Raw genomic sequence first — 137,058 nt, forward strand, 5'->3', positions numbered from 1 at the left:
TGAAGGTGGGCTTCGTCGCTAAACCAAACTATGCCAGCGCATACTATTTCCCAGAGTGCCGCGTGGCCAGCAGTTTGAACATCCTAACACAAACCGTAATGACGATTTTATTGCACGTATTTCAGTGATATTGTCTCCCTGTATAAGATAACAGGTATAGCGTCAATCACAAGGATGAACAAATTTACTGTTACAATGAGCGGAGTTACCTACAACCTCTCTCAGTTGGGGAATCAGTGTTAAAGAAGGTCAAGCCTCGCAGTTCTTATGTCGGAAACTAAACCTTCACTTCTGGTCGTCGTTCTTCCTGTGGTTTTCCCATCCTGCGGAAAGACTTCCGCTACGAGAATCCTTATAGTGGGCCCGCAGTGCCTGCGATGCTCACTGCGTGTGATTCCCTCTCGGTCTCAACAACAACTGACAATGCATCCATTGGGGGTAGCTGCTCCGTTGCTGGCTCTGCTGGCGGCGAACGGCACTACGGTGCTCGACTGTGTCTGCCTTAAGATCTACACCACCAACACCCAGGGCTACGGTGCAAACTGGGTACATAGCGCCTACTGTCGAGAGTTCAGTGAGTACTTTCTCGTATAGCACTGATTCACACTACTTTAATCACCGTCCAGTTCTGAAGTACTCAGACTAGGATTTGCTTGCATATATCGTTATCAAACAAGATAAAACATTCACAGTCTGACAGCAAATGACTGTGACACTCACCTCACATCAATCGACTTTGTCCAGCCTTTCGCGTGTGACCATATGGTACGAAGTGCGGTTTGGAAGGCTGAAAATAATCAGTCTACATCTCTTCATTGAGCCCAAGACGTTTTCGAAATGTGTGAGAGTGCGTGTTAGAGGTTGTGGAATGTGATGGGTAGCATGCATTTTTCGATGGTTTCCAACCATTGTTTCGTCCAACGTAATTCATTTTATGTTAACATCGACCACCTTATTCTCTTTTGGTCACCGCGTACTTACATCCTATGAATGCACTCTTATTTGCCCAGTATGTACAAGCTATTACTTTGATTTTGTTAAAGACCTTTTGGTACCATAACTTTGACCTCATAGTCCTACACATAATATACTAGCTTGTGATGCTACACTACTGGACATTAAAATTGCTACACCACGAAGATGAAGTGTTACAGACTCGAAATTTAACCGACAGGAAGAAGATACCGTGATATGCAAATGATTAGCTTTACAGAGCATTCACACAAGGTTGGCGCCGGTGGCGACACCTACAACGTGCTGACATGGCGAAAGTTTCCAACCGATTTCTCATACACAAACAGCAGTTGATCGGCTTTGCCTGGTGAAACGTTGTTGTGATGCCTCGTGTAAGGAGGAGAAATGTGTGCCATCACGTTACCGACTTTGATGAAGGTCGGATTCTACCCTATCGCGATTGCGGCTTATTATATCGCGACATTGCTGCTCGCGTTGGTCGAGATCTAATGGCTGTTAACAGAAAATGGAATCGGTGGGTTCAGGACGCTAATACGGAACGCCGTGATGCTACACTACTGGACATTAAAATTGCTACACCACGAAGATGAAGTGTTACAGACTCGAAATTAAACCGACAGGAAGAAGATACCGTGATATGCAAATGATTAGCTTTACAGAGCATTCACACAAGGTTGGCGCCGGTGGCGACACCTACAACGTGCTGACATGAGGAAAGTTTCCAACCGATTTCTCATACACAAACAGCAGTTGATCGGCTTTGCCTGGTGAAACGTTGTTGTGATGCCTCGTGTAAGTAGGAGAAATGTGTACCATCACGTTACCGACTTTGATGAAGGTCGGATTGTACCCTATCGCGATTGCGGATTATTATATCGCGACATTGCTGCTCGCGTTGGTCGAGATCTAATGGCTGTTAACAGAAAATGGAATCGGTGGGTTCAGGACGCTAATACGGAACGCCGTGATGCTACACTACTGGACATTAAAATTGCTACACCACGAAGATGAAGTGTTACAGACTCGAAATTTAACCGACAGGAAGAAGATACCGTGATATGCAAATGATTAGCTTTACAGAGCATTCACACAAGGTTGGCGCCGGTGGCGACACCTACAACGTGCTGACATGAGGAAAGTTTCCAACCGATTTCTCATACACAAACAGCAGTTGATCGGCTTTGCCTGGTGAAACGTTGTTGTGATGCCTCGTGTAAGGAGGAGAAATGTGTACCATCACGTTACCGACTTTGATGAAGGTCGGATTGTACCCTATCGCGATTGCGGCTTATTATATCGCGACATTGCTGCTCGCGTTGGTCGAGATCTAATGGCTGTTAACAGAAAATGGAATCGGTGGGTTCAGGACGCTAATACGGAACGCCGTGATGCTACACTACTGGACATTAAAATTGCTACACCACGAAGATGAAGTGTTACAGACTCGAAATGTAACCGACAGGAAGAAGATACCGTGATATGCAAATGATTAGCTTTACAGAGCATTCACACAAGGTTGGCGCCGGTGGCGACACCTACAACGTGCTGACATGAGGAAAGTTTCCAACCGATTTCTCATACACAAACAGCAGTTGATCGGCTTTGCCTGGTGAAACGTTGTTGTGATGCCTCGTGTAAGGAGGAGAAATGTGTACCATCACGTTACCGACTTTGATGAAGGTCGGATTGTACCCTATCGCGATTGCGGCTTATTATATCGCGACATTGCTGCTCGCGTTGGTCGAGATCTAATGGCTGTTAACAGAAAATGGAATCGGTGGGTTCAGGACGCTAATATGGAACGCCGTGATGCTACACTACTGGACATTAAAATTGCTACACTACGAAGATGAAGTGTTACAGACTCGAAATTTAACCGACAGGAAGAAGATACCGTGATAGGCAAATGATTAGCTTTACAGAACATTCACACAAGGTTGGCGGCGGTAGCGACACCTACAACGTGCTGACATGGCGAAAGTTTCCAACCGATTTCTCATACACAAACAGCAGTTGATCGGCTTTGCCTGGTGAAACGTTGTTGTGATGCCTCGTGTAAGGAGGAGAAATGTGTGCCATCACGTTACCGACTTTGATGAAGGTCGGATTGTACCCTATCGCGATTGCGGCTTATTATATCGCGACATTGCTGCTCGCGTTGGTCGAGATCTAATGGCTGTTAACAGAAAATGGAATCGGTGGGTTCAGGACGCTAATACGGAACGCCGTGATGCTACACTACTGGACATTAAAATTGCTACACCACGAAGATGAAGTGTTACAGACTCGAAATTTAACCGACAGGAAGAAGATACCGTGATATGCAAATGATTAGCTTTACAGAGCATTCACACAAGGTTGGCGCCGGTGGCGACACCTACAACGTGCTGACATGAGGAAAGTTTCCAACCGATTTCTCATACACAAACAGCAGTTGATCGGCTTTGCCTGGTGAAACGTTGTTGTGATGCCTCGTGTAAGGAGGAGAAATGTGTACCATCACGTTACCGACTTTGATGAAGGTCGGATTGTACCCTATCGCGATTGCGGATTATTATATCGCGACATTGCTGCTCGCGTTGGTCGAGATCTAATGGCTGTTAACAGAAAATGGAATCGGTGGGTTCAGGACGCTAATACGGAACGCCGTGATGCTACACTACTGGACATTAAAATTGCTACACCACGAAGATGAAGTGTTACAGACTCGAAATTTAACCGACAGGAAGAAGATACCGTGATATGCAAATGATTAGCTTTACAGAGCATTCACACAAGGTTGGCGCCGGTGGCGACACCTACAACGTGCTGACATGAGGAAAGTTTCCAACCGATTTCTCATACACAAACAGCAGTTGATCGGCTTTGCCTGGTGAAACGTTGTTGTGATGCCTCGTGTAAGGAGGAGAAATGTGTACCATCACGTTACCGACTTTGATGAAGGTCGGATTGTACCCTATCGCGATTGCGGCTTATTATATCGCGACATTGCTGCTCGCGTTGGTCGAGATCTAATGGCTGTTAACAGAAAATGGAATCGGTGGGTTCAGGACGCTAATACGGAACGCCGTGATGCTACACTACTGGACATTAAAATTGCTACACCACGAAGATGAAGTGTTACAGACTCGAAATTTAACCGACAGGAAGAAGATACCGTTATATGCAAATGATTAGCTTTACAGAGCATTCACACAAGGTTGGCGCCGGTGGCGACACCTACAACGTGCTGACATGAGGAAAGTTTCCAACCGATTTCTCATACACAAACAGCAGTTGATCGGCTTTGCCTGGTGAAACGTTGTTGTGATGCTTCGTGTAAGGAGGAGAAATGTGTACCATCACGTTACCGACTTTGATGAAGGTCGGATTGTACCCTATCGCGATTGCGGCTTATTATATCGCGACATTGCTGCTCGCGTTGGTCGAGATCTAATGGCTGTTAACAGAAAATGGAATCGGTGGGTTCAGGACGCTAATACGGAACGCCGTGATGCTACACTACTGGACATTAAAATTGCTACACCACGAAGATGAAGGGTTACAGACTCGAAATTTAACCGACAGGAAGAAGATACCGTGATATGCAAATGATTAGCTTTACAGAGCTACAAGGTTGGCGCCGGTGGCGACACCTACAACGTGCTGACATGAGGAAAGTTTCCAACCGATATCTCATACACAAACAGCAGTTGATCGGCTTTGCCTGGTGAAACGTTGTTGTGATGCCTCGTGTAAGGAGGAGAAATGTGTACCATCACGTTACCGACTTTGATGAAGGTCGGATTGTACCCTATCGTTTTTTTTTTTTTTTTTTTTTTTCCTTTATTGAATTTCAATTCCCCCCGAAGGGGGCGGGCTGGCAGCAGCTTAGGACGCCGCTCTGCAGCCTACAGGTTTTCTGACAAAGAGCAGGAGAATAAATAATAATAAAAAACAGGCGATAAAATCGGGGACTCATTGAGTAACAAGGTGAAAAGAAAATGGGGAAATGAAAACAAACAACAGAGGGATGATGAAGCGAATAAAAATACATACGGAGCAGACAGGGGAAACAATAGACAATTAAAAAAAAAAAACACGGCGACAGTCTGGATTCTGTTCGCAAAGTATATAAAACGCACACCCAGCGACAGCATGGTTTCTGTTCGCAACACAACACTGAATAGGCACTAGAACACAGCACGAAAAAGTCGGCAAAGGTGACACCACAGTCGAGAGCAGGTGGGGGGAAACTGAACAGGAGATGGGTAAACAAAAAGGGGGGGAAAGGAGAGTAAAAGCGAAGGGGGGGGGGGAACCGGGAAAGGAGCTGATGGAGGATGAGGACCCATAAGAGGGGTGGGGGGCAGACGCGACAGGGAGGGGGTAGGCAGAGGAGGGGAAGACAAAAGGACTGGGGGGGAGAAGGGAGGTAGGGAGAGGTGTAGTGGGGAGGAAACAGGACGGAAGGGGGGGGAAGAGGGAGCCCAGGGAAAGGACAGAGGAAAGGAGGGGGAGGGAGGATCAGAGTTGATAGGAAGGATAAATGGAGGGAGAGAGGGCATCATCCGGGAGGGGGAGTTGACGGAAGCCACCTTGGGAAAGGAGATGGAGGGTGTAGAGATGGAGGGTAGGGGGGACACAACGGTGAAGACGGGGCAGGGGGCGAGGATGGGAGAGGAGAGGAGCAACCAGGGGGTGAGGGGGTTCAAGACGGCGGGAGGTGTAGAGGATGCGGATATGTTCGAGGAAGAGGAGCAGATGGGGGAAAGGAATGAGATCATAGAGGAGCCGCATGGGGGACGGGAGGCGGATACGGAAGGCGAGGCGGAGTGCATGACGCTCAAGGATCTGGAGGGACTGATAGAATTTAGGGGGGGGCAGATATCCAGGCAGGACTGGCATAACAGAGGATGGGACGGATTAAGGATTTGTAGGTGTGGAGGATGGTAGAGGGGTGCAACCCCCATGTCCGGCCAGAGAGGAGTTTGAGGAGGCGGAGGCGGTTGTGGGCTTTGGATTGGATGGATCGGAGATGAGGGATCCAGGTGAGGTGACGGTCAATGGTGAGGCCAAGGTAGGTGAGGGTGGGGGTGAGACGGACAGGACGTGCGCAGACAGTAAGGGAGAAATCCAGGAGCCGGAAGGAGCGAGTGGTACGACCTACGATGATTGCCTGGGTCTTGGAAGGATTGAGTTTCAGGAGCCATTGGTTACACCATGCAGCAAAAAGGTCAAGGTGATTTTGGAGAAGGCGTTGGGACCGTTGGAGGGTAGGAGCGAGGGCGAGGAATGCGGTGTCATCAGCATATTGCAAGAGGTGCAGTGGAGGGGGGGGGTTGGGGCATATCTGCTGTGTACAGGAGGTAGAGGAGAGGGGAGAGGACAGAGCCCTGGGGCACACCGGCAGAGGGGTAGAAGGTGCGGGAATTGGCATGATGGATGGTAACGTAGGAGGGGCGGCGGGAGAGGAAGGAGGCCACCAGACGGATGTAGTTGATAGGAAGGGCGTAGGTTTGGAGTTTAAACAGGAGACCGGGATGCCAGACACGGTCGTAGGCCTTTTCAAGGTCAAGTGAGACAAAAATGGCGGAGCGACGGGAGTTAAGCTGGAGGGAGAGGAGATGAGTGAGGCGGAGGAGTTGGTCATTAGCAGAGAAGGAAGGTCGAAAGCCACATTGGGTGTTTGGGAGGAGGTGGTTTTGGTGGAGGTGGAGATGGATGCGCCGGGAAAGGATGGATTCCAAGAGCTTGCTGAACACTGACGTGAGACAGATAGGACGATAGGAAGAGGCATCAGATGGAGGCTTATTGGGTTTGGAGAACATCAGGATACGGGAGGTTTTCCACAGGTCGGGATAGAAGCCAGTGGCAAGGATGACATTGTAGAGGGCGGCAAGGAGGGAAAGGAAGGAGGGAGGGCAGTGTTTGAGGTGGCGGTAGGTAACGCAGTCGTGGCCGGGAGCAGTGTTGCGTTTAGTGCGGAGTGTGAGGCTGATGTCCTGTGTAGTGATGGGAGTGTTAAGTGCAGATGGTGGGGTGTGGCCCAAGTACTGGAAGCTAGGAGCAAGGGGAGGAACAGAGGTATTCGTACGGTCCATGACATCAGGGAAGAGGGAATAATCAAAGTGGGGATCATCTGGGATGGAAAAAACATCAGAGAGGTGGGAGGCAAAGTGGTTGGCCTTACTGAGGTTGTCAGGAAAGGGACGGCCATTAAGGAGGAGAGGGTACTGGGGGGTGGGGCGGTTTCCAGTAAGGCGGTGGAAAGCAGACCAATACTTGGAAGAGTTGATGGGGAGCGTGGTGTTGAGGTGGGTACATGTCTGGCGCCAGGCTCGGCGTTTCTTCGCAACAAGCAGGTTGCGGATGTGTCGCTGTAATTGCCGGTGGCGGGTAAGTGTATCCCGGTCACGAGTGCGGAGAAAAGAGCGGTAGAGGCGGCGGGACTCCCGAAGGAGAAGGACGGCCTGTGGAGGCAGGGCGGGGCGGTGAGGGTGGATGGCTTTGGTGGGGATATGGGTGGCGACGGCGTCAGACAAGGTCTGGTGCAGGAAGGCAGCAGTGCGAGAGATGTCATCAGGAGACTGGAGGGTAAGGTCGTGGCTGTCAACCTGGGTGTGAATGGAATCCCGGTAGGCATCCCGGTTGGCACGGGAGTAATCATGGACAAGTTTAGGAGGGACGTCAGGGCGAGGAGCGTGGCGGGGATGGCGACCGTTAGAGATAGTGAGGAGGACAGGAGCATGGTCACTGCCAATGAGGTCAAGGACATCCGCGGTGATGCGCCCAAGGAGGTTGGGAGAGGCAAGGACTACATCAGGAGTGGTGTTGGATCCGGGCCGGGTGTGCTGGGGCAGGGGAACCAGGTCTCCCTGGAGAGTGGTGAGAAACTGATGCCACCGCCGGAGGTCGGCAGGATCGCGGCTGTGGATATTGAGGTCGGCGGCAATCACGTAGGTGGAGAAGGTGCGGTCAATGTGGGCCAGGAAATCATACGGGATGGGGGTGCGAGGGCGGACATAAATGGTGGCACAGGTGATGGTAAGGGCGGGGAAGAAGAGGCTGAGGGTGAGATGCTCGGCAGGATTGTTAAGGAGAGGTTGGGGCCGGACAGGGAGGTGCTTGAGGTGGCCTATAGCAACTCCGCCACGTGCCAGAGGGTACGGGTTATCGGTACGATGTAGGGTGTAAGGGGCAGTGGAGACGGAGATACGGGGCTGAAGGAAGGTTTCATTGAGGACGAAGGCATCCACGCGGTGCTGACGTAGGGTGTGGAGGAAGAGGAGTTTGTGGGTGGGCAGGGAGCGAATGTTGTGGTACAGGATACGGTACGGTTGTTGTACCATGGGAGTGGAGAGTTAGACGAGGGTGGTGAGGGGGGTGAAGGTGAAGTGGGCCTGGTTGTGGGAGTAAGTGGCATAGGTGGTAAGATGGAAGATGGAACGGGCAGCGAGGGCGATTTGGGAAAGAGTGTGGGAGCGCTGGAAGGGGTGGATGTTGTGGAGCACAATGGTGGTGAAACGGATGATGTCCTCAGCAGTAGGGGGAGGGTACCCTATCGCGATTGCGGCTTATTATATCGCGACATTGTTGCTCGCGTTGGTCGAGATCTAATGGCTGTTAACAGAAAATGGAATCAGTGGGTTCAGGACGCTAATACGGAACGCCGTGATGCTACACTACTGGACATTAAAATTGCTACACCACGAAGATGAAGTGTTACAGACTCGAAATTTAACCGACAGGAAGAAGATACCGTGATATGCAAATGATTAGCTTTACAGAGCATTCACACAAGGTTGGCGCCGGTGGCGACACCTACAACGTGCTGACATAAGAAAAGTTTCCAACCGATTTCTCATACACAAACAGCAGTTGATCGGCTTTGCCTGGTGAAACGTTGTTGTGATGCCTCGTGTAAGGAGGAGAAATGTGTACCATCACGTTACCGACTTTGATGAAGGTCGGATTGTACCCTATCGCGATTGCGGATTATTATATCGCGACATTGCTGCTCGCGTTGGTCGAGATCTAATGGCTGTTAACAGAAAATGGAATCGGTGGGTTCAGGACGCTAATACGGAACGCCGTGATGCTACACTACTGGACATTAAAATTGCTACACCACGAAGATGAAGTGTTACAGACTCGAAATTTAACCGACAGGAAGAAGATACCGTGATATGCAAATGATTAGCTTTACAGAGCATTCACACAAGGTTGGCGCCGGTGGCGACACCTACAACGTGCTGACATGAGGAAAGGTTCCAACCGATTTCTCATACACAAACAGCAGTTGATCGGCTTTGCCTGGTGAAACGTTGTTGTGATGCCTCGTGTAAGGAGGAGAAATGTGTGCCATCACGTTACCGACTTTGATGAAGGTCGGATTGTACCCTATCGCGATTGCGGCTTATTATATCGCGACATTGCTGCTCGCGTTGGTCGAGATCTAATGGCTGTTAACAGAAAATGGAATCGGTGGGTTCAGGACGCTAATACGGAACGCCGTGATGCTACACTACTGGACATTAAAATTGCTACACCACGAAGATGAAGTGTTACAGACTCGAAATTTAACCGACAGGAAGAAGATACCGTGATATGCAAATGATTAGCTTTACAGAGCATTCACACAAGGTTGGCGCCGGTGGCGACACCTACAACGTGCTGACATGAGGAAAGTTTCCAACCGATTTCTCATACACAAACAGCAGTTGATCGGCTTTGCCTGGTGAAACGTTGTTGTGATGCCTCGTGTAAGGAGGAGAAATGTGTACCATCACGTTACCGACTTTGATGAAGGTCGGATTGTACCCTATCGCGATTGCGGCTTATTATATCGCGACATTGCTGCTCGCGTTGGTCGAGATCTAATGGCTGTTAACAGAAAATGGAATCGGTGGGTTCAGGACGCTAATACGGAACGCCGTGCTGGATCCCAACGGCCTAGTATCACTAACAGTCGAGATGACAGGCATCTTATCCGCATGGCTGTAACGGATCGTGCAGTCACGTCTCAATCCTTGAGTCAACAGACGGGGACGATTGCAAGACAACACGTATCTGCACGAACAGTTCGACGGCGTTTGAAGCAGCTTGGACTATCAGCTCGGAGACCATGGCTGCGGTTACTCTTGACGCAGCGTCACAGGCAGGAGCGCCTGCGATGGTGTACTCAACGACGAACCTGGGTGCACGAATGACAAAACGTCATTTTTTCGGATGAATCCAGGTTCTGTTTACAACATCACCCATGTTTGGCGACATCGCGGTGAACGCACATTGGAAGCGTGTATTCGTCATCGCCATACTGGCGTATCACCCAGCGTGATGGTATGGGGTGCCACTGGTTACACGTCTCGGTCACCTCTTGTGCGCATTGACGGCACTTTGAACAGTTGACATTTGAGATGTGTTACGACCCGTGGCTCCACCCTTCATTCGATCCCCGCGAGACCCTACATTTCAGCAGGATAATGCACGACCGCGTGTTGCAGGTCCTGTACGGGCCTTTCTGGATACAGAAAATGTTCGATTGCTGCCCTGGCCATCACATTCTCCAGATCTCTCACCAATTGAAAACATCTGGTCAATGGTCGCCGTGCAACTGGCTCGTTACAATACGCCAGTCAGTACTCTTGATGAACTGTGTTATCGTGTTGAAGCTGCATGGGCAGCTGTACCTGTGCACAGCATCCAATCTCTGCTTGACTCAATGCCTAGGCGTATCAAGGCCGTTATTACGGCCAGAGGTGGTTGTTCTGGGTACTGATTTCTCAGGATCTATGCACCCAAATTGCGTGAAAGTGTAATGACATGTCAGTTCTAGTATAATATATTTGTCTAGTGAATACCCGTTTATCAACTGCATTTCTTCTTGGTTAGCAATTTTAATGGCCAGTAGTGTACTGTCATAGTCCTGTTACATACAAGTTAAGTTTCCAAATCACTATATGCAACTTGGATATAGATGACTTTTGCCATACAAATGGTCATTGTTATACCATTCAGTGAATGATTAGTTTACGTGTAACAGTTAAGAAAGGCACGTAGCTAAAGTATCACACTAACTTTCGTGCCTTGTCACTGCATATCCATTCCTGATACTTCGACGCTTAAGACCGCGACATTTAGTGACGTTCAGTACTATGGTTTAATTAATATTCCATACGGTATATATAGTTCTCGTTCCAACATAACTGACAATATGGTAGACAAGCATACCAACGGTGCTGGCACACATTGCCCTTTCTTTCTACCTATAGGCATTAAAACTTATGCCCGCCATTAATTCAAGCTGGCCGATCCTATTTCATGAGATCTTGACATCAATTTAAGCTAACTTTAATGTTTATGGAATACAGTTTAAAGTATTCTTCCCTAGGCAGGTAACTTTGACCTTGTTGCTCTAAAGAATCTTTTTTATGAGAACTATAGCGTTGCCCGCTTAGTCACGCTGTATACAGTGTAACCTTTGAGATATTATTCCTATCAAAGGTTAGTTTGCAGACAATATTCTGTAAATGCTTGACCTATGTCGGTCAACAGCACGTAAGCGTGATGATGGGGGCGTTGTAGGCCCAGTCACACCCTACTTTAAATACTAGGTTCTGATTTATGCTATTAACATACGTGAGACATTTACACTTTGCTCGCTATTAGACCATATCCGTAATTTATGTTCCCGTTCAATAGGGACGAATACAGCTTATGTTCATATCATTAGCTTGACCTTTATCGGTCAATAGTACATAAGTGTGTTGGCAGTTGCGTTGTACGTTCTGACACAACCTATGAAACTTCCTGGCAGATTAAAACTGTGTGCCGGACCGAGACTCGAACTCGGTATCTTTGCCTTTCGCGGACAAGTGCTCTCCTGCGCAGGAGAGCTTCTGTAAAGTTTGGAAGGTAGGAGACGAGGTACTGGCAGAAGTGAAGCTGTGAAGAGGGTGCGTGAGGCGAGCTTGGGTAGCTCAGTTGGTCCGAGAAAGGCAGAGGTCCCGAATTCGAGTCTCGGCCCGGCACACAGTTTTAATCTGTCAGGAAGTTTCATATCAGCGCACACTGCGCTGCAGAGTGAAAAGCTCATTCTGATACACCCTACTTTAAATATTAGATCCTTATTTCTTGGTAGTCTATGCGAGAATTCCAGGACGCTCACAATAATCCTCATCCTAAATAGTTAATAGCCTTGTAGGCAACATCCTAAATAGGTAATATCTGATACACTAGAGTGTGTATTTCGACAATTAGCGTGGCATAACCTATTTGAATACATAGGGTCTTGAACCCACTGCTAACTAATAATCAATCATTTCCCTTAAGACTTTTGTTCCCTTGTGACTACATACAGTGGACGCTCGTACATATTATATTTATAGTTAGTGTATGTTTGGTTAAGTTATTACAGATTTCCTAAACACAGCGTTGACCACCTGTGTATAAAGCCATAAATGATGCCCTAAGCTTTACACACCCAGTCAGCCATAAATGCGTAGTAATGTAGTGCCATAAGATAACTACCTTAGTCAAATTTCGCGTTAACAAAGTGACGTTTTACTCCATGTATAATGGAAATTATTTTATTTGCACCTTCTCCTAACCCTGAGAAGTTCTCGCGTTACTGACATATAACCTTGTTCATCCCCCGCTTGAGATCGTGCGGAATCATACCAACATAGCGGTGATCATATGTGGTTTTTAATCTAACAAGCTGAACGTAACGTCTAAGTAAATTTCGTATCAGTTAATAAGGTCTCGGTTTACAGTTAACGCTCATCGCGATTCTATCTACTTAGTGCCTTGTTCCCTCACAAATTTCTACATATACATCTACTTCTACGTGAAGACTATGCTATGATAATAAATTGCCTGCCACAGGGTTCAGTGAACCACCTTCAAGCTGTCTCTCTACCGTTCCACTCTCCAACGGCACGCAGGAAAAACGAGCACTTAAATTTTTCTGTGCGAGCCCTTATTTCTCGTATTTTATCGTGTTGATCATTTCTCCCTATGCAGGTGGGTGGCAACAGAATGTTTTCGCAATCGGAGGAGAAAACTGGTGATTCAAATTTCATGAGAAGATCCCGTCGCAACGAAAAACACCTTAGTTTTAATGATTGCCACTCCAAATCACGTGTCTTGTCTATGGCACTATCTCCCCTATTTCACGATAATACAAAACGAGCTGCCCTTCTTTGTACTTTTTCGATGTCATCAGTCAGTCCCACCTGATGCCGATCCCACACCGCACAGCAGTACTCCAGAATAGGGCGGACAAGCGTGGTGTAAGCAGTCTCTTTAGTAGACCTGTTGCACCTTCTAAGTGTTCTGCCAATGAATCGCAGTCTTTGGTTTGCTCTACCCATAATATTATCTATGTGATCGTTCCAATTTAGGTATCTGTAATTGTAGTCCCAAAGTATTTAGCTGAATTTACAGCGTTCAGATTTGTGTGACTTACCCCGTAATCGAAATTTAGCTGATTTGTTCTAGTACTCATGTGAATAACTTGACACTTTTCTTTATTCAGGGTCAATTGCCACTTTTCGCACCATACAAATATTTTATGTAAATAATTTTGCAAGTTATTTTGATCATCTGATGACTTTACAAGACGGTAAATGACAGCATCATCGGGAAACAATCTAAGACGTCTACTCAGATTGTCTCCTATGTCGTTAATAGAGATCAGGAACAATAGATCGCCTGTAACACTTCCCTTGGGGAACGCCGGATATCACTTCTGTTTTACTCGATGACTTTCCTTCTATGACTACGAACTGTGACCTTTCTGACAGGAAATCACGAATCCAGTCGCACAACTGGGGCGATATTCCATAGATAGTTGCGTTACAAGACGCTTGTGAGGAACAGTGTCGAAAACGTTCTGGAAATCTAACAATGTGGAATCAATTTGATAGCCCGTGTCGATAGCACCCATCAGTTCATGATTACGAAAAAAGCGGTCCAACTAAAACATTCATATTTCTTTATATACTACACGAATATGTAATAAAAATGGGGGTTCCTGTTATAAAAAAACGCAGTTGATATCCGTTTGAGTTATGGCAGCGCCATCTAGCGGGCCAAACATAGCGCCATCTGGTTTCCCCCTTCAAGCTAGAGAAGTTTCGTTCTTTGTAGTTTTTTCGTTTGTCGCTTATTTCGTGAGATATTTGGCCCGGTCACTGTCAATGGACCACCCTGTATATGCATATCGCCATCACCGCTGTGTAGTACTAGCTAATAAAATCTTGCCTGAATTGTGTACATGCATGAAGATAAGTGAAAACATTGAAACATCTCTGTGAAGTCGTTTCATAAGTCGCTTGTCGAATTCTGTGCAACCTATTCATTTTACTACCTGATTTTAGCTCAATTCATGAACTCTTCCAGAAAGACTGAGCACTCAAACAAGGCCTATTGATTATTATATGTGCGTTTTAATGTGGGTTTCGGTTTTGTTTTGTGGGAATCGCTGAGATGGTCATCGGCTGCTGGGAGCAGACGATGTTGTTTCTCGTTCAAAGTAGAGCACTGGATGACCAACGTAGGTCTCCAATTCCTGAACAGAGAGGTTTCCCCTTCTTAGTCGACGGCTGTGTCGAAAGCTGTATTTGTGTGTGAGGTTGGAGGGCTACCCCTCTGCCAGCTTCCACTGCACGAGGAGCTAGGTAAGAGAAAGGGGCACCCTTCGGTGAACGCTTGGTGACCACGGATCGTAGCTGTTAAGGGGGGTTTCAAGTGATAGGAATCAGGTTGAGTTAGGACTTCGTTATGTTTAACTGACGAAATACTTAAGAACTTTAGCTAAACTGAAGCGTGTGAAGCGAGTTATTTTTTAAAATGATTTTTAGTCTTATATATTGTTGAAATTGCTTTTGTCTGTGTGTGCCGATTTTGTGCCACGTGTTTGGCAATCAATGACCCTTCTGGTTCACCACGACACCACAATAGGCTTTGTTTTAACAGTTTGCTTGTTTAATGAGCTATAATTTCTACAAGAATATCTGTTCTTTCGTGCGCTTTTTACAAAGCAGCACAACAGTTTGAGTCAGAATGCACCACGTGCTCTAGTTCGGCCGTTTGCAAGCAGCAGACCCCGTTAGTATGTTAAATAATGATCGCACAGCCTTGTGTATTGGTTAAACCTCTGTCCAGAATAGAGCATGCGTATAATCGTAATGCAAATCTCACTTAGATATTTTTATGGTATTAATGCAAAGGAGATGATAGTATAATTGTCTCCCACCCCCGTCTGCTGTGTTTCTTCTTGCTGTAGTTAAATTATGCTCTGTTTCAGTCTCACGTATTTCTTACTTAAATATTTCGAGTCAGGCACGAGTTATGTGTAGTTAGGATGTGCAACCAAATATTTAGTTACAATAAATAATCTACGTTAAAGATAAATTCTTACCCCCTTACTCTGATTTCCAATCCTGTATTAATAAAGTTGCTTCATGAAACTTCCTGGCAGATTAAAACTGTGTGCCTGACCGAGACTCGAACTCGGGACCTTTGCCTTTCGCGGGCAAGCGCTCTACCATCTTTTTTTTTAATTGAGCAAACGGAGAGTACATATATATATATATATACACAAAGCAACAGTTCTTCAAGGTACCAGTTAAACATATATAAATGAGTGTTAGGTAAACAAATTATTAGAATAACATTAAATACAACAAAATATAACACATCCTGTTTTCTTTGTTTTTTTTTTAATAATTTGTATTGAACAAACTAAAAGTGCATATATATTCACTATGCAAGAGTTCTTCAAGGTACCATTTAAAAAATGCAAATGACTGTTAGTTAAACAAAAAAAATATTAAAAAGAAAAACATTAAATACAACAAAATATAACATTCTGTCTCCTTCCTTTTTTTTCTTTTTTTTTTGGTCGATGCATGAGAACGTGGATAATGGTGTTGTGACAGGTAGGCATAGTACACCCCAACTTTCGAGGGGGGTCAAGGAAGACGCTGCGGAGATAACCGGCAAAAGTTTGTCGGTAAGATGGTTTTCGGGTGAGGGTGCTATGCGCGGTCACAACTTTGTATCAGAAGTCAAGGACTGTATGTGGACCACTCTAAAAGAGGTATTCTAAAGCCTGTCCTCGAAACCAGATGAGGGCATGGTGCTTAGCAAGAGGGTAGTGAAATGTCTGGGGCAACAACAGGAAATCCGGGGTTACCGACGTTGGCGGGTCACGGAGGTAAAAGCCCACGATTCGTTGGATGAGGAGCCATACGTTTTGTTTCAGGGGGCACGTAAGACGGTGCTCGTCGGTGTCTTCGAGCTGACAGTCAGGGCAGAGTGGGGAGGTGGCCAGTCCTATGCGATAAAGTCGACTATTAGTCGGGAATTTTCCATAGACTAAAATATACCAGAGTGCAGACACAGACGACGGTAAAAAGGGTGCATGCACACACCCTCAAACCGTGCGCCAGTGAATGTCAGGATGCTGTAGCACCATGGGCTCGTAAGGGGTGGACAGCTTAAAAAAACGATAATAATCTTTTGTACGGGGAGGACGGGTGACTGGAAGATCGGCTCGAACGTAGCTGAGTTCTATGAAACAATTGGCGACGTGGTACAATAATGGAGAAATAGGTGCCACATTGATCGGTGGGTCAAGAGAAGCTGTTCGGAGGATATCTAAGAGACTGCGTGTTAAGGACGGGACCGGCCCCTGCCAGTGTCGCAACAGAGTGTGGACAAAGTGTGCAGAAGATCGTGCCCGCACGTTGACCAGTCCGACGCCACCTTTTGCAGGAGGCAGTGTTAGAGTGTTGTAGAGGACTTTGAAAAGTGCCCCTGCTGACACGAAATATCCAAAGGCTGATTGGATGCGGCGGCCAAGGAGTAACGGCATTGGGAGGATCTGGGCGACGTGTACCAGTTTAGGGGCGACATACATGTTGACATAGGACACACGTTGGAGTTGGTTTAAGTTACGGTGCACTTGACCGCGGACATGGTGCCGAATCGACTGCAAAAGCCGCCGGTAATCCAGGGCGAATGTGCGGTGTGTGGAGCTCGTAAATTCGATACCCAAGTAACAAAGGATGGCACTGACTGGGAGTGGGGTCGGCACCATAGCCGGGAGGCCGCGCCCATTGTGCATCATAGTCGATTTACGGACATTAAGAATGATACCAGAAAGACGTGCATACTGGTGGATCCATTGGATGGCGTCATTGAGTTCCGTGGGGGAACGGGTGAGAAAGAGGAGATCGTCCGCATAAGCCCTACAGTGAAAGGTGTAGTCACGCAAAGTGAGGCCCTGCAGTCTAGAGGTAAGTCCAGTGATGAGGGGCTCAAGTGCAATGGCATATAGTAAAGTAGACATAGGGCATCCTTAACGCACAGAGCGGCGTATAGGAATCGGTCCTACAAGCCTCCCATTGACTTGTACCATCGAGACCGCGGGAAGGAGTAACCGGCGAATGGCATCGACAAAAAGCAATGGGAACCCCATACGTGTCGCCACCATGAGGAGGAATGGGTGTCGAACGCGATCAAAGGCACTCGTGAAATCGACGGATACCAGTGCTGCACGAAGGCGACAAACCGACGCCAGTGTAATGAGGTCACGGCATTCTCCTAGCGCTGTTTGTAAGGTGGCCCCACAACCACGTGCAGTCTGCTCAGGTGAAAGAACCGTAGGTAAGACGGTGCGTATGCGCGCTGCTAAGAGGCGTGCATAGATTTTATAGTCTGCATTCAGTAGTGTAAGGGGGCGATATGCAGAGACATGAGACCCTCCCTTCGGTTTAGGCACAGGTAGAAGAATGCCAGTGACGAATTCAGGTGGAATTGGGAAGGACGGAGTAAAGAGTCCCTGAATCATTTCCGTCCAGCGAGGAAGCATTAACGTGGTGAACGCCCGGTAAAACTCCACCGGGAGACCACCTGGTCCGGGTGATTTGTTCTTGGCCCCCTTGCTGATCGCATCTACCACCTCTTCTGCGGTGACTGCAGACATCATGGACGTTGACTCCGCTACAGTGAGGGTCCGATCAGGGGAAGGACGGAGATCATCAGAAATGGGCGTCGCCATCGGTTCATCATCATAAAATTGGCGATAATGTTCAGCAAAGGCAACACCACTGCCGCCTGTGTTGTGTGGTGAACACCATCAGAGGTCGTGATGTTGGGGACGAACAGTCGACGTCGACGACTATGGTCGGATGCGGCATGGATTGTGGATGGGGTTTCGTCGTGGAGGAGGTCTTGTCGTCGGGAACGCACCACGACACCATGCAGTCGCGCACGTTGAAGAGAGAGGAGACGAGCTTTAGTACGTTGACGTTCCCTATGGGTGTCAGGTGATGGAGTGCATCGAGCTCACGGAGGACGGCGTAGTGAAAATTTGTGGTGACTGACTGAGGTGGCAGAGCCAGGGAACAAATGACGGCGCAGTGATCCGAAAATGAAGGGGCCATCGTTCAGCTTGGGCGACTTCATTGCCAAGGTGGGCAGAGACATAAAACCGGTCCAGTCTGCTCGCAGAATGTGCTGTATAATGGGTAAAACCGGGGGTATTGTCATGAATTTTCTCCCAAACGTCCACTAGATGAAAATCTTCGATTAAGGTGAGCAGCGCCGGGCATGGCGAATAACCAGGCATTATTTGGTCCTGCGGATGGAGGACACGGTTGAAATCGCCTCCCATGATACGGCGATCATAGCGTCCAGAAAACAGGGGCGCCACGTCATGTCCGAAGAAAGTGGACCGCTGCCGACGGTTCGTGGAGCCAGACGGAGCGTAGATATTGATGACGCGCGTGTTGAAGATGGTAACAGCCATGCCTCTTCCACAGGGAAGGATTGTCGTGTCCTTGAGTGGGATTCCTTCGCGTATGTAGAAAGCCACTCCACACCCTGACTGATCACATGTGGACGTGTATGAGTCGTAGCCGTAGACTGGTGGTAGTGTGGCGACGCGTACTTCCTGAAGAAGGGCGACGTCGACGTCAGAGGCCCGAAGCATGTCACATAGGAGTTGCAGCTTGAGTGCAGTGCCGATCATGTTGATGTTCAGTGTGGCAAACCGGTACGTAGGTTTCAGTGGTGGTGGACGCGCATCTACCATCACCAAGGGAAGTAAGAGGAGGGCACCGACAGGAAGTCCCGTCCCATCAGCTGCAGTGCCTCGCTTTTGATGTTAACAGGCAGCCTTGTCCGGCGGAGGCAACTCATCCGGAGGAGGGGGCGTATCTTCGTCAATGTCATCGGCCCATGCTCCTGTGCCGTGGGTCTGTCCAATGTCCATGGGAATTGCGTCGTAGTGAGAGAGATCTGGAGTTGTCGGCGGGGAGACAGGCGTCTCAACCGGCGCACCGATCGTTACATTGTGCGTGGCGACCTCCATGGTGGTCCCGTCCTGCGAAACGTCTTGTTCATCGTGAAAGTTGTCCGCCGACCTCTGTGTGGAAATGTCGGCTGGTTGGGTGTCGTCTTCGTCGTCGCGGGTGGCGACGCTTTGAGAGCCCGTGGGCGAACTGCGACGGCGTTTGCGCCTACGTGGCGAGTGTTGTTTGCGCACGTGTTTCTCAGTGTCGGACGACGGCAAGGAGGAGCGTCGCCCTGGTTCGAAGGCGTCGGTGGGTACAATGAAATGGTCAAACAGGTGAAAAAGTACTGTTCTCCTCAGCGTCCGGTGCGGGAGCCTGTTCGGCGGCATTGTTGTCAGGTGGGACGTCCGCACAGGGACCGTTGGACGTGCCGATCGGAAGGACCGGGCGACGGACTGGACGAAACTGTAGACGTGGCGAAAGCCGGTGCGTAAGTGACCGGCAGGGCGGTCATCGTGGGTGTGACGGACGCTTCCGACAGCGGGAGCTGCGCGACACGTCGTGGAATGCATTCAGACCGTAGGTGACCTTTCCCGCAACCGGAACAGGTCCGAGGTTGGCAGTCGTACATTATAATGGCACGGCAGCCTCCGATACGTAGATAGGAAGGCACGTGTTTCTGCAACTCGATACGGACCTGTGTAACACCGTTTAAAACTGGATAGGTTTGAAATTGTACCCATCGTTCGGCAACATGTTCCAGAACGTTGCCATAGGGTCGGAGCGCCTCGATGACGACGTCTGCAGGTAGTTCGAACGGCAGTTCGAAGATCCTTATCGTCCGTGTGCCGAGACCTGCGTGATCGACGGTAACGGGTCCGACGTTGCCGTCGGAATGACAGAAGCGCAGTCCACGTTTTGCCTCTCGAAGCACCTTGTCGCACGCCGCATCGTTGATCATTTTGACGTAGACGGTACTGCTAACTATGGACAAGTGAATACTAATTAGATCCGTTGGTGGTATTTTAACTTGATCGCGAATAAATCGTTCTACATCCGGGGCCTCGGGTCGGGCGAAGTCGGAACAAAAGTTGAAACGTAGTGTCTTCTTCCGATAGTTGTGCGCCATGGTGGTCTAGAAGGGAGAACGGCACTGACAGCGGCCGAAGTAAACACAAACACACCGTGCGCGCCTCGCCCGCAGCGCTCTGGCGCGTGACCGCCTCGCAGCACTGCCGGCGGCAGACTATCCACGTGAGCTACCGAAGCACGACTCACGCCCGGTCCTCACAGCTTTACTTCTGCCAGTACCTCGTCTCCTGCCTTCCAAACTTTACAGCAGCTCTCCTGCGAATCTTGCAGAACCAGCACTCCTGAAAGAAAGGATACTGCGGAGACATGGCTTAGCCACAGCCTGGGGGATGTTTCCAGAATGAGATTTTCACTCTGCAGCGGAGTGTGCGCCGATATAAAATTTCCTGGCAGGTTAAAATTGTGAGTTCGAGTCTCGGTCGGGCACACAGTTTCAAGCTGCCAGGAAGTTTCATATCAGCGCACAATCCGCTGCAGAGTGAAAATCTCATTCTGGAAGTTGCTTCATGCACGACACGGAGTGCTATTTATCTGGCTGCTTGAAGAAATTTGCGTACTTGTAATTAAATTATTTAAGTAATTAAACTAATATTTTCCAGGTCCGTTTTATTTTGTAAATGGTTAGGAAGGGCTTGGGCTGGTGGCGACCCTGAATTTCTGATTTTTTATCATTATTTGTGTGAGAAAAGCAGCTAGAAATGCAAGTAACGCATATGGATCGACGAGAAACGTCGTAAAGATAGTAATACGTTACAACGTTTTGCAGCAGGCACTGACGTGTTGATAGCCACCAAGACCCTCCAGTATCGGTCCATCGCGTTGGGTGTGATGCTTCCTCTGATAACGAGCTGGACGCTGCAACCCTGGAGGCTCGGCTACGAGGGCTGTGACGCCGGCCTGGCTGCTCTCGCCGGCCTCACTGACGCCACGGCCAACGACCAGCTCGCTATGGACCTCGCGTGCTTCGTCGCTGCCGACTGCATCGACTCCTGCTCTGCGTCGGGGAACGTACGCCACTGAAAGCCCCAACCACCAATCTTACATCTACTACTCTTGCACTATTCTTACATTCGTTCTTACACTGCCATTCACTTTTCCTATACCTCGAGACAACATTCCATTAGAACTACCGACGGCCTTGGGAGAGCCAGTCATGACAAAACTCTGCCATCTGGTGAGCAAGATGTATGAGACAGGTGAAATACCCTACGACTTCAATAAGAATATAATAATTTCAATCCCAAAGAACGCAGGTGTTAACAGATGTGAAAATTACCGAACTATCAGTTTAATAAGTCACAGCTGCAAAATGCTAACGCGAATTCTTTACAGACGAATGGAAAAACTGGTAGAAGTCGACCTCGGGGAAGATCAGTTTGGATTCCGTAGAAATGTTGGAATACGTGAGGCAATACTGACCTCACGACTTATCTTAGAAGAAAGATTAAGGACAGGCAAACCTACGTTTCTAGCATTTCGACACTTAGAGAAAGCTTTTGATAATGTTGACTGGAATACTCTCATTCAAATTCTAAAGGTGGCAAGGGTAAAATACAGGGAGCGAAAGGCTATTTACAATTTGTACAGAAACCAGATGGCAATTATAAGAGTCGAGGGACATGAAAGGGAAACAGTGGTTGGGAAGGGAGTGAGACAGGCATGTAGCCTCTCCCCGATGTTATTCAATCTGTATATTGAGCAAGCAGTAAAGGAAACAAAAGAAAAGTTCGGAGTAGGCATTAAAATCCACGGAGAAGAAATAAAAACATTGAGGTTCGCCGATAACATTGAAATTCTGTCAGAGACAGCAAAGGACTTGGAAGAGCAGTTGAATGGAATGGACAGTGTCTTGAAAGGAGGATATAGGATGAACATCAACAAAAGCAAAACGAGGATAGTGGAATGTTGTCGAATTAAGTCGGGTCGGCGTCAGAGGCCACCACGCAAGAAAAATTGCCGTTGGTTGAACTTAACAAATTGTAAGAGGTTGAACGCAGTAAATAGTAATAAGAAGTCGAGGAAAGCTAATGAGATCCGCCTTCCCCAAGCACTCCACTCGTTGCCCTTCGTCTCGCCGACGCTAAAAGCAGCAACACGAATCCAAGTCACTGGAGAATCGCGAGATGTCAGAATGGTGGAGGTTTCTCTACTTGGAATGAAATGCACTGATCTTAAAGCTTGCTCGATCCGGTTTACGACGAAGTCGTGCACTGTGGTGACCACAACCCTTCCATCCGGCAGTCTACATCTACATCTACATTTATACTCCACAAACCACCCAACTATGTGTGGCGGAGGGCACTTTACGTGCCACTGTCATTACCTCCCTTTCCTATTCCAGTCGCGTATGGTTCGCAGGAAGAACGACTGCCGGAAAGCCTCCGTGCGCGCTCGAATCTCTCTAATTTTACATTCGTGATCTCCTCGGCAGGTATAAGTAGGGGGAAGCAATATATTCGATACCTCATCCAGAACCGCACCCTCTCGAAACCTGGACAGCAAGCTACACCGCAATGCAGAGCGCCTCTCTTGCAGAGTCTGCCACTTGAGTTTGCTAAACATCTCCGTAACGCTATCACGCTCACCAAATAACCCTGTGACGAAACGCGCCGCTCTTCTTTGGATCTTGTCTATCTCCACTGTCAACCCGACCTGGTACGGATCCCACACTGATGAGCAATTCTCAAGTATAGGTCGAACGAGTGTTTTGTAAGCTTCCTCCTTTGTTGATGGACTACATTTTTTAAGCACTCGCCCAATGAATCTCAACCTGGAACCCGCCTTACCAACAATTAATTTTATATGATCATACCACTTCAAATCGTTCCGTACGCACGCTCCCAGATATTTTACAGAAGTAACTGCTACCAGCGTTTGTTCCGCTATCATATAATCATAAAATAAAGGATCCTTCTTTCTATGTATTCGCAATACATTACATTTGTCTATGTTAAGGGTCAGTTGCCACTCCCTGCACCAAGTGCCTATCCGCTGCAGATCTTCCTGCATTTCGCTGCAATTTTCTAATGCTGCAACTTGTCTGTATACTACAGCATCATCCGCGAAAAGCCGCATGGAACTTCCGACACTATCTACTAGGTCATTTATATATATTGTGAAATGTCCACGCGTGCCGCCAGCGTGTTCTGGCACTGCACGGACCTGGCTCCTCCTGAGTACCAAACTCGCCCAATCACACGACCCGGGAAAACAACGACGTCGCCCCAAAGATAGGGCTCAGTAATAAAACAGAGATAATCAAGAACAGGTGTTTATTCGGACCACAGTAGAGAAATTTAATAACAAAGGAAAAATTCTCTTCAACAAAAAACTATTACAACTTCTGATACAGGCCTGGAACATTGCATAAACGTATAGAGGCATGAAGACTGTGCCACTGATAGTCGCTAAAGACAGAGCTGAGCGTTCGGCATTGTTGGCCGACAGGTACGTCTCGCGGTGTCGATGGAAAGTCGTTGGTCCCACTGTGACGGCTTCCGACCGGGCTCTGACTGATGGGCTGCTAAGAACCGGCGCAGTAACTGGCCCAGAGCTCCGGTGCAGCTGACTGCCGACTTGTTGGCTTGCGCCGGGCTATATACCCGGGACACGGAAGATCCAGTTCCGCACACGTCACATGGCCGAGGAAATAGGTCCCTGGCTCGGAGGACCTCTGGCGACGATTTTCTTGCCGCCTGTCGTCCTTGTTCGACGCTGGCCGGGGAGGCTACGCCATGCACGTATGCAACCCCGTAATGCTTCAGTGTCTAAGGGGTTGTCGGTCTCTTTAGGCGAACGTAGGGTACATGGCAGCATATTCGTCATTAACATGTAGGAGGTACAACGCCTTCCGTAGAATGTGTAAGTAGCGTGAAGCGCACTTTGAATGTATCCCGATGGCTGAAAGAGCCACACGCACTTTTAATAAAAAAATGCTATCAGACACTGAAATCAGCGTAAAAGATTTGGTCGCCACCAACGCTAGTCACACAACAAATAAGAGGTTGCGCTGAGTTGGATAATTATTTAATTTATTCATAAGAAAACTCACAAAAGAACATTCATTGTAAAGTAAGTGATAAAAATGGAATGTAATTATTAATATGATCCACGCATTGTACTGGTCAATCAAATATTGAATAAAGTAAAGAGTGCGTGAATACTGTGCATAAGGCAGCTTGCAGCAACATTGCTGAAAACTTGATCTATTCCAGAGCATTTGTTTTAAATAAGAATAGGTTACTAATTATTGGACCTGTGCACATGGAAACGCTATGGATGGGCTAACAAGGAAAACAACTCGGTAAATGGCGTAGTTAACTGAGACGCAGCATCGGTACACTGGATAAGATTGGAGGCAAAATTATTTATTCCTTAAAACATTGATGTAATGCATCTATAGACTGCTGTTGCCTGGTAACTTAAGTACAATTGCTTGTGAAACGCTATACGTTTCACAACAGACTCGTGTGCCCACGTGGTTCGTGGAGACACAATTTCTACGTACTGTCGCCATATTTTAGTAACATCAAACCACGCAGTCACAAACAATTAATATCTTACAGACGACACATTTGAATAGACACAGCATAATGGCAGAGGGCCAAAGAAGTCTAATTGTAACCCATGTGGATGGTTTCCACTGCGCATAAAGTAATGAGACAAAGAAAATTCACAAAGAAGGAAAAATTGCCAAGATTCGGAAAAGATTAAAATACGTACATATGGAGTTCCAGGCACACAACCAAGAGCTCTTCAACGTATGCAACATCTTTGTACTATGTTCTTCTTACAATCAACGTCAAGTTGGCGTTAGGAATCAAACTGAAAGTCTGCAAAAGCATTGCATTCCTTGCTGCGACCCAGCAAATAAATCTTTATAAGATGAAATGCGAGACCAAATTCTAAAAGCTCTCCTCTTGCTATGAGACAGCGCACCACGCGGTTAAGTCAACTCACCCTTCTTCGAAGAGACTTCGGCTGCAAACCCTCGGCGAGCTGGAAACAGACTGATCGTCTCACACACTCCAACGTCTCACACGCGATCCCATGGCCAGGAAAACCCAAAGATGAGGCTTCCGCCACCAACCTAACACCGGTAATTTTACCACAAGGGGGGGGGGGGGGGGGGTCGGCAAACCTCTTTGCCTACCTGAAAACTACAGGGGTTGGCCACTTTGTACGACTACCGCTGTTTCTCTGCAGCAGACTAAACTACCGTATAGCAAGATCAAACACTCCTCCGTTCATTCACTCGCGCGCATGCCATAGAGTTCTGTATCAGTGGAAAGCAAATAAAATGATAATGAAAGGGGACCACAGGACCCTTTCATATGCTTTCCTCCTCTCCGAATTCCCGGTTCGTTTGATGTGGAGGCGTTATTCTAATAAAGTTCCAGAGCCTCTGTAATGCTGTTTGAGTTTGGAGGGGAATACCAAGTGGGCTGAGGCGTAACTGGGAATTTTGAATAATGAAGGAAGCGTATTAGGATAGTCTGAGCAGTTTTCCAAATCCATAGTGTCAAAGTGGCGCAGTGGTTGGAGGAGATCTGGGGTTCGAATCCCGGCCTGGGAATAAATTTTCATTCTCGCTTCAGTCTGCAAATATACACTACTGGCCATTAAAATTGCTATACCACGAAGATGACGTGCTACAGACACAAAATTTAACCGACAGAAAGAAGATGTTGTGATATGCAAATTAATAGCTTTTCAGAGCATTCACACAAGGTTGGCGCCGGTGGAGACACATACAAAGTGCTGACATGAGGAAAGTTTCCAACAGATTTCTCATACACAAACAGCAGTTGACCGACGTTGCCTCGTGAAACGTTGTTCTGATGCCTCGTGTAAGGAGCAGAAATTCGTACCATCACGATTCCGACTTTGATAAAGGCCGAATTGTAGCCTATCGCGATTATGGTTTATCGTATCGCGACATTGCTGCTCGCGTTGGTCGAGATCCAATGACTGTTAGCAGAGTATCGAATCGGTGGGTTCAGGAGGGTAATACGGAACGCCGTGCTGGATTCCAACGGCCTCGTATCACTAGCAGTCGAAATGGCAAGCATCTTATCGGCATGGCTGTGACGGATGGTGCAGCCACGTCTCGATCACTGAGTCAACAGATGGGGACGTTTGCAAGACAGCAACCATCTGCACGAACAGTTCGACGACGTTTGCAGCAGCATGGACTATCAGCTCGGAGACCATGGCTGCGGTTACCCTTGACTCTGCATAGAGACAGGAGCGCCTGCGATGGTGTACTCGACGACGAACCTCGATGTACGAATGGCAAAAAGTCATTTTTTCGGATGAACCCAGGTTCTGTTTACAGCATCATGATGGTCGCATCCGTGTTTTGCGACATCGTGGTGAACGCACAATGGAAGCGTGTATTCGTCATCGCCATACTGGCGTATCACCCGGCGTGATGGTATGGGGTATCATTGGTTACACGTCTCGGTCACCTCTTGTTCACATTGACGGCACTTTGAAGAGTGGACTTTACATTTCAGATGTGTTACGACCCGTGGCTCTACCCTTCATTCGATCCCTGCGAAACCCTACATTTCAGCAGGATAATGCACGACCGCATGTTGCAGGTCCTGTACGGGCCTTTCTGGAAACAGAAAACTTTCGACTGCTGCCCTGGCCAGCACATTCTCCAGATCTCTCACCAATTGAAAACGTCTGGTCAGAGGTGGCCGAGCAACTGGCTTGTCACAATACGCCAGTCACTACTCTTGATGAACTGTGGTATCGTGTTGAAGCTGCATGGACATCTGTACCTGTACACGCTATCTAAGCTGTGTTTGACCCAATGCCCAGGTGTTTGAAGGCCGTTATTATGGCCAGAATAGCTAGTTCTGGGTACCGATTTCTCAGGTTCTATGCACCCAAATTGCGTAAAAATGCAATCACGTGTCAGTTCTGGTATAATATATTTGTCCCATGAATACCCGTTTATCATCTTCTTGGTGTAGCAATTTTAATGGCCAGTACTGTACATCATAGGTTCTTGGGAACTGAAAAAATGTTCGGAACCATATGGTTTCATTTATTTAAAGCATTTACGCTCCAGATCCGGGCAGGATCCCCAGTTCCGCTAGATGCGGAGATGCACTTCTAACACAGTTGCGGAGCATCTGCAATGCTGTCCTAGTGAGTGAATGCCAAGTGGACTGAGGCATGAATGGGAATTAGGACTGAGGAGGGAGGTGCGCTAAGGTAGTCTGAGCGGTTATCCAAAGTCACTATGCCAGGGTGGCGCAGTGGTCAGCGCATCTGCCTAGTCGGCAGGAGACCCCGGTTTGAATTCCAGGCTCAGTACAAGTGCTTATTGGCCGCTTCGGACTGCACGACTATATAAGCATCAAGAACAAAAATGTTTCATTGTACATACCTTTGTTATACCGTAACAGAGTTTCGACCACACCACATTCAACAGTCGAGTAGTAGGGAGTGACGAGGAGAGAAGAACGCTGATTGTTGTGATGGCGTGGATGGTGTTTTTGTGGATAAACAAACAAATAAAACAGTTCGGTCACTATGTTCTTCGTATCGTTTGAACCGCAGAGAGGCTGTGATTAATACTGAGTAAACTACGAACTGCTCGTTCTTATTTTAGCGTGACAAAACTAGGGTAGATTCTCGTGTGTGCAATGGACGACAATCGGTGCGTCACTGGTGAAAGAATGCTTGTGCGCTATATGAGGTTCGAACATTTAGAGGACTGTGCTTAGATGGGAGTAACTACTGAAAAGTATCGTATCACTCATTGAACTTAAACTATTGCCGATAAAGATGCTGACTGTATAATAGGACCCCTAGTTAAGGCTCTCGTAAAAATAGCAGAGGCAAGGTTAGACTAGTGACGGCTCGCATAGACGAGAATGAAACATGAGAACAGCCCAGTACGTGGTAGTGGGACAAGTACCCTCTGCCATTTACTTATCAGTGGTTTGCAGAGTATGGACGAACAAGTAGATTTACATGTCATTAAAAGTTTCATAAGTGGCCTCAAAGATATACACCCTTATTCTCGCGCAACGAAATTATTACTTCAGTTTCTCTAGTATTTGCACCCATCAGCTTTATGTTCTGTTACTCCCTTCAAGTAATAGTACAAGATGAGCCTGAAAAGGTCGGTGCATGGTCTCCGAAAATTAAGGAAACGTTAGTTACGAACAGAATACCTTCAGAGTAGTCATCATTAGGTGCAACTCACCTCTGACATCGTTTGTGAAGCTGTTGAAAATTGTCAGTAAACGCTTCTTATGGAATCTCCCGAAGTAGCGTGGTCACGCCTTGTTGTATACCCGAAATGCCTGTGAAGCGTAAGCCATTCAGCATTAAGTTAAAGCGAGGAAACAAAAAGAAGTTATATGTAAGTCAGCAGGCTTAATGTAAGTCTGCAGGCTTTCGTGGACGTTGTCACCGAAGTTAAAATGTTCTGGGTTATTACGCCGCGTCATACTTCTTCTAAAAGGATCAATGTTTCGACCCTTCTGCTGGGATCTTCATTGGGATCTTCCAGTGTCCACTACTGCTAGGAAGAAGTCATATGGCGCCCAATCTGGATAATAAGACGGTGTTCAAGAACTGCTTGCGTTGAGCGAGAAAGTTGAGCCTGCGGATATCCAACAATACGTGACCATGGTGCTTCGATAGATTCCACAAGAAGTGTTTTTCTGACAGTTTTCAAGAGCTCTACAGCCGTTGTCAGAAGTGTATTGTAGCCAGTGCTGCTTCCTATGAAGACCCGTAAACGTATTTTATTTCTAACTCTTGTTTCCTTTGTTTTTTGAGACCCCTAACCGAACTTTTCAGACACACCTAGTATTATGAGAAATCTGAATAGTTGACGTTGTGCAAGAGATTAAATTTGTCTACCACGAACAGTAATTTATTATTCAAACTTTTTCATGTCTCGTTAATATTAACAACGTCTTCATCCTACCATATGAGTGAACTGCCTGCTTCCCTGAGACCGTCCTCATTATATTCCAAGGTGTTTTGATGTTGCTCTGAGATTTATATGTTGTACTCCCATAGTTGATACTCTAAACTTCTCTAATAATATTTCTTATGATATTAAAAAAATGTTATACCCTGTTACTAATGGATCTTAAACGTACTGCAATCTTTGATAATATTTCTGATTTCATTGCATGTTATTGTGATGCGTTGTGTCCTGCCTGTTTGTCGCTAGTTTTTGTTAATCTTGCTTGTTGTATTAATTTGTAGTATGCATTTTACATGCTTACGTTTTCTGAATGGATTGTAAAACATTTTATAATTTTACATTCATCTGTTAATTTACATTTTATTTTATTGGCGTTTTTATGTAATCTCAATCCAGTTTTATTAGCCTATTGTCACATAATTATTTAATGGAAACTTGTTAGGTTTTATCAAGACTGTAATCTTTGACCTATAATTTCTTTGATTTATTTTGCTGTACTTGTGTCAATGTGCCATCATATTTTTATCATGTTACAATTTTTGATTTTATATTATCTTGGCAATTATGGTTTCCTGTGGAAACTTCTGTTAAAGCATGTATGGAATATGGTACATCTGCGACAATTTTCGTGAGTATTTTGATCAATTTTAGGTTTTTTCTGTTTTTCGTCTTTCGTTTGGCATTTTCACAGTGTCCACTTTTGTACGTTGTACAGCTGCCTTGCCTTTGATGATGGCTCAAAACCGAAACCGGTAGAAAAATAAATTAACATTATTACAAACAGCAGGGCGTTATGCATTTTTCAAAATTAGTTTTAGTACCTTAGTGGACATTAGTTTCTTTAAAAATACAAAACAAACAAAATACTTCTTTATGATAGATTATTATTTATTCAGGTTTTTGTTAGCGTTGCGTGCTATTTCTTGGTAGTGAGTAATTTCCAATTTAAACGTTCATTCTCAAACCACTACATTTCAGGTGTTCTTTAAAGCACAATTCCAATGATATACTTATTTGACATCAACGCAATAAGGTTGCATATGAAAAAGGCGTACAATCATAATACAGAACTTGTACATTCAGCAGAGTGTTCAAATGTATGTGAATTCCTAAGGGACCAAACTGCTGACGTCATCGGTCACTAGACTAACACACTACTTAAACTAACTTATGCTAAGAACAACACACTCACCCATGCCCGAGGGAGGACTCGAACCGCCGGCGGGAGGGGTCGCGCAGTCCGTGACATGGCGCCCTAAACCGCGCGGCCACTCCGCGCGGTCAGCAGAGTGTAATCTAGCCTGCTGAATGTACTTCCGTGCTATGGTCATACCACATTTTTATATACATCTGTATTATGTAGATGTCATGCAAGCACACTGACGGAAAAAACGCAAAAACCAGAAGAGCGGTGCGTTGTACACGAAAGATGGTAGAAGTGTTTGTACACCTGAAAGACCACGTCTATCCAAATTCCGCGCCAGTCGCATAAGAGTGGTCCCACTAGCGCCATTTTGAGGATGCACATCAGTTTACTTTAGGTACACACTGTCGTCAGCGTGTAATATTATTGGGATTTCCGTCGTGTGGAAGCTGTGAGTACCCTTGGAAAGGCATTCACCTATCTGTATATTAAATTATCAACTTAAGAGGTGAGACCTATTCTTTGAAAGACGTTTTATATAATTTACGTAACTGTAAAGATGCGCATCTAGCGCGGACGCTAATAAATCGTTTGCGCAGTCAAAGAAACATTTTAACAGAAGCTGAACTGAACGTTCCGCTTTGATCTAAATAAAAGATGACAGTAAAAACCTTTGTAAATCTTCAGATTTTATCGTACTTCTGCTTGTAATGTGAAAGCGTAAAGAAGGTCGTCTTTAAGCCATAAAAGTGAGCGGTCTTGCCAGCGTGCAGACAACATTATTAATTAATAAAATTAGAGTAATTTATGTTCGATACTGTAAACCGGCAAGTTATTGTTATGAAGGGGTTGATTGGTGCAAGAATTGTCTCGAAGGAAGGAGAAAAGTAATGACTGTAATTTGTGACAAAACAACGATAACCAAGAAGCTAACGCAGGACAGGCTGAAATCTGATCACACCATACAGTTGGAAAATTACTTATGTAAGTTACACTGTTTATAAATAAGCCCTAATTGCTTGTGAGGATTATTTTAATATATTTAGTGTTTACCAGATTTCTTATTCTATTCTTTTCCTTTACTTTTTTCTACCTCCACATCATGTTATTTTTATAAATGTCAAACAGCCTTTACTACAGCAGAGAATACTGCGGCATCCTGGTCGTAGACACAAGGCCGCTCCTTGTCTCCTATACAACTCATAGCTGCCCCATTTATTAATGATTTCATTTGCAAATGCAAATTTTTTTATTATTCATTGTTAAAGGTCCCTTAGGTAATTATAAAATTCATACTGATTGTTGGGTTGGCAGGAGAGCCAACACCGTGTTACTACAGGAGGCCGAAATGCACGCCGATTTAACTCACGCAGGCGGGCGTGAGGAGGGAAGAACTATACTGATGTGAGGTCTGGAACATGACAAGGAATGAGAATTCAGAAAGCGGACGTAATTAGTTTCATACTTAACTTTACTCCATTAATGATGAACGTCGCTCTTGAGGGTGCATGAGTCACAATATTATCTGTTCAGATTATAGTAACTGAATATGGCGCCTTGCTAGGTCGTAGCAAATGACGTAACTGAAGGCTATGCTAAACTGTCGTCTCTGTAAATGAGAGCGGATGTAAACAGTGAACCATCGCTAACAAAGTCGGCTGTACAACTCGGGCGAGCGCTAGGGACTCTCTCTACACTAGACCTGCCGTGTGGCGGCGCTCGGTCTGCAATCACTGATAGTGGCGACAGGCGTGTCCGACGTATACTAACGGACCGCGGCCGATTTAAAGGCTACCACCTAGCAAGTGTGGTGTCTGGCGGTGACACCACGCTGATTACGTAAGTAAATCCGGCTTGTCCTTTTCCGAATAATAGAGGCGTTTGCGTAATCGAAAACTAGCCTCCTTCTGACAACGATCACTAGTCGACCAGATGACGGACGTCTTCGACAGCTTTCGTGTTTCCTGTGGCAAAGCTGTGCCAAACTGGGAACACGACATTCTAGTATGAAACACAATATATACATAATTATCAGACTAAAACTGAAAAAAATTGAAATATATTTAACTTATTTCTTTTTATTTTGTCATACTAGAAGCGTTAGTTACCTCTGAGACACGTCATGGTGAGTTGACGTTAGTGAATCCTGCCTTTGGGGTGACAAAGGTACCGTTATCAACACCTCACTGAGTTTGAACGAGGTATATATATACAGGGTCAGTCACCTAACATTACCGCTAGATATATTTCGTAAACCACATCAAATGCAGGCGAATCGATTCCACAGACCGAACGTGAGGAGAGGGGCTAGTGTAATTGTTTAATACAAACCATAAAAAAATGCACGGAAGTATGTTTTTTAACACAAATCTACGTTTTTTTTAATGGAATCCCGTTTGTTTTGCTAGCACATCTGAACATATAAACAAATACGTAATCAGTGCCGTTTGTTGCATTGTAAAATGTTAATTACATTCGGAGATATTGTAACCTAAAGTTGACGCTTGAGTACCACACCTCCGCTGTTCGATTGTGTGTATCGGAGAGCACCGGATTACGTAGGGATCCAAAGGGAACGGTGATGGACCTTAGGTACAGAAGAGACTGGAACAGCACATTACGTCCACATGCTAACACCTTTTTATTGGTCTTTTTCACTGACGCACATGTACATTACCATGAGGGGTGAGGTACACGTACACACGTGGTTTCCGTTTTCAGTTACGGAGGGGAATAGAGTGTGTCCCGACATGTCAGGCCAATAGATGTTCAATGTGGTGGCCATCAATTGCTGCACACAATTGCTAATCTCTGGCGTAATGAATGTCGTACACGCCGCAGTACATCTGGTGTAATGTCGCCGCAGGCTGCCACAATAAGTTGTTTCATATCTTCTGGGGTTGTAGGCACATCATGGTACACATTCTCCATTAACGTACCCCACAGAAAGATGTCCTGACGTGTAAGATCAGGAGAACGGGCTGGCCAATTTATGCGTCCTCCACGTCCTATGAAACGCCCGTCGAACATCCTGTCAAGGGTCAGCCTAGTGTTAATTGCGGAATGTGCAGGTGCACCATCATGCTGATACCACATACATCGACGCGTTTCCAGTGGGACATTTTCGAGCAACGTTGGCAGATCATTCTGTAGAAACGCGATGTATGTTGCAGCTGTTTGGGCCCCTGCAATGAAGTGAGGACCAATGAGGTGGTCGCCAATGATTCCGCACCATTCATTTACAGTCCACGGTCGCTGTCGCTCTACCTGTCTGAGCCGGCGAGGATTGTCCCCGGACCAGTAACGCATGTTCCGTAGATTCACTGCCCCGTGGTTTGTGAAACCCGCTTCATCGGTAAACAGGTAGGACTGCACTGCATTCTCTGTTAATGCCCATTGACAGAATTGCACTCGATGATTAAAGTCATCACCATGTAATTGCTGATGTAGCGACACATGAAACGGGTGAAAGCGGTGACGATGCAGTATGCGCATGACACTACTTTGACTCAGTCCACCGGCTCTCGCAATGTCCCGCGTACTCGTGTGGTTTCATGGCAACAGCAGCTAACACACCAACTGCACACGCTTCTCCTGTGACGGGCCTGTTACGGACCCGTTTGCGTGCTACGACATACCTGTTGCATACAGTTGGCGGTAGATGTTTTGCAATGTGCGGCACGTTGGATGCTCTCTGTCCGGGTACCGTTCTGCATACACCCTGCAGGCTTCAGCTGCATTTCGTCGACACTCGCCATAGATGAGTATCATCTCAGCCTTTTCAGAGTTCGAATACACCATGGTCACAGTTCCCACAACACTATTACAGACGTCTGGTAACACGGTGTACTACAGTTGGTCTGCGTGCGGAGACGAATGCAGAATAACAATAGCAGCAAGCGCTACATGCGGACACTGCGACAACTAGACCAAACCACAACAGTGCACTACAGCCACACTCGTAAACACGGTCGTCATCGTAAACATGTCCCTTCAGATGCTGCTCGCCGACCGTGTCCCCTGTTTGTTACAACACGCAACTGAACGTCGGAGGTTTCAAGCGTCAACTTTAGGTTACAATATCTCCGTATGTAATTAACATTTTACAATGCAACAAACGGCACTGATTACGTATTTGTTTATATGTTCAGATCTACTAACAAAACTAACTTGGTTCCATTTAAAAAAACGTAGGTTTTTGTTAAAAAACACACTTCCGTGCATTTTTGTATGGTTTGTATTAAACAATTACACTAGCCCCTCTCCTCACGTTCGGTCTGTGGAATCGGTTCGTCAGTATTTGATGTGGTTTACGAAATATATCCAGCGGTAACGTTAGGTGACTCACCCTGTATATATATATACCTATATATATATATATATATAAACCTATTTTACTGCCTGCCCCATCGATCTTATCCCGATGGGCATGCCCCTGACACTACGCAGGCTAGGATGTTATTCGCTGCAGGTTCCTAATACTAATTTCCTAATCTAATTCCTACTAACTAGTTATAACCTAAGTCAATTCCGGTGCTTCGTCTACTCCGTGATATTATTCCCCACTCCCCCTAGTCCCGCACGTGGCGGATCCCGGACTACTAAGGTCGGCCTATCCACTCGCAGGCGGTATAGGAGTAGGGCGCGTGTTTGGTGTTAGAATATCTTCAGTTTTACTTTAATTTATGTTAATTTATTTCTCTCAGGTATTCCTTTAACACTTTTCGTGATACCTCGTCTACTAGTTTGTTAAGAGTTTGAAAAGTGTCTTGTTGTCTTATTAGGTGGTATGCGTCATGGTCAGGTAATTGGTCACGTAGTGTGGAAGCAAAAGGGGACACTCGTAAATCCCGTGATCGGGAGTACCCTCCAGTTCACCACATTCACACGCGGGTGTGGCCCTTTTCCCGAACCAACGTAAGTATGTCGAGTAAGGCCCATCTGCAGTGAGAAAATGGATCAGCCCTCTGGTGGGTTCAAAGTATTTCATTTTTAATCGTTCCCTAGTGTTCGGAATAAGTTCATATGTCCTAAGTCCTGTTTCAACCGTCTCCCATAGTTCTTGCCACAGTTGTTCAACCCTTTGCCGAATCTCACCCTTGTCCCTTGCCCCAGTGCCTAAAATTTCCTCTATCTTCGTAACATTTCCTTTCTTGACCCAGAACCACGCAGCCTGCTCTCTAATTTTGATGTCCAAGGGGCAGAGCCCCATTCTGACCATAAAGCTCCCCCTGGTGATGACCTGTAAGTCCCCACAGACTGTCACACCTCAACAGCCATGCATCTCACCAGCATGCAGCACACCTCGAGATATAGGCTTTTTTTTGGAGGCTTGTACCATCCTCGCGATCCGGGGAAATTAAACCAAGATCCCCATTCCCTGTGACACACAACGTTCAACCACCACTGCCATGGTGGTCGCTGAAGCATTCCCCGGAGCCTACGGTGACAGGGGACTGCCGGCGCTTACCAGTCCCCAGCTCAGAAAACCCGGGATCGCCAACCCATACCCAGCAAACGAATGTGGAGCCCCTGAAGGCCCTCACAATTCTATTATTAATCCCAGAATCACGGCTGCCAACAAGCAAATTACTGAGAAGACACAATCTCATAATAAGTCATTTCTAAACAGCGCTTTCCAAAATCCACAATATGGCGATAATGATCCTCATGTACTAGGGCATGTTCTTGTCCTGTCTCATTCTTTGGAGCACAGGCATTGTCGTGCAGGGTGTCCGAAAAGTCTTTCCCTGATTACATAAATTGATAACTCAGACTAGAAGTAAGATACAAATACAAAACTGGTGTCTAATTGTTTGTAAACTATCAAAGGTTTTTACACATCAGTAAATTTCCACATGAGCGCCCTTGGTAGCACGTATCACATATAGGCGATATTCAATTTCCGTCCAGACATTAGCCAACATCACTGGAGGGATCGATTCAACGACTGTAGTTATGCATTGCCGCAGGGTTTCAAGATCTGGTACACGTGTTCGATAGACCTCGTCCTTGACATAACCCTATAAAATGAAGTTTAATGGGGTTATGTTAGGAGAGCGTGGAGGCCAAACCGTTGGCCCATCAGGATCAATTCATCGCCCAGGAAAGGTCATATCGAGATAGGCACGGACGTCCAAACCCCAATGAGGCGGTGCACCGTCTTGCTCAAACAAATCGGGGTGATACTGAAGCAGCTGAGGAACAACATACAGTTGCAACATGTCCAGATACACTGCAGATCTGATGGTAGCCTCAGCGAAGAAGAATGGCCCAATAATTCGATCGTGCAATAGCGCGCACCAAACATTCACCTTTGGACCGCCTCTGGTGCACTCCATGCCCTCGCCAGGGGGTTGTGAACCTCAAATGCGCACATTATGGCGATTCACTACTCCACTGACAAAAAAGGTCGCTTCGTCGGAAAAGGTAATTCGTCTGAGATAAGCATCATCGTCCTCAATACGTGATAGCATATCGACCGCAAAGTCATATCGACGTGTACTGTCATTGGGCAACAAGGCCTGAACGATTTGCACTTTGTATGCACGAAACTATAAACGTTTGTGTAAAATGTCACGGAGAGAGCTTTCTGGCATCTGTAATTCACGTGAGGTCCTGCGCACCGATTTCTTCGGACTTCGCAGAAAAGACTGCCTTACAGCTTCGACCCTGTCTGCTGAGGTTCTTGGTCGAGCAGACCTCGGAAGGTCAGCAACCGAACCTGTGTTCTTAAACCTCTCATACCAGGCTTTAATGCTCTTGACATCAGGTGGATTCCTTCCACAAGTTTTCTGGTACCACAGGACACACTGTGCTTTCTCCTGATTGGTTAACATGGCTTCTTGGGCACTTCCCCTCATACACTACCTACGAGCTGCGATCCTAAAACTTTGATAGTTCTAAACAATTCGTCACAAGTTTGATATTTGTTTCTTACTTCTAGCCTGAATTTATGTAATCAGGGAAAGACTTTTCGGACATCCTGTATTTCAACAGAGACCAGTCAGTTTTCGAAAATGTGTCAGTAGAACCGCATACCACCCTTAATTTACGCTGGAGGATGATGGTTCAGATGGCTCTGAGCACTATGGGACTTAATTGCTCTGGTCATCAGTCCCCTAGAACAGGACTACTTTAACCTAACTAACCTAAGGACATCACACACATCCATGCCCGAGGCAGGATTCGAACCTGCAACCGTAGTGGTCGCGTGGTTCCAGACTGTAGCGCGTAGAACCTCTCGGCCACTCTGGTCGGCTACGCTGGAGGAGCTCACTCTCAGTCATCTCTTATGACCTGGGCACCTGTAAAAGGAAAACATTAAAATTTGTGAAAGGACAAGTTGGGTTTAGCTTTAACAATTCTGTTCCACAAAATACTGGGATGTGCTGAAAAATAGTGTCTCCGAATTTTTTATGTGAAAATTCTTATAGCTTTTTGAATAAAAGAAAATTTAGTAACATTCTACATCTTTATTCTTCATGTCCGTATATTTCTTTCTCTACTTACTCGCCTTGGCAATGGCCTTGCCGCAGTGGCTACACCGGTTCCCGTGAGATCCCCGAAGTTAAGCGCTGTCAGGAGTGGTCGGCACTTGGATGGGTGACCATCCAGGCTGCCATGCGCTGTTGCCATATTTCGGGGTGCACTCAGCCTCGTGATGCCAACTGAGGAGCTACTCGACCGAAGAGTAGCGGCTTCGGTCAAGAATACCACCGTAACGACCGGGAGAGCAGTGTGCTGACCGCACGTTCCTCCTATCCGCACCTTTCACTGAGGATGACATGGCGGACGGATGGTCCCGGTAGGCCACTCGTGGCCTGAAGACGGAGTGCTTTTTTTTATGTACTCGCCTCGGGAACGACCACATTTCTCTCCACGAGAGACCAGTTTGGTGTTACCGTCGCGAAAGTGTTCTTCAACTTTTTGAAATAGATGAATATACGAGGCGTGTTTTTTAAGTAAGCACCGTTTTGAAATTAAAAAAAAAGACGTGCTAAGATATCTCGATAATTTTATTTTTACGTCAAAGCCTGTACCTTAATCTACGCACTGACGCCATTACAGTCTGATTCTTCCTTGTTTACGTTGTGCACTGAGTGTTTAAGATGCCTCCGATAATCGCGAGTCCCGCCGACTGTGAAGTACGGGCTGTTATAAGATTTCTTAGTGCTAAAGGCCTAAAAGCGATCGATATTCATCGTGAGATCTGTGCAGTTAACAGAGAAAATATTATGGGTGATGGAATGGTAAGAAAGTGGGTGATAGCATTTAAAGATGGCGGCACAAATGTGCATGATGAAGAACGGAGTGGGCGTCCTTCGGTCGTTAATGAAAGTTTAGTGCAGGAAGTGGACTATAAGGTGAGAGAAAACAGGTGCTTTAGGCCTACGATTTCGTCGTTGCGGGATGACTTTCCTAATGTTTCTCGTAGTGTTTCGTATAGCACTCAGACCGAGCACTTGAATTGCCGAAAATTGTACGCACGTTGCGCACCAAAAATGTTGACGGATGTGCACAAAACCAAACGTTTAGACAGTGCATTGACTTTCCTCGAGCGGTACCACAACGACGGTGATGATTTCTTAAGTCAAATTGTTACGGGCGATGGAACGTGGGTGGCCTACGTCACACCAGAATCAAAGCAACAGTCCATGGAAGTTGAGCAAGGGCATCGTTTTGCTGCAAGACAATGCCCGTCCGCACCTGGCGAATCAGACCAAAGATCACATCTTTTCGATGGGAAACTCTAGATAATCCTCCGTACAGCCCCGATCTTGCGCCCAGTGACTACCATCTGTTCCTGCACTTGAAGAAACACCTGGGCTGTCAGCGTCTTCAAGACGATGACGAAGTCAAAACAGTGGTGATGCAGTGCTTAACAAGTCGGGGGGAGACTTCTATGAGGAGGGTATTCAAAAACTGGTACAACGTTATGAGAAGTCCCTCAATATTAACGGAACTTATGTAGAAAAGTAGATTAAGGTACAGGCTTTCATGTAGAAATAAAATTATTGAGATATCTTAACACGTCTTCTTTAAATTTCAAAACGGTACTTACTTACAAAACACGCCTCGTAGGACGGCGCAAAGTCCGGACTGTATGGAGGATGATGGACGAGAGCGAACTCGAGGCGCTGGATCGCTTCAGCGTTCATGTGTGGTCTGTCGGGAGAGGGTGCCCTGTGTCTGGACGATCTCTTAGAATTCGAAACACGATTACAGCACTCTGTTTCTCACGCACTGATAAAGTTACGTCACACACCGCCGTCTTACACACTACAGTTGTGAGCCCTCTAGCGTCAGAGGGCTGCAAATATCCGGACGAGAAGCGAAAAGATGAAGAATGTTTTATTTTCAAAGCGTTGAGAGTTTCACACTAACAATCCGGAGGCATCACTTTTAAGCATGCTGCAACGTCGTGTTTACGTGCAAACCGGTGCCAAGTGAAATAATAAGTACAGAGGGCTTGCAAGATATTACTGATCAACAGTTTAACCCAAAGGGCACAGTACTTACACAAAAATTTTGTACAAGTGTATCATATACACAAGTCAGAAAACACATTACACAATACCTTTCTAATTGAATTAGGTGCAAACTAGAACTTCTTATAACTTCTCTACTAACTGTAAGCACTTCAATAATAAAAGGTAAAATCAGTTTCATTTAACGAGGACACTTGAAAAATAAAGGTGAAATAAGTTTCTTTTGAACAGGATACACAAGTAAAAAAAATATATATTACACAAATCCTTTCTGATTGAATTACTTGCAAACAAGAGCTTCTTATAACTTCTATACTAACTGTAACAACTTCAATAATAAAAGGTAAACTCAGTTTCATTTGACAAAGGGTACTTGAATAATAAAGGTGAAGTAAGTTTCTTTTAAATAGGTCACCTGGGCAATCGCAATAGGACAATTCACATAATTTCCGATTTCCGCTTCCCATCAAGTATTTCTCTTTAACATGTACATAGGTTCAACTCCCGATGCACATAAGGTATAATTCAGGACACTAGTCTCCTTCCTTTATGATTTTGAAGGTAAATGCACTACTGGCCCTTAAAATTGCTACACCAAGAAGAAATGCAGATGATAAACGGGCATTCATTGGACAAATATATTATACTAGAACTGACATGTGATTACATTTTCACGCAATTTGGGTGCATAGATCCTGAGAAATCAGTACCCAGAACAACCACCTCTGGCCGTAATAACGGCCTTGATACGTCTGGACATTGAGTCAAACAGAGTTTGGATGGCGTGTACAGGTACAGCTGCCCATGCAGTTTCAACACGGTACCACAGTTCATCAAGAGTAGTGACTTACGTTTTCTGACGAGCCAGTTGCTAGGCCTCCATTGACCAACCGTTTTCAATTGGTGAGAGATCTGGAGAATGTGCTGGCCAGGGCAGCAGTCGCACATTTTCTGTATCCAGAAAGGCCCTTACAGGACATGCAACATGCGGTCGTGCATTATCCTGCTGAAATGTAGGGTTTCACAGGATCGAATGAAGGGTAGAGCCACGGGTCGTAACACATCTGAAATGTTACGTCCACTGTTCAAAGTGCCGTCAATGCGAATAAGAGGTGAGCGAGACGTGTAACCAATGGCACCCTATACCATCACGCCGGGTGATACGCCAGTATGGCGATGACGAATACACGCTTCCAATGTGCGTTCACCGCGATGTCGCCAAACACGGATGCGACCATCATGATGTTGTAAACAGAACCTGGATTCATGCGAAAAAATGACGTTTTGCCATTCGTGCACCCAGGTTCGTCGTTGAGTACACCATCGCAGGCGCTCCTGTCTGTGATGCAGCGTCCAGGGTAGCCGCAGCAATGGACTCCGAGCTGATAGTCCAGGCTGCTGCAAACATCGTCGAACTTTCGTGAAGATGGTCGTTTTCTTGCCAACGTCCCCATCTGTTGACTCAGGGATCGAGACGTGGCTGCACGATTCGTTACAGCAATGCGGATAAGATGCCCGTCATTTCGGCTGCTAGTGATACGAGGCCGTTGGGATCCAGTACGGCGTTCCGTATTACCCTCCTGAACCCACCGATTCCATATTTTGCTAACAGTCATTCGATCTCGACCAACGCGAGCAGCAATGTCGCGATATGATAAATCGCAATCGTGATATGCTACAATCAGACCTTTATCAAAGTCGGAAACGTGATGGTACGCATTTCTCCTCCTTACACGAGACATCACTACAACGTTTCACCAGGCAACGCTGGTTAACTTCTGTTTGTGTATGAGAAGTCGGTTGGAAACTTTTCTCATGGCAGCACGTTATAGGTGTCGCCACCGGCACCAACCTTGTGTGAATACTCTGAAAAGATAATCATTTGCATATCACAGCATCTTCTCCTGCCGGTTAAATTTCGCGTCTGTAGCACGTCATCTTCGTGGTGTAGCAATTTTAATGGCTAGTAGTGTATATAAGGAGTATAGAAAACGGAACAGGCGCCTTGGCGTCCCAATGCAGAGGAAACTTAACTGAATGCAAGATCCCCACTCACTGCAACCCGAAGAACTCAGTGGCCGCCGTATCGGTTGCCATTTTCCCCGCGGCCAAAAGAACCTCCCGTTCCCTCTGGTATTGGTCGGCCAAGGCGTCGTACTCCGGACATCGATATAGACATGGACTAGGTGGCCGCTGCAGTGCTGTAACAGAATAGCACAAACACACAGCCACAGTGAAAAGAAACAATGTTAACAGCCCCTAGAATATATTAAGATAAAATTCTGGAATGAGAGATCACATCAAGACAAAAGCAAATTAAAAATGGTTAAGAGCATTATCTGTAGACTTCAAATTTCAAAATACGTAGAACTGCCCCAGCACAAACAGGCTAGTTTTAAAAGGGCAACGATGAGACAAAGCATAATATTATTACACCAGTACGTCGCAGTTCCAATACAATATTGACACTCATAAGAAAGAAGCTAGTGAAAACACGGGTAAGTCTGATTGTAAAACTAGAAAGCTTGAATGTCTACTTCTTCAATAGAAAGCTGCGTGGTACATAATTCAACCTCAATAGCCAAAATGAATAGCACATTGCTCAGCGTCCTGTGTAGAAGACCATGACCCAGTCACGCCTCAAGAACTTGCAATAACAGGCCCGCTTCCGCATTCCGAGCCACATACACCGGTCAAATCCAGCTAACTCCACGCAAACACTAGTTTCACTCTCTGAGCAGCGACACGTACCGGCCGTTCCGAAGGCAAAACCCAGTCTGCCCGCCACCCCACCAGCACCACCACCGGACAAAAAGGCAAAGATCCGGGTGAATCGAACGGAGAAAGCAACTGGCTCCAGCGTATCACATCCCTTCTTACAATCAAATTTCAGGATTTCATTTGTTACACCAGCTGATTGCGTTTTGTTTTTAAAGGTCTAACATCACGGAGTGGAACGTGGAAAGGCTGACCTCAGACGATCAGAGGGGTCCTGTCCTCTCCAAATTATTGCGCACCCTTCGGCACATCACAAAAGCCATACGCCTAGGCAGAATATGCGCCGGGCGCCAAAAATGGAATTTTCTCCAGCAGCACTTGAACAAAACAGGTGAGATACATGCGATTGCAGTCTTTCTCGGCGTATTCCACTGATGAATTATTCTCGGGTTATGGGAGGGAGTTGACACACTTCGCCAGAAGGTGATGGGTACGAAACTCATTGAAACGTTGCCACAAGACGACGCCACCACTCGGCTGAAAACACGAGGAGAATTCATCAGCAAAACAGGCGAGTCTTTATTTGTAAGTAAGTTCTTTGGGAATACAGGTTTTCTCGGTGAATTTCAGTGTCGAAACTTTTCGAGGAATCAACCGAATCGCGGCGCCTTCGCTGGAAGATGACGAGTTAGAAATTCGCAATGTGCGAAAATTTTATACAATATGGTATCCATGGCCCGCCCGGTTGGCCGTGCGGTATAACGCACGACTTTCTGGGCAGGAAGGAGCGCCTGGTCCCGGCACGAATCCGCCCGGAGGATTTGTGTTGAAGTCCGGTGAACCGGCCAGTCTGTGGATAGTTTTTAGGCGGTTTTCCATCTGCCTCGGAGAATGCGGGCTGGTTCCCCTTATTCCGCGATTGCTGCGCAAACAAGTTCTCCGCGTACGTTTACACCACCATTACTCTACCACGGAAACATAGGGGTTACACTCGTCTGGTGTGAGACGTTCCCTGGGGGATACACCGGTGGCCGAATCGCAGAATAATTCTGGGTTCGGTGTGGGGCGACGGAGGGGGGAAGTGGACTGCGGTAGTCGTCGTGGGGTTGTGGACCAATGCGATTGCGGCGGGGACGGAGCCTCTCCGTCATTTCTAGGTCCCCGGTTAACATACAATACAATACATACAATGGTATCCATACATATTATAAAAAACTATGTGCAACTGTACGCATGTACACTGATCAGGCAGAACATTATGACCATATACGTAATAGCCAGTGTGTCCACATTGGCACGGATAAAAGCCGCAACGTGTCGTGACATGGAAGCAATGAGGCCTTGGTAGGTCTATGGAGGGAGTTGACACACATCTGCACACACCTAATTCCCGTAATTTTCGGGAAAATGGGGGGGGGGGGGGGGGTGCGATGAAATCTGACGCCACGTTCAGTCATATCCCAGATGTGTTCCATTGGGTTGAGATCTGGCGAGCTGGGGGGACAGCACATCAATTATAACTCGCCACTGTATTCCTCAAACCACTCCATCACACTCCTCGTCTTGTGACATGGCGCATTGTCTTGTGAAAAATGTCACTGGCGTCATGAAGGGGTGTACATGGTATTTGTTGTATTCTCCAACAGTTTATTGAACGTAACTTCTTCTACAATACAATAGCTGGCTGTACAATAGATGTAGGCGTGGGTCCGTCGATCTAGCCGGAGATGTGATTCCTCTCGGTCGGCTGGTACTTCGATCGGCGGTGCAGTGCAGCGGCTTCGGTGATATCTTCATGGAGACTCCGCTATAGCGGTTGCCATTAGCAGCGGACGAAGACTGGTCTGCCTTCGACCGGCCGGGCCTATATAGTGAGCTGGAGCCAATAGAAACCCAGTTTAGAAATCCGTGGCCGGATATGTCGCTGCGACCTCTGCAACTAAAGGTTCCTATTAATCGACTGGAATCTTCGGCGTGTTTCCTGATGTCTTCGCCTGTTTGGCTATTGGTTTGTTTCCCTCATAGCGTGGCTGTTATGCAGTGCTGCCTGCCATATAGGGGAACCCGATGGCAGACAGTACAGTATTGAACCAGTTTACGATACTTCTTGGCCACCATGGTGCCTTGCACGAGCACCATTGGAATCATGGATGCCCATGTCAATGTTCCCGAGAGCATAATGGAATGGCCACCAACTTGCCTCTGCCCAGCAGTACAGGTGTCAGGGAGCTGTTCCCCTGGAAGACGACGAATTCGCGCCCTCCTGTCGACATGATGAAGGAGGTATGCCGGCCGGAGTGGCCGTGCGGTTCTAGGCGCTACAGTCTGAAACCGAGCGACCGCTACTGTCGCAGGTTCGAATCCTGCCTCGGGCATGGATGTGTGTGATGTCCTTAGGTTAGTTAGGTTTAATTAGTTCGAAGTTCTAGGTGACTGATGACCTCAGAAGTTAAGTCGCATAGTGCTCCTTGAACCATTTGAAGGAGGTATCGGTGTTCATCAGCCCATGCAAAGCTCTGCCGCTGTGCTAACGAACAGTGCCGATGGTCACGAGCCCATTTCAGTCGTAGTTGTCTACGTTGTGTTGTTAACATTGGCACATGCATGGGTCGCCGTCTGCGGACGGCCATCGATGGAAGTGGTCGCTGCACTGTACTCTGCCCAGCATGAAAGTCTGATGTTAGTTCCATCACAGTTCGCCGACTGTTCTGTTTTACCAGTCCGCCCAGCCTACGACAGCCGACATCTGTAATGAGGGGTGGCAGCCCAACCCGACGACGTCTGGACGTGGTTTCATCTTGGTTTCGACACGTATTGAAGACACTCCCCACAGAACTGCTCGTAAAGCATACAAGTCGTGCAATTTACGAAATGCTCCTACAGAGACTCCTGCACATCACCATGTGGCCTCGGTCAAACTGAAATAGGTCGGGCACCTTCCCCATTCAACACACAGACAGCAGACTCACTGATACTACATGCACCAAGCGTGTGTCTAACTAGCAGTCATTCCTCGTCAGGTGTCACTGATACATTACCGGCCATTAAAATTGCTATACCAAGAAAAAATGCAGATGATAAACGGGTATTCATTGCACAAATATATTATACAAGAACGGACATGTGATTACATTTTCACGCAATTTGGGTGCATAGATCCTGAGAAGTCAGTACCCAGAACAACCACCTCTGGCCGTAATAACGGCCTTGATACGCCTGGGCATTGAGTCAAACAGAGCTTGGATGGCGTGTACAGACAGGTACAGCTGCCCATGCAGATTCAAGACGATACCACAGTTCATCAAGAGTAGTGACTGGCGTATTGTGACGAGCCAGTTGCTCGGCCACAGCCGGTCAACTGCTGTTTGTGTATGAGAGATCGGTTGGAAACTTTCCTCATGTCAGTACGTTGTAAGTGTCGCCACCGGCGCCAACCTTGTGTGAATACTCTGAGTGGCTAATCATTTGCATATCACAGTATCTTCTTCCTGTCAGTTAAATTTCGCTTCTGTAGCACGTCATCTTCGTGGTGTAGCAATTTTAATGGTCAGTAGTGTATATTATTGAAGGGAATGGCGGACCCATTTTCGAACAGGCGATGAATTCGTTTGAGCCAAGGGTAATTCCTTTCTTATACTGTGGTTGCGTTCTTTATTCTTGTTAGGGTTTGAGATTTTTACCTTATATTAATTTTAGTTCCCGTTCTTTTGGCTGTGAGGTGGAATTTGGGTCCATACTGAGGAAAAAACCTCCCTAAAAACTTCAGTATGGTAATTTGTATGTTAAACTAATCTATATTAATCCTCTTACAAATTTTGATCCTGTAATTCCTGCGGCATAACTTGTACTTGCTGGGTTCTGTCATGGTTGTTTAGTAGCACTTGGTGGGAACGAGTATTTATGTTTTGGAAAATTAAGCTGGATCGGTGGTTGTTTTAACGAGAGCGTTGTTTTTGATTCTGTTGTTAATCTAGATTCTCCGTATTTTGCTGTCACTTATATCAGTCTCTGCTCTAGTAGCTGTACATGTGCTACATGGTATGGATATCTTCTATTGGCTCTTGGACTAGTATTTATCGCTGTTCGTATCATTATGTTAAATATTTTTGGTGTGTGAACGTTTGTAAAAAAAAGGGCTCCAAGCACTATGGGACTTAACATCTGAGGTCATCAGCCCCTAGAACTTAGAACTACTTAAACCTAACTAACCTAAGGACATCACACAGATCCATGCCCGAGGCAGCATTCGAACCTGCGACAGCAGCAGCAGTGCGTGCCTATAACCGCTCGGCCACAGCGGCCGGTTTGAACGTTTCATATCATCCATATTGGTGCAGCATGTTCCATGGTTGGTATTATAAAACCGGATTTTAAGTGCATATTTGACACGTACATGAGAGGTAACTATGAACCTCAGTATCTTGTAAACGGGTAAAGAAATCAGTAAAATTTTTGGAGATCGGGATCTTGGGAATACATCGTAAGAATTTCAGCCATTTACTTGGAATCCGCGGCTCGGTTTTGGTACGAAGGGGTGGTATAGGAAAAGGTTTATTTCGGGGGTTGGGGGTGGCTCCTAAGGGAACGCCCATGAAGTAATTGTGTTTCCAAAAGGCACTTAAGACTCACCGTAGGCATCAAATGCAAAAAGACAACTGAATCGCTCCGATTGCCTAAGCAGGAGGAAATTTGTAACATTGATCTTTGGCCCCATACTGTTGGATAGCGACACTAAGAAGAGCCTTCTGTGGGGTATACAAATGGTCCCCAGCCCAAGGACTATCCAAAACACTTGACCTTACATTTCTGTCAGCAATCGAACCCGAGGTATAAGCCCCGGAAGAATCCGAAACTGGCCCCATACTGTTGGATAGCCACACTAAGAAGAGCCTTCTGTGGGGTATACAAATGGTCCCCAGCCCAAGGACTATCCAAAACACTTGATCCTACATTTCTGTCAGCAATAGAACCCGAGGTATAAGCTCCGGAAGAATCCCGTTTTATGTGCGACGTTTTTTAATATATCAGGTAGCGCATGCTTCCCGCACGCATTCCGATATGGGCGACGGCGTTGCTGCAGCGCGTACGCAACGTAGCGAGACTCCTATGCAGGTATATAAGCACCGACATGTAGGCAAGGGATTAGTATGGCATTCGCGTCTTCCCTCCGTGCGTGTACTATGGAGACGTTATTACCAACTGTGTCCAAGCAGTACCAACGTGCTGTTATTCTTCTCTTGGATGCCGAAGGACGAATACTGGGAGGCATCCATTGGAGAATTAAGAATGTGTGCGGTTAAGGCGAAACGGCCGAGGAAACTTCGACAGAGAATCCTACTGCTTCATGACAGCGCACGTCCCCATATCGCGAATGTCGTAGCGCCAGCTCAAGTGGCGTCGGTGGAATGACAGCCTCATTGCTCACGGCGATTTTCCTGACTGGCATACCGATTCTGGACAATACGGCCGTCCGACTGTCCCCCCCCCCCCCCCCTCCTTATATCAGGACAATATTAACTGGTCACTGCTACGTTAGCAAGTTTGAGTAGAGGAACTGTAATTTATCGTTAAGGATCCTGTGAGTGGTGTTTTTGACAGACAGATTTCAAGTAACGTTAGTTTTATACCTTTACTCGCTCTATAGAGGAGATCACTTTTATTGTGTCTCACTGTTTAGAGGCACAAAACGCGCGGGTGTTTTCAGCTCGTTACTAAATGCAAATAAGTAGGAGGCCGAGTTGATAGGAGCTGAAGGAGTCCAGGTTGCAATACTATGCGGTTCGGCACACTGTTAGAGAAAAGGATTACTATTCAGGAAACACGTAGTACAATGAAATTACTTTTCTTCAGTAGTTTGTAGGACTGCAGCTGCGGCTATGAACTGACAGTCTTATAACATGGAATACCATGAACTAATACAACATATTCTCATGGACTAAGCCTGATAGGCCCTCCTCACAGAATCAATGCAAACATTGCAGAACTGGCTGAGGGCCGATTATGAAAGTGCGTCTGCCTAGGCTGAAGTCTAGCTAAGAAGTGCACGAGGCACACTCCAGCTCCGCCGAGCTGCACAGCCCGCCAGAGTGCGCTGTGCTCGGCAGACGAGGGGCTGCCGACCTTGCGTTGGCGCGGCGTTGCAGTAGTATCTGTGGCAAAGATACTACAACTTTCAATATCACCAGAACGATATTCGTTCAGAGCCTGTTCACCAAAGTTGGAATCTCTCTTTTTCAGTCTCCATATGTTTTCGTGTTAAGTCAGTCTAGCAGTTCTATCCTTTTCTGATTGGTCTTCATATACATTGTCACAAAAAAAGTAACATGAAGCAGTATACATTCCACTTTTTTCTAAAGATTGAATCTCGTCTTTAATTCTTGGATGTCAGGTCCGTCAGTTGTGCAAAACACCGTTTTTTCTCAGTATCCACTGTGCCATCATCAGTGGCTTTTCGTTTTTATTTATTCTGCAATGTGAACATTTTTGTTAAATGATTATAAAATTATGTCCATCTTTAGTTCAAACAACATATCGTTTCTTTTTGTAAATACCTTTACGTTTGGTGTGCATGAATTTTCTGGATCAATTGTGTGTTAATTACTAGAGGTAGCTTGCCATCTGCAACCAAACGATGTTGATGAGAAAGTTTTCTGCTGGAAGTTAACCTATCTTCTAGAACGTAATTTAGTTTGTCGCAATGTTTCCGCGCCTATATTCGTTTTTACTTACGTTTTCGTGTGCCAAGCACTTACATTCTCCGCATCATGCTGAGGTGTTGTGATGCACATGTAACTGTAACAAGTATTTTCCCCAAATAACGTAGTAAAACACTCTTCACTTCAGCAAAACACAGTGTGATTGTGGTTTGTTGTGTGTCCCAGTGCAGTCACTGTTCATTTGTTCACCAGAGAGTTCGGAGCCAAATTTGAATTTTGTTTGCATTTTATCTTTGTATGTGTGCGTGTGCGTCTGTGTGTGTGTGTGTGTGTTTTCTGTGCGCTTCTTAGCTGTGTGTGTTCTCTTTTATATGGTATTCATTTTGTGTGTAAATGGTGCGTCTTTGCAGATTTTAGTGTATCATTTTTTAGCGCGCGCGCGCGCGCGCGCGCGCGCGTGTGTGTGTGTGTGTAGATGTGTGCCTGTGTGCGTGTGTGTGCGTGTGTGCGCGTGTGAGTATTTACAAAAAGAAACTATCTATTGTTTGAACTAAGATGCACATAATTTTATAATCATTTAACAGAAATGTTCACATTGAAGAATTAAAAAAACGAAAACCCACTGATGGTGGCACAGGGGTCCCGTAACATGTTTGGGTACTGAGAGAAAATGGTGTTTTGCATAACTGAAGGACCTCACTTCCAACAATTTCAACTGCTAATACGGCCAACAATGCTGAAAGGAGTACAATGGGTCGCACTTGTATGTGGCACCAGAATAAGATAAGAATATCAATAAATTAAAATGAAACTAGTATATTATAAACGACAAATGTCTCTGATAGGCTCGATAATGTGTATTGCTGACTGTGCGCGACCGTAGAGCCAGAGACACTGTTTCTGGTCTGAGAATGCAGTGTTGGAGAGAGCTGGGCGCACATTTGTAGGCAGCTGTGTGTGAGGGAAAGACGGTGGGGTGGGCGGCTTCTGTGGTGTGCTGTGTGAAGTCACCAAGAGTTAGATCAATGCAGGTATGTCGATATTGTTGAACACAGAAGCAGAAGTCTTCATGTATGCGAGGTAAAAATTCTCAATAATTACGATTTCTGTTTTTGCCAGAGCGTTAGTATAGGTGAGTTGGCTGACAATTTGTTATTGTTGAGTAACCCCACGATGTACGTAAACGGTTTTCACAGAAGGTCTAGTTAGGTATTTCATTTTTGTAATGCTTTTAAGATTTGTTAACAGAGCTATGTGTAATTTGATGGTTTGCTTTTACGTTGGATTAATGAAGTTAGATAATACTAGCTGTTTAAATCTCATTGTTTGTGAATCAATTGCGAGTGATGTAACTTCAACTGTCAGATGTTTTTGAAAAGACAAACTTAATTTGCAATATAATTTTGCTATATGCAGTGGGTGCTAGTAATCCATCATAATAAGCAACGCCTCCCGGTCCAGGGCATATATTTTTCAAAGAATTTGGAATTTCTTAAATGTTCTCGTTTATCAGCCAAATGAATTTCATGTGCATTTCAAGTATTATGGCCACCATTGAACACTGATGAGCCTGTAGTTAGTATATTTATATTTTTTTATGAGAGACCAGAATATACACGTTCCACCGTTGCTGCTTTAGACGTAAGACCATTTAATTTACTTGTTACGTGTACAGGGAACAAACTTTTTGATTTTTTAACAGGGCTTTGGCATTCAGTGGTAAAGGGGGTGAATGTATTTTGCAGTGACTGTTTCTTTATTGGTATTGAGAGTTGCATTACCCAATCGATTCGTGTTAAGTTTTGCTAACAATTACACACACTAAGAACACTACTTGCACTTACAACACGCCACACGACAATTCGAGTTCAGTAGTCATTCCACAGATCAGACATTCATTCAACTTAATCGTCAAGTCTGTTATATCACCTTTTAAGGAACGTTACAATGTGGACATCTACATCTACACCTGCGTGATTATTCTGCTACTCACAATAAAGTGCCTGGAAGAGGGTTGAGTGAACCACCTTCAAACTGTCTCTCTACCGTTCCACTCTCCAACGGCGCGCGGGATAAACGAGCACTTCAGTTTTTCTGTGCGAGCCCTGATTTCTCTTATTTTATCATGTTTTATCATGTTAATCATTTCTCTCTATGTAGGTGGGTGGCAACAGAATGTTTTCGCAACCGGAGGAGAAAACTGGTGATTGAAATTTTATGAGAAGATCCCGATCGCAACGAAAAACACGTTTGTTTTAATTATTGCCACTCCAATCATGTCTGTTGCACTATCTACCCTATTTCGCGATAATACTGCCCTTCTTTGTACTTTTTCGATGTCATCCGTCAGTCCCACCTGATTCGGATCCCACACTGCACAGCAATACTCCAGAATAGGGCGGACAAGCGTGGTGTAAGCAGTCTCTTTAGTACACCTGCAGCACCTTCTAAGTGTTCTGCCAAAGAATCGCAGTCTTTGGTTTTTTCTATCAACAACATTATCTATGTGATCGTTCCAATTTATTTTATTTGTAATTGTAACCCCTAAGTATTAAGTCGAATTTACAGCCCTTATTTGTGTCACATCGCGTAATCGAAATTTAGGTGATTTCTTTTATCACTCATGTGAATAACTTCAGGTTCAATTGCCACTTTTCGCACCATGTAGATTTCTTATCTAAATAATTTTGCAATTCGTTTTGGTCTTCTGATGACTTTACAAGACGGTAAATGACAGCATCACCTGCAAACAATCTAAGACGGCTACTCAGATTGTCTCCTATATCGTTGATCTAGATCAGGGACAATAGAGGGCCTATAACACTTCCTTGTGGAACGCCGGATATTACTTCTGTTTTTCTTCTAGAACTACGAACCGTGACCTATCTGACAGGAAATCACGAATCCAGTCGCACAACTAAGGCGATACTCCGTAGGCACGCAGTTTGGTTAGAAGACGCTTGTGAGGAACGGTATCGAAAGCCTTCTGGAAATCTAAAAATATGGAATCAGTCTGATCCCCTGTCGATAGCACTCATTACTTCATGGGTATAAAGAGCTAGTTGTGTATCACAAGAACAATATTTTCTGAATCCGTTCTATGTGTCAATAAATCGTTTTCTTCGAGGTAATTCATAATGTTCGAATACAGTGTACGTTCCAAAACCCTACTGCAAATCGACATTAGTGATATGGGCCTGTAATTCAGCCGATTACTCCTACTTCCCTTTTTGGGTATTGGTGTGACTTGAGAAATTTTTCAGTCTTTAGGTACGGATCTTTCTGTGAGCGAGTGGTTGTATATAATTGCTAAATATGGAGCTATAGTATTCTAAGTTTTTTTTAATAAATTTGGTGTATATTTCCTGGATTTTGCTTTGCTGACAAGTACCACTGCAGTCTTGCCTACATGTAGCATATTAACAGGTGAAGCCAGGAAGTGAAAGCTGTGTTTCTGACAGAAATCTGGTCAGCTGTGTAGTTCATTAGAATGTCGTCTGGCTTGTCCAGAACTGGAGGCCGAGGTGCCCGTCTACCTGGAACACGTCTCCAGCTACACACGGAATGTTGCCCAGTTGCTCTCACGTGGTGTGAGGCATATATCAGCAGCTTTGGTTCCGTTCGCATTCGACAACCTGGTAAGTGACGTTTCCCTTACTCAGTTTGTTACACGTAAGATGGGTAAGAAAATGGCACACGCAGCCATGCTTTAAGTGGTCAGTTCTGAGAGTCTGCTTCCTATGTCTGATTCACACTGTCGTTATCTTTGCGTGTCCGATTGTGACGTTAATCATCTGTAAGAGTTCTGACTCTCCCATACGTCTACGATACTTGTAGCGTTGTTAGAGAGAGAGAATGCAAGCTGAAAACGGATAAGGACGGTGAAAAAATTCGACACTTTCGTCTTCCTCGTAATGTGTTATCAGTCTGCTGAGTCAGAAATTGAATTACTAGTGCAGACTTCAAGAAGAATATAATAATTCCAATTCCAAAGAAAGCAGGTGTTGACAGATGTGAAAATTACCGAACTATCAGTTTAATAAGCAACGGTTGCAAAATCCTAACACGAATTTATTACTGGCGAACGGAAAAACTGGTAGAAGCCGGCCTCGGGGAAGATCATTTTGGATTCCATAGAAATGTTGGAACACGTGAGGCTATAGTGACCCTACGACTCATCTTAGAAAATAGATTAAGCAAAGGCAAACATACGTTTCTAGCATTTGTAGACTTAGAGAAGGCTTTTGACCGTGTTCACTGGAATACACTCTTTCAAATTGTGAATGTGGCAGGGGTAAAATACAGGGAACGAAAGGCTGTTTACATTTTGTACAGATGGCAGATGACAGTTATAAGAGTCGAGGGGCATGAAAGGGAAGCAGGGGTTTGGAGGGGAGTGAAACAGGGTTGTAGATTATCCCCGATGTTATTCAATCTGTTTATTGAGCAAGCAGAAAAGGAAACAAAAGAAAAATTCAGAGCAGGAATTAAAATCCATGGAGAAGAAATAAAAACTTTGAGGTTCACCGATGACATTGTAATTCTGTCAGACACAGCAAAGGACCCGGAGGAGCAGCTGAACGGAGTGGACAGTGTCTTGAAAGGAGGATATAAGATGAACATCAACAAAAGCAAAACGAGGATAATGGAATGTAGTCGAATTAAATCGGGTGGTGCTACGGGAATTAGATTAGAAAATGAGACGCTTAATGTAGTAAATGAGTTTTGCTATTTTTGGAGCAAAATAACTGATGATGTTCGAAGTAGAGAGGATATAAAATGTAGATAGCAATGGCATGGAAAGCGTTTCTGAAGAATAGAAATTTGTTAACATCGAGTATAGATTTAAGTGTCAGGAAGTCTTTTCTGAAAGTATTTGTATGGAGTGTAGCCTTGTATGGAAGTGAAACGTGGACGATAAACAGTTCGGACAAGAAGAGAAGAGAAGCTTTCGAAATGAGGTGCTACAGAAGAATGCTGAAGATTAGATGCGTAGATCCCATAACAGACGACGAGGCATTGAATAGAATTGGAGAGAAGAGAAATTTGTGGCACAACTTGACGAGAAGAAGGGATCGGTTGGTAGGGCATATTCTGAGGTATCAAGGGATCACCAATTTAGTATTGGAGGGCAGTGTGGGGAGGGTAAAAATCGTAGAGGGAGACCAAGAGATGAATACACTAAACAGATTCAGAAGGATGTAGGGTGCAGTAGGAACTGGGAGATGAAGAAACTTGGACAGGTTAGAGTAGCATGGAGAGCTGCATCAAACCAGGCTCTGGACTGAAGACCACACACACACATATATAAAAAATAAAGAAGCCAAAGATAGGCCCGAAGCCTAATGTCTCTGTTCTTTCTAAAACACAGTAAATAATTCACCAGTTTCTTTATGAATAGCATATGTCGGATATTAACAAAGACATAGATGAATAAATATATTTATAAGCGCGCTGCAACCATTTTTTCGTGTAACTGTGGAGTACTTATGGTCTGACGCCATCGATAGTAATCAGCCACTTTGACCTCCAATAACTCATGTACTATTTACGTTACATGCCTGTAATTCGTACCAATTTAGGTTTACACTAATAGCTTTCTAAAGACATGGCGATCGAGAATTTTTTTTTTTTTTTTACTTTAGTGTTATTTTAAAACCTGTACAACTCAGGTAGGCTGGCAGCGGCACACTACGCCGCTCTTCAGCCATAGCGTTTTACAAGAGTATAAAAACATGGTGAATGACAATGAACAAAGTGACGGGCAAAAGAGAGAGGTCACAGAGACAGAAAAACACGGAGTCGTTCACATGTAACGATAACAACACTGAAAACACGTTGGCACGGCGCACAAAACACTGATGAGTCCGACGACACAAGTGAACGTAGGAGTGGGACGGCGGACACCAAAAACACTATATGACGTCACACACACGAGACACAAAAGGCGACGATCTCCGGCGCGCGAATGTTCACTATACGTGTGCGAGTCCGGGGACCTGCCAAGAGAGGAGGAGGAGGAAGGGGAGTGGGAGAGCGAGGGGGGAGAGCAGAGATGCCACGGGCAGGGGAGATAGGGGGAGGGAGGAAGGGGGAGAGGAAGCCCGGGGGAAGAGGGGGAAGGGAGGGGACAGGGAGATGGAAAAAGAAGGGAAGAGAAGAGAAGGGAGGGAGGGTGCCGAAAGGAAAGGACACGGGAAGTGGGGGGCGGGGCAGGGTCAAAGTTGATAGGAGGGGTAGATGGAGGGGGCGAGGACATCATCAGGGAGAGGGAGATGGCGGAAGCCACCTTGGGAGAGGGTATGGAGGGTGGAGAGATGGAGACCGGGTGGGACATGGGAGTACAGGCGCGGCAGCGGGCGGGGGTGGGAGAGGATCGGGGAGACGAGCGGGTGAGGAGGATCGAGTTTACGGGAGGTGTATAGGATTCGTATCCTTTCGAGGAAGAGGAGGAGGTGGGGGAAGGGGATAAGGTCATACAGGATCCGCGTGGGGGAAGGGAGACGGATGCGATAGGCAAGGCGGAGAGCATGGCGTTCAAGGATTTGGAGGGATTTATAAAAGGAAGGGGGGGCGGAGATCCAGGCTGGATGGGCGTAACAGAGGATAGGGCGGATGAGGGACTTATAGGTGTGGAGGATGGTGGAGGGGTCCAGACCCCACGTTCGGCCGGAAAGGAGCTTGAGGAGACGGAGTCGGGAACGTGCCTTGGCTTGGATTGTCTGGAGATGGGGAGTCCAGGAGAGGCGACGGTCGAGGGTGACGCCAAGGTACTTAAGGGTGGGGGTGAGAGCGATGGGACGGCCATAAACGGTGAGATAGAAATCAAGGAGGCGGAAGGAGGGAGTGGTTTTGCCTACAATGATCGCCTGGGTTTTGGAAGGATTGACCTTGAGCAACCACTGGTTGCACCAAGCGGTGAACTGGTCAAGATGGGATTGGAGAAGGTGTTGGGAGCGTTGCAGGGTGGGGGCAAGGGCAAGGAAGGCGGTGTCATCGGCAAACTGGAGAAGGTGGACGGGGGGTGACGACGGCGGCATGTCCGCCGTGTACAACAAGTACAGAAGGGGGGAGAGGACGGAGCCTTGGGGCACACCGGCAGAGGGGAAAAAGGTGTAGGAATCGGTGTTATGGATGGTGACATGGGAAGGACGGCGGGAGAGAAAGGAACCGATCAGACGAACGTAGTTAATGGGAAGGGCGAAGGTTTGGAGCTTGAAGAGGAGACCGGAATGCCACACGCGGTCATATGCGCGTTCGAGGTCAAGAGAGAGGAAGATTGCGGAGCGACGGGAATTGAGCTGTTCGGAAAGGAGATGAGTGAGGTGAAGGAGAAGATCGTCGGAAGAGAAGGACGGCCGAAAGCCACACTGGGTAACGGGGAGGAGGCGGTGCTGGCGGAGATGCTGGTGGATGCGGCGGGTGAGGATAGATTCCAGGACCTTGCTGAAGACCGAGGTAAGGCTGATGGGACGGTAGGAGGAGACGGCGGACGGCGGTTTGCCAGGTTTGAGGAACATGAGGATACGGGAGGTTTTCCACAGGTCGGGGTAGTAACCGGTGGACAGGACTACATTGTAGAGCCTGGCCAGGGTGGAGAGAAAAGAGACAGGAGCTTCACGAAGGTGACGGTAGGTGACACGATCGTGACCAGGAGCGGTGTTGCGTTTGGTGCGGATTGTAGTGATGAGATCCTGTGTGGTGATGGGGGCATTAAGGTCCGTGTGTGGAATGTTGTCCAAGTACTGGAAACCAGGAGCGAGGGGAGGGACAGAGGTGTCAATTCGATCGCGGATATCTGGGAAGAGGGAGTAATCGAACTGGGGATCATCAGGGATGGAAAACACATCGGACAGGTAGGAGGCAAAGTGATTGGCCTTACTAAGGGCGTCAGGGAAGGGGTGATCATCGTGGAGACGAGGATAGTAGGGGGAGGGTTTAGTTCCGGTAAGGCGACGGAAGGCGGTCCAGAACTTGGACGAGTTTATAGGGAGGGTAGCATTTAAATGGGTGCATGTCTGTCGCCAGTCCCGGCATTTCTTAGCCGCGAGCAAATTTCGAATGTGTCGCTGGAGTTGCCGGTGGCGTCGTAGGGTGTCCGGGTCACGCGTGCGGAGGAAGGCACGGTAGAGACGACGGGATTCACGGAGGAGGAGGACAGCCTGTGGTGGTAAGGTACGACAGTGGGGGTGGATGGCAACAGTAGGGACGTGGGCCTCCACGGCCTCAGACAAGGTCTGCTGGAGAAAGGAGGCGGCATGGGTGACATCATCGGGACGGCGGTAGGCGAGAGGGTGGCTATCGACCTGAGTGGAGAGGGTATCCCGGTAGGCATTCCAGTTGGCACGGGAATAGTCATGGATGTACTTAGGGGGAGGGTCATGACGAGGGTCGGGGCGGGGGCGACGGCCGTCTGAAACGGTGAGGAGGACAGGGAGATGGTCGCTACCAATAGGCTCCAGGACATCCACCGTAATGCGACCAAGGAGGTTGGGGGAGGAGAGAATAACATCGGGAGTGGAGTTGGATTCGGGACGGGTGTGCTGGGGGATGGGGATGAGGTCGCCTTGAAGGGAGGAGAGGAACCGATGCCACCGCCGTAACTGGGCAGCGGAGCGACTATGGATGTTGAGGTCGGCGGCGATCACATAGGAGGAGAAGGTACGGTCGATGTGGGAGAGGAAGTCGAAAGGAAGAGGGGCGTTGGGGCGGACATAGATGGTGGCACAGGTAATGGTAAGGCCGGGGAAGAAGAGACTAAGGATCAGGTGTTCGGTGGGGTCGGGAAGGAGAGGTTGGAGCCGAACGGGGATCTGGCGGTGGTGGCCAATGGCAACTCCGCCACGCGCAACTGGGAGGGGATTATCGGAGCGGTGGAGGAGATAGGGGGAGGTGTGGATGGAGTGGTGGGGTTGGAGGAAGGTTTCATTGAGGAGGAAGGCATCCAAACGGTGGGTAGCAAGGGTGTGCAGGAAGAGGTTCTTGTTGGCGGGAAGGGAGCGGATATTGTTGAAAAGGATACGATGCTGTCGCGCCATGATAAGGACTTATACGAGGGTGTCAAGGCGGGAGAAGGTGAAATGGGCCTGGTTATTGGAAAAGGTGGCGTACATTTTAAGGTGGAATATGGAACGGGCGGCGAGGGAGATCTGTTGTAAGGTGTGGGGGCACTGAAAGGGATGGACATTTTGGAGGACAATGGTGAGGAACCTGATGATGTCCTCAGCAGTGGGGGGGGGGGGGCGGACGAAGGGAATTGCCAGGAGGGGTGGGGGCGTCCAGGGGACGGACAGGTATGGTGAGTTCAGGAGTGGTGGGAGGGGGTCGGGCTTTACACTTTTGGGAGTAGGTGGGGTGGGGGAGGCTGCAGGTATTACAGGAGGGAGGGGATTGGAGGTTGGGGCACTGCCGGAGGAAGTGCGCTTGACGACAATGCGGGCAGGTTGGGGCCTCGCGGCACTCTGCTGTTGGATGTGCATTGTAGCGCAGACATCTCTGGCAGCGCAGGGATTGAGGGGGGGAACGGGAGGGGTCGACCTTGTACCGCTGATTGAAGAGGAGGGCACCCTCCTTCAGGAGACGGTCAATGGAGGGGGCGTCCTCAGAGAAAACCCGCATAAGGCGGGTGGGGCCGGTCGCGTTGAAAATGCGGCGGACTGCCCGCACCTCCAGGGTGGGATGGGCCTTCAGCTCCGCCAGCACCTCCTCCTCCGTGATCGACGGGCTAAGCCGAGTGATCATGGCGGTGAGGGTCGGCGGGCGACGCGGGGGTTGGGTTGGCGGGTAGGAGATGGGGAGGGAGCAGGGGTGAGGGAGGCGTGAGGACCAAAACGGGTGATGGGGAGGCGGGAGGGTTGGGCTGGGGGAGGAGATAAGAACAGAATCCCGTCTGGGAGTAAGGAGAGAGATGGGGGCGCCAGGGAAATGTTGGCGGAGGAGGAGGGAGAGATTCCGGGCCTCGAGGAAGGAAGGATCGGGACGGGACAGGAGATATTTGTAGAGACCGGGTGGGGAGGAGGAGGAGGAGGGAGTGGGGCCTGGTGGGGAGACGTCCATGGCATTTTGGGGTGGGGATGGGGGGCGGGGTGGAGCCTTTTTAGGAGCAGAGGAAGTGGAGGCGCCACTAGTGCGTTTGACAGCGGCAGATGGGCGGGTGGTGATATGGGGGACGGGAACGATGGGGAGGTGATGGGAAGGGACAGATCCCGGCACGGATGCAGCAGTCGGCGCCGGAGATAGTGACTGTGACGGTGCAGGCGAATGAGTCAGCGATGGTGATGGCGACGATGATGACGGTGGTGGCGGTGGCGGCGGTGATGGCGATGGCGACGGGGAGAGCTGGGCGTGGGCAGTGGCCCGACGGGCCACCACCCTAGCCGGAGCTGCAGTGACAGGCTGGGGGAGTGGGGGGAAAGGATCAGAACGAGAGGAAGAGGCGGGAGATGGGGAGACAAAGAGCGAGGGCGAAGGGATAGAGAGGAGGGGAGGGATGGAAGGAGGGGGGTGGGACTGGGCACACCAAGTGATAAAGGTGGAGGCGGCGGAAGGGGACGTATACACGATGGCGGTGGTGGTAGTAGTGACGGTGGTGGTGGGGGCGGACATGACGACAAGAAGAAGAAAGAAAAAACACAGCACTAAAAGGACAGGACACACACTGGGAGACGACGGACGGCGACGGACGGCGACGGCGACGGCGACGGCGACGGCGACGGCGACGGCGACGGCGACGGCGACGGCGACGGCGACGGCGACGGCGACGGCGACGGCGACGGCGAGAGGCAGGGACGCTGCTGCCGCGGACGGGGCCGGGGCGGCGGCGGCGGCGGCGGCTGCTGCTGCTGCTGCTGCTGCTGGCTGGACTGTTGCTGGCTGGACTGCTGCTGCCACCGGAGGGCTGGCTGGCTGGCTGGCTGGCTGGCTGCGGGACCACTGCTGCAGGCCGGGACCGGGAACTGCTGCTGCTGCTGGCTGCTGCTGGCTGCTGGCTGGCTGCTGGCTCCTGGAACCCCTAGCACTTCGATGAGCGCGAAAATTGCACTATCGAAGGGCGGTAACCTTCCGGTGTACCGCCGGAGAACGCGGCGATCGAGAAAATCGGATGAAGCTTTTATACTTTGGAAATTCGTTGCTGGGTGTTACTTGTATAATTGAGCGTCAGATACTAAACTTTAAACTAACAAAGATAATGAAAAACTGATTACAACATCAGAATCTTAGCGCTAGTAATGGTAATCTACATGTTTCTTTCTGAGAAATCATAGTTCATCTGGCTACTATTAATTTCTGTACGACCTGTGAAATGTCTGCCATTAAGGTTTCACAAAGTCCGCCATCTTTGGCACTCGAGGTCGCCACAACTCGCCCGTTACCTCACTACTTCTCGAGCTTGGACCGTTCACACTTTCTATTTTGCTTTTTATTTCACTGTACAGTACACCTTCTTCCTGTTTTCGTGCTTGATCTATGTTCAGCTTTTCGCAGTCTGTACACTGGGCCCCCTTACCACTAGATCTGAGGGGGATGCGATGGGGAGTTTCCCATGTAAGAAGCAACGCGAACCATATGATAATTAGTCGCTCTTCCGCGGTGCACGTAATACTGAGGGAAACAACTGTTTCACACCGACCACGGCACGCAGTACACCCTCATTCCCGTGGCACGACAAACACACTCTCGTTCTCAGTCCAGACTCTTCGTTGATGTTTTTTCTCTGTCGATCTATCGGTATGTTTCTACAGCTCAACATATCTCGCTTAAAATTACACTTTCAAAACTTTACGAATACATCGATTTATATTGTAACACAAAATTGCAATCTCACATTATTCTGTTCAAGGGAAAATTTTTAAATAACGTGTTAATAAACGTGCGAGTACACAGCACCAGAAAAAATGAAAATAGGAATTACATTCACGACGACTACATCTCGACCCAATGTTTGAAAACATGTATCCAGCCTCGCTTATCCGCAGGACAAACAGGTTATATTCAAGGAAAAGGAACTCGTGAACAGTTTCTCAACGTACGACAAGGAATTGCGAATCCTTGGGTTCTTGTCTTGTCTGCTTCCGTGACTATAGGAAAGTCTTTGACTGCATTGTCTGGGAAGAGTTGTGACAGGTACTTCAGAGTTTGGTGTCTCACCGCACTTGACAGTACTTGTAACACTTCCGTCCTGTCGGACGTGCGTTAGCTCTATAAAGCCTGTACTGTAATAAGTTCACGGGCTTCACCTTAAAAACAAGGATTTTAGTACATAATTTGACCGCATGTACCTAATGGAAGCAAGATCGAACCTATACTCAGTTAGTAACTACAGTGATGCGCCAGGCAAATGTAAAGTATAATTACGCGTTCGCATGGACAAGAATTTCACACAGTAAATATTGCCAATGATTAATAATTCGGTCGCCAGCCTAATTAGGCATTGAGTGAGTTTTCCCTGTACAAGTGGGTGCAAGTACAAGCATTATGACACGTAGTAATGTTGCGTTTTATAGCAAAATTTGGAACCAGAAAGAATCTACTGAACTAAAGTTTTCTTCTTTTGTACTGATTTGGACAAACTAAATCTACACAACACCACACAGCAATGATTACTACGAACTGCATTTGTATATTGATCAGGCTGAAATCAGGCATAGATTACCCTAGAATTAGCAATTTTGAAAGCATACATACAATGTCACTATTAAAATCGGTAAAAACACTAATACACTTAGGTTTATTATAGAAATTAACTTTACTGTTCAAATCTAATCAGTACACTTCAAGATGTGAAAGAATGGGCAAGAGAAGAGGGGGGGGGGGGGGGACCCTGAAACTGTTATGGTCGTTATACTGAAACTATTAAGTCCTGAAGGTAAATTAACACTCAAAATTATCAATCTGTGGATAACTACTCTTTTGTCTCGCTTCTGGATTAATTAATTGTCATTATTTCTGTCACACATTAATTAAATAACATCGCTAGCTCAATTCAAAATTTATCTTTCAATTTAATCACACTGTTGTTCTTTACGAACATTTGCATTAACACACCTAAATTTAAACGTCTTTATAGCATAGATTGGTTTGCAGATAATTTAATACTAACTGTAAACTTTCAATTCGGGATACTCGGGTTGCACAATACGTGGTAAGGACCCTATCTAGGTCAGTGATAAGGATAAGTAACGGCTAAGGCAATTCTGGTAAAAGTCACGTTATTATTGAACAGTTAAAACAGTTTCGACACTGGTCCACACAGATACACTTCTAAAGATGAAATAAATGTTTGACCTGTGCACGTCGGTGCGGCGGATGGCGGGCAGCGAGATAGCGGGCAGCACAGCACACATACAAGCACGGCTAAGGCTCTCACTGCATCGGCACTTTCTTTCTTCTTAGCGTCGTAATCTTTCCAATTTTGTGCCTAAGGATATAGCCATGCCAAGTAGTCGTCGGAATCGGCCCATCCGAGGCTCAATGGAATCCACTTTTCCTAGATAGCCTCCTCGGTACAGTACATGTTCCTCTGACCGATGCCCAACTCCGACTGTTACACTGAGCCCGTTGTGCCGAACCGCGCCAGTGTGCGTTTTCCCGCGCTCGCCTGCATCCACCTTTTCCCGCTCCCCTACAGGTAGGGTATTCACCACAGGTTTTCTACTACACATATTCTAATGCATTACCTACGTATGGACCAAGTGTATAAATTACAATTTTCACATCATACAATAGTTTTAACATTAAATACACTTTCCTTTGGTTATCAAATTGCTTGAAATCTAACATAAATAATAACATTCATTTCAAAAGTTGTTTACAGTTTCTTTAACACGACACGAAAAGAAAAAGAAATTCAAAACATTACTTATATTACTCTACATAAATTCAGAAAGAAAAATTTATCTAAATTCACAAAGAAAAAAATTATTATAGGTACAGTTGTTATTGTTACATACTGATCCGAAGTTCACACAATAATCACCTCGCAGATTCGAAGACAAGTGCTGGTACATCTGATTTCTTCAGCGTATCAAAAAGAGTCAGAGAGGGTTGAGTTTTATGCCCCCAACTGTAGAATATTTATAAAGAAAATTTTATATGGAATGGTGGTGATGGTTGGACTAAAGCCATCTCAATTGCTGGTAGAATTTTTAACAAGCTCCGATTTTCTGTGGACACCGTACCTGTACACAGCAGCGAAAATGAAGTTGCTGAGCTGTTAACAACAGTAAAGGACATTAGTCTATCATATGGGTTGGACCTCAATCTCAACAAGACGAAATTCATAATAATTGGAAGAGGAGTATAGGCCCAGCTCACAGGTCGATTAAAGGAACTGGAAGTCTTTCATATATCTTGTGTCAAACATCTGTGACACGGCAAGGTGTGAAGATGAGATAAGAAGACGGATCACGCTAGAGCGAGTGAATATGAAGGAAATCACCGTGATTTCGCAGAACAGATCAATAACGAATATCTCAAACTTGCGACTTGTTGGAAGACTCGTGTTTTCCCTTTAGTTTTATGGTTGCGAGTAGGGTTGTTGGCAGAATATTGATAAGCCCAAATATAGATATACCTCCCAAAATGTTTCGATATATATCGGTGACATATCTTTCCCAGCTGTATCGATATCGCTATGACAATATGGAGTGGTGATATTTTTATCTATACACTACTGGCCATTAAAATGGCTACACGAAGAAGAAATGCAGATGATAAACGGGTATTCATTGGACAAATATATGATACTAAAAACGACATGTGATTACATTTTCACGCAGTTTGGGTGCATAGATCCTGAGAAATCACTACCCAGAACAACCACCTCTGGCCGTAAAAACGGCCTTGATACGTCTGGGCATTGAGTCAATCAGAGCTTGAATGGCGTGTATAGGTACAGCTGCCCATGCAGCTTCAACACGATACCACAGTTTATCAAGAGTAGTGACTGGTGTATTATGACGACACAGTAGCACGGCCAACATTGACCAGACGTTTTCAATTGGTGAGACATCAGGAGAATGTGCTGGCCAGGGCAGCAGTCGAACATTTTCTGTATCCAGAAAGACTCGTACAGGACCTGCAACTTGCGGTCGTGCATTATCCTGCTCAAATGTAGGGTTTCGCAGGGATCGAATGAGGGGTAGCGCCACGGGTCGTAACATTATCTGAAATGTAACGCCCACTGTTCAAAGAGCCGTCAATACGAACAAGTGGTCACCGAGACGTGTAACCAATGGAACTCCATACCATCACGCTGGGTGATACGCAAGTATGGCGATGACGAATACACGCTTCCAATGTGCGTTCACCGCAATGTCGCCAAACACGGATGCGACCATCGTGATGCTGTAAACAGAACCTGGATTCATCCGAAAAAATGACGTTTTACCATTCGTGCACCCAGATTCGTCGCTGAGTACACCATCACAGGCGCTCCTGTCTATGATACAGCGTCAAGGGTAACCGCAGCCATGGTCTCCAAGCTGATAGTCTATGCTGCTGCAGACGTCGTCGAACTGTTCGTGCAGATGGTTGTTGTCTTGCAAACGTCCCCATCTGTTGACTGAGGGGTCGGGACGTGGCTGCACGATCCGTTACAGCCATGCGGATAAGGTGCCTGTCATCCCGACTGTTAGTGATACTAGGCCGTTGGGATGCAGCACGGCGTTCCGTATTACCCTCCTGAACCTACCAATTCCATATTGGATCTCGACCAACGCGAGCAGCAATGTTGCGATACGATAAACCGCAATAGCGATTGTCTACAATCCGACCTTTATGACAGTCGGAAACGTGATGGTACGCATTTCTCCTCCTTACACGAGGCATCACAACAACGTTTCACCAGGCAACGCCGGTCATCTGCTGTTTGTGTATGAGAAATCGGTTTTCTCATGGCAGCACGTTGTAGGTGTCGCCAGCGCTGCCAACCTTGTGCGAATGGTCTGAAAAGCTAATAATTTGCATATCACAGCATCTTCTTCCTGTCGGTTAAATTTCGCGTGCGTACCACGTCATCTTCGTGGTGTAGCAATTTTAATGGCCAGTAGTGTATGTTGCTGTTGTTTCCAAATTGTAGTAAAACATAATTTTACTTTCACTGTGTGAAGGAGTCTTACTACTTTTTGAGCTCCCATCACCTGCAGTATTTCTCCCTTCACCGAAGTATAGGAGGCACAAAGAGGAAGTCCGAATGCACTAGCTGATGGTTGGGTCAATTAAACAACAAGATTTCCGATGTTGAGAGATAGCACACCAGCTGTGTGCTATTTCTTCACATCGGCATTATTAAAAAGAATTTGAAATAGATGACCACAATGTAAATGACGCGATTGGGCGGAGACGTGTGTGTGGGGGGGGGGGGGGGGGGGGGATGGGTATGCTGACGTAATCGGCGCTACCAGCAGAAACTGCAACGTTTAACTTCATCACGCAAATTTGACACTGCAGCTGCTAGGGCGCTGGCGTTTGCAGAAATGGGAAAAAACAGGGAAGTCGACAAGGAGTGTTCTGGGCAAATCAGATATGCGACGAAACCCAGCGACGGACCCGTCGGTCACCTTATATTGTGCCTCTTACATACAGTTAGCAAAGTGGTTATCACCAAGCGGGAACGCGCATCGTTTTCTTTTTAATTCTCGCTATAAGGGTGATAAGCTGGTAGCTAGCTTGTTGATGTACAGAGTATCAAATTATAAATCAATACTTAAATATATAGATCTAAAACCGGCTGTATTTTTACAATACTCACCCGATATATTTATAGGCCCGTACGTATCCACGTTTTCCGTCGATATATCGACACATTTTTCGATAAGTCGGTGGCCTCTAACGATATGCTTTTAATATCAATATATCGGCTTTCCGATATTTTTGAAAATATCAACACTCCTAGTTGCGAGACACGCACTCTTAAAGCGAGAGACTAACAGCGCATCGAACCGTGTGAGCTTTGGTGTTGGCGCACGATGCTGCACGTAAAACAGACCGAAAGAAGAACAACCAATAAATTCTGCAGTTCTATGGCCAAATTGTGAGAAGAGATGGAGAAAGTCTCGAAAAAATAATCATGAAAGGTCTAAAGCACAAGACCGGAGGGAGGAGCAACGACCGGTTGCAGAGATCAAATCAAGGACATCTCTGGTCTGCCTCCCCAGAAGGTTCTGAGAGAAGCTGGTTACTGGCCAGGGTGGAGACATATGGGTAATAGAGTCACGATGCTCAGCAATCAGCACAACGATTTGTGATGGTGATGACATGAGGCAAACAGGAACATAGCTGTAGGAAAAAATAAATTTACAGTACTCATCCTGAAATAACTTTTTCGATTTATAAAGAAAGTAAAGTGGAAAACAAGGAAAAAGAAAGCACAGCAAAAAGGGAAAAAAATCTAGATCGTGTTATCTTCACATACTGTTGCTACCTAGAAATAATTGGAACTCTCTTATCTGTTGTTATAGGTTGAAAATTGTCTGTATTTAATAAGACATCACTAGACACTTATTTTGGATTCATGTTGCAATGGCTGTAGAAAACTGAGTGTTAATCCATATGCCGGCCACAATTTCAATGTTACGTGATAGCGCTACCTATAAGTGTAAGTTAAGACTGGCTGCTGGTTGCGAATATTATGCCAGTAATCTGAATTTTTCTCTGTGTTTCTCAGGATACGCACCCGAATGATGAGGTACTCAGTACCTGGATTAATCACGTGGAGCATATGAGGGACATGCTGCACGTGAAATTAAGGGGTTGGGTACAGGATATGCAATACGTCAGCGAGCAGACAGCGAATTACAAGGTGGAAGAAGACAAGGAGTCGCCTGGGAAGTATATAGTAAGGTATAAACCAGTGTACATTGCAACCTATGTTAGACTCAATGTTGTGTTGTGCCGGCCGGGGTGGCCGAGCGGTTCTAGGCGCTACAATCTGGAACCGCGCGACCGCTACGGTCGCAGGTTCGAATCCTGCCTCGGGCATGGATGTGTGTGATGTCCTTAGGTTAGTTAGGTTTAAGTACTTGTAAGTTCTAGGGGACTGACATCCTCAGATGTTAAGTCCCATAGTGCTCAGATCCATTTTTGATCCAGTTGTTCTCAATCTATCATACACACGTGTAGGGTGAGTACGTTGGGGATATCTTTCAGCGAATAACTCTCTAGATCTCACTGAATTTAGTTGGCAGTCTCTGTAAATGAGAAGCATATCGACGTATTCTTCGAAGGAATACGTCTTTCACATTCGCTTGATTCGACGATACTAGTCATGTCGTTCCCATTAGTGATGTATTGTGAAACCGTCGAATGGTGTTTACATATCGATGCCACGTTAGATGGATGCGCCGTATTCGGCGAATATTTACTATTTGCATGATATACGAGAGAGAATTGTCAGAGCATGAGCTGCGATAAGTGCCGAAGTGATAAGGAATATCACTCAGTACATGATAAGAAGATTGCAGCACTGCATAGTTACCAATGATCATCACTTCGAATATCTTCTGTAAATGGTCGCTTATACCACATAGACGTGAGGCAATACTGACCCTACGACTTATCTTAGAAGAAAGATTAAGGAAAGGCAAACCTACATTTCTAGCATTTTTAGACTTAGAGAAAGCTTTTGACAATGTTGACTGGAATACTCTCTTTCAAATTGTGAACGTGGCAGGGTTAAAATACAGGGAGCGAAAGGCTATTTACAATTTGTACAGAAACCAGATGGCAGTTATAGGAGTCGAGGGACATGAAAGGGAAGCAGTGGTTGAGAAGGGAGTAAGACAGGGTTGTAGCCTCTCCCCGATGTTATTCAATCTGTATACTGAGCAAGCAGTAAAGGAAACAAAAGAAAAGTTCGGAGTAGGTATTAAAATCCATGGAGAAGAAATAAAAACTTTGAGGTTCGCCGATGACATTGTAATTCTGCCAGAGACAGCAAAGGACTTGGAAGAGCAGTTGAACGGAATGGACAGTATCTTGAAAGGAGGATATAAGATGAACATCAACAAAAGCAAAACGAGGATCATGGAATGTAGTCGAATTAAATCGGGTGATGCTGACGTAATTAGATTAGGAAATGAGACTCTTAAAGTAGTAAAGGAGTTTTGCTATTTGTGGAGCAAAATAATGGATGATGGACGAAGTAGAGAGGATATAAAATGTAGACTGGCAATGGCACGGAAAGCGTTTCTGAAGAAGAGAAATTTGTTAACATCGAGTATTGATTTAAGTGTCAGGAAGTCGTTTCTGAAAGTATTTGTATGGAGTGTAGCCATGTATGGAAGTGAAACATGGGCGATAAATAGTTTAGACATGCAGAGAATAGAAGCTTTCGAAATGTGGTGCTACAGAAGAATGATGAAGATTAGATGGGTAGATCACATTTCTAATGAGGAGGTATTGAATAGAATTGGGGATAAGAGGAGTTTGTGTCACAACTTGACAAGAAGAAGGGACCGGTTTGGAGGACATGTTCTGAGGCATCAAGGGATCACCAATCAATTTAGTACTGGAGGGCAGCGGGGAGGGTAAAAATCTTAGAGGGAGACCAAGAGATGAATACACTAAGCAGATTCAGAAGGATGTAGGCTGCACTAGGCACTGGGAGATGAAGAAGTTTGCGCAGGATAGAGTAGCATTGAGAGCTGCATCAAACCAGTCTCATGACTGAAGACCACAACAACAAAAAACACATTTTTGATCTTCGTTGACCTTCAAAGACCTTACTGTTACACATCATTGGATTCGTCTCGATAGCCACCGTCAAAAACAAGTGCCAAACTATAGCATCCCATTTAAAAAACGAAGGTGAGCTTCATATCTCTAAAGCGACCCCACCGAGCAACAAAAAACCAACGTCATATTGTGACCCCTGTTTCCCCATGCAACATATGTCCCAAAAACGTTTCAGCTACTATCATACTTTCGGTTTTATTCTACCAGGCACCCTGTACACAGGGTGGTCAGGAAAAGTCTGAAAAGCGTCTAAGGGTGTTACAGGGCAGGTTGCACTCAGAAATAAACGTCACAAAGAAAATTAGACACATTGCGCTGTTTCTGAGTTAATTAGCACTGAAGTTATCCAGTCAAGTTACTGAGTGTGCAGCATCAAGAAACGGGGTTGCCGATCGTGTTCTTGGTTTGCTTTCCCGAAAACCAAAAAAATGATATAAAAATGGGACATGTGATGGTGGTAAGCATCGAACCGACTCAAAGGTTGAGCAGTTTCGTGTGCTGCCATCGACGCTGACATCAACTGACGATAATTATATCTGGTGGCGACTGTCTGACTGTCTGACTGTTTAAATTCAGTGCTATTATCTCGGAAACGGCGCTAGGTATCGAATTATTTTTTAAAGAATTATTTCTCACGACAATATACCTTGCAACTCCATCACAAACTTTTCAGACTAAGTCTCACCACCCTGTGTAATAAAACAGAAGGAATAGATATAATTTACATAATGGCGGGTAATAAAACAGTAGCCACATAAATACAAAACCACGGAGCCGTTCACACTCGACGATAATCCACACTACAAACTGTTGACACGACGCACTAACACTGATGATGTCGGTGGCACATGTGAACGATGGAGTGTGACGGTGGTCACTAAACACAAAACACGGCGGCACACACGAGAAACGGATGGCGATGATCTCCGGCGCGCGAATGTTCACGTAACGTGTGCGAGTCCGGGGACCTGCCAAGAGGGTGAGAAGGGTGAGGGGGAGGGAGATGGGAGAACAAAGATGCCAATGGCAGAGGAGATGGGACGAGGAGTAGAGGAACGGGGGTAGGGGAAGCCCGGGGGAGGAGTGGGGAGAAAGAGAGGAGGGAGGGAAGGAGGAGACAAGGGAAGGTGGGTGCCCAAAGGAACAAACACAGGAAGAGGGGGGAAGGATCAAATTTGGTAGGAGGGGGAGCTGGCGGAAGCCACCTTGGGAGAGGGTAAGGAGGGTGGAGAGATGAGCAGGTGGGACGTGGGAATACAGGCGCAGCAGCGGACAGGGGTGGTAAAGGATAGGTGAGACAAGCGGGTGGGGAGGATCGAGTTTACGGGAGGTGTAGAGGATCCGTATCTGTTCGAGGAAAAGTAGGAGGTGGGGGAACGGAATTAGGTCGTACAGGATCCGCGTGGGGGAGGGGAGACGGATGCGATAGGCGAGGCGGAGGGCATGGCTTTCAAGGATCTGAAAGTAGGGGGGGCGGAGATCCAGGCCGGATGGGTGTAACAGAGGATAGGGCGGATGAGGGATTTATAGGTGTGGAGTATGGTGGAGGGGTCCAGACCTCACATACTGCCGGAAAGGAGCTTGAGGAGACGGAGACAGGAGCGTGCCTTGACTTGGATTGTCCGGAGATGGGTGGAATAACACAGAACATAGACATTCGTGTACGTCTTCTGCGGATGAAAAATGTATGCTGCTATTGTCGTTCGTTAAAGATCCATGCTTTATGTAGATAAATAGCAGAACCTGTTGGCAAAGATAAAAAATTACATCAACATTTGTTTAACGTTATACAGGGTGCTCCATTGATAATAACTGGGCCAAATATCTCACGAAATAAGAGTCAAACGAAAAAACTACAAAGAGCGAAACTTGTCGCTTGAAGGGGGAAAGCCGGCCGGAGTGGCTGAGTGGTTCTAGGCGCTACAGTCTGGAACCGCGCGACCTCTACGGCGCAGGTTCGAATCCTGCCTCGGGCGTGGATGTGTGTGATGTGTTTAGGTTAGTTAGGTTTAACTAGTTCTAAGTTCTAGGGGACTGATGACCTGAGAAGTTAAGTCCCATAGTGCTCAGAACCATTTGAACCACTTTTTTGAAGGGGGAAACAAGATGGCGCTATGGTTGGCCCGCTAGATGGCGCTGCCATAGGTCCATCGGATATCAACTGCATTTCTTAAAACAGGAACCCCCATTTATTATTACATATTCGTGTAGTACGTAAAGAAATATGAATGTTTTAGTTGGACCACTTTTTTCGCTTTGTGATAGATGGCGCTGTAATAGTCACAAACGTATAAGTACGTGGTATCACGTAACATTCCGCCAGTGCGGAAGGCATTTGCTTCGTGATACATTACCTGTGTTAAAATGGACCGTTTACCAACTGCGGAAAAGGGGCTATTGTAATCAAAATGCCCAACGGGCGTGTGCTATGTATGCTGCTCGGTACCCTGGACGGCATCATCTAAGTGTCTGGATAGTTACGTTATTTGAGGAAACAGGAAGCGTTCAGTCACATGTGAAGCGTCAACCACGGCCTGTAACAAATGATGATGCCCAAGTAGGTGTTAAAGCTGCAGTCGCGGCTAATCCGCACATCAGTAGCAGTCAAACTGCGCGAGAATCGGGAATCAAAACGTCGGTGTTGAGAATGCAACATCAACATTGATTGCACCCGGACCATATTTCTATGCACCAGGATTTGCATGGCGACGACTTTGAACACCGTATACAATTCTGCCACTGGGGACAAGAGAAATTACGGGACCATTACAGATTTTTTGCACGCGTTCTATTTAGCGACGAAGCATCATTAACCAACAGCGGTAACGTAAACAGGCATAATATGCACTATTGGGCAACCGAAAAATCCACGATGGCTCCGACAAGTGAAATATCAGGGACCTTGGTGGGTTAATGTATGGTGCGGCATTATGGGAGCAAGGATGATTGGCCCCCATTTTATCGATGGCAATCTAAATGGCGCAATGTATGCTGATTTCCTACGTAATGTTCTACCGATGTTGCTACAAGATGTTTCACTGCATGAGAGAATCCCGATGTACTTCCAACATGATGGATGTCCAGCACATAGCTCGCGTGTGGTTGTAGCGGTATTGAATAGCATATTTCATAAGAGGTGGATTGGCCGTCGAAGCACCATACCATGGCCCGCACGTTCACCGGATCTGACGTCCCCGGATTTCTTTCTGTGGGGAAAGTTGAAGGATATTTGCTATCGTGATCCACCGACAACGCCTGACAACATGCCTCAGCGCATTGACAATATATGTGCGAACATTACGGAAGGCTAACTACTTGCTGCTGAGAGGAATGTCGTTACACGTATTGCCAAATGCATTGAGGTTGACGGACATCATTTTGAGCATTGATTGCATTAATGTGGTATTTACAGGTAATCACGTTGTAACAGCATGCGTTCTCAGAAATGATAAGTTCACAAAGGTACATGTATCACATTGGAACAACCGAAATAAAATGTTCAAACGTACCTACGTTCTGTAGTTTAATTTAAAAAACCGAACTGTTAGCAACTGTTCGTCTAAAATTGTGAGCCATATGCTTGTGACTATTACAGCGCCATCTACCACAAACCGAAAAGAGTGGTCCATCTAAAACATTCATATTTCTTTACGTACTACGCGAATATGTAATAAGAAATGGGGGTTGCTACTTTAAAAAACGCAGCTGATATCCGTTTGACGTATGGCAGCGCGATCTAGCGGGCCAACCTTAGCGCCATCTGGTTTCCCCCTTCAATCTAGACAAATTTCGTTCTTTGTAGTTTTTTTCGTTTGACGCTTATTTCGTGAGATATTTGGTCCGGTCACGATGAATGGACGATCATGTTTATCACTGTAGCTCATCACAAGGAAATACCTTTACTTAAAAAAAAAAAAAAATACACGACGGTTCTAGGCGCAGTCCAGTAAGCAGTTTTAATCTGCCAGGGAGTTTCAAATAAGCGCACACATTCCGCTGCAGAGCGAAAATTCCATCATGCACATTTTTACGTTCTTGCTTGCACTGTACATGATTTGGCGTGTTTGTTTTATTTGCTTTTAACGTTCAACCTCGCTGCTTGTGCGTCAACAGGCTGCCGCTGTTGAGTGATCGCCTGCTGTCGTATCACGCGCCGTACATCGCCTTTCGCGACGACTTCAGCGCGCAGTGTGAGAAACAACAGCCAGAGGCGTCGTCAATGTTCGCTCTCGCCGACGTGCTCTACAGCTTCTACTACCACCTCTGGTTAAGCGAAGCTCGAAGTTTCCTGCCGCTTTACGAAGTTCATTACCGTTTGACCCGCATGCCTGAAGTACCAAATGAACGTCCTATCTACATCAAAGGTAAGTTTGATTCTGGGATACACGCGCTTCACGTTTATGCACCGAAGGCTGTTGACTCTACTGTCATTCGAGGAATCAGGTACAAAAAACACCTGTAGATATTCACTTTTAGATCTTCCGCGATTTTCTACACCACGTAAGATGATTGCGATAGTTGCTCGTGTACTTTCCATCTTCCATCTTTCGACTGGCTGGCAGCTCTCCATCTCTGTTTGTCTCTAGCTTACACTTCATTTCCACGTGACGTAGGTTAGAAAATTTAAAAAGGGAAATGGATAGGTTAAAGTTGAATATAGTGGGAATTAGTGAAGTTCGGTGGCAGGAGGAACAAGACTTTTGGTCAGGTGAATACAGGGTTATAAATACAGAATGAAATAGGGGTAAAGCAGGAGTAGGTGTAATAATGAATAAAAAAATAGGAGTGCGGGTAAGCTACTACAAACAGCACAGTGAACGCATTATTGTGCCAAGATAGATATGAAGCTAACGCCTACTGCAGTAGTACAAGTTTATATGCCAACTATCTCTGCAGATGATGAAGAAATTGATGAAAAGTATGATGAGAGAAAAGAAATTATTCAGGTAGTGAAGGGAGACGAAAATTTAATAGTCATGGGTGACTGTAATTCGAGAGTAGGAAAAGGAAGAGAAAGAAACGTAGTAGGTGAATATGGATTGGGGGTAAGAAATGAAAGAGGTAGCCGTCTGGTAGAATTTTGCACAGAGCATAACATAATCATAGTTAACACTTGGTTCAAGAATCATAAAAGCGGGTTAAATACATGGAAGAATCCTGGAGATACTAGAAGGTATCAGATAGATTATATAATGGTAAGACAGAGATTTAGGAACCAGGTTTTCAACTGTAAGACATTTCCAGGGGCAGATGTGGACTCTGATCACAATCTATTGGTTATGAACTATAGATTAAAACTGAAGAAGCTGCAAAAAGGTGGGAATTTAAGGAGATGGGACCTGGATTAACTGACTAAACCAGAGGTTTAACATTAACAGTAGAAATCCATTATTCTTTCGGAAAATATCATGTAAGTGTAAAAAAGTTGTCGAATGTTTCCAAAGAGATAGTGTCGACAGCATTTGAGATATATATACCACATAAATTAATAAGTGATGGTACCGACCCCCCACGGTACACAAAACGGGTCAGATCGTTGTTGCAGTAGCAACGAATAAAGCATGCCGAATTTAAAAGAACGCAAAACCCCCAAGATTGGCCAAGTTCCACAGAAGTTCGACATGCATCGCCTATTTCAATGCGAGATGCTTTTAATAATTTCCACAACGAAATTCTGTCTCGAAATCTTGCAGAAAACCCAAAGAGATTCTGGTCAAATGTAAAGCACACCAGTGGCAAGACGCAGTCAATACCTTCACTGCTCGATAACAACGGTGAAGCCATTGATGACAGTGCCACCAAAGCAGAGTTATTAACACGGTTTTCCGAAACTCTTTCACCAAAGAAGGCGAAGTAAATATTCCTGAATTCCAATCAAGAACAACTACCAAGATGAGAAACATAGAAGTAGATATCCTCGGTGTAACAAAGCAGCTTAAATCACTCAATAAAGGCAAGGCCTCCCGTCCAGATAGTATACCAGTCAGGTTCGTCTCAGAGTATGCTGATAAAATAGCTCCATATTTAGCAATTATGTACGACCACTCGCTCACAGAAAGATCCGTACCTAAAGACGGGAAAATTGCTCAAGTCACACCAATACCCAAAAAGGGAAGTAGGAGTAATCCGCTCAATTACAGGCCTATATCACTTACGTCGATTTTCAGCAGGGTTTTGGAACATATACTGTATACGAACATTATGAAGTACCGCGAAGAAAACGATTTATTGACATATAGTCAACACGGATTCAGAAAATATCGTTCTTGTGAAACACAACTAGCTCTTTGTACTCATGAAGTAATAACTGCTATCGACAGGGGATGTCAAATTGATTCCATATTTTTAGATTTCCAGTAGGCTTTCGACACCGTTTCTCACAAGCGTCTTCTAATCAAACTGCGTGCCTATGGAGTATCGCCTCAGTTGTGCGACTGGATTCGTGATTTCCTGTCAGAATGGTCACAGTTCGTAGTAATGGACGGAAAGTCATCGAGTAAAACAGAAGAAATATCCGGCGTTCCCCAAGGAAGTGTTATAGGCCCTCTATTGTTCCTGATCTCTATTAACGACATAGGAGACAATCTGAGTAGCCGTCTTAGATTGTTTGCAGATGATGCTGTCATTTGCCGTCTTGTTAAGTCATCATATGATCAAAACGACTTGCAAAATGATTTAGATAAGATATCTGTATGGTTCGAAAAGTGGCAATTGACCCTGACTAAAGAAAAGTGCGAAGTTATTCACATGAGTACTAAAAGAAATCTGCTAAATTTCGATAACGCGATAAGTCGCACAAATCTGAGGGCTGTAAGTTCAACTAAATACTTAGGGATTATAATTACAAATAACCTAAATTGGAACGATCACATAGATAATATTGTGGTAGAACAAACCAAAGACTGCGATTCATTGGCAGAACACTTAGAAGGTGCAACAGGTCTACTCAAGAGCCTGCTTACACTACGCTTGTCCGCCCTATTCTGAAGTATTGCTGTGCGGTGTGGGATCCGCATCAGGTGTGACTGACGGATGACACCGAAAGAGTACAAAGAAGGGCAGCTCGTTTTGTATTATCGTGGAATAGGGGAGATAGTGCAACAGACATGATACGTGAATGGGAGTGGCAATCATTAAAACAAAGGCGTTTTTCGTTGCGACGGGATCTTCTCATGAAATTTCAATCACCAGTTTTCTCCTCCGATTGCGAAAACATTGTGTTTGCACCCACCTATATAGGGAGAAATGGTCATCACGGTAAAATAAGAGAAATCAGGGCTCGCACAGAAAAAATTCAGTGCTCGTCTTTCCCGCGTGCCGTTGGAGAGTGGAACGGTAGAGAGACAGCTTGAAGGTGGTTCACTGAACCCTCTGCCAGGCACTTTATTGTGAATAGCAGAGTAATCAGACGTAGATGTAGAAGTACGGGGCGTCCCACTCAAATCTCCCTGGTTTCAAAGACCCAGGAAGAGAAGACACAGTAGATACAATGTAAAATGCACATTGTAGAGCATCTCAAATAATTTATTTGTTCATCGTGAATACACCTCTACATATGAACCACTTGTAGCACGAAGAATATAGAGTCTACATTCAATTTCTTGCCGAGTTCTTTGTAACATTTCCTCTGTTACTGCTGCAATCGCATTTGTGATACGATGTCGCAAAGCAGGAATGTCGTCCACTTTGGTCGCATACACTCGGTCCTTCACGAATCCCCACATGAACAAATCAAGTGGCATAATGTCGGGTGAACGTGGTGGCCAGGCAATGGGTCCTCCATGTCCGATCGAACGATTGGGAAATTTATTGTCCAGGAACTTGTGAACATCCGTTGACCAATGCGGCAGAGCTCCATCTTGTTGAAAAATGATGTTGGGTTCCAAGTCTTGTATCAGAGGGTACACAAACTGCTCCAGCATGTCCATATACAGTGACTCATTCAGTGTTTGTTCCGCAAAGAACAACGGTCCAACAATTCTGTCGTGCATTGGCCAGCACCAGACGTTTAGTTTGGGCCTTTAAGGCTATCACGAACATGTTCAATGACAATGTGCGAATTTGCAAACCCCAAATCAGAACATTATGCCTATTAACACTTCCTGATAGATGGAAGTTGCCTGATCTGAGAATAAACATTTTCCAGGAAGCTGGCATCCATATCAATAAGCTGCAGTATATCCACAGCAAATTGTTATCGGCGTGATTTGTCGTTCGGCGTCAGATGTTGCAGAATTTGCACTCAGTAAGCACACATACGAATACGCTGGTGAACTACACGATGCAATGTTGATCGAGGTACATCAAGTTGCCTAAATGCTTGACGAATTGACTTACATGGGCATCTGAGTAACGTTTGCCTGATGTCCTCCACTGTCTCTTCTGAAACTCCGTAACGTGCACCGCCAGAATGTTTCCGAACACTTGCTGTCTCCAGAAACTTCCTATACCATACCTTAACTGTTTTCACATCAGGTGGATCACATTCATACGCAAGACGATAATTTCTTTGCACAGTAATCGGCGATTTTGTTTCTGCAAACCACACTACTGCTTCCGCGCGCTGCTGTGGAGTCGCCATTTTCACTTCATGCGATCATGCTGCACTCTGGCGACGATAGTTTACACTTCTGACGCGGGAATGTAAATTCTTTGTTATGCTCTACAATGTGGTGCATTTTTCATGTCGTATCTACTGTGGTTTTTCTCTCCTGGGTCCTTGAAATCAGGGAGGTTTGAGTAGGACACCCTGTGCATCAAATCAATTAGCAAAAATTTAAATTACAGATTCTGTAACAGGACACAAAATTCCATTTGTCTTTTAACTAAAACAAAACGAATTCTTTGAACTCTGTAAGCATTATAAATCACCCCAGAGGCCCTTACTGGATTCGACAATAGTTTTGGTTACTTTGAAATCGGTATTACAATAAGAATAGCACTTCAAGCGTCAAAAGTCTCTCTATGTACACTGAGGCGATGAAAGTCATGTGGTGCCTCCTAATACCTTGGTGCAGCAACTCGATGCGCCATGAACACAACAAGTCGTTGGGAGTCCCCTGCAGAAATATTGATCCATTCTGCCTCTGTAGCCGTCCATAATTGCTAAATTATGTGCAGAATTTGCAGAATTTTGTGAAATAACTGATCTCAAGGTTACACCCCACAAATGTTCGATGTGATTCATGCTGGGTAATCTGGGTGCCCATATATGCACTTGAATTGTCTTGAAAGTTGTTTAAACCAAGGGCCAACAGTTGCCGTCTGGCGACATGGCACATTGTCATCCATAAAAACTGCATCTTTGTTTGGGAACATGATGTCCATAAGCAGCTGCAAATGGTCTCCAACTAGCTGAGCATAACCAGGACCCAGTGCATTCCATGTAAACACAGCCCATACAATTATGTAGCCACCACCAGATTTCACAGTGCTTTCATCTATTTCATCTACATCTACATCCATACTCCGCAAGCCACCTGACGGTGTGTGGCGGAGGATACCCTGAGTACCTCTATCGGTTCTCCCTTCTATTCCAGTCTCGTATTGTTCGTGGAAAGAAGGATTGTCGGCATGCCTCTGTGTGGGCTGTAATCTCTCTGATTTTATCCTCATGGTCTCTTCGCGAGATATACGTAGGAGGGAGCAATATACTGCTTGACTCCTCGGTGAAGGTTTGTTCTCGAAACTTCAACAAAAGCCAGTAGCTTGCTACTGAGCGTCTCTCGTGCAGAGTCTTCCACTGGAGTTTATCTATCATCTCCGTAACACTTTCGCGATTTCTAAATGATCCGGTAACGAAGCGCGCTGCTCTCCGTTGGATCTTCTCTATCTCTTCTATCGACGCTATCTGGTACGGATCCCACACCGGTAGCTTTGTAAGTAACATATCGGATTGCCGCAGCGGTAACACCGGTTCCCGTCAGATTACCGAAGTTAAGCGCTGTCGGGCTGGGCGAACACGTGGACGGGTGACCAACCGGTCTGCGAGTGGGGTGCACTCAGCCCTTGTGAGGCTAACTGAGGAGCTACTTGATTGAGGAGTAGCGGCTCCGGTCTCGTAAACTGACATACGGCCGGGAGAGCGGTGTGCTGACCAGATGCCCCTCCATATGCGCATCCAGTGACGCCTGTGAGCTGAGGACGACACGGCAGCCGGTCGGTACCGTTGGGCCTTCCCAGGCCTGTTCTGACGGAGTTTAATTTAGTTTTTTTAGTTTGTTGGCAACATGTGTCCACGGCATTGTTTGGTCAGCGTCAGCCTCGAACTCCAGCTCTTATCTACTGAAACCGGCACTCATCTGACCAAGTCACGAGTTTTACAGTCGACTAGGATCGAACCTATATGGTCAAAAGACCAGGAGAGGAGCTGAAAGCGATGTCGTGCCCTTAGAAAAAGTACTCTCGCGACGGTCGTCTGCTGCCATAGCCCATTACTGCCATATTTCGCCGCACTGCTCTAACGGACCCTTCGTCGTAAGTCCCACAATGATTTCTGTGTGTTGCTTGTCTGTCAGCACTAACAACTCTACGAAAACGCCGCTGCTCTCGGTCGTTAAGTGAAGGTAGTCTGCCACTGCGTTGTCTGTGGTGTAGGGCAATGTCTGAAATTCAGTGTTAACTGATAATGACAAATATTAAAGATGCGCAAACCTAGAAAATACACACACCATTTACGCAAATCTCTCACAAACGGAAATACACAAAATTCTGTCCCAATTATTACTCAGCAATGTTCTTATTACTGGAAAAAAGAAGATTAGGTTTTAATGCCTCGTCGTCATCGAGATAATTAGAACCAGAGTACGAGGTTGGGTAGTGTCAAGATGTGGAGACAAATCTGCCGTGCCCTTTCAAGGGAACCAACCCGGCAGTTGCCTGGAGTGATTTGGAGAACCTAGGCCGGGATGTTCGTATGTGGATTTGAATGAGAGTATAATTTGCGCCGACCGGTGAGGCCGTGTGGTTCTAGGCGCTTCAGTCTGGAACCGCGCGACCGCTATGGTCGCAGGATCGAATCCTGCCTCGGACATGGATGTGTGTGATGTCCTTAGGTTAGTTGGGTTTAAGTAGTTCCAAGTTCTAGGGGACTGATGACCTCAGATGTTAAGTCCCATAGTGCTCAGATCCATATATATAGTACAATGTGCCAACCACTATACTGCCTGGCCAACTTCGTATTACTGCGATGCTGATCAACTTAAAGGGTTTCGACAAATAGCAAGCAGCAGTATAAACTAGGCTATCTTATGGAGAGAGCGTTAAGGGAACTCAATAGCAAAACTGAAATGGTTCAAACGGCTCTAAGCACTGTGAGACTTAACATCTGAAGTAGTCAGTCCCCTGGACTTAGAACTACGTAAACCTAACTAACCTAAGGACATCTTACACATCATGCCCGAGGCGGGATTCGAACCTGCTACCGTAGCAGCAGCGCGGTTCCAGACTGAAGCGCCTAGAGCCGCTCGGTCACAATGGCCAGCTCAATAGCAAAACACAGGGGTTTTCACGAACCGTGGTGGACACTTTGGTAACGCTCTCAAGAAATAACGCCCCGTTTATTTTTGCCACGACCCCCAACCGAGGTAGCAGGAAACAGGCCTAGCCAAACTCCATAGTGTTTGGGAAGTGGCGACTCTCCAGTAACTGCAGACACGCTTTCCAAAGTAAACATCCGCCATCCGTATGTGGCGAACAGACCTCCACAGCTGTAGCTGAGACAGTGTAAGAGAACAGCTGGCAGCTCTAGCGCCCGTTGCCAGCTTTCAGCTGCGAAGCGCCATTGGCTGCTTGAGAAAACAGAAGACGTCTACACAGCTGTGTCAACAGTGAGGCGTTCCCATAGAGACGTTTACAAAATTGCATTACGTTATTGGCTGACGCCAGGCAGCAAAGTTGTCGCACACAGCCCACTCATGCTGACAGGGATCGATTCATGGCGACTCCACGATAGCGAGCTCAGGCTCAGATCCAGAGAGTCTGCGTCCCAGACAGGCAACCCCCAGAAAAACACGTGCGTCAGCTGCACACGCAGATAAATCCCCGGTCGTGGCAAACTGAGCGTGCCACCTACCGACAGGCCAGGAAAAAAAAATTGTAGCTTTATGTCGTTGTTGTTGTGGTCTTCAGTCCAGAGACCGGTTTGATGCAGCTCGCTATGCTACTCTATCCTGCGTAAGTTTCTTCATCTCCCAGTACCTACTGTATAAGGAAACCCAAAGGCGTTCTGCAAGCAGAGGTATTAATATGAGCATATTCACAACTCACAAAATTTTAGTGTCTTTATATTAGCAAAGAAACACTTTTACTATGTGACAAAAATGTCACAGTTGCACCGTTTGACGGCTAGGGGTCCATGAAGGTTTTACTAACGACTGTCTAACATACTCAGAACAACCACATGCTCCATGCATAATGGTTGTAGCCTCAGCCAAACTAGTAACCATCTCTTCTGGAGTGCCTATTCCAGTCTTGTATTCCAAATGCTTTATCTACCCCTACCAAGACAAATCCATAGGAGTTCGGCAGCATCTATAAAACTATTTTCATCACACAGCAGTATGAACACCATCTGTGAACATCATTAGTGCTTCAGTGGTTGTCAACCCGATCTCCACTGGCCACGACCGAGTGTACCAGGTTTCATGGTGGGCGGTAGCCAGTAAGGATTTTAAAAATATTTTAATTAACTTTTGGTGCGACCGGTAGTCGCGTGGTCTAGGGCGTCTTGTCATGATCCGCGAGGCTCCCCCCGTCGGAGGTTCGAGTCCTCCCTCGGGCATGGGTGTGTGTGTCGTCCTCAGCATAAGTTATTTTAAGTTCGATTAAGTAGTGTGTAAGCTTAGGGACCGATGACCTTAGCAGTTTGGTCCCATAAGACCTTAACACAACTTTAAAAAAAAAAGGAAAAGAAATAAATTTAACTTTTCATAAAACTTTGACATGAAGTACATTGTGTGATCAAAAGAATCCGGACATCCCCAAAAACATAAATTTATCATATTAGGTGCATTGTGCTGCCACCTACTGTCTGGTACTCCATATCAGCGACTTCAGTAATCATCAGACATCGTGAGAGAGCAGAACGGGGCGCTCCGCAGAACTCACGGACTTTGAACTTGGTCAGGTGATTGGGTGTCACTTGTGTCATACGTCTGTACGCGAGATTTCCACACTCCTAAACATCCCTAGGTCCGCTGTTCCCGATATGATAGTGAAGTGGAAAGCGTATAGGCCGACCTCGTCTATTGACTGACAGAGACTGCCGACAGTTGAAGAGGGTCGTAACGTGTAATAGGCAGACATCTATCCAGACCATCACATACAAATTCCAAACTGCATCAGGGCCCACTGCAAGTACTATGACCGTTAGGTGGGAGGTGAATTGGTTCAAATGGCTCTGAGCACTATGGGACTGAACATCTTAGGTAATCAGTCCCCTAGAACTTAGAACTGCTTAAACCTAACTAACCTAAGGACATCACACATATCTATGCCCGAGGCAGGATTCGAACCTGCGACCGTAGCGGTCGCGCGGTTCCAGACTGAAGCGCCTGGAACAGCTCGGCCGCACCGGCCGGCGCCGACGTCGTGCCAGGCCTCCCCGACGGACATCGATACCCCTCCTCAGTGTAGCATTCCGTGAAGAATGGTTGTCATTCCCCAAGAAACCTTGCGGCACCTGATTGAACGTACGCCTGCGAGAGCGGAAGCTATCATTAAGACTAAGGGTGGGCCAACACCATATTGAATTCTAGCATCACCGATGGAGGGCATCACGAACTTGTAAGTCATTTTCAGCCTGGTGCCCGGATACTTTTGATCGCATTGTGTATTTGGTAATTAGTTATTTTATATGTTTTAAGTTCCTGTAACTATGCCTTATAAATTTTACGAAGTAGAGTTATTTTCCTAATTCATATGTAATCGTTACTATGGAACAGGTGGGTGGCTAGAAAATGTTACTGGTAACAGAGATACGAAAGTGGCCAGTAGGTGAAAATGTTGGCTACCCCTGGCATAAATCTTCATGGACAGCTATCAAGCAAATGGTCCACCTGTGACATTTATGTCATACAAGGAAGTGTTTCTATCTCTTCTAAGCGCATTAAAATTTTGTGTAGATATTTTTTGTGCCCTATATACAAACGGCTTCTTCTAATTAGTGTTGTTTTGTAAATTTCTCATACATGAACTATATATAATATATCCCATAGATTCCATTTTTATTTAATGAATAAAATTTCGATCTCTAATTTAACAGTTAATTAATAATGTTTCGACATTTCGGCCCCTAATTGAATAGTTTGTAGAACCGGCGCTTGCAACTGACTGCGCAACGATCCCACTGCCGTCAGCATACATTTCGCGTAGGGACCACGGAGACAAGATATGAGAAATTAGGCCTGATACGGAGGCACATACATAGTCGTTTTTTCCTCGTTCTTTTTGCGAGTAGAACGACTAGCTGCGGTAAAGCGTCCTTACGCATCGCACCGTACTGTGGCTTGCGGAGTAAGCATGTAGATGTAGACAGCTAATTGCACAAGACAACTTGCCAATATTTTTGATATAAATGTCATTACTCTGAACTACAGTAAATCTGAGAAATATCTGTGTGGATGTGTGTTAACAAGTGCGGAACGTTCTCAACGACTCTCATGTGACTGCATGGAGTTGAGAAAGAGGGCTCTGTCCACCGAAACACAGTGTACTAGGCTGCCTCAGTAATCAGTCACGATTTATGACGTACTACATTTAGCCCTGTGCAACTAGGTACTAGAAAATACATAGAAGAGCTAAAGTACTGGTCTAGGCATGTGTATTCAATTACAGAGATATGTAAACAGGCAGAGTACGGTGCTGCGGTTGGCAACGCCTATAAAAGACAACAAGTGTCTGGCGCAGTTGTTAGAGCGGTGGTAGGTTATCAAAATTTAAGTGAGTCTGAACGTAGTGTTATAGTCGGCGCAAGAGCGACAGCACACGTCATCTCCGAGGTAGCGACGAACTGTGGATTTTCTAGTATGACCATTTCACGAGTGTGACATGTGTGGTGTCACCGCCAGACACCACACTTGCTAGGTGGTAGCCTTTAAATCGGCCGCGGTCCGTTAGTACACGTCGGACCCGCGTGTCGCCACTATCAGTGATTGCAGACCGAGCGCCGCCACACGGCAGGTTTAGTCTAGAGAGACTCCCTAGCACTCGCCCCAGTTGTACAGCCGACTTTGCTAGCGATGGTTCACTGTATACAGACGCTCTCATTTGCAGAGACGACAGTTTACCATAGCCTTCAGCTACGTCATTTGCTACGACCTAGCGAGGCGCCACATTCAGTTACTATGTCTTCTGAACAGGTAATATTGTGACTCATGTACCGTCAAGAGCGACGTTCATCATTAATGGATTAAGGTTAAGTATCAAACTAATTACGTCCGCTTTCTGAATTCTAATTCCTCGTCATGTTCCAGACCTCACGTTAGTATAGTTCTTCCCTCCTCACGCCAGCCTGCGTGAGCTAAAACGCGTGCATTTCGGCCTCCACTACTAACACGGTGTTGGCTCTTCTGCCAGCACAACAACTTGAATATCAGAAATCCGGTAAGACATCAAATCTCTGACTTCGCTGCGGCCGGAAAAAGATCCTCCAAGGACGGGACCAACGACGACTGAAGAGAATCGTTCAACGTGACAGAAGTGCAACCCTTTCGCAAATTGCTGCAAATTTCGATGCTGCACCATCAACAAGTGTCAATGTGTGAACCATTCAACTAATCATCATCGATATGGACTTTAGGAGCCGAAGGCCCACTCGTGTACCCTTGATGGATACACGACACAAAGCTTTACTCCTAGCCTGGGACCGTCAACAACGATATTGGACTGCTGATGAGTGTAAACATGTTGCCTGGTCGGGCGAGTCTCGTTTCAAATTGTATCGAGCGGATGCACGTGTACAGGCATGGAGACAACCTCATGAATTCAAGCTGGTGTAGGCTTTGTAGTGGTGTGGGGCGTGTGCAGTTGGAGTGATATGGGACACCTCATACGTTTAGATTCGACTCTGACAGGTGACACGTACATAAGCATCCTGTCTGATCACCTGCATCCATTCATGTCCATTGTGCATTCCGACAGACTTGGGCAATTCCAGCAGGACACTGCGACACCCCACATAACCCGAATTGCTACACAATGACTCCAAGAACACTTCTGAGTTTGAACACTTCCGCTGGCCACCAAATTCCCCACACGTGAACATTATTCAGCATTTCTGGGAAGCTGATAAGAAGAGATCTCCACCCCCTCGTACTCTTACGCATTCAGGGACAGCCCTGCAGGATTCATGGTGTCAGGTATTTCGAGCACTACTTCAGACATTACTCGAGTCCATGCAAATTCGTGCTGCGGCACTTCTTTGTTCTCGTGGTTGTGCTACCCAATATTAGGCAGGTGCACCAGTTTATTTGGCTCTTCAGTGTAGCTTCTAACTGAAATAACATACGTATAACCACTGTTAATGTTGACGCATCTGACTGTCTTGCTATCATAAGGGATTCCCTAATTCATAAGTAATTCTCATATGAATGCGTGAATTTCAAAGTATGGGAAAATGTATACGGAAGCGCTCGCGTTAGAGAAACGTGTGGGTAACATGAAATCTAGCTGGTTGGAATTAATTGCACTGATATACAAAACTTATAACCATTTAAAGCTGATTGCACTGTGAATTATCTATCGTATCCTTTCATAAATAAATCGTGCTGTCTACATAGGCTAATTTCCTTTAAATTTAATAATGGATTCTATACCGAAAATAAAACTTTTCGCTCTACGGTCGTGTGTCAGTTCCAATAGTAAATTTACTTAAGTAAACCCTTTTCGTAAAGAAAGTTAGATCCAGCGAAAACTACTATCTTCTGTTGTATCTGTTTGATACTGTATCACGATTACGTTACAACTAAGACCACCGATGTAATTCACCACCTTTACTGGCTTTCTTCTATTTTTCTGTTGCGATCAAAAAAAGTAACTTTTTACACTTTTGTGTATCTTCCCGTTTAAGAGAACTTTTTGTAATAAACGAATTATTCGAATAGAACATCCGAAGTATGCTTCTCATTTAGTTTCAATTAAGAATAACAGTTTTCCTCTTGACAACTAGACAGTCGTAACTTCATTAATCTCTTTATGACAACTTCATCGCAGTTACAATTATATAGAAAATGTTGATTATCTTTGCCTTCCTTAGGACGACTTTTTCCAACTAACGCCTTTCCTCTTTGTTTCAAATATAAGCCGTAGAACCGAAATCGGAGTAGCGTACGAGTACAAGCAAAAAATTTACAATACCACTGACGGACAGCACTAAAAAACAAAACAAAAAAGAAGGAAAAAAGGAACTAGGTGCCACCATCACTTTTAACCACACAATTTTACATTTGTTCAAAGTTCACACGTTCTGCAGGTTTTGACATTAGCCGTCCCATTACAGTCCCTAGGTTGAGTGGTCACTCGACACGACCAACAACAATACGTGAGAGCTATGTGGTACATTCAGTGTTCGTGGTCTATATCTAAAAAACGCTAGGGCGTATTATCGCTGTAGGAACAAGCAAATCTTCCGTGGATATACACTAGGATCTAACACAATAAAGTAACACTCTTGGGTTACTACGTTCAAGACCCAAAACACGAATTCTCCATCAACAAAACAGCCACAACAACAGGCCCCTCCAACCATCTCGGAATTTTGACGATCTAACGCGCCAATCAGACAAAATTTGCCACGATATCCCTCAGGAGCAGTCCAACAACTCTAACAGTCAGTGCAGTGCCAAGACGAATAAATGCTTACATAAGGAGCAAAGATTGTAATTGATTTGCTCAATTTCGGAAGCTATTGCTCTTGAATAAATACCCCAATTTTCCTGATCTTTACATGTATATCACATCTACCAATTTCTGTCCCATTCGGATAATTCCTTCGTGGTGCGTGTTTTTTTTTTCTCATACGTGTAATCGTTTAATGTATTGTAGCAGTTACCTTATATGGCTATTAAAAATTATTTTGGCAATACAGAATCAGTCAAAGTCCATGTGTTGATAGTTCCTTGGACTCAGAAATCCCTTCTACTGCATTTCCAACGTCATATCAAAGTTCATCTTCTGCAGCAGGTCACTTCCAGCTCATATTGGACTTACCCAATACATTTACTTGCGATGTGTTTTTCTCGATACTTGTAACCACACCGAGGTATAGTTCACCGTAGTTGATAAATAATCATCCCTATTAACAATTTTTAGATCACACGCCTTTGTTTCTTTAGCCAACCTGGTCGATAGCGAGTTGCTGACGACACAATATTGACTCTGGTTTCGTCATCGAGTACCATTTTTAAACCGACATTGCTAAGGTATAATTCATCGTAGTTGACAAATAATCACCCCATTAACATTTGTTTAGATCATGAACTTTTGTTTCTGTGCCAGCCTGATGGACTTCCAGTCCCTGACGACACAATACTGACTTTGGTTTCGTCACCTAGTACTATTTTAATATCGACATCGCTATGTGATGTCACTTCTGGGTTGTTAATTGCTCTGACCTCTTTTCAAATGGTTCAAACGGCTCCGAGCACTATGGGACTTAACATCTGAGGTCATCAGTCCCCTAGAATTTAGAACTACTTAAACCTAACTAACCTAAGGACACCACACACATCCATGCCCGAGGCAAGATTCGAACCTGCGACCGTAGCGGTAGCGCGGTTCCAGACTGAAGCGCCTAGAACCGCTCTGATCTCTTTTGCCAGTTTCATTTGTTACTTCTGTTTCTGCCGTCTCTCTTGATGGTCATTTATTTTCTCAGTCGAAGTTTTCCGGCTTTAATTGAAAGTTTTGTCTTTCTGTCACGATCCCTTGCCGTAGAAGTAATTACCTCAATTCTCAGGTTACCTTCCATTCGGAAAGTGGATGCACTCAGCGACTGTATGTGAGTTATAAAGTCTCTCTCACTCATACACACACACACGGTATAAAGATCGTAAATAGAAGTTACTCTCGAACATATACTTCGTTAGGTTGGCAACAAATAGGTAATCATACCAAAGAAGATGAAACACGTAATGGAGTCGCAATATTTACGTTGTGAAAAACAGTGGACGACGAAGTAGTTGTATAGAGTGGCAAAAGAACAATATTCCACCACGAAAAAGAGAGAGAAACATGGTGAACAGGTTGTGGAAGGCGAGAACACAAAGATGTGATTATACGGCAGTGATAAAAGTGGTAGTGCGACCTTCAGACCAGATGTGAGGAAACGCAGATCAGCAAATCTCCAGTAATTACTTTTTTTTACAATAAATCACGAAGTGATCTGTTTAATAATCTAAAACTTACAAAACTGTGTCGTCATAGATACCACTGAAGACGCCTTAGAACAGGAGAAGGCGAAACGCGCATGGGATAAATTAAGTAACTAGCAGCAGGAAAAGGCAGTTTTATTTACAAAATAAGTATTTATATGCTTTCTACGCAGGGTGTACACACAAACAAACTTGTTAAATATTTCAAAGCTTTACGGTCCTTCAGAGTAGTCACCAGAATTGTGTGTAACCAGTTGTCAGTGATGTGGAACTTGTAGGATAGTTTTAGCAGCGCCAGTTGTGTTGATAGATCGAGAGGAGCGGTCTATTTCCCGAATCTCTGTAACAGGTCTGAAACGATTGCCAAGTAGTGCTTCCTTCATGTTAGGAATCAAGTTGAAATCACAAGGGCTTAAGTCCTGGGACTGTGGTGGCTTGCAGGCTGTGTCTCAAAAATGAACAGCTTAGACAAAGAAGTGGCTACACTTTCTGCACAGATCCGCCCATCATTTTGCAGGAGGATGTCCGGTCTCGTGTGGCACAGCTTGCGACTGATTTGGTCGATCGATGGGGCTTGATTCCTGAGATGAAGGAACCTCTTTATGGCATTCGTTTCAGAACTGTCACAGAGATTCGTCAGGAAGTAGACCGCTCCACTCGGTGTATCAACACATCTGGCGCTGCTGCATGTGCCCTACGACTTCCACATTGCTGGCAAGGGGTTATACACAAGGACAGGAAAACTTGCAAACATGTGTCTGCTTTGTGTAAGTTGTAAATAAATATTTGCCTCTATTAAAGTTCCAACCCTCGTAGTTCTTAAGAATGGACCTCAAATCATATATCGATAGGAAATGCGAAATGGCTGACAACTTCAGTGTGGTGTAAAAACGCAAGCTCATCTTGTACTGAGGACACTGTAGGGCGACCATACTTTGTCGTGTGCAGCGCTTTTACGAATAATTTATAATTTAACCTGTGCCCTATTAGACCACTCTGTGCATTTACAATTCCCTATGGGATTCTGGAGTAACAGAACTCTACCATTTATTGAAGAAGATGTATGAGACAGGCGAAATACCCTCAGACTTCACGAAGAATATAATAATTCCAATCGCAAAGAAAGCAGGTGTTGACAGATGTGAAAATTACCAAACTATCAGTTTAATAAGCCACAGCTGCAATATACTAACACGAAGTCTTTACAGTTGAATGGAAAAACTGGTAGAAGTCGACCTCGGGGAAGATCAGTTTGGATTCCGTAGAAATGTTGGAACACGTGAGGCAATACTGACCATACGACTTATCGTAGAAAATAGATTAGGAAAAGGCAAACCTACGTTTCTAGCATTTGTAGACTAAGAGAAAGCTTTTGACAATGTTGACTGGAATACTCTCTTCCAAATCTGAATATGTCAGGGGTCAAATACATTGAGCGAAAGGCTATTTACAATTTGTACAGAAATCAGATGGCAGTTAAAAGGGTCGAGGGGCATGAAAGGGAATCAGTGGTTAGAAAGGGGGGGAGACAGGGTTGTAGCCTATCCCCGACTTTATTCAATCTGTATATTGAGCAAGCAGTAAAGGAAACAGAAGAAAAATTCGGAGTAGGAATTAAAATCCATGGAGAAGAAATAAAAACATTGAGGTTGGCCGATGACATTGTAATTCTGTCAGAGAAAGCAAAGGACCTGGAAGAGCAGTTGAACTGAACAATGTCTTGAAAGGAGGATATAAGATGAACATCAACAAAAGGAAAACGAGGATAATGGAATGTAGTCAAATTAAATCGGGTGATGCTGAGGGAATTACATTAGGAAATGAGACACTTAAAGGAGTAAATGAGTTTTGCTATTTGGGGAGCAAAATAACTGATGATGGTCGAAATAGGGAGAATATAAAATGTAGACTGGCAATGGCAAGGAAAGCGTTTCTGAAGAAGAGAAATTTGTTAACATCGAGTATAGATTTAAGTGTCAGGAAGCCTTTTCTGAATATATTTGTATTTAGTGTAGCCATGTATGGAAGTGAAACGTGGACGATAAATAGTTTAGACAATAAGAGAATAGAAGCTTTCAAAATGTGGTGCTACAGAGGAATGCTGAAAGTTCGATGGGTGGATCACATAACCAATGAGGAGGTACTGAATAGAATTGGAGAGAAGAGGAGATTGTGGCACAACATGACTAGAAGAAGGGATCGGTTGGTAGGACATATTCTGAGACATCAAGGGATGACTAATTTAGTATTGGAGGGAAGTGTGGAGGGTAAAAATCGTAGAGGGAGACCAAGAGATGAATACACTAAACAGATTCAGAAGGATGTAAGTTGCAGTAGGTACTGGGAGATGAAGAAGCTTGCACAGGACAGAGTAGCATGGAGAGCTGCATCAAACCAGTCTCTGGACTGAAGAGCACAACAACAACAACACGTGATTTCGACAGCCCTTATCAGTTCAAGAGTTTCTGCAAGCTTTTCTGTGATAGTATTTGAATATGAACGTGCACCAATTGTGCTTGTAATTTTCTTATCAGGTACAGTTTTTGAGGCGATTTACGTAACAACAGATGTTGCTTATTACTACAAAACATGAATAATTAATTATGATTTATTCCAAACATTAAATGACATGTTAACAAATATTAATATTGAAAGAGTACGAATTAATAAGTCCTGTAAAGTTTAGAAGAGGACTGCAGCGTAATTAGAATTGATTGTTGAAACTAGCAGTTGCAGCTGTGAAGAATAGAGCAAAAATGGCGGTACAAAATTATAGCTCATAGTATGTGGACGATGAGTTTCCTTCTTTCTAGTGATTGAATGATTACCCTTCATTATTTTAAGCAAGTTGATTCTTTAGTCTACATTTATACACCCATACCGTAATTAAAATTAATTTAATACTGGTCACCTTTTCACTGTCAGCATAGAAAGTTTCAGGATAGTAACATAATACGACAAACAACAACTTCAACCTAAGTGAAATGACAAATAAATCGAAACCCTTAGCTGCCGACGGGTGTTGTTGATATACATCAATGAGGAGAGCTGAAAATGTGTGGCCCGACCAGCATTCGAACCCGTGATCTCCGGCTTACATGGAAGACGCTCTGTCCATCTGAGCCACCGAGGGCACAGGCGATAGTGCGACTGCAGGGACTTATCCCTTGCACGCTTCCTGTGAGACCCACAGTCCCAATAGTTCACAACCTACATGCGTAGTGTTCCTAATAGGTATTTGCCCATTCACTCATTACTCGCGCCAGCCTAAGCTGACGAGTCAAGTAAGAGTTCGGGCAAAGTGTGCGCATTCGCACAGAAGGAGGTAAATGGCCAGGTAGCCTTTAACTGTATGAAGATGGTATCTGTTCCCGAAAGAACAGATACCACTGGATGGGCAAATATCTACGAGGGTCACTCCAAAAGAAATGCACACTATTTTTGTAAAAATACAGTTTTCATTCTGCATGTGTGAAAGTTTTACAGTGTGTAGATACATCCTTCCCGCTTGTTTTCAAACTTGGTTCAACCTGTTCCCGTGAGTGGCGCCGTCACAGCATGTCTTCAAGATGGCTGCTACACTTGACGTTCGTCAGAAGCAATGTGCTGTCATTGAATTCCTGTGCTGTGAAAACGAGACAGTGGGAAACATCCACAAAAGGTTGAAAAAGGTGTACGGAGATGCTGCTGTCGATCGCAGTACAGTTAGTCGGTGGGCAAGCAGGTTAGGTGATGAAAGCCGGCGCGGCAACATTGAGGATTGTCCTCGCAGCGGCAGGCCTCGTACTGCACACGCTCCAGACAATGTGCAGAGAGTTAACGAATTGGTGACTGTTGACAGACGCATCACAGTGAACGAATTGTCACGCTACGTTGGGATAAGGGAAGGAAGTGTTTGCACAATACTGAAAGTGTTGCCGTTAAAAAAGATTTGTGCCACGTGGGTTCCCAGGATGTTGACAGTGGCTCACAAAGAAACAAGAAAAACGCTATGCAGCGAACTTTTGGAACAGTACGAGAGTGGTGGAGATGAATTTCTTGGAAGAATTGTGACAGGTGATGAAAAATGGCTCCCTCATTTTTCACCAGAGACCAAGAGGCAATCATTGGAGTGGCATGATGTAAATTCACCCATGAAAAATAAATTTAAAACGACACCTTCTTCTAGAAAATTTTGGCTACGGTGCTTTTCGATTCCGAAGGACTCTTGCTTGTGGACATGATGCAAAGAGGAACCACCATAAATTCTGATGCATGTGACGACACAGCAGAAACTGCAAGCTCGACTGAGTCGTGTTCGACCACATCTGCAAAAGCAGTATGTTTTGCTGTTACACGACAATGCACGGCCACATATCAGTCGAAAAACCATGGAAGCGATCACAAACCTCGGGTGGACAACACTGAAACACCCGCCCTACAGTCCTGACCTGGCTCCATGTGACTATCATCTCTTTGGGAAACTGAAAGACTCTCTTCGTAGAACAAGGTTTGAAGATGATGACTCCCTTGTGCACGCTGTCAAACAATGGCTCCAACAGGTTGGTCCAGAATTTTACCGTGCAGGTATATAGGCGCTGGTTCCAAGATGACGTAAGGCAGTTGAGAGGGATGTAAATTATGTAGAGAAATGAAAATATTGTTCCTAAAGAATGTATCTACACACTGTGAAACTTTCAGACATGTAGAATAAAAGATGGATTTAAACAAAGTAGTGTGCATTTCTTTTGGAGTGACCCTCATATTAGGAACACTACGAATGTAGGTTGTGGACAGTTGGGAATATGGGTCTCACGGGAAGCGTGCAAGGGATACGTCCCTGCATTCGCACTATCCTCTGTGCCCTCGGTGGCTCAAACGGATAGAGCATCTGCAATGTAAGCAGGACATCCCGGGTTTGACTCCTGGTCAGAGCACATATCTTCAGGTGTCCCCATTGATGTATATCAACAACACCTATTGACAGCTAAGGGTTTAGATTTAATTATCAATTTATTCTAGAGAAGCTGCACGGTGATCAGTGGTAAATGTTCTTTCGGGAACAGATGCCAGCTTCATATAATCATCGTAAGTGTCTCAGAATACTGAAGAACACTTATTCAATTCACACCAGCTGGCAGTGTAAGAATGACGTGCTTTGTTGAGATACTCATATATGGGATTGTTTGGTAGCGACATGCATAATACGATAACCGTTTATGGTGGAAAGTTGCCCGCATTTGTGGCACATTCAGCATACGACGACAACCACCACCCAACTGCTGTCATTGATCTTGCAGGCGAGGAGTGGCAGCTGGAGGACAAAAGCAACGCTACGCTGTCCGTGGACACTGGCTGGATGCAGCTGTTGGCCAACGCCCTGGACCACCCCACGTGCCCACTGGAAGACCTGCCTCCGGAAACCACTAAGCGGCGCAAGCAGTGCCGTGTGCAGCTGTGGCACGACCTGTCACAGGGGTCGCCCCACATACCCGTCACCAGCTACCTGGCCTACACGCAGAGGGCCAACGTCAACCTCTGCCTCTTCGCCTGGATGACTGTCAACTCGGTCAGCATTTGCCAGGATGTCCCCTTTAGTATGATTCATTCTGTGCGCGATGCCCGCTGCGTTTTCGGTGGTCCTGACGACCAACCCTGTCCGCAACTCAATGCAACCGACGCCGTCTGCTCTGTTTGCAGGGCTATTCTCCTGCTGAAGTGTCGCGATTTTGCTTCCACAACTTATCTCGAGGCATGTCGTTCCCTAATGGACCACCGTGGATTTTACTCACCATATTGTGTATATAATATACAGAACAAAGACAAGCCGACAAACAGAATACTGAGCTACAAAGACAGTCTAAACAGTGGCACCTTGAAGTACAGGGATTTTAAAATCGACGGCTTAGAACCTTTAGAAATAACATTTGTAGCAGTGAATATTCTGTTCCGATTTTTGACTGCCGCAGTGTACGTGTACCTTCCCAATTTACGTAACTTGCCCGGAAAGATATTCTTGTCCTTTCAGATAACAGGTATGGTCCAGATCTTGTTTTCTGAGGTCTTGTATCGTATGGCAGGTGTACCTGACTTATCAGCGACGGTGCAGATTGATAGCGCACTAACTCTTCTGAACTGTATCTGGCTCAACTCATTCTGCTATCAAATGTACGCATGCGTTCGTCACCTCAGGCTTCCTAGCGACCTAGATCGTGCTGAAGCGAGGAAGGTATTCCGCCGTCAGCTGTTGTGTTCGCTAATACCCTGGAGCGTAGTACTGGTGGCAACCATTGCTTTGGAAAGAACGAGCGAATATTACCTGTTGCACAGTCGTATAATATTCATCGTCGCAATTTCTCTGTCAGTAACTTACAATATAGTTTGTCTTGGACTGGTGGGATACATGTACCGACGTACTCGTAATTCCATGCGGCAGCTCAAAATTTATAGTAAAGAGGCGTTTGGCTCAAAGACACTAATTCTTTACATGTCAGCTAAGACTGTCGCTTTAAGTGGCATAGGCACGACTGTTAGAATTGGCTTCCACCAGGCACAAGGCATAGCACAGTACGTGTACTATGTCCATATGGCTACGATGGTACAGGGTCCACTGCTTTTCGTTTTATTCGTTTGCAACAATGCAACTCTCCCTCTGCTCAGGGAGAGACTATTAGCATGGTGGAACCCCGATGTCATTGGTCCAGGACAAGAATTGTGTTCATCTGCCGAGAGAAATCTCGCAAAACAGAGTCAATGTACAGGCCGCGGCTGCGGAATCCACATTGTAATCTCCACGAGTATGTTTTTTCCAAGGATTGTCTTCGTTGTGCTAAACCCTGTCATAAGTTATCAATGTAGATGCTAGCTGGTTTGACAAAATTACTGTGATTCATGTAAAACTGCTTCCCTATTTTCTAATATGATCTTCATTTCTGCAATGACTTTAAATAATTAATAAATAAAATTATATCTATATGAAAATAAGATGTAAGTCTCTATTTCTTCTACCCAACAGGTTAAAGATTTACACATATATACCTTATTAACGTGCACTTCACAAATTAAACAAGATAAATTTTGTGATATTAGACTATGTCAAAGACGAAGATAGTACAAGAACTTAATGTTAACCGCGAATTACTTTAAGTGCCGTTCTATAAAGTGAAGGCAACAGAATCTACTCTTAGTATACACTTACAAGAACTTCGTCCTTTCTGCAGATTCTTGCGAAGCTTTTAACGCACGCCTATTTTTATCTTATGTTTAAAATTACATTGAGGCTTTGTAAATAACTGATTGCCCAGTCATGGCTCATCTGATTTCTCTCACGGTATATGGAGAAACCTGAGATTCTGTCTTCGACTGTCTAGAAATTACCCTTTTCTGTCAGTTTCTTATAAATGTTGTGTGACATGAAAATCCAACTTGAAACGAAATTATTCTTTGCGTGCCTGCTTACACTGATGTGAAAAAAAATCATGGGATACCTTCTAACACCGTATCGGACCTCCTTTTGCTCGATATAATGCAGCCAAACGACCTGGCATGGACTCAACAAGTCGTTTGAAGTCCCTGCAGGAATACTGAGCCATACCGCCATAAGTCTGCCGATGACATTGTAATTCTGTTGGAGAGAGCAAAGGACCTGGAAGAGCAGTTGAACTGAACAGTGTCTTGATTGGAGGATATAAGATGAACATCAACAAAAGCAAATCGAGGATAATGGAATGTAGTTGAATTAAATCAGGCGATGCTGAGGGAATGACATTAGGAAATGGGACACTTAAAGGAATAAATGAGTTTTGCTATTTGGGAAGCAAAATAACCGCTGATGATGGTCGACGTTGAGAGAATATAAAATGTTGACTGGCAATGACTAGGAAAGCGTTCCTGAAGAAAAGAAGTTTCTTAACATCGAGTACAGTTTTACGTGTGAAGAAGTCTTTTCTGGTAGTATCTGTATGGAGTGCTGCCATGAAAATGAAGCATGGATGATAAATAGTTTAGACAAGAAGAGAATAGAAGCTTTCCAAATGTGGTGCTATAGAAGAATGTTGAAGATTAAAGGGGTAGATCACGTAACTAATGAGGAAGTACTGAACGGAATTGCGGAGAGGAATTTGTGGCACAACTTGACTAGATGAAAGGATTGGTAGGTAGGACATGCTCTGAGGCATCAAGGGATCACCAGTTAGTATTGGACGGCAGCGTGGAGGGAGACCAAGAGATGAATACACCAAGCAGATTCATAAGAATGATGGGAGATGGTTGCACAGAACAGAGTAGCATGGAGAGCTGAATCAAACCAGTTTCTGGACTGAAGACCAAAACAACAACAACTGTCTCTATAACAGTCCATATTTGCGAGAGTATTACCGCTGCAGGATTTTGTACACGCACTGACCTTTCAATAATGTCCAACAAATGTTCAATGGGATTCGTGTCGGGCGATCTAGGTGGCCAAATCATAGGCTCGAATTGTCCAGAATATTCTTCAATCCAATCGCGAACAGTTGTGGCCCAGTGACATTGTGCATCATTGTTTGGGGACATGAGGTCCAAGTACGGTTGTAAGTGGTCTCCAAGTAGCCGAACATGACCATTTCCAGTTAATGATGGGTTCAGTTGGACTAGAGGACCCAGTTCATTCCATGCAAACATAGCTCACACCATTTTGGGGGCACCACCAGCTTGTCTAATGCCTTGTTGACAACGTGTGTTCATGGGTTCGTGCGAATTGCGCCACATTGTAATCCCACCATCAGCTCTTACCAACTGAAATTGGGACTCATCTGGCCAGGCCACAGTTTTCTAGTCGCCTAGGATCCAACCGATATACCCAAAAGCCCAGGAGAAGCGTGCTTTTACCAAAGGCACGTGGGTCGGCCGTCTGCTGCCATAGCCCATTAACAATTTTGGCCACGCTATCGTAATGGATCCATTCGTCGTAAATCTCACATTGATTTCTGAGGTTATGTCACGCAGTCCTCGTTGTGAGTTAACAGTGACAACTATATGCAATTGCCGCTGCTCTAGGTCGATAAGTGAAGATATTCGGCTTTCAGAGTCTGTTAATAACCGTCGCGCACCCTAATCACGTCGGAAACCATACGAATCGCCTGAGTACAAATGATAGCTCCCCAGTACACTGTCCTTTTATACCTCGTGAACGCGATACTACAGCCAAATGTATATGTGCATATTTCTACCACATGACGTTTGTCACCTTAGTGTACTTACGTATTTTTTAAATTTAATATACTGATGTTATCTGAAAGGAGCAACGGCCTTGCAGCAGCGGATACACTGGTTCCCGTGAGATCACCGAAGTTAAGCGCTGTTGGGCGTGGACGGCACTTGGATGGGCCACCCGTGGTCAGAAGGGGGAGTGTTTTTTCTTTTTATCTGCAAGAGGTGCATTTTACACATGTCTGAAGAAGTTGTACCTGTGGATGTTTTTCATTTTAAATGCTGAGTCCAGAGAAATTAATATCATCGCAAAATGAGAGGTACAGGGAAGCGGAGACAATTAGTCAGTAGTGTGTTGAGGAAAGTGTAAAAGCTTGACCTGCTTGAGCTGGTTAATGGTTCGATTCGAAAAGCAGACGCACTTCGTCCCTTCCTCTCTCATTTAAAAAGAAATTGTGTGAAACCTTTTACTTTTTTATGTTGTGTACGACATTCCAATAACTTGGCAAGCGCCATTCTTACCTTTTAAAGAATCAAGGTACGTCGGATGTAATAAAGAAAAAGAATCTGCTGCTAATTTCCAAGTCAGTGCTTGAAATAACCTAGGAACAACCTTAAGATAAGAATGACAAACAGGATTTTAAATAAAACGGAAGCTACGTTGATAATTTTAAGTCAGTGTTTGAGATACGATAACTTGATGGAAAAAACTGTTTTATACAATTCCGTTTAAAGTGGTATATCTAAAATATAGCATCCTAGCATCAAAATGGTTTTCTAAGAACGAGCGGGATACTTACCGTGCACTCTCAACACACACTGGGTCATCATACGCACTGACACATCACAGGCACTTAAGGGATTATGATGACAGAAGGTGCCACCAATTATGGATATGGAGAATGGCGTTAGGTGGACCATTGAATGATTTACAGGAGATGACATGTCAGTAGCATGCAAACAGGGAGACCAAGAGATGAATACACTAAGCAGATTCAGGAGGATGTAGGTTGAAGTAGTAACTTAGAGATGAATCGAATCGTATGACAGTCCGTCAGCCAACTACTTAAAGTTAGATGGATGCGAATGTGCCAATGGCATAGGAGTCTCTGTTCTTAGCTGATGTCTTGTTTTGACAGTTCCAGGCTGTTCATCACAAGGGTGTAACTGGTTCATCTCTGACTCCTAAATGGCTGGGATGTCACTAGAGAGGCAACTTGTTGTCCAGACTAGGCTGTGCATAGTGCCATAGACTGAAGACATGTAACTCTATGAAGTCAAGTTCCAGTAACACAGCTTGATGATCGCCTGGGAGTGGACTTGTATCTAGACTCGCCATCAGGCAATCTACCTGTTATCACTCTTATACCTGGAATGGAGCTTCGCTAAGGAATACCTGTCCATCAGCTATTTACTGTTCTCAGTTTGTTGTCGTCAACGTACCTTCTGGTTGTGCGTTTGTTCGTTCTCATTTCTTCATTTCCCTTTGTTCTCCTCTTCCACATATCATGCAACAAAGAAACAGAACGTATTAAGAGCAATTACTCAGTTCTAGTAATAATAATGTTGTCCCAATAATTCACACTAGCATATTTTAATAAATGTTCAATAGAAATAAAGCAAAATACAAGTGAAGGTAGGACTGTGCCTGGCACTATCACTGAACGTGCACGTGCCAACTGTCTCACAAGTTTCACTGTAATGATTCGTTCCTGTTGTACCCAAATAAAAACTGGAAGGTAATAACAGCTTAAATACACTCCTGGAAATGGAAAAAAGAACACATTGACACCGGTGTGTCAGACCCACCATACTTGCTCCGGACACTGCGAGAGGGCTGTACAAGCAATGATCACACGCACGGCACAGCGGACACACCAGGAACCGCGGTGTTGGCCGTCGAATGGCGCTAGCTGCGCAGCATTTGTGCACCGCCGCCGTCAGTGTCAGCCAGTTTGCCGTGGCATACGGAGCTCCATCGCAGTCTACAACACTGGTAGCATGCCGCGACAGCGTGGACGTGAACCGTATGTGCAGTTGACGGACTTTGAGCGAGGGCGTATAGTGGGCATGCGGGAGGCCGGGTGGACGTACCGCCGAATTGCTCAACACGTGGGGCGTGAGGTCTCCACAGTACATCGATGTTGTCGCCAGTGGTCGGCGGAAGGTGCACGTGCCCGTCGACCTGGGACCGGACCGCAGCGACGCACGGATGCACGCCAAGACCGTAGGATCCTACGCAGTGCCGTAGGGGACCGCACCGCCACTTCCCAGCAAATTAGGGACACTGTTGCTCCTGGGGTATCGGCGAGGACCATTCGCAACCGTCTCCATGAAGCTGGGCTACGGTCCCGCACACCGTTAGGCCGTCTTCCGCTCACGCCCCAACATCGTGCAGCCCGCCTCCAGTGGTGTCGCGACAGGCGTGAATGGAGGGACGAATGGAGACGTGTCGTCTTCAGCGATGAGAGTCGCTTCTGCCTTGGTGCCAATGATGGTCGTATGCGTGTTTGGCGCCGTGCAGGTGAGCGCCACAATCAGGACTGCATACGACCGAGGCACACAGGGCCAACACCCGGCATCATGGTGTGGGGAGCGATCTCCTACACTGGCCGTACACCACTGGTGATCGTCGAGGGGACACTGAATAGTGCACGGTACATCCAAACCGTCATCGAACCCATCGTTCTACCATTCCTAGACCGGCAAGGGAACTTGCTGTTCCAACAGGACAATGCACGTCCGCATGTATCCCGTGCCACCCAACGTGCTCTAGAAGGTGTAAGTCAACTACCTTGGCCAGCAAGATCTCCGGATCTGTCCCCCATTGAGCATGTTTGGGACTGGATGAGGCGTCGTCTCACGTGGTCTGCACGTCCAGCACGAACGCTGGTCCAACTGAGGCGCCAGGTGGAATTGGCACGGCAAGCCGTTCCACAGGACTACATCCAGCATCTCTACGATCGTCTCCATGGGAGAATAGCAGCCTGCATTGCTGCGAAAGGTGGATATACACTGTACTAGTGCCGACATTGTGCATGCTCTGTTGCCTGTGTCTATGTGCCTGTGGTTCTGTCAGTGTGATCATGTGATGTATCTGACCCCAGGAATGTGTCAATAAAGTTTCCCCTTCCTGAGACAATGAATTCACGGTGTTCTTATTTCAAAAATTTCCAGGAGTGTATTACACGTGGAACGAGCATTACGTGCCACTTATTGTAAACATGCTTACAACACAGCTAACAAGAGGCCATTACCCAGAGAAATCTGAGGTGATTCAACATATTCAAACTAGCGAATGATGGAGCACAGCTAACTACATAATTATTTACACAAAACAATTTCAGTATCATTGTTCACCCTTCTAACACCCATTGTTACTCACTGTAGCCACTAGAACGATCAGGGCCTGTAAAGAAAAATCTGTATCTGGTATAGTAAAGTAGAACAAATTAAACGAGTCATTCCTCGACCTGTCGGGAAGAAAACAATCATTGAGCACATAGTATACATAAAAAATGTCACCACCTATCTATGACTCTTAGTCGTAATAAGAGTGTGTCAAGTGATATCAGAGTACCATAGTACTCGCTGGGTATGTCAACAAAATGTGTTCTTAAAAACAAAATAATTTACATAACACCATACATAGGTGACACATGTATCATCTATATTTTGATAGCCATAGAAAACAAACTACACTGCTAAAAAAATTATTACTTACACATAAACCTACAAAATTGTAGCATTATCATTTCAGTACACCCGATTATTATATAGCTGGTAAATGGAGGAACGCAATTTGACATCACTGTGAAGATAAGTGTCAGGAATCTAATGAAGATCTGTAAAATATCTATCATCACCTTTGATTTCAAATCATTAATTAAACACTCGAAATTTCAGTAAACTAGGTCATATTCAACGAAGAAGCAAACTTAGTCCAAGCAATTTACCACAATACTGCACTCATCAAAACATTGCATACCTTCACTTGTCTTCTATCCACATGTTGGTACTTTAGAGTGGTGGCTCACAGTGGGTGATCACTTATCTAACTCACAGAGGAAGGAATCTTTATAATTTATACATTTTCTCAGTGCTCCAGCTTCTGCCTTTTGCTTGTCTTCAAACACAATACTGATCACTAAATTCTCGCTAGCCTCGCTTCATCTCAACTAATTCATGTGCCTTACGACTTCAAAACAATCAATGTATATTGCAGCTCCTAACATTTTGAATGTAAAATAATATGTTTCCACTCATACTGGGTTACATGATGTAAATATCTCATCATGACCAGTATTAGGGAATGTATTTTGTTTATCATTATTAGGCTATCAGTGTCTTTCCTTTTACTGATCCCAATTAACCAAATGTGGGCCCACTCTCACCCATCATCAAATCACAATACCTCATCTAATGGCTCGGTGATCTTCTTCTAGAAACTGGAAAATCGCAATGTCCTCATAACCATCGTCAATGACTTCATTTCAGTGATATCCATATAAACAGGTCCTCAGGTAACATGGTGCTCCCTCACATCAAACAATCCCATACTATTCGAAGAAGGATGTTATTTCCACCACTAGTTTCACGCACTGCCAATTCTCAACTGCATCTAAAAATATAACAACACACCATACTAAGGTAAGAGAGCTACATGAACGTACTACAACGACATCAGATGTAGTCTTAAACAAACACAGTAGTTAACTAAGTTACAGACGTGGATACATCATCATCGCTGCATTAAGAGATCGCATGCTATGCATATTTGTGCACAGCACCGTCTTCAGTGGTCATTATCTCTAACATAAGGTACTTGACATGAAAGTGATTTCGAGTGCAACAGCGCTACTGCGTTATTAAAATGTCACATACGGACGAAACACCAAAGAAACGAACCTTGTAATGTTGAAGAAGAATGCCTTGCTAATCAGAATAAATTTAAGTGTTGGTTAACCTTTTCTTTGACAAATGCCCCACTTCATCAATTACAACCATAACAAGAAAATTACTCTGCAACAGCAGCCATCTGAAGGCAACCAAAGTATCAGAGAGCTCACTTCTAAACAGTTTACAAGTAATTACACACTACAGCCTGGAGAATTCAACCATGATGAGTAAACATAAGAACTTCAAAGAATCTGTGTGACAATACATTGCTTCCATGATATTCATTAACGTGAATCACCCATTATAGTTCATAACCAATCTTCATATCGTTTAACCATTTAACCAAGCACTGATAGTAGAATGGCTGTAGCAAAGCTGTTCAACAGTTCAAGCAACCACCAATAGCCAATAGCGAAATCGCCAAAAAAATATGAGATGGTAGTAGTAGGAAATTCAAAAATATTAAGTGGCATTATGGGAAATTTAATAAAATTGCAATACGGCATGGCAGGTAATTAAAAAACAGATAATGGTGAGATGGGAAATTCAAAAAATTGCAATATGGCAGAATCCATAGATTTCGTGTTTGTTTTGAATACAGTCAGCCATAGTGCCAGTGGTGCTAGTGTTTGTCTTCAATACAGTCCAGAGACAGGTAGTGCTATTTTCATTGTTTTCTACAAGAAGTGGCTAGCAACCACAGTTTAGTGAATAAACAGCCGCCTTTAGTGAATTAGCAGTCTAGTTAAAGGTTGATTAACTCTCTTCAGTAAATTGATTCCTTAGGATGGATTGGATGTGTGACTGCTGTGTACGGATGCAGGAGGAGCAAGCCACTGTTCGCGAACCGCTGAGCGTGTTGACGGCCGCTGTCAGCCGTCTTCAGGCTGCTGCCTCGGAGTGTAGCGGCAGTGGGGAGTCTGGTGCGTCGCAAGGTACACCCCAGGTGTTACATGCTTCACCCACTGTCCCTGCTGTCGAGACATCTTCGCGGGTACCGGGCGCGGTTGGGTCACCCTCTCCCCAAGGGGAGTGGTGGGTTCAGCGGCGTTCGCGGCGCACGAGGCGGAGGGTCCATGTGGAGGCTGGCCGTGTGGCATCGCCCGCTCTGCCTGTGAGTGAACATGTGGCTGCTCCTTCAGCAAGGTCCGAGCAGGCACACGGGGGGAGGGGTTTATTAGTTATTGGGAGCTCCAATGTTAGGCGAGTGATGGAGCCCCTTAGGGAAATAGCGGGAAGATCGGGGAAGAATGCCAGTCTTCACTCTGTCTGCTTGCCGGGGGTTCTCATCCGAGATGTGGAGGAGGCCCTGCCGGCGGCAATAGAGAGCACTGGGTGCACCCGACTGAAAATTGTTGCTCATGTCGGCACCAATGACTCCTGCCGTCTGGGTTCAGAGGTCATCCTCAGTTCGTACAGGCGGTTGGCAAAATTGGTGAAGGCGGAAAGCCTCGCTCGCGGGGTGGAATCAGAGCTAACTATTTGTAGTATCGTTCCCAGAACCGATCGCGGTCCTCTGGTTTGGAGCCGAGTGGAAGGCTTAAACCAGAGGCTCAGACAATTCTGCGGAGATCTGGGGTGCAAATTTCTCGACCTCCGCTATCGGGTGGAGAAATGTAGGGTCCCCCTGAATAGGTCAGGCGTGCACTACACGCCGGAAGCGGCTACAAGGGTAGCGGAGTACGTGTGGAGTGCACATGGGAGTTTTTTAGGTTAGAGAATCCCCTCCCTAGGCCCGACAAGACGCCTCCTGAGACGCGGCAAGATAGGAGTAGGCAAAATGCAACAGGGAATAACAATATTAATGTGCTAATAGTAAACTGCAGGAGCGTCTACAGAAAGGTCCCAGAACTGCTCTCATTAATAAACGGTCACAACGCCCATATAGTACTAGGGACAGAAAGTTGGCTGAAACCAGACGTAAACAGTAATGAAATCCTAAACTCAGATTGGAATGTATACCGCAGCGACAGGCTGAACAGTGAAGGGGGAGGCGTGTTTATAGCGATAAGAAGTGCAATAGTATCGAAGGAAATTGACGGAGATCCGAAAAGTGAAATAATTTGGGTGAAGGTCACGGTTAAAGCAGGCTCAGACATGGTAATTGGATGTCTCTATAGGCCCCCTGGCTCAGCAGCTGTTGTGGCTGAGCACCTGAAGGATAATTTGGAAAATATTTCGAGTAGATTTCCCCACCACGTTGTAGTTCTGGGTGGAGATTTTAATTTGCCGGATACAGACTGGGAGACTCAAACGTTCATAACAGGTGGCAGGGACAAAGAATCCAGTGAAATTTTTTAAGAGCTTTATCTGAAAACTACCTTGAGCAGTTAAACAGAGAACCGACTCGTGGCGATAACATATTAGACCTTCTGGTGACAAACAGACCCGAACTATTTGAAAAAGTTAACGCAGAACAGGGAATCAGCGATCATAAAGCGGTTACGGCATCGATGATTTCAGCCGTAAATAGGAATATTAAAAAGGGTAGGAAGATTTTTCTGTTTAGAAAAAGTGACAAAAAGCAGATTTCAGAGTACCTGTTGGCTCAACACAAAAGTTTTGTCTCAAGTACAGATAGTGTTGAGGATCAGTGGACAAAGTTCAAAATCGTCGTACATTATGCGTCAGATGAGTATGTGCCAAGCGAGATCGTAAGAGATGGAAAAGAGCCACCGTGGTACAACAACCGAGTTAAAAAACTGCTGCGGAAGCAAAGGGAACTTCACAGCAAACATAAACATAGCCAAAGCCTTGCAATAAACAAAAATTACGCAAAGCGAAATGTGGTGTGAGGAAGGCTATGCGAGAGGCGTTCAATGAATTCGAAAGTTCTATGTACTGACTTGGCAGATAATCCTAAGACATTTTGGTCTTATGTCAAAGCAGTAGGTGGATCAAAACAAAATATCCAGACACTATGTGACCAAAATGGTACTGAAACAGAGCATGACAGACTAAAGGCCGAAATACTAAATGTCTTTTTCCAAAGTTGTTTTACAGAGGAAGATTGCACTGTAGTTCCTTCTCTAGATTGTCGCACGGATGACAAAATGGTAGATATCGAAATAGACGACAGATGGATAGAGAAACAATTAAAATAGCTCAAAAGAGGAAAGGCCTCTGGACCTGATGGGATACCAGTTCAATTTTACACAGAGTACTCGAAGGAACTTGCCCCCCTTCTTGCAGCGGTGTACCGTAGGTCTCTAGAAGAGCGTAGCGTTCCAAAGGATTGGAAAAGGGCACAGGTCATCCCCGTTTTCAAGAAGGGACGTCGAACAGATGTGCAGAACTATAGACCTATATCTCTAACGTCGATCAGTTGTAGAATTTTGGAACACGTATTGTGTTCGAGTATAATGACTTTTCAAAAATGGCTCTGAGCACTATGGGACTCAACATCTTAGGTCATAAGTCCCATGAACTTAGAACTACTTAAACCTAACTAACCTAAGGACATCACACACACCCATGCCCGAGGCAGGATTCGAACCTGCGACCGTAGCAGTCCCGCGGTTCCGGACTGCAGCGCCAGAACCGCTAGACCACCGCGGCCGGCAATGACTTTTCTGGAGACTAGAAATCTACTCTGTAGGAATCAGCATGGGTTTCGAAAAAGACGGTCATGTGAAACCCAGCTCGCGCTATTCGTCCACGAGACTCAGAGGGCCATAGATACGGGTTCACAGGTAGATGCCGTGTTTCTTGACTTCCGCAAGGCGTTCGATACAGTTCCCCACAGTCGTTTAATGAACAAAGTAAGAGCATATGGACTATCAGACCAATTGTTTGATTGGATTGAGGAGTTCCTAGATAACAGGACGCAGCATGTTATTCTCAATGGAGAGAAGTCTTCCGAAGTAAGAGTGATTTCAGGTGTGCCGCAGGGGAGTGTCATAGGACCGTTGCTATTCACAATATACATAAATGAACTGGTGGATGACATCGGAAGTTCACTGAGGCTTTTTGGAGATGATGCTGTGGTGTATCGAGAGGTTGTAACAATGGAAAATTGCACTGAAATGCAGGAGGATCTGCAGCGAATTGACGCATGGTGCAGGGAATGGCAATTGAATCTCAATGTAGACAAGTGTAATGTGCTGCGAATATACAGCAAGATAGATCCTTTATCATTTAGCTACAAAATAGCAGGTCAGCAACTGGAAGCAGTTAATACCATAAATTATCTGGGAGTACGCATTAGGAGTGATTTAAAATGGAATGATCATATAATGTTGATCGTCGGTAAAGCTGATGCCAGACTGAGATTCATTGGAAGAATCCTAAGGAAATGCAATCCGAAAACAAAGGAAGTAGGTTACAGTACGATTGTTCGCCCACTGCTTGAATACTGCTCAGCAGTGTGGGATCCGTACCAGATAGGGTTGATACAAGACATAGAGAAGATCCAACGGGTAGCAGCGCGCTTCGTTACAGGATCATTTAGTAATCGCGAAAGCGTTACGGAGATGATAGATAAACTCCAGTGGAAGACTCTGCAGGAGAGACACTCAGTAGCTCGGTACGGGCTTTTGTCAAAGTTTCGAGAACATACCTTCACCGAACAGTCAAGCACTATATTGCTCCCTCCTACGTATATCTCGCGAAGAGACCATGAGGATAAAATAAGAGAGATTAGAGCCCACACAGAGGCATACGGACAATCCTTCTTTCCACAAACAGTACGAGACTGGAATAGAAGGGATAACCGATAGAGGTATTGCAGGTACCCTCCGCCACACACCGTCAGGTGGCTTGCGGAGTATGGATGTAGATGTAGATGTAGATGTAGAATTAGCTCAATTGTGTTTGTGGGAAATTAAAAAAATCTAAGGTGGTGAAAACAACAACTTGTCTGCCAGTCATTATGATTACATGCTCAAAAGTATATAAACGATCTGAATTATTTACTAAAAATATGTAAAGGGTGTTACTGAATAATATTTCATCCAAATTATGCATCTAAAATATGTAAATTACATCTGAATTGTGTACAATGGTGTCATGCTGAAAAATATTGGAACAGCTTTTAGTGCAATGATTAAAAGTATCCAAACAAGTGGCATTTTGTCCATTGTTCAAAAGCATTCGATTAATTATCAGAAACATTGTAAAGATATTGACAATACATCTGCATTTTGGCGCTAGTGATCTAACTTTAAAGTTAAGCACCACCTGTCAACAAGCTTATTTCAATCCTTTGTACCACACTTGATGTAAGGTGTAATGGAGCCCTCAAATTAAATATATTCATATCAAATTGTCACTATTATTTATCAAAAATATGTAAGTGCACGCACAAACACAAACACACACACACACACACACACACACACACACACACACACACATGTACACAGTGTTGTCAAGAGTTACAATTTTCATTCCACATCTAGAGTGTATGTCAAAGTATATGACAGCAACACACATAAGCAGTGTATGCATCAGTCAGGTCTCACAATGTTTTTTCCACATCTAAAATACATAAAGGGCGTAACTTACAATAATTCCACGTGGAAGACATATGTGAAGAATCCATCAGCAACACAATATTTATGTCAAGGACACAATGTGTAACTTTTATGTCTAAAATATCTCTGATAACATGTAGTGTCTAACTTACATTATTTCCACCTGTGCATGTATGTACAACTGTACAAAACCCATGTGTTTTACTTAAATATGATACTACACACACAGCTGATGTTTCATCATATGCCTAAATGGCACTACGCACAAAAGTAAACATGATCATAAATAATTTTAGTAGTAAAGAAGATAAAAACACACACAATGCCTATGTCAAGCGTCAAAGTGTTATTTTCACATTTAAAATGTCCATCAAAATTGTAAACAGTGTAACTACCAGTATTTCCAGCCTAAAACATGTATAAGAAACTACATTAATAGCACACACAATGTTTATGTCAAGTTCCAGTGAGCAATATCACAGTAACTTTTATGATGTGGAATGTGCCAAGTGCATAAGACATGCACACATGAATCAAGTTTCTTTTTTTTTTAAGCTTAAAACTTTTATTACCTACCCCATTCTGTTAAATGGCACAAAATGCGTATATTATACCTATAGATTTATTTATTCCTGTTCAAGAATTCATCTATGGAATAGGAGGAGTTGTCAAAGAGACAAGATTTTTGAAACTATTACTGCTGTCTGTCAGATATTTTATTGCATCTTGTAATTTATGGAAAAGTTTTACAGCAGCATATTTTTACCTTTTTCGTGTCAAAGATAGGTTAAGTAGAGGACAGTGTAAATCTTCTTTCTTCTGGTATTATAATCATGAATGTCACTGTCGTTTTTAAACTGGTTCATGTTATTGAGAACAAATTATATTACTGAGTAAATGTACTATGAGTCTATTGTAATAATTCCTAATCTTTTAAACAGATGCCTACAAGATGTGCGACTATGAGCCCCAAACATTATTCAAAGCGCTTTCTTTTGAGCAGTGAATACTTTTTGCCTAAGTGTTGAGTTGCTCCAAAATATTATTCCATTTGATATCACAGAGTGAAAGTATGCAAATTATCTTAGCTTACTAATTTCTATGCCCTTAAAATTAGCAATTTTGCTGATTGCAAAAGTTGCTGAAAATAATCGCATTAGGAGACCCAAAATATTAATTTCCCATTTAAGGCTCTCGTCTATATGTACACCAAAAAACTTAGTATGCTCTACCCTGGCTACTGACTTCTGTTGATGTGTTATATTTACTGAATAAACTGTACTCCTCGCAGAAGAAAATTGGATGTGCTGTGTTTTTCGATGTTGAGAGCAAGCCCATTCACAGAAAACCATTTCACAACTTTTCCGAAGATATTATGTGTATCATTTCCTTGTGGAGTTTCTTTTACTCGATTAATAATGATGCTTGAATCATCAGCAAACAGTGACAGTTTAGTTTTTAGCTTCTTGTTTCAGATAAGAAGGGAGGCCATTCACATATATCAAGAACAGGTGGGGACCCATGATCGAACTGTGTGGCACAGCTACTGTAATTTCACCCCAATTAGATGAAATGGGAAACTTCTTTAAAGCACTTAAGCCATATAAAGAAACTTTTTGGTTCCTGCTCTGTGGATATGACTTAAAACACTCATTTGCTGTTCCATTTATACCATAGAATCGTAATTTCTGTAACATAATCTCATGGTTCTCATAACCAAATGCTTTGGATAATTAACAGAAAATTCCTATTGCTGACATTTAATTATTTAAAAACTCTGCTATGTGGGCAGTGAAATTGTATATATCTGTTTCAGTAGAACAGCATTTTTGAAATCCGAATTGTGATTTACTAAATATCCGGTTTCTGTTGAGATGGCTAACCACGCTTGAGTACATTACTTTCTCAACGATTTTTTAAAATTCTGTAAGCAAGGATATGGGCCAGTAGTTACTGACATCTGTGGTGTCCCCTTTTTTGGAGAGAGGCTTCAGTTAGTGTCTAAAATATGTGTCCCAGTATGTAAAATGTGCTGGCATTTCGATCATTGGCTTACTTGAGACTATGTTTTACTGCATGTACATTGATCAAACTATCGTCACCTGATATTCTTAGAAGTTTTTCAGTGATGTTTCACCTTACCAAGTACTATTTTATGGGGGAAGAAGAAAATAGATCATGTTCTACTATAGGAAAACATACTAACTGGATAATATAGGTTCTTTAATTATGTTTTGATCTTCAACACAATTGTGCTTACATACAAAATGTGCTCTGTACACCGACGTCACATTTTAAAACACTTTATAACAATAACCCAAAATAAAAAAGCTGTTTTGGTGTAATGTTTAATGGATTGTGTCACTTAAACTACATATTTTCATAATAAGCAAGGATAACTTCATAATACATGAAACATGATTGTAAACGCAACAGAATATGGCCAAAGACAATGATGGAACAAGCTTCCTCACAGATAGAAACGTTGTATATGTTGAATATATTATCTTCGCACCAAAATAGAACTATTTATCAAAATTCATAAAGATTTGAAGTACAAAACACATATAGGTTGTGTATTGTAGTACATAGCTGTAATTACAGAGTTCTTATTATAAATGAAACTTGTATCTTTACACCAAAATAATATTACTTATCACAAATTAATTATCAAAATATGCATAGATTACGAATATAGAACACACATGACACACATTCACTACAGCTGTAAGTTACTGTTCTGTAGCACTAAAAGTATATAAGGCAAGGATAGAGGCATAGTAACACTGTTGATCTAAATAAGGGCTTAAGTAGCACGTGAACATATCGATGAGCTAGTTTGTTCTTTGTACCACACCTTAAAGAAACCAAAGTTGTTTGTATTATTCATCAAAATATGTAATGGCTTGTTCTATAACACTACAAAATACATGTAGCACTATTGTTAACTTAACTTACACTTAGACTTATCAATAAGAAAAGTTTTATCTTTGTGCCAAAGTAAACAATGTTATTCTCAGGTCTAAACTGTATGTATTATTGGTCAAAAACTCGTCTTATGTTGCCTATAACTGATGCCATAGTCCCCTAAACTTTATAGTGACCCTATCTTGGGATACTGACATTACCTTGCAGTACACAATGTTTCATCTTCTGCTGATAATGAAGTGTAGACTACATGTACGTCACCATCTCACAGCAAAATTCTAAACAAGGCTCCATACATCGAAATGTTACAGCCAAACCATAACAAATCATCTCATACAACACCATGTCCCAGAAAAATTGTAAAAAACTGGTCCATACATCACCATGTTAAAGCAAAATGCGAGGGTTGGAACATAAACAGTGGCAACTACTTTTTCACAACGGATGCAAAAGAGATACATGTTTGCTCCTGTTAGTGTCCTCCAAAGTAGTCCCCAGCGTTGTGTAGAACCCGTTGCCAGTGATGTGGAAGGCGTAGTACACCGTTAGCAGAGCCTATTCTGTTGACGGTGCAAACGGTGTGGTCTACAGCCTGTTGAATATCTGGAACAGTTCTGAAGCGAATACCACGAAGTGGTTACTTCATCTTCGGAATCAAATCAAAGTCACAAGGACTTAAGTCCGGATGGTAGAGTACTTCCCAGTTCTATCGACCGAACAGAGAAGCCACAGCTTGCGCTGTATGCGCCGCGCATTGTGGTGCAAAATGATGGGAGGGTGGCGCAGAACGTGTCCCTGTAAAAATCGTCGGATAGTTCTAGACCAAATGAGGGAGCATTATGGTATGCAGAATGTTATCTTGGAATTCCCTGGGTGATGTCGTCATTCTGGAAGGCACGCTGGATCAACATAGGTATGCGTGTGTCCTTATGTCCACCCCTATATGCAGTTTGTTTCTTCCTCACCTCGATGCCAGCTACAAGCAGGACAACGCAATGTGAAAGTTCGCTTGCAGTGCACATGCGTGGTTCTACACACAGGATAGGTTTACTCCCCTACACATCGAACTGCCGAACTTAAACCCAATCGAGAATCTAGGCCCCCGGTTAACATACAACATACATACAAAAATCCACTCTGAAGTGTTGCAGTAATCCACACTGACAATTACGAAATCCAAAGTATTATAACTTCTTGGTTGAAGATATACGATGCCAAATCAGAAGATTTCTGATGCAGAAACTGATAGGTGGATTTATGACGGAATACAGCTTGTACAGGAATGTGGAGCAATGTGCAAGCTGATAACCTGGCAAACAGAACAGCCAAATCGTGGAAAACAATAAGATGCAACAAAATACCTCACATGGAATAAAGGAAATCTGACAGAAGGGTTCAGCATCAAATAGGAGATTTAGTGGAAAAGGAGGGAAATACGAAACCGTGTTTTCCTAGGATCCTCCGACGTTTAACGATTAAGCTACCACTATCAGCGAACTTTGGAGTCATCTAATGGGTAATGGAAAACTAAAACTCTATTGTAAATGGTGCTACATAATTGATGACGCACTGTGCGCCTGTACTGGAGGAAACAACCAAAATATTGACCACATGCTTTTAGACTGCAGTAATTTTATGACAGACAGGACACTATCAGAAAGAAAATAACGGAAAAGCGTGAACGACGGCCGATCAATAAATCAGACTTAGTTAGTAAATTCATAAGATACATTTACAACTTTTGTAATTCAATAAGATTCTCACTTATATTGATCCTCTTTGGTATCAATTGTAATTTTATACATATCTTTAAACACCCGAATGTATGCTAGATGGCTAACAGATTGCGAGTCATAAGTCAAGATGAAGATCTGTACAAGCAAATATAATTTGACATTTCAGTAAACTGTTAAGTCTTGATGTAATCTTATTTTGTATTTGCATGAGCTGAGTTGTCTTATTTTTGTTAATCTAAAATTCACAGATTTGATATTACAATGTAATGGAACATGTGAAATAAATAAATAAGATTGTAAGATGAAAAGATAAGCATTTCAGAGCACATACTTTCCTCAAGGTGGTGGGATCGCGAACTCAGTGCGAGGTATTGTGTTATACTGCTGGAATATGCCATGCAATTCAAAAGGCGTTGTGGTGTGGACTGCAGTGTGGGCTATTATGTTATACTGCTGGAATTTTCAACACATTCTACAAGGTGGTATGGTGCGAACTGCATTGTGGGTAACTGCATTATATTGCTGGATTATGCCACACATTCCATGAGGCGGCGTGGTGCGAACCGCAGTTTGGGCTATTGCGTTATAGTGCTGGAATATTCCCTATATTCCACAAGGCAGTGTGGCACGAACCGCAGTGTTACTCCATTATACTGCTGGATTCTGCTGTATATTCAACAAGTCGGTGTGGTGCCAACTGCAGTGTACATTACTGCGATATACTGCTATAATGAGCCATACATTCGTCGAGGTGCTGTGGTGGAAACTAAAGTTTGAAGTAATGCATTGTACTGCTGGAATATGCCATACATTCCTCAAGGAGTTATGAAGTGAACTGCAGTATGGAATATCGTGTTATACATTACTCAAGACGTTGCAGTGCGAACTGCTGTGCGAAGTGTGTATCAGTCATGGATTTGGAAATAAAATTCATCGTTTATAGAGACTGTAGTCCTAGAAAAGAAAAGAAGTGGAATATGCGTAATGTTAACATAGTTTTTCTTGTTGCATTGTGAATGCAATTCAGCCATATTTCATCTTGCACAATGTCTAATGAGTTTTACGTCACAAGTTCACCTCTGATATAATTATAGCTACATGACTGCTCTGCAAATCGCACTTGCTTGCAGGTGTGCGAATTATATCTATACCATTCCAGTGTCGAAAAGGGTGCGGCATTAGTGAATACCTAAATCATTCCGTGTGAACCCTGATTTCTCTTATTACGCTATTATCGTCCTTCCATGCTGCATAAGTGTTTAGTGGAAAAATATTTTGACATTGGGAAAAGAAAGTCGTTGACTGAAATTTGGTACAAAGATTTATAGGCAAAGAAACACGCCTTCACTTTTATGACTACCATGCCAGTACACTTACTATATCCGTGACTCTCTCTTCCCTATGTAGCGATAACACAAAAGTACCAAATTATGCAATAAATTGGAGAGGGCCTTCGAAGTTGCAGTATTCATTTAATTCATTACCTGGTGACTAGTTTCGAACCTAAGCTCATTAGCAAATCCTCCACTAAGCTACGCAATAACAAACATTACAACAGAAACATGACTCATCATTCCTGTTATACATATTTTTTAAAGTAGTGCAAGAAAGAACTTCATTCACCCCATACGTTTTTTCGCAGCACTGACTGAAAACGTGATTTCTTGTCAGTAGGGTCACACTATGTATTAACAAATGAAATCTCATCAAGCGGAATTTAATATTTGACATTCCCCAATGACATATGACTGACCCTTTCCTATTTTTGATGTTTATAAATAATTTAGAAACATCTGAGCAACGCTCTCAGATTTCTTACATTTAACTCCTTCTTTCAAAATTTGTTGAAGTCCACACAAGATCAAAAAACGAACTGCAAAATAATTGACAGTACATCCAAACGTCTGAAAAAACAAGGACTCTAAAATGCATACCCTAAGAGCTATGAACACTTGTTCAGTTGAAGATGAACGACATAGCTCCTCAGGTATATATTTCAGAGCCCCTGTTTAACAAACTTATTTTCATGATTTGGTCCAGCACTGAAAAGTGTCTACCCTACAAACTCCCCCCAAAAAGTCATGATACACAAATGCGGACTTTATTTATATATTATTCAAACCGGTTTCGTCCATAAACCATGTTCATGGTCCTGTATCAAATACGAAGCAAAAATCATGTCAATTGCAGAAAGGAAATGACCTACAAGGATACAACATTATTTCGAATGTAACAACAGAAAAATTAGTTACATCGAAAAATTAATCTGCAGCAAACATTACACGTAAAAACTAAAAGTATCGTTCATTTCCAACATTACAAGTATGATATCAGTGTGAAGAGCAACAAACTGAAGAGAACCAAAACGAGACAGTACAGGGCCAAAACTTATAGTAAACAACACGAAGATTAAGGACTACAAAGATAATACATTTGTAGCCAGGATGAAGATAACACGAATCATACATCTCGCAACAAAACTGTATCCAGACAAACATTTTCAACAAAACAAAGTAATAAAAATTTAAATTATATTACATAAGTGTTTTTTTTACACACGATAACAACATTCTTTACCGTAAAGACTGAAGGGTCACATCTTTACAACATAATATAAACTTATCAGAATTGGGTAAATAACATACTGCAAATATCCAATTCGTGCTGACATATATATCTAAAAGGTATTACTTCAGTTTACATATTTTTATGGAAAAAAGTACCATCTAGCAACACAGAAGTTACTAAACCCAATATCTGATACATCTACAGCAAAGGTAATCAGATACTGGCATAGTCAAATTCATGAGAAACGATCAGAACAGATGAGACCCGTTAGTGGGCTATCCCGTGGCATAATTAGGATCAAATCCTTCAGAAGTGATATACTAACAGCATACCAAATCAACAGAGAATATACGTTCACAAAATCATAAGTGACAACTTTCAAGGATACAAAGAATTGTCATAATGTTTCTGTCAAGAGTGCCTTACTAACAATGCCTTTTTCGCAAAAAAAGTGTACGAAAATGAAGCACAAATACACTCCTGGAAATGGAAAAAAGAACACATTGACACCGGTGTGTCAGACCCACCATACTTGCTCCGGACACTGCGAGAGGGCTGTACAAGCAATGATCACACGCACAGCACAGCGGACACACCAGGAACCGCGGTGTTGGCCGTCGAATGGCGCTAGCTGCGCAGCATTTGTGCACCGCCGCCGTCAGTGTCAGCCAGTTTGCCGTGGCATACGGAGCTCCATCGCAGTCTACAACACTGGTAGCATGCCGCGACAGCGTGGACGTGAACCGTATGTGCAGTTGACGGACTTTGAACGAGGGCGTATAGTGGGCATGCGGGAGGCCGGGTGGACGTACCGCCGAATTGCTCAACACGTGGGGCGTGAGGTCTCCACAGTACATCGATGTTGTCGCCAGTGGTCGGCGGAAGGTGCACGTGCCCGTCGACCTGGGACCGGACCGCAGCGACGCACGGATGCACGCCAAGACCGTAGGATCCTACGCAGTGCCGTAGGGGACCGCACCGCCACTTCCCAGCAAATTAGGGACACTGTTGCGCCTGGGGTATCGGCGAGGACCATTCGCAACCGTCTTCATGAAGCTGGGCTGCGGTCCCGCACACCGTTAGGCCGTCTTCCGCTCACGCCCTAACATCGTGCAGCCCGCCTCCAGTGGTGTCGCGACAGACGTGAATGGAGGGACGAATGGAGACGTGTCGTCTTCAGCGATGAGAGTCGCTTCTGCCTTGGTGCCAATGATGGTCGTATGCGTGTTTGGCGCCGTGCAGGTGAGCGCCACAATCAGCACTGCATACGATCGAGGCACACAGGGCCAACACGCGGCATCATGGTGTGGGGAGCGATCTCCTACACTGGCCGTACACCACTGGTGATCGTCGAGGGGACACTGAATAGTGCACGGTACATCCAAACCGTCATCGAACCCATCGTTCTACCACTCCTAGACCGGCAAGGGAACTTGCTGTTCCAACAGGACAATGCACGTCCGCATGTATCCCGTGCCACCCAACGTGCTCTAGAAGGTGTAAGTCAACTACCTTGGCCAGCAAGATCTCCGGATCTGTCCCCCATTGAGCATGTTTGGGACTGGATGAGGCGTCGTCTCACGTGGTCTGCACGTCCAGCACGAACGCTGGTCCAACTGAGGCGCCAGGTGGAATTGGCACGGCAAGCCGTTCCACAGGACTACATCCAGCATCTCTACGATCGTCTCCATGGGAGAATAGCAGCCTGCATTGCTGCGAAAGGTGGATATACACTGTACTAGTGCCGACATTGTGCATGCTCTGTTGCCTGTGTCTATGTGCCTGTGGTTCTGTCAGTGTGATCATGTGATGTATCTGACCCCAGGAATGTGTCAATAAAGTTTCCCCTTCCTGGGACAATGAATTCACGGTGTTCTGATTTCAATTTCCAGGAGTGTACAATTTGCTAAGTGTAAAGTATAAAAATACTAGCTTAGGATAACATAGAGTGTAATTAATTAATTCATGCTGACATGCAAAGCTAGAAATTAGCAGACCTACACATAGAGCAATAAAATTTAAGTACCTTCAATAAACGTATTTGTCACTTAAACAAAAAATCAAATACCTACAGCTAAGGCAATCAGAGAATATCACATGAGGATCAATAGCAAAGTATGACCATTCGAAATAATCTTGTGACCTCTTGGCCATTTCGTCTTTCAATTGACACGATTTTTGTTTTGTTTCATACGGTGCTGTGAACACAGTTTATGTCAGAAACCTGTCAGAGTAAAATATAAATAAAACCAGAATTGGTGTGTCATGAATTTTATAAACGATTTACGAGCCGATAAGTACCTTAACAAGATATTTACCCTAAAATCTTTGTTATAATAGTAGAAGTATATGTATTCCACTGTCAGAGGTACCAGAACGATTTTCACTTATAACGCTTGACCCAATCGTTTTGGGACCAGGGTCTTTTACCTCAAAGACTGAAACATGTCCTCTTCTCCATCATTCCTGGAAGTCACTAAAATCATCACACAACGTCCTTGAATACTATGTTTTCGACAAACAAGTGGTGGCAACACCTCGTGATATTAAGGCAGTTTCACAGGATCTTAACACGGTCACTCTTTGCGAACTGCCATGTCTTTATAGAAATGTTGCTCGATTCTGTAAGTTACTGAAGGAATTATTCCGGTGCACTATGCCAGAAACATTCACTAGTTGGGGTGAATAGACAGTTGCGTTTCACCTGAATTATTTTGGCCGGCCGGAGTGGCCGAGCGGTTCTAGACGCAACAGTCTGGAACCGCGCCACCGCTATGGTCGCAGGTTCGAATCCTGCCTCGGTCATGTGTGTGACGTCCTTAGGTTAGTTAGGTTGAAGTAGTTCTAAGTTCTACGGGACTGATGACCTCAGAAGTTAAGTTCCATAGTGCTCAGAGCCATTTAAACCATTTGAACCCTTTGAAGAACGAACCATTTGAAGAACACCTTTTCTTAATTCTTGTCAGATATGTGTCAACAGACTTTTCTTCAAGGTATCTATGACCATACGTTCCAAAATCCTACAATAAATAGATTTTAATGAAATAGGTTTATAATTTTGCGGATTGCTTGTTTGTTAAAGTTTTCTACATAACTTTCCGATCTTAACATATGTGTCTTTCGTTGAGAGGAAGTTTTTATACGACTGCTAAAAATGGAGATATTTCCTCATATTATTTCGGAAAGCAACCTAATTGTAGTACAGTCTAGAGCAAAAGACAGTCCTGTATAAAATAATCGAAGGGGATCTGCTTTTAAATTACTAGTATTCATCTTCGCAGTTGCTCTTGATTCAATTCGTGGATTATTTACTTTAACATCTTTGATCGAAGAAATGTGATACCTAGACGACACCAACGGAGTCAAAACCTTGCGACGTGAATGCCACAAATTATTTAGCTTTATTGCTCAGCTGTAATTCTACTACGCTTGCCACATTTTCTAGCATGCGAGGAATGGTTCACGTAATGCACCAATACCAACTTTTACCACGGGCTGATATGACTTAAAAGAACGTTTAGAACCAATTACTGGACACATGAGCCTCACAATTTTTAGTGCTTAAGAAAACTTTTTGCTCATACTTATGAGTCTACATCTACATCCACACGGATACTCTGCTAATCACATTTAAGTTCCTGGCAGAGGGTTCATCGAACCACCTTCACAATTCTCTATTATTCCAATCTCGTATAGTGGGCGGAAAGAATGAGCACCTATATCTTTCCGTACGAGCTCTGATTTCCCTTATTTTATCGTGGTGATCGTTCCTCCCTATGTAGGTCGGTGTCAAAAAAATATTTTCGCGTTCTTAGGTGAAAGTTGGTGATTGGAATTTCGTGAGAAGATTCCGTCGCAACGAAAAACGCCTTTCTTTTAATGATGTCCAGCCCAAATCCCATATTTCGTGATAATACAAAACATGCTGCCTTTCTTTGAACTTTTTCGACGTATTCCGTCAGTCCTATCTGGTAAGGACTCTATACCGCGCAGCAGTATTCTAAAAGAGGACGGACAAGCGTAGGGTATGCAGTCTCCTTAGTAGGTCTGTTACATTTTCTAAGTGTCCTGCCAATAAAACGCAGTCTTTGGTTAGACTTCCCCACAACATTTTCTATGTATTCCTTCCAATTTACGTTTTTACACCTCTTCCGGCCATCCTGATTTAGGCTTACCGTGATTTCCCTAAATCGCTCAAGGCAAATGCCGGGATGGTTCCTTTGAAAGGGCACGCTCGACTTCCTTCCCCGTCCTTCCCTAATCCAATCCATCCAATTTAAGCTGTTGGTAATTGTAATACCTAGGTACTTAGTTGAATTTACGGCTTTTAGATTAGATTGATTTATCGTGTAACCGAAGTTTAACGAGTTTCTTCTAGTACTCATGTGGATGACCTCACACTTTTCGTTATTATGGTCAACTGCCACTTTTCGCACCATTTCGATATTTCTTCTAAATCGTTTTGCAGTTAGTTTTTATCTTCTGATGATTTTATTAGTCGATAAACGACAGCGTCATCTGCAAAGAACCGAAGACGGCTGCTCAGATTGTCTCCCAAAACGTTTATACAGATAAGGAACAGCAAAGGGCCTATAACACTACCTTGTGGAACGCCAGAAATCACTTCTGTTTTGCTCGATGACTTTCCGTCAATTACTACGAACTGTGACCTCTCTGACAGGAAATCACACATCCAGTCACATAACTGAGACGATATTCCTTAACCCTTTGTTTCCTGACATAAGAAAAAATTTACTTTTTAACATTTTCTTTGCAGAATTGATGCTATTGTGGCCTCAAATGACGGTAGGATTTTTTGTAAAATTTTATTTTATTTTTCACAACTTGTTTCTCTCCTGGTACTCAGAAGTACCGTCAGACTCCATGGACAGAATCACAATATGCTCAGAAAAATGCTCCAATTTTTATAACTTGTACTTTATTCCACATAAATATTAAATATTTTTACAATAGAAAATTAATTAACAGAAATATGATATTTCTGATTTTTTTTTAAATTTCGCATAAATTTATTCTAGAGCAACTTCACAATACATAGTAACTTAGCTATACATTTTTGACAGTATATACATATCACATATTTAGTGTTAGTGATACCTCATGAAATTGTAGGAAACAGTTCTTTTTCTCATTGTAGTACAAATACACTTTACATGTACTACATTGTGAATGTGGTGTCGACTGAATTTTATTTTTCGCACACATTTCGCATCGTCCTCTTTTACAACTGAACACTACAAAATGGTTTTCTCAGTTGCCAAGACGTACATTCTTCGGAACAGAAAAGTTATCCTTCCTTCTCTTTGGGGGAGTTATTTCATCTTTTCCGGAGTTTCTCTTTTTGAGATTTGGCACTTGCTGTTCATTCATTACCCTAGTGCCAAAGCACTCCTGAATTCCAGTAGTGGCAGTGCCCCATGTAGATCACTGGAAATGACGTAAGCATTGACAAAAGCAATTTCTATTGCTCCCCAGAAGAGACGGTGCCACTGTTTCTTTGATCGCCAGTCAAGACCGTAAGTTGAACGTAATCTGTCTGCATGATCCACACCACCCATGTGTTTATTGTAATCACATACAATAACTGGTCATGGTATAGTCATACTAGTTCCAGCTTTCTGTTTTCTTGTCACTACGCTCTGTTCAGTGCCATGGAAGTTTGACGCAAAATACACTATTTTCCCTCCATTGAAATACTGTCATGTCTAAAGATGACTCTCTGTGATTTGATTCCCCACGTTTTAGACATTTTTTTTTAGGTAAATTCCCTGGCAAACCTTTCCTGTTTGTTCTAATTGTTCCACAGGCAAATGTATTTACGGATTTCTGTGTGAGAAAAAGTGGACAGAAAAACTAGTGAGAGGTAACGTATTGTTGCTACAATAAACTGTTCGCACAACCTGACGGTACTAATAAGTCCGACTTATATTTTCCACTTTATCTCATTCACTTGTAACGTAATGCTTCAAGCTATTATAAAAAAAAACAAAGAAGGTAAGTACGTACAATGGAAAACTCAACGGAAGTTTCAATAAACTGCACAAAAATTCAGGCAACACCATGGAAACAAGCACATACAATCTTCTGTTTTCACAGCAGCGCGCGAAAAACAATTTCAAGCTCTGACCGCCAGAGAGGTCTATGTATTGCACAATAACATCTATGAAACAGTAGAGCAGAGTTACTGTTACGTACCGACAGGCTTTCAGATCACGAAACTGCACCACAAGAAAATAATGAGAGTCAAAACTTACTGGTACTTTTAAGTACCGTCAGGTAACAAAAGGTTAAGCACGCAATTTAACTAAGAGCCGCCTGTGTGGTACAGTGTCAAAAGCCTTCCGGAGATCCAGAAGTACGGAATCTATCTGAAATCCCTTGTCAGTAGCGCTCAACGCTTCATGTGAATAAAGAGATAGTTGTGTTTCACAGGAACGATGTTTCCTAAACCCATGTTGGCTATGTGTCAAGCACTGCTCGATCTGGAGGCGTTGGTATTGGTCGCCACTGATCCTCTCCATTTCTCTTGGATAAATACAAAGTAAAGGCCCTCTCTGTCCTTGACAGAGGTCACCAGTGTTTGATATTATCCTCGTGGGGAAGCACCGCTCCAGATACTGACAGCGTAACGCTGCTGATATACTCGGAACGTTTTCCTCTGACACACTAAGGACGACCCTGACATTACTCAGTAAGTGATAAGCTTTGAAGGTCTGCAGATCGGATTACTTCCTCGACCCGGCTCTGCCTCCTACTGGCTGCGCTATTAATTTCCCCTTCGCTGTCTCCTCTTTTGTTTCTCAAAAGCTTCGACAGTTTCAAACACCCCTACGCTTTTACGGCCAACAACATTAACAGGAGGACATGAAACGTATTCCCATCTGTATAATGGAATGACGACAGTAAAAATTTGTGCCGGACCGGTGACTCGAACATGGATTTTCCACTTATTGCGAGCGTTCGCCTTACCATTAGGCTACCCGCGCACTACTTTGGGCCAGACACAACTTCCGTATGTCATATGCGTTAACAGAAAAGGTAGCAACACACTTCCCTGGAACACGCCTGCAGTTGCTTCTGCCGATGACTCCCCGTCCGAGATAACGTGCTGCGCCCTACCTACCGAAATACCCTCAGTGAAAACTTTATTTGTAACAAATATGATTGCATTTTAGTTAATTAGATTTTTCTGTAGATTACAACACAAATGTTTGAAGCGAAGATGACCTACCTAATTTCATCGTCACCATAAGATGTTCTGCCCATTGGAAGGTTCCTAACACCGCTGCTTTCCCCATGTGGCCCGTTCCAAGCCAACTTCTTCGTATCATGGTATCTTCCTCTTTTCGCTTCATCCTTCCTCATCCTTCATCCTTCTTCAACCTTCTTCCTATTTTCTTCTGTCCTGCCACTGTACGTTTGACAGGCTGTTTCCTCCCAGTATGTCCTACCCATTCAGCTTTCCTTTTCTTAAGTATATTTAAGAGAGTTCTTGACTCCTTAACCATTCCCAGTCCTTCTGTGTTCTGCAGTTTATCCACGCATTTTATTTTCTCTATTCTACTCCAAAATTGCATCTCTAATGCTTCAATTTTCTCCTTTTCTTATCATTTTCAATGCCCAGCTTTAACAGCCGTACAGAAAAATACTCCACATGAAGCATTTAATCAACCATTTTCTTTACCTCTAATTTCAGTTTGCTGCATATCAAGCATAACTTTTGCTTCCAATCTTGCCTTGCCACTACAATGGAAATGATGCCCTTACACACAGCTGGTTTGATTCATACTTAACAAATAGAATGCAAAATGTTGTGCAGAATAATTCAAACAATGAAATTTCCTGGCAGATTAAAACTGTGTGCCCGACCGAGACTCGAACTCGGGACCTTTGCCTTTCGCGGGCAAGTGCTCTACCATCTGAGCTACCGAAGCACGACTCACGCCCGGTACTCACAGCTTTACTTCTGCCAGAAGGAAAGTCCGAGAAGAGATTCAGATTTCCAAAAATGAATGTAACTTCAATAGAGAAGACGGATACTGGCTTCCGGCTTCGTGGTTTCCCGCCATCAGGGAAGTAAACACCCAGCTACGGTGCGCGAGGAGCACAAAGAACGAGCAGGAAGCCACATCTGCAGCACGACAATAATATTTCGGTCAACACTTCCACTCTCTCTGTTCACCTTTTACGCTCTCTACCTAATGACGACAACCAAATAATTGTAACCGGAAGAATTTTACCCAATAAAACCACTTCTTCGGCAAGAGCGACGAGAAAATCCGTTTTTATAAGTGAACGCTGACAGGGGACACCAGGTAATCGAGATGATCCCAGCAGAGATGTCGAAAAACTTAGAAGGTTTTAGACTTTTACCTTCAGTATTAACTTTGATCTTTATTATGGAATACTTCAAATGGTTCAAATGGCTCTAAGCACTATGGGACTTAACATCTGAGGTCATCAGTCCCCTAGACTTAGAACTAATTAAACCTAACTAACCTAAGAACATCACACACATCCATGCCCGAGGCAGGATTCGAACCTGCGACGTAGCAGCCACGTGGTTCCGGACTGAAGCTCCCAGAACCGCTTGGCCACAGGGGCCGGCTAAGGAATACTAACTGACAGGAAAATCAGATCCTCACACTGTTGTTGTTCTTGTGGTCTTCAGTCCTGAGACTGGTTTGATGCAGCTCTCCATGCTACTCTATCCTGTACAAGCTTCTTCATCTCCCAGTACGCACTGCAGCCTACATCCTTCTGAATCTGCTTAGTGTATTCATCTCTTGGTCTCCCTCTACGATTTTTACCCTCCACGTTGCCCTCCAATACTACATTGGTGATCCCTTGGTGCCTCAGAACATGTCCTACCAACTGATCCCTTCTTCTAGTCAAGTTGTGCCACAAACTCCTCTTCTCCCCAACCTTGTTCAATACCTCCTCATTAGTTATGAGATCTACCCATATAATATTCAGCATTCTTCTGTAGCACCACATTTCGAAAGCTTCTATTCTCTTCTTGTCCAAACTATTTATCGTCCATGTTTCACTTCCATACATGGATACACCCCATACAAATACTTTCAGAAACGACTTCCTGACACCTAAATCTGTACTCGATGTTAACAAATTTCTCTTCTTCAGAAACGCTTTACTTGCCATTGCCAGTCTGCGTTTTATATCCTCTCTACTTCGACCATCATCAGTTATTTTGCTCCCCAAATCGCGAAACTCCTTTACTACTTTAAGTGTCTTATTTCCTAACCTAATTCCCTCAGCATCACCCGACTTAATTCGACTACATTCCATTATCCTCGTTTTGCTTTTGTTGATGTTCATCTTATATCCTCCCTTCAAGACACTGTCCATTCCGTTAAACCGCTCTTCCAAGTCCTTTGCTGTCTCTGACGGAATCACAACGTCATCGGCGAACCTTAAAGTTTTTATTTCTTCTCACACTAAAGATTGTCAAAACTATCTGGATGGTTCTGAAACCCACATGACACAGTGGAATGATAAATAAAATTTAAACATTTTTGCTACGTTCAATCCGTAAATTATTTCTGAAGCAAATGAACAAACTTCACTCATCTGTGACAATCTATGCTAGAATAAATTACACTTCCTTTAATAACATAAGACTAACGTATATTTTAGGTTTCGGGCTAGGATGCTATCAGACGTAACGTGACTTGTATCAGCGATAGTGTGGATCACACGTAAGTTGTGTCAATATTTCACAAAAAAACTTGCATAAAATCGACACTTGGCCTCGCCCTTTTACAGTTCTAGTGAAAACATTTTACTGGACGTTACGACGGGAAGTGCTGTGTCGGTGCAGGCAAGTACTGCGTGAACATAGCTTCCGTCCATGCACCGCTCACAAATGGCCCTCCTTCCACTTAACAATTGTCATAGAGCATAATACTTGCTCCGGCCAGTGTGGCCGAGTGGTTCTAGACGCTACAGTCTGGAACCACGCGACCGCTACGGTCGCAGGTTCGAATCCTGAATCGGGCATGGTTAGTTAGGTTTAATTAGTGCTAAGTTCTAGGCGACTGATGACCTCAGAAGTTAAGTCCCATAGTGCTTAGAGCCATTTGAACCATTTGAAGTATTGCAAACATTGATTTATCATTGATTTACCTGTAAAAATATACAATATATATATCGATAAATGCGGGAAAGACATTATTTTTATTGTATGGGATTATAATGTGATTATCTTTGTAAGAGTACAAAATACAATGCAATGCTCATTCTTCTGTCTTGTCTGTTTTGTTCTGTTTGTTCTGGTGTTAGCTGGAATAAGGTACGCAAGCTATTGTGCTGCGCTAGCATTTGTTTCTGTCGTAACGAAATTGCAAATATTTAATGGTGTAAACTGTGTCCTAGTAAGAATACATTAGTATAAAGTGAACTCCGTATGTTATTTCAAGAACCTACGCCACATTTATCTTATGAAAAGAATATTTGATGAAAATTATTTAGCATGTTTCCAGCTGCTGTGGAGCGAGTAACAGTAATCTCTGACTGTTAACAATTAGCCGCCATTACGCGGTACATTTAAAAGATATTTTTTCACAGCACAATGTCTGATAGCCGGAGCGGAAGAAATTAAGTAAAAATATTCAGTGAGATTAATGGAAGGAATCCAGTGAAACAATTTTATTAAAACTTGTGTATTTTCTGTGATAGTAATAATTTCAGAGCTGAGTACTACTACGCTATTGCATTTACAGTAATTTGTAGGGAGCCTGGCGCTCGATAAAACCAGATATAATACGTAATTGGCAACCTACGAAATTCATTATTTTGCTTATTATATCTCTTTTGTATTTTTTTGAAAGCTAAAAGTAAAAACTAACTCCATTAAAAATCAGTAACAGATCACGAAAAATCAAAGGACAAACAAATTTACTGGGAGAGTGTTTCCTCTAAATAAATAAATAACATTACATTATATTTCTTTTAAGAGATATAATATCTGTTGATCTGTTAGTCAATTACCTGGGGTGAACACACACCGAAACAAGATAAGTGACGGGTGGGGTGTTACAAGATATATGTACACTTCAGTTATTATATTAACTTCTTACCTATATAACGATTACAAGAGATCATACATATGTACTGTAAGTTGAAATTATTGAGGGACGACTAGCAGTATTACATTAATTATTGCGCAGTGAAACTGTAAATTATGGAAATGCATTAAGTATTGTGAACGCTTTTGAAAAAGTTGATTAATATTGTTTTTCAGTATTGAGACTGGATAGATATTCCCCAAGGTTTTTTTCGGTGTATGTGGATTTCTAGTTCTTCATACTTTTGTGTCCTTTGCTCACTGTATGTAGTGTTTCGAGGTTGCTTTCTACATTGATAAATGAATATTCTGTATCTTTTACATTGGGGGTTTCTGCAGATTTGTGTGGTGTGTTTTACCGGAAGGCATTGATGTGTTCTTTGAACATGGTTGTAAGTACATTTCAGTGTCAGAAATTCATGTTTTCCAACATCTAAAGCGCCTTTCTAAATCATTAATCTCTGTCATTAGCAATCTTGAAGAGATTGGCAATCTGCTGAGAAATCTTCCCCAGGAAAGGCAGGCTTATGAATGTGGTCTTTTTGTTTGTGGATGGTTGTTCAGTAGTTCTCACCAAATTGCCAACCTCTTCAAGACATACAACATAAAAATAACCTTCTTCACCAAAACAAAACACAAAATAAATTTACACACTGCACCAAAACTATTAAACAACAGTATCAAAAGTCAAGTGTACAGACGCTCGTTTGCAACTAATGTCCAAACTGCTACATTGGAAAAACTGGTAGAAGCTTCACAACAAGATTTAAAGAACACATAGATGCACTCTGTCTTAACAACCTGAACAAATCCAGCTTTGCCTCACATCTTGCCCAACACAATCATTATGCAAAGAACATAGAACAAAATCTCCAAATACTCCATTTTGCCAACAAAGGCACTATACTTGACCTTCTTGAAGAAATTCAAATAGTTATCTACGCAAATACAGCATCTGACTACCTACTCATTGACGCAACTGGGCTGGCCGTTGTGGCCGAGAGGTTCTAGGCGCTTCAGTCTGGAACCGCGCGACCGCTACGGTCGCATGTTCGAATCCTGTCTCGGGCATGGATGTCTGTGATGTCCTTAGGTTAGTTAGGTTTAAGTAGTTCTACGTTATAGGGGACTGATGACCTCAGATGTTAAGTTCCACAGTGCTCAGAGCCATTTGAACCATTTTGACCAAACTGAACTGAAAAGGAAAAATTTATCCTTCAGAACTTTGAAGATTTACTAGTTGAAAACCAGTAATCACTCAACCAACCCTACACTGCCTCCCCAACGCCCCCCTCCCATCACCCCCCTACCTCTCTCCTTACATCTAACTTCAATGGTGTCAATGTAAATATCCTACCACGGAATAAAACCTGTAGTACTCAATTTAAAAAAAAAAAAAAGTTTTGAATCGACTCGGTTCAGAGAGTTCCGAAATCTGTATAGCAAATTGGAATAGAGATCAACATAAACATCATTTCCGCCCTTTTTATTGCTCATGAAAAACAAACATTGCATGTTGTACCACGATACAGGTAGACCCTCAGTGGTGGTGGTCCAGATTGCTGTACACACCGGTACCTCTGATACCTATTAACACGTCCTCTTGCCTTCATGTATGCCTGTAATTGTCGTGGCATACTGTCCACAAGTCTATCAAGGCACTACTGGTCCAGACTGTAACATTCCTCAACACCGATTCGGCGTAGATCCCTCAGAGTGGTTGGTAGGTAACGTCGTTCACAAACAGCCCTTTTCAATCAATTCCAGGCATGTTCGATGGGCTTCATGTCTAGAGAACATGCTGGCCTTTCTAGTCGAGCGATGTCGTTATCCTGCAGGAAGTCATTCACAAGGTGTGCTGGATGGGGGGCGAGAAGACGAATACTTCGCCAATACGCTGCCGATAGGGTTGCACTATCGGTCTGAGGATGGCATTCACGTATCTTATAGCCATTACGGCGCCCTGCATGACCACCAGCGGCGTACGTCGGCCCCACATAATGCCACCCCAAAACAGCTGGGAACCTCCACCTTGCTGCACTAGCTCGACAGTGTGCCTAAGGCGTTCAGGCTGACCGGATTGCCTCCAAACCCGACGGTTGTCTGGTTGAAGGCATATGCGACACTCATCATGATGCCAATCCTGTGCAGTCCATTCGGCATGTTGTTGGGCCCATCTGTACCGCGCTGCATGGTGCCGTGGTTGCAAAGATTGACCTCGCCATGGAGGTCGGGAGTGAAGTTGCGCATCATGCGGCCTATTGCGCGCAGTTTGAGTCGTAACACGACGTCCTGTGGCTGCACGGAAAACATTATTCAACATGGTGGCGTTGCAGTCAGGGTTCCTCCGAGCCATAATCCGTAGGTAGCGATCATCCACTGCAGCTGCAGCCCTTTGGCGGCCTGAGCGAGGCATGTCATCGACAGTTCCTGTCTCTCTGTATCTACTCCATGTCCGAGAAACATCACTTGGTTCACTCCGAGAAGCCTGGACACTTCCCTTGTGGAGAGCCCTTCCTGGCACAAAATAACAATGAGGATGCGATGGAACCACGATATTGACCGTCTACGGGTGGTTGAACTACAGACGACACGAGCCGTGTACCTCCTTCCCGGTGGAATGACTGGAACTGATCGGCTGTCGGATCCCCTCCGTCTAATAGCCGCTGCTCATGCATGGTTGTTTGCATCTTTGGGCGGCTTTAGTGACATCTCTGAACAGCCAAAGGGACTGTGTCTGTGATACAATATCCTCAGTGAATGTCTGTTTTCAGGAGTTCTGGGTACCCGGGTTATACGAAAACTTTTGATGTGTGTGTATTTCTAAGTGGTAAAGCCCTCTACTATCAATATAAATCAGTACTTTTATACATATTACTTCTAGCTGGAACAAACAGAATCTGCCTTTACCAATATTTCAGATCACGTTAATGTCAGAACAAAAATAAGTCAACAGTTCTCTTGAACTTTTGTTCTTGGTTTTTAAATATAAAGTGCATGGTCATACAAACAGCTATAGTCCATTACAAACACTATAACATTTATACCTATTACCTTCAGCTAATATAAACACAAGCTACTCTTACTAATATTCCACATCATGTTAACGTAAAAACATTATTTAAAATTTAAATTTACATATAAAGGTGGTGGTCATACAAACAGCTGTTTCTCGTTGCAAATACAATAACTCTGTATTATTAACTACTGGGCATTCATGTTAAGGACACTCTTGATTAAAATATTTGCTATTAACTGGCTGTATTCTACGTTAATATACGAATAGAAATAAGATATCAGGTCACTTGAATTTTGTTCTTGTAGTAATTTATTTATTTATTTTATCTCGTGCTCTCATGTTATCGCCAGTCTAGTTACAATATTTGCCTTTATATCGACTTTAATAAATGTAAAAAAGAACAGATTACATCTGTGTGCAAAGTATGCATATGCCATATCTTTTTGTCAAGATTTTTGTTACAAACAACAGTTGTATAGCACTTGCTAGATGCTGGCAAATTTTTGTTGTCTGAGTGTAAATTAATATAGACTGTGTAATAATGTGTGAAGTGATGTAGATGAACTGGCCATCAAAACGGAAGCAGAGAGACGTACACTAACGAAAAAAGCCGCCCATACTGTCGCAATAAGTAAAAAACTAAATTTAAATCCATATCGACAGATAAACAATAGTCACGGCGATACATTAAAGCGTGTTACATCTTATTATCACAGAGCCAGCACCCAGCATTATGCCAGAAATAATGATGTAACTTCCAGAAACCATCTGAAGATGAACCTGAAAAGGTTCGAAAACTGATTCAGGGAATAAAACATAATTATGCAAAAAAGTTACTGGTTTCGGTTTTATGTAACTTATTTACCGTAAACAATTCTCCACCTGAAGATGATGGCGTGAACCATCGAAACGTGTAGGAGCAAAATAAACAAGTGACTGTTGCAGAATCTGTTTTATTTGTATTGATAAACAGTCAAAGACCCATGATGGACGAAATATTCACAAGAGTTATTATTTGAAAGAAGATACAATGTTATTACAATATTAGTTGTTACGAGACATCATTTACAAAACAATTATTTGTGAACTTGTCAAATGTTGTGAATGTTATCAAATGGTTTGCAGTGTTAAATATTTGTTTGATTAGGGAAAAATGAGCTTTTAAATTTACTGAGAAAATTGTGGCTGCTAAACTCTGTTTATTCATTCAACATATTTTCAGAAGATTTTTCTTTATGTAACATTATTTATGTTTGTTCTTGTAGACCAAGTTTCTTAGCATGTTTTTCTGTCTGTAGTGTTGTTAGGCTGTTGTGGATGTCACTTACTCTTTTTTCTATTAAGGTACATGTAGTTGGCTATTGTGGATTTGTCAGAGTGGTTAAACATAAACGCATTAGTGTGTCCTTCATAACATGTGTAGAGAGTTCTTTCTGTTTTGACTATGTAAAATGCAGGGCAGCAGTTACATTGTAATTTATATATTTCACCATCTTCTGTTACAGAGGTGTTTGTGTTTACTGTGTCCATGTTTGGTATTTGTTGTTTGTGGAGAAGTATATTGTAACAGTAATTTTTCTAAATAAGTTAGCAATATTTTGTGATGCTGTGCCTAAAAATGGAATTATTGTGAAAATATATTATGTGTAAGTTGTTATTCCTGTAGTGCTTCAATTACTGGTGTTGTTCTACATTTTGTTCTATAGTTTGTCAACAGATTTTTCTGAATACCGTTTACTTATTGCAGTTGCTTTGATCGTATCAATTTCTATTTAAAAACACCAATATTAAAATATCAAAATTTATTTTTTCCTAAATAAACAAATATTTAATAGTGCAACCATTTGACAACATTCATCCGAATTTGAAATATTCACAAACGCTTTGTAAGTGATATGTTGTACAGCTAACGAACTAGTAGCTTTGTATCTTCTTTGAAATAACAAAAGCTTTGTATTTGTAGAACTGCAGCATCTTTTTGCTTCTGAAACACTTTGACTCGTTTTGATTATTGTGTGCACATGTGCTGTAGAATCGAAAGTGTATATATGTGTGTGTAAAGATGTTTAGTCATACTGTGCTTCGAAACTATGTATCCACTGATGGAAACAGTAAGTTATTCTTCAATTTGTCTTAGTTTTTGTAAACTTACATTGACAATATGCTACTTTGTAATATACCTTGTTAAGTTACCATGTCAACAGGTAACCTAAATCTGCTAAAAATGTATGGGGATTGTCAAAGCACGTGATGATAAACCCCTAGGGCTCAAAATTCAGCGTGCATTGAAATGAAATCGCGGTTCTGAATGAAGGCGGTTGTTATTTATTTTACGAAAGTAATAAGGTACCGCAAGTAACATTGACACCAATGGGTAAAATTATACTATACAGTATTTTACAGCTTTTAATACAGATACAGAAAATGTCCGTATTCAGTACAAAGTTACAGAGTATATACAAAATATAGAAAAAAATTATAAACAAGTGAAATTACGAGTGGCATGAAGTGTTGGTATTACGCAGTCCCGTTCACTCGAAATCCTGATCACGATCAACTGTTTTAACAGCATGGAAACGAACGAAACACACTGTAATCACTTGAGTCTGCGTGGAATGGTTTCGAAAAATCCTTGACGCTTCTTCGGAGCTGTGTGTCACGAGGGACGTACGCACAGTCTCACAGTTCCCCGTAAATTGCCTGTCGGTGGTACGTGGGAGCGTAGCTAGCGAATGATAGCGTCTCCAATTGTAAGTTTTCTAGGTTATTTTTGTTATTCAAGAGAAGTGATGTAAGCTCTATTTTCATTCGATGTGTCATACTTCAAATCTGTGTACTGGATATTTTTCAGACAGAGGTTTTAAACAGTTGATATTTTATATCACAGAGGCTCTGACTACAAACAATGTGGTCTCTGATTGCTAGTAGCATTGTCATTGGTGTAGCATTCCAGATGTTAGTCGTGCTGAGAGGTTTGGGAATAGTTTTTAGAGCTCTGAGAGAAAGATACCGAGAATGATGAATTTTGGAAATACAATTTGGTGATGTTTAATTTCCGAAGTAAAGCTTTCTACCTTCCAAACTATACAGAAGCACTCCTGCGAACCTAGCAGAACTAGCACTCCTGAAAGAAAGGATACTGCGGAGACATGGCTTAGCCACAGCCTGGAGGATGTTTCCAGAATGAGATTTTCACTCTGTAGCGGAGTGTGCGCTGATATGAAACTTCCTGGCAGATTAAAATTGTGTGCCCGACCGAGACTCGAACCCGGGACCCTTGCCTTTCGCGGGCAAGTGCTCTACCCTCTGAGCTACCTAAGCACGACTCACGCCCGGTCTTCACAGCTTTAGTTCTGCCTGTATCTCGTCTCCTACCTTCCAAACTTCGGTAGCTCAGATGGTAGAGCACTTGCGTGGGTCCTTGCCGGATTTCAGAATGGCCACGACCCCCGCGTGTTTCCACGCAGAGGGGTAGACACCTGACCGGAGAATCTCGTTGAAAACATCGGCAAGTTGCCGGTGTAAGCCCGGCGGAAGGTTCTTCAGCAGGAGGTTTGTGACGCCATCGCTGCCTCCAGGCTTCTTGGGGTTCAGCGAGCGAAGCTGCACAGCGACGTCCTCCTCCGTTATCGGCTCGATAACGTCGCCTTCCTCCTTTACGGCGCAGAAGGTTGGTAGTTGCTCGTGGACCCGCTGTATGTGGTCGTCGTCGATGACGTCGGCCACCGGTGTGAAGTTTGCCGCAAATGCGTCAGCCAGGACGCTGATTTTCGCGTCGGGGTCGCTGGCGAAGTCGCTCCCGACCTGTAAAGGCGTCATTCGCTGTCGCCGGCGTAGGAAGGACTTTACCACCCTCCAGGCACTGCCATCCTCAGGATTGAGGGTAGACACAAGGTCTTCCCATTCCTGGTTCCGGTGTTGCTCGACTGCTGCCTTAATTTCCCGTCTCGTGCTGTTTAAGCGGCGCTTCGTGTCTGGTTGGCGAGTGAGCTGCCATTCACGAAATAGTCGGTTCTTCTCGGTGATCGCTTCCAGGATGGGGCGCGGTAGCTGTCGCGAGAAGTCTCGTGCTCCTTGGCGACGTCTCGGCGTGGCTTCCTCCGCTGCTCGGAGTGTTCTTCGGGTGAGGAACGCTAGGGCGGCGTCTGCCCCTACCACGGCGGAATGTGGGGCGTCCTCGAGCAGTTCGAGGGCTTTCGTTCGAAAGCGCTCTGCGTCGAGCCTGCGATAGCTCGGACGGCTGTCTGGAAGAGAAGCTCCGGCCACGTCGAGGCCAAAAGTGACCGGTACGTGGTCGGAGGAGATGACGTTACGCGTCTCAGCAGTCGCGCTCGATGCCCTTCAGAAGAGCAATATCGAGCACGTCCGGTTGTCCCCGTGCACGGAGAATTTTATTTATTTATTTATTTATTTTTTGCACGTTTCATTCCAGTCCCTTATGGGGAGAGGCGGGCCTAATGCCATTTTGACGCCTTATCTTATTTGATTCTGTTTGGACTCTTTATTCCAACACTGGGTGGATTTCTTATATACTATTCTGACATGCTATTCCTATTTCCTATTTGTATTCTATTGATTTCTAATTCTTTACTGTTGTATTCTACTGTCTGGTAGCCTAATGTCTTTTTTTTTTTGGTCTGTCTGCTCATTGTCAGTGTTATTTATGTCCGTCAGTAAATCCCGTGGAGTGTCCTATGCGGCCGTCGTAGAAGGGTCTTGTGTCCGCTTGTGGTGCGACTCCTTCATGGAGTTAAGTAATGGTTGCCCTGCCTCGCTCAGTTGAAAACCTGTGTCTCGGTTTATGAGATTGTCCGTTACGCGAATTTGATGGTTCAAATGGCCCTGAGCACTATGGGACTTAACATCTTAGGTCATCAGTCCCCTAGAACTTAGTACTACTTAAACCTAACTAACCTAAGGACATCACACACATCCATGCCCAAGGCAGGATTCGATCCTGCGACCGTAGCAGTCCCGCGGTTCCGGACAGCAGCGCCTAGAATCGCACGACCACCACAGCCGGCTACGCGAGTTTCAATGGCCTCCTAGAAGATGCTGTCCCAGTAGAAACTGGTAGAGGCAAGAATCTTGGTGTCTTCGTATTTCGCTTTATGTCCAGTTTCCGAGCAGTGTTCTGCCAGTGCTGATTTTGTGGGCTGGTCTAGGCGCGAGTGGCGTTGGTGTTCTTTGCAGCGGTCATCGACTGTTCGGATTGTTTGACCGCAACCACATGGCATATTATATACGCCCGCTTTCTTGAGGCCAAATCCGTCTTTCACTGTCCCCACTAGGGCCCGTATCTCAGATGGTGGTCGGAAGACCGTGTCAGCTTTGTGTTGTTTTAGCAGTCTCCCAGTTTTTGATGTCGCATTGCCTGTATACGTTAGAAAAGCAAGGCTTGTTTCCTCATCTTTAGACTGTTCTTCATCTGGGGTTTCTGCAGTGTTTCCGTCGTCTGAGGGCTGTCTGAATCTGTCGTTTGCTGGATCCGTGCTTGTGAAACTCATATTCCAGGTATTTGAGTTCTTTGTGCAGACTTTGTTCGTCCGATATCGAGTATGCCCTATGAACCAGTTTGTTGAGCATCCCGTTGAGTTGTGCAGGATGGTGGCAACTCGAGGCATGTAGATATATGTCCGTATGTGTAGGCTTACGGTACACGCTATAACCCGGAGTGCCATTTGATCTCAGATCTACAAGTACGTCAAGAAAGGGCAATTTCCCTTTCTTCTCGATCTCCATGGTGAACCGTATGTTGTCGTGACGGAATTTAGATGTCGTAAAAACGTCAGTAGATGATCAGGTCCGTGGGGCCAGATGACAAACGTGTCGTCTACGTATCGGTAAAAACACACGGGTTTCCGTTCGTCCGCTTGAGGTGTCTCCTCTTCGAAACTCTCCATAAATAAGTTGCTACCACTGGTGAGGGAGGGCTCCCCATAGACACACCGTCGGTTTGCTCATAGTATTGGCCATTGAAGACGAAGTAGGTGGATGTAAGTACGTTCCTGAACAGTTGTGTGCAAAGAAGGGCAGCTCGTTCCGTGTTATCGAGCAATACGGGTGAGAGTGTCACTGATATGATACGCGAGTTGGGATGGCAATCACTGAAACAAAGGCGGTCTTCTTTGCGGCGTGATCTATTTACGAAATTTCAATCACCAACTTTCTCTTCTGAATGCAAAAATATTTTGTTGACACCCTTCTACGTAGGGAGAAACACTCATCATAATAAAATAAGAGAAATCAGAGCTCGAATGGAAAGCTTTAGGTGTTACTTTTTCCCATGCGCCATTCGATAGTGGAATGATAGAGAAGTAGTATGAAAATGGTTCGATGAACCGTCTGACAGGCACTTAAGTGTGAATTGCGGGGTAACCATGTAGATGTAGATGTAGAAAAAGTCTCTTACTGATGAAGCTTGAACGTGGCAGGGAAGACAGAAAATCTGAAAAGGGAAACGCAAAGTTTCAGTGTAGATATAGTAGGGATCAGTAAAGTGAAGTGGAAAGAAGACATGGATTTCTGGCCTGATGAGTATAGGGTAATATCAACAGCAGCAGAAAATGCTATAACGGGAGTAGGAGTCTTTATCAATAGGATGGTAGAGCAGTTCAGTGACAGGGATATTCTTATCCGAATCGACAGTAAACCAACATCGACAACGATAGTTCAGGGATACATGCCGACGATGAAGACGAAGATGTAGAGAAAGTATATGAGGATATTGAAAGGGTAACATAGTACGTAAAGGGAGGTAAAATCTAATAGTCATGGGAGACTGGGATGCAGTTGTAGGGGAAGGAGTAGAAGAAAGGGTTATAGGAAAATATGGGCTTGGGACAAGGAATGAGAGAGGAGAAAGACTAACTGTGTTTTGCAATAAATTTCAGCTAGTTATAGCGAGTACTCTGTTCAAGAATCACAAGGAGAGGAGCTATGCTTGAAAAAGGCCGGGCGATTCGGGAAGATTTCAGTTACATTACATCATGGTCAGATCATTCGGGAAAGTGTCAACAAAACGAGTATTCAAATAGGTGTGTAGAATGTATGAGTCTGCGACATACCATCTGACTTTCGGAAAAATATCATCCACACAATTCCGAAGACTACAAGACCGCACAAGTGCGAACATTATCGTACAATCAGCTCAACAGCTCGTGCGTCCAAGCTGCTGATGATAATAATATACAGAAGATAGGGAAAGAAAACTGAGGATGTGTTGCATGACGATCAGTTTGGCTTTAGGAAACATAAAGACACCTGAGAGGCATTTCCGACGTTGCGGTTGACAGTGGTACCAAGACTAAAGAAAAATCAAGACACGTTTATAGGATATGTCGACGTGGAGAAAACTTTCGACTGTGTAAAATGGTGCAAGGTGTTCGAAATGCTGGGAAAAATAGGGGTAAGCTAATGGGAGTGACGGGTAATACACAACTTGTACAAGAGCCAAGAGGGACCAATAACAGTGGACGACCAAGGATGAAGTGATCGGATTAGGAAGGCTGTAAGGCAGGGACGTAGCCTTTCCCCCCTGCTCTTCAATCTCTACATCGAGGAAGCAATGATGGAAATAAAAGAAAGGTTCAGGAGTGAAATAAAAATTCAAATTTAAAGGATACCAACGATACGACTCGCTGACGACGTTGGTACCCTGAGTGAAACTGAAGAAGAATTATAGGATCTGCTGAATGGAATGAACAGTCTAATGAGTTCAG

At 44.5% G+C, this 137,058-nt stretch overlaps 1 protein-coding gene across 1 annotated transcript; it reads left to right on the forward strand.

Moving 5' to 3' along the window:
- Positions 1-21,185: 21,185 nt before the first annotated feature.
- On the forward strand, positions 21,186-95,301 carry LOC124716850. The gene is made up of 6 exons (XM_047243403.1): positions 21,186-21,355; positions 42,897-43,069; positions 52,845-52,972; positions 67,000-67,175; positions 73,182-73,432; positions 93,718-95,301. The coding sequence occupies exons 1-6, from the start codon at positions 21,186-21,188 to the stop codon at positions 95,280-95,282; spliced, it is 2,463 nt and encodes an 820-aa protein (XP_047099359.1). The 3' UTR covers positions 95,283-95,301.
- The last annotated feature ends 41,757 nt before the right edge of the window (positions 95,302-137,058 follow it).

Source organism: Schistocerca piceifrons, chromosome 9, assembly GCF_021461385.2.
Source record: "Schistocerca piceifrons isolate TAMUIC-IGC-003096 chromosome 9, iqSchPice1.1, whole genome shotgun sequence".
NCBI lineage: Eukaryota > Metazoa > Arthropoda > Insecta > Orthoptera > Acrididae > Schistocerca > Schistocerca piceifrons.

Bases quoted from the DNA above. Each gene is read 5' to 3' on its own strand.
- LOC124716850 (XM_047243403.1), top strand. From the start codon at position 21,186: ATGCTTCCTCTGATAACGAGCTGGACGCTGCAACCCTGGAGGCTCGGC. The intron at 43,070-52,844 runs GTGAGATACATG...TGGCTTGTCCAG, and splicing joins GCAGCACTTGAACAAAACAG to AACTGGAGGCCGAGGTGCCC. The intron at 52,973-66,999 runs GTAAGTGACGTT...TGTGTTTCTCAG, and splicing joins CGTTCGCATTCGACAACCTG to GATACGCACCCGAATGATGA.